This window comes from Aulonocara sp. 'chitande type north' Nkhata Bay, linkage group LG20 (genome assembly GCF_057382095.1).
Source record: "Aulonocara sp. 'chitande type north' Nkhata Bay isolate Kocher_YH1m ecotype deep benthic linkage group LG20, A_spYH_male_GT1.1, whole genome shotgun sequence".
In the NCBI taxonomy this organism is placed as follows: domain Eukaryota; kingdom Metazoa; phylum Chordata; class Actinopteri; order Cichliformes; family Cichlidae; genus Aulonocara; species Aulonocara sp. 'chitande type north' Nkhata Bay.
In genome coordinates this window covers 2,273,918-2,378,296 of record NC_141363.1, presented here as the reverse complement: position 1 = coordinate 2,378,296, position 104,379 = coordinate 2,273,918, and the positions used below count along the sequence as shown (strand labels likewise).

At 41.8% G+C, this 104,379-nt stretch overlaps 3 protein-coding genes across 7 annotated transcripts; 2 read left to right on the top strand and 1 right to left on the bottom strand.

Annotated features, from left to right (window-relative positions):
• Positions 1 to 1,088: 1,088 nt before the first annotated feature.
• On the bottom strand, positions 1,089 to 80,519 carry LOC147304794 (low-density lipoprotein receptor-related protein 1-like). Of its 2 annotated transcripts, XM_086278903.1 has the most exons (90): positions 79,918 to 80,519; positions 69,093 to 69,239; positions 56,397 to 56,534; positions 49,044 to 49,163; positions 48,727 to 48,855; positions 48,320 to 48,580; positions 42,740 to 42,902; positions 42,117 to 42,339; positions 41,110 to 41,299; positions 40,857 to 41,000; positions 40,493 to 40,729; positions 40,163 to 40,343; positions 39,616 to 39,838; positions 39,338 to 39,527; positions 39,121 to 39,243; positions 38,701 to 38,841; positions 38,299 to 38,424; positions 37,775 to 37,891; positions 37,591 to 37,671; positions 37,337 to 37,504; positions 36,101 to 36,283; positions 35,174 to 35,371; positions 34,788 to 35,033; positions 34,310 to 34,507; positions 33,085 to 33,289; positions 32,770 to 32,934; positions 32,295 to 32,539; positions 30,593 to 30,724; positions 29,411 to 29,638; positions 29,026 to 29,200; positions 28,700 to 28,794; positions 28,425 to 28,574; positions 28,185 to 28,325; positions 27,947 to 28,075; positions 27,727 to 27,858; positions 27,514 to 27,648; positions 27,296 to 27,425; positions 27,037 to 27,163; positions 26,246 to 26,397; positions 26,035 to 26,159; positions 25,485 to 25,859; positions 21,439 to 21,628; positions 21,043 to 21,247; positions 20,744 to 20,936; positions 20,229 to 20,354; positions 20,009 to 20,137; positions 19,769 to 19,888; positions 19,441 to 19,554; positions 19,111 to 19,260; positions 18,892 to 19,014; positions 18,594 to 18,710; positions 18,353 to 18,481; positions 18,132 to 18,260; positions 17,880 to 18,020; positions 17,545 to 17,732; positions 16,445 to 16,628; positions 16,266 to 16,351; positions 16,052 to 16,171; positions 15,712 to 15,899; positions 15,360 to 15,565; positions 13,245 to 13,433; positions 12,859 to 13,007; positions 12,526 to 12,619; positions 12,243 to 12,359; positions 11,722 to 11,841; positions 11,495 to 11,617; positions 11,277 to 11,402; positions 11,063 to 11,179; positions 10,366 to 10,472; positions 10,140 to 10,272; positions 9,878 to 10,000; positions 9,647 to 9,769; positions 9,417 to 9,554; positions 9,173 to 9,310; positions 8,940 to 9,059; positions 8,591 to 8,838; positions 8,326 to 8,504; positions 8,134 to 8,240; positions 7,909 to 8,028; positions 7,647 to 7,823; positions 7,355 to 7,495; positions 7,095 to 7,268; positions 6,100 to 6,261; positions 5,822 to 5,993; positions 5,471 to 5,572; positions 5,302 to 5,366; positions 5,118 to 5,211; positions 4,951 to 4,989; positions 4,136 to 4,280; positions 1,089 to 3,037 (listed from the first exon to the last, which is right to left on the bottom strand). In XM_086278903.1, exons 1-90 carry the CDS (start codon positions 79,988 to 79,990, stop codon positions 2,900 to 2,902), a joined length of 13,659 nt encoding a protein of 4,552 aa, XP_086135029.1. In that variant the 5' UTR covers positions 79,991 to 80,519; the 3' UTR covers positions 1,089 to 2,899. The 2 variants fall into 2 exon arrangements, with proteins under 2 accessions (XP_086135029.1, XP_086135030.1); XM_086278904.1 differs by lacking the exon at positions 4,951 to 4,989 and having other exon boundaries at positions 79,918 to 80,517.
• Positions 22,662 to 24,877, top strand: LOC147304795 (galanin receptor type 1). The gene has a single exon (XM_086278912.1). The coding sequence runs from the start codon at positions 23,509 to 23,511 to the stop codon at positions 24,544 to 24,546; it is 1,038 nt and encodes a 345-aa protein (XP_086135038.1). The 5' UTR covers positions 22,662 to 23,508; the 3' UTR covers positions 24,547 to 24,877.
• Positions 80,520 to 85,770: 5,251 nt separating the features above from the next.
• Positions 85,771 to 104,001, top strand: LOC147304793 (RNA-binding motif, single-stranded-interacting protein 2-like). 4 transcript variants are annotated; one of them, XM_086276525.1, is made up of 14 exons: positions 85,771 to 86,175; positions 92,470 to 92,651; positions 95,463 to 95,521; positions 96,556 to 96,647; positions 99,182 to 99,339; positions 99,582 to 99,661; positions 99,812 to 99,921; positions 100,030 to 100,076; positions 100,170 to 100,263; positions 100,423 to 100,473; positions 100,556 to 100,666; positions 100,819 to 100,899; positions 100,997 to 101,078; positions 101,159 to 104,001. In XM_086276525.1, the coding sequence occupies exons 1-13, from the start codon at positions 86,059 to 86,061 to the stop codon at positions 101,072 to 101,074; spliced, it is 1,260 nt and encodes a 419-aa protein (XP_086132651.1). In that variant the 5' UTR covers positions 85,771 to 86,058; the 3' UTR covers positions 101,075 to 101,078; positions 101,159 to 104,001. The 4 variants fall into 4 exon arrangements, with proteins under 4 accessions (XP_086132651.1, XP_086132653.1, XP_086132650.1 ...); XM_086276527.1 differs by having other exon boundaries at positions 85,772 to 86,130; XM_086276524.1 differs by having other exon boundaries at positions 85,772 to 86,175; positions 92,467 to 92,651.
• The last annotated feature ends 378 nt before the right edge of the window (positions 104,002 to 104,379 follow it).

Below are 104,379 nucleotides of genomic sequence, written 5' to 3'. Positions count from 1 at the left end.
AAGACACCTGCAAAAGCCTCCTGCAAATAACAGAGGAGGTGCGATGTTATAACAGACATTCGTGGACTGTTTCGCAGCGTTACGCCAAGTCTTCGAGACGCCTTCAATCAGACTTAATATTGTTTATTTTGATTGTATCTGGGAGCAAAGACCATCACTGTACTGGTTCTTCTTGTCAAGCTAGACAAACCAAATTAATCCAAAGTTTGATGTTCCGCTTAAGAAGTGCCTTTTTGTGTTATTTCTCGTCAGTCAGCCATAATTTGTTTATTTTACATCTTTCACTTGGTAAAGATTGTATTTTTTACCGCCTTGTAATATAACATTAGCCTTATAATCCTGACAACAATATGCAAGTTGAAGGCACAAAAAAAGCTTAAAGGTATGTTAGTTCCTTTTTACCTCTAGTACATCAGAACAGCTGACACGAGAGTCCCCAGAGTTTTGTGCCTTGACCAAGTGGTGGTTAAAAACAGAATATTACGTGCCTTGATAACACTTCCTGTCACACCGTGCGTGACAGTTAGGAGGTGACAGACGCATGAAGGAGACTCCAGGTGGACTACTGTTTCAAAGGCACACTTGCTGTTTGGTTAGCCTGCTCTAAATGTATTATTAACAGATGAAGGATGAAGTGCATTTAAAGCTTCTTTTTCTTATCCGTTTTAATACAGATTATTCCTCCTAACAGCTTTAGAGACTTGCATGACATTGGCACAAAGGGAGCAATACATCTTAACACTACTTAAATTTGGCTCAAGATTGTATAAAACACTATTCTTGTGTGTACTGAAATCAAAAGAAACATACTTTTTTTTTTAAGAAAAAGCTATTCTTGGGATTGTCTGTTGACTGAAAGACAACACTTCCTGTTTAATAAATATGATGATTTATGTAACAAGACCAAAGACTTTCATTACAATTCAGAAGCCTTTCCAGATTAAGCAACATCCAAACAAGTGCTTTCTACATGTTTGTGTTTTATTTCTTCATTCTTTAATGATAAGTGAGGCTATTTCCTAATGTACTGAAGTATGAAGTAGACTGCTTCTCCTCTCCATCTTTCCAAATGACAGACACGGCCATCGTACATTTCTACTATAAAAATCCATTTAATTCCTTATATCAAAAAGAAATCGAATTATAACAAAACAATCAGAACCACAAACGTGGGTTTTTGCCAGTTAAAGAAATTCTCCAAATGAAATATGATTGTTCCAACTTACATGGCGATTTAACAGAGCAGGATGTTAAAAGCAAATAAGCAAGAAAAAAAAACAGAATTTAAAGAAAAAATGTGATGAATACTGTTAACATTTGAGGACTAAAGCCAGAGTTTCCTCTTGGTTAAGTGTGTCTGTGTGTGTGTGAGCACCATGCAGTGATATGGTAGGTATGGCTGACAAGCTGAGGTGATTAAAAGCAATACGGTGAGCAGTGAGACATAGAGCCACACTTCCCAGACTAAAAATCCGGATGGTTAGCAGCAAAGCAAAGGAATGGAGAAAGGAATGCTTATCAGGAAGCCGATCAGTCTCCTTCCTGAGAATGCACTTAACAATGAGCATTAACCTAAATTACATGTCCATGTAATTACATACAGTGAAGGAAAGAAAAAAAAAAATCCAACCTCCCACAGAAGTACGTACCATCAGACGGTCTCCCTGGCCTTTCCTGAAAGTATGTTTACAATCAAAAGACGAGGAACAAAAGTTGAAAGCAACCGTTCTCGGCTAATTACTGGTCGCAGGTTCTTTTTTTTTTTTAGAGGATGACCGGAAATTCACAGAAGCTTGTCTCTACTCCAGAAGAGTTTCAGAACAAAGCCCCAGCTCCTGTCCAGGGTGTCCTGCAGTAGGCTAATCCAAGGCCACGGATATCATCCCAGGCTTTTTCATCCTGGAATGTGGACTTAATTACAATCATCTTCATCCAGCGCACACTAACACACTGCCATGATTCATTCATCGGTGACACAAAGTATGTCAATTATACAATGACTTAAAAAAAACAAAAGAAAAACATTAAAAAGTACAGACTGCTATTTGTTACTGATGTTTGTATTCCTGGGTATATTTTCAAGACACTTTGTTAATAGGTTCATATATATGGAAATATATATATTTATAATATATATATATATGTAACTTTAGTCTGTGCAAGGAGGTAAAAGACAATCACTTGAATGTAGCTCTTTGCAACAACAGATCAGATGCCGAGTCTCTTGTGCATACACGTGCAGTTAAACATCACCTCGCCTTTCCCTCTAAGACCTCCAGTAGCAAACATACATATACACAAAATGTGAACCAGCATCCAGGAAGCATTCGTGGTGAGCACTGACGCATCTCCTCTCTTTCATGAACAACGAAGACTTGGCAACATTTTCTAGGATGGAACAAAAATGGTTTTTTTCTCTTTTCCCCTACACAATTTATACAAAAATAAAAAAATTAAAATTGTTCCACTGCCATTTGTATCTTTTACATTTGCACAGAGGTAGTGGCTGAATGCGTGAGAAAGCTGTGTGTGTGTGTGTGTGTGTGTGTGTGTGTGTGTGTGTGTGTGTGTGTGTGTGTGTGTGTGTGTGTGTGTGTGAGAGAGAGAGAAGTTGTGAGGAAGTGAGCAAAATGAAAAAGAACTGGATAAAATGTCTATAAAATGGTTTCTTTTCCGTCACCAGAGGATTTGTTTTCCTTTTTGTCAAAGAACAAAATATAATACTGCAATCACTTAAAAAAAGTAGTTCTTCATTTTATACATTTTATACAGTGTTCTCGTTTTTATGTTTTTTTGTTGCTTTTCTTTTCAGTTGGTAAAGGCATAAATTGAGAGAGCTCGCTGGCTCTAGGTTGGGCGAGGCAGGGCAATGTTGGCAGAGTTCAGTCCATGCCGAGGTCTATGCCAGGGGGTCGCTCATGTCCTCGTCAACCTGGGAGAGGAGCTCCTTCTTTTCATCAGTGCTCGCCAGAGAATTGCGGCTGTTGTGGGCACCCATGTACAGGGTGGCATACACTGGGTTCGTGAAGTTGGTGGGCTGCGGAGTGAAGAAAATTTCTCAGTGACTCAGGCAAAAGAAATGAAAAGATTTGGTATATTGTGAAAGAAGCAGTATTTTTCTTATTCAAATAGGCTCAGCTCGCATAAATAACAAGATGTTTCCCAGCTCAGTGCTGAAACCCTGGCAGACATTTGTGGTTTGTTATGTTTTCTGTGTTTGGTTATTTGTTTCTGAAAGTCTGGGCACTAATCATCTGCCCCCAACAAACCAGTAGGTGTATTTCCAGTGAAGAACTTGCAACTTCTTTTTAAGCACTCAGGACTTTATGGACAATTCCTCATTTGATGTTTTATGATTGTGGTGAAAAGTGTTTGAATATAGTGACCATGAGGGCTCCAGCATAAAAGCTTTATTCAGCTGCTCCCCTTATTCACAGTGGATTTCCGTTCCTGACACCCCCAAGGGATTTTTGTCTCCAGCTGGGATTAAACTGGAGATTTTTTCACTTCTTAGGTGAATGTAAAAGAAATGGTATTTATATAGTGCCTTGTGCTTTTATCTGCTGAATGCATTCACACACACAGAGGTAACTCAGGGTTCAGTATCTTGCCCAAGCATTGATCTGTATACAAACCACTCGAGCCACAACGTGTAAACCATGAGACTATGGAGCCACTCATCAGAACTAAAGTATATGATTCACATAATTCTAACAATATTCATTCCAAAATTCATTACAGATGCCAGAAGTAAATACCATAACGACACCCACTGGTTTCCTAAGTCTTGCTTTAAAGCTTTTGCATTTGGACTGTGGTGATCTCGATGGCAAAAAACTGGATATAAATGTAGAAAAGTGATTACAGATCAGTCAAGACAGAAAACTGTTTTTCACTAGACGTCCAAAGGACAGGAATATATTGAGAAACCCAGCTACTTTCATCCAGTGTTCTTTAGATCACAAAGAAGGGTCTATTTACTGTCTATAATGACTCCACAACCAAAACCAATTCATTAAAAAAAAAAAAAAAAACTCACAAAAGGACTCATAAATGTGGAAATATCTGCATGGTTAGCCACTACCAGGCATTTTCAGATATTTTGTAATGAAACTGCTTTTTTAAGCTTTGTTACCTTGTCTGGGTCTAAAGCAAAGTCGGAGTCCAGAAGTTCCCCAGCATCATCATCAGGATCTCCTTCATAGATCTTATAGGCAGGGTTTCCAATCTCAACATTCATGGCCCCGTTGGTCATTCGGTGGTGCTGGAAGCCCTTGGCACTGCAGAGAAACAGATCAACAATTATCTTAGAAGCAGATTCAGACCCTTGTTTAAAAGAATTGATGTGCTAACCTCAGAAGAAAGCTAGAGTGACTAAAAGGTGTCTTATCATAAACCCATATCATAAATTCACTCAGCACTGGCTATGTACAATTGACAAGAACAAGACAACATATATCAAAGGTTTTCAAATGAGCTTTTGTGTCAAAAGGCCATTTGATCAAACCTATCGAATATACTGCAGCATGTCCATTGCGGAGAATGCTGGATTAGATTGCAAATATTCGGCTGTTTGCAAGCATATAAACATTTTTCAGAGATGCACAGTTATACATTTTACTCTGCAAGCACATTGCCTGAGCCTAATATTTACAAATGTAAACAGGGAAAGGCATGGAGGACAATGGGAGGACGTCAAAAGTTCAACTACTCGTGCATCACCAGAGCTATTCCAGAGTGAGTAGGCCCCCTGTGTTGTTGGGTGGGAAACCCCATGGAAGCCAAACAGAAGATGGCAAGCGAGGACAATGGAAAGATTTCGGCACTGAACGACAGAATGGACAAAAGGATAGACAAAAGCATAGCAAAGGCAGTCTGACTGTATTTTAGGGAAAGGAGAGGAGAGGAATTGGGGGTCAACAGGTGAATTATGTAACCCTATCAAGTTACCGCGAGCACTGAGAACGAGATTTGCCCGGGCATAGAGACCTGGGAGACAGGGAAATAGATGGTTATCAAAAGGTAAGAGAGAAAGAAAGACCAGAACGGTGAGGACCAGATGACAAATGGAGTTTGAATTTTTTAAAGATGAAAAAGCGTCCCGAACTAGTACTCACCCACGCATTCTCTGCTTGTACCACAAGATGGCACCAACCACCAGCAATGCCAGCAACAGCAGCAGCAGCACTGGGACGATGATTGACGCAGTACCTATGAGTGAACAAATAATGATAAGCAAATAGGACCAAAGTGCATGTTCTATGAACAAACTTTGATTTGGTCAGGGAGTGGCTGACTTACTACCACTAGAAGACTCTATAGGAGCTGTGATATCACATCTGTATCCCCTCCATCCAACAGCACACCTGGTTATAGAGGTACACAGTGGATATGTGGGTAAGTGTGCTAAGCGGACATTAAAACAATAAAATATTATATATATGCCTGTTAATGTCTACTGGGATCTTACGTGCACTGTGGCAGCAGTGTGCGATTGTCTACTGAACACTGTCCATGTGCGCAGTAGTTTGAACAGGTATAGCAGCTGGGTTGGATCTGACCATTTGGACAGCTTCAAACATACAGGAAAAAAATATTAAAGAAGATCCTAATGCAGCAGAATAACAATAATAATAATGATTCCCACGATTTCAGAATGATATATTCCATGCTGTGCACTGTTAGGAAGCACAAAATCCACAGATTGCTGGGTGACCTTGGGTGAAGAATATTCTGGCAGTTCAAAATAAAAGCCAGCAAATATTTACAAATCCAAGTCTAATCGATGTAGCACAGTAACCACGTCCCACACGATACTCACCTGCAGGAAACCTCCCCTGAGGCTGACGTCAAACATTTGCCCGTTCCGCAGAACTGACATTTGTCCAGCTCACACTGGTGCCCGACGTACTTGGTGGGGCACAGACAAAGTTTGGTGCCGTTGGAGGTCTGTAAGCAGGTTCCACCATTCTCGCAGAAGCCTTCACATTTACCTTAAGACAGCAAAGAAAGAGAAGAGGGTCACATACTGTTGATGCAAAATACCCTGCTTAGCAATCTATTAAAGAAACAGAAACATCCTCAGGTGCTTTTACTTACTGTACTGACACTGGTCTCCCAGGTACTCTGGCAGGCAACTGCAGGTTGGCTGGTTGCCTCTACTGACCAAGCACGTGCCTCCATTCAGGCAGTTGTCCTGACAAGTGTGGCGATTGCAGTTTGGCCCTGTGAAGCCTTTAGGACATCTGCAAGTTGGCAACCCTAGAATACACAATTAAAATATATAAAGATATAAATGTTGAATAAAACTGAAATTTTAAGTATTACATTTCATTTAACATTTGACAAAAACACAACCAAAACTGCTGACTCAGTTCCTTCTCAGGTTTCTTAAACTAGAAATTCCACTGGTTTGCACACATGACAGAACCAGTGAAGTGCCAGTGAGACAAAGGTTTGGAAATATGTGGAATTCATGCCTTCTGCTGCAGCCTGTAATTGCTATCACTAATGAGTACTGAAGACAGACATCAAAAGAGTGGATTTTTTTTAATGATTTAAACAATTCTTGGAATAGGGGCGGGAAAAAAGCTTCTTTCCTGTGATCAAAAGCCTTGGCACGTCAAATTCAACCTGATTAGCACAGTAACGTTTGCTAATCAGCAGTAAACTCAGGGTACAGCTCAGGCTGATGATCGTCAGCCAAAGCACTGGATCAACTGAAATTTTTTTTTTTTTAGCCTGAAGAAGGATAATGTCAAAGGATTGTGTTATTAAGGTCTAGAAGAAACTTTATGGCAAGCAATTCAATAGTTTGGCCAAATTCACTGTGGCACAAGAAGAAGAAAAAACAGCTCTTCCAAAGGAGAGTTTCTCCTCTGGGTATGAGAAATGTAAATGTTGATGTTATTTCATGCAAAACCTGTTGAGATACTTTGTCCTGAATAACACAAATCAGACAGACCAACATTACCATCTCCGGAGTCATCATTGGCTTAGACTGTGGCGTCTTTACCACACAGTATAAAAATGCCTTGAGGCGACCATTGTTGTGCTTTGGTGCCGTATGATAAACCTTGAATTGAATCTCTCACCGGCATGAGAAGCAGTGCAGGTGCCTCCGTTCTTACAGTAGTCCCTGCATTGGTTGATTTCACATCTCTCGCCTATGTAGCTGGGCTGGCAGCGACACTTTGCCACCTGACGGTCGTTGAAGAAGCAGCTCCCACCGTTCTGACACTGGATATCGCACGGAACTGAGGGCGGGGCTGTCAAAGGACACGGCACTTTGAATTTAGTGTGTACATGTTAACCTTGCTAGAAGGGAAGCCACTTGTTTATGTAGTGTACATACAGAACGGTGACTGGGTGGGGTTTGGTCTCTCCGCACATGTGCCGTTGTCTGCAACGTAGTTGTTAGGGCAGGTGCACACCGGCCCACTGGGGCTGAGGAGACACAGCCACTCACACTTCTTTCTGTCACACGGGTTAGTCACTGGTGCAGAGAGAAACATGACCAGTGAGAAAATCCATAAAGCGTGCATCAAAACAAGGTGTGTGGTGTCCATTTTAAATTAAGACTGAAGCAGACTATGTGTGAAGAAAAATCCTTGGACAAATCAACCAGCAATATGTTTGATACTCACTCTCTGGCTGCTTGTAACGGTGATACAGGACTATGTCTGTAGCATGGTTGATGCCTGTGGTGAGATTCTCCATAGGGCCTTTACCAAACTTGTTGACCCGGAAGACAAAGTTGTTAATATATGTGACCCCATAAATGTAGTCCTCAAAGATATCTATGCTGAATGGATGGAGCAAATCTAGAGGGGAAAAAAGTGCAAAATAGTGTTAATGTCACATTAGCAAACTTGCATGTAGTCTGGAAAGTTGCAGAATAAACTCAACTGTTTTTGATGCCAGAGACAGCAACGATAGGGTCAGAGCCATCCAGACGAACACTGCCGATGACTGATAGTTTAGCATCTGCCCAGTAAAGACGCTCATTGAAGTAGTCCACAGCTAAGCCTGCAGAGGCACAATTAGAGAGCCTTAATGAGAATGTTACACTGTGTGGATGAATAATTATGCGTATCTGGATTCAAATAAATTCAGACTCGGAGCAGTACTTACCTGTCGGCCACTGGATGTTCTCCTGGACGAGTGTTTGTCTTAGAGTGCCGTCCATGGCGGCCGTCTCAATTTTAGGGTGGTTGCCCCAGTCTGCCCAGTACATGGTACTAATAAAAAATCCAGAGTCAGAACACATATGTGCAAAATATAAGACAACAGAAAAAGAAATCCTTAAAAGAATGATCCATTTACCCTCTCTGTGGATTCACTACAATGGCATAAGGCTCGTCTATCATGCCGTAGATGAGGGTCTTGGAATGCTGGCCTGACAACTGAGCCACTTCAATTACATCTCGGCCTGAGTCAGTCCAGTACAGGTTACCAGCCACCCAGTCCACAGCAATACCACGGGGCATCTTCAGGTCTTTGATCTGGATAAAAGCACAAAGTTGAGGTGTTTGAATGATGGCGTGTATATTGGTGCTCTAGAGATTTTGCATTATTTGACCAGCATTACCTGCAGGTTGTTGATGCTAGAAGATGACAATGAGGATGATCCTGGAAGCTCGTAGGAGGAGATGCGCCCCGTGTGCCAGTTGGTCCAGAAGATGCGGTTGGTCTTGACGTGCAGGTCCATCGCATCAATGCGCACACTGGCATCACCCTGGAAGGTCTGCTCATAGCGCCAGTTGGGCATGCCGGGGTCAAGGCTTCGGATTTCATTGTCGTCAGCGATGTATAGAATCTGCCGACTGCTGTTCATGTCTGGAAGGAAAGAGAGAAACCGTTGCAGTGACGCTCACCTTGAAGTGAACAATTATTACAAGACTTGATAAAATACTTAATAAAATAAGCAGCGCATTTACTGTCAGCCTTGCAGGTGTCATTTATCCTGGTGAAGTACTTGTGGCAGCTGCATTTGTAGGAGCCTTTGGTGTTATTGCAGATGTGGGAACAGACTCCAAACTGCAGACACTCGTTCTTATCTTAAAAATATGAGAAAAGAAAAAGAAAGTCACATGAAATGTAAAAATATTGCCCAGCCCTTACCCTCTACATTGAGGGTTAAGAGCTGTCATGATGCACTTTCTGCGTGTACCTCCACAGGTGTGGTGTCCTATCTTTTGGAAGCCTGGTTTGCAGGAGCAGAAGGAGTCTGTGCCATTGGTGACACAGTGGGCCTCATCTCCATCACCACACTGAGTTGTGTTACTCCGACAGTCGTTTAGCTTTGTGTCTATAGGACAAAAAACACAAGTGAAAGATAAGCCTGTGGATTTAAAGGGTAAAACTTTCAGACCTTAGGTCCATGGTCAGTTATGCAGAAGTGAGTGAAGATCTACCCGTTTTGCAGTTGATCTCATCAGAGCCATAGTCTTCGCAATCATTAAAGAAGTTACAGCGCAGACTGGAGCTGATGCATCTGCCATTGGAGCACAAGAACTCGTCTTTCTCACACATGGGAACAGATGGAGGAGCCTCTGTTGACAAAAACGCAGACATAAGTCAGCATCTCCTCAGTCAAAGATGAGGAAGTAGGAGATTTTATAACCAGAACAACTTCCTAACTTACGGCAGTTCAGTTCATCGCTGTTGTCTCCACAATTATTAACGCCGTCACACCTCCTTGACACTTGCAGACACACACGGTCATTTTGGCAGCGGAACGCTCTTGTCGGCGGACACTGGAACTTCCCTAAGAGTTGGACGGAAAGAGAAGGGAAGAGGAAAGAAAAATAGGTGAGAAGAAAAAAATGCAATAGGAATTCAACATGATTTTGATCAGCAAGACGGCAAAACTCACTGCATTCTTCGGGTTTCTCATCAGAGTTGTCCCCACAGTCATCCTCTCCATCACACTTCCAGGCGAGGGGCTTGCACAGAGTGTTGTTACACTGGAACTCATCCAGAGGGCAGTGACGGCCAGCTGCAGGAAGAAACTGATTTTTACTACCAGTATGTGCTCGTGTAAAACCTGATACAAGCTCATTTGTTGCGAGTCAGCTTTAAGGCATCTGGGATCTACTTTTCTCTTAAAAATGACACACCCACAGAAATATGCTTACCAGCACTGCCACAGTTTTCCTCATCGCTGCCGTCCATGCAGTCAGGATCAGCATCACACCGCCAGCGGATCGGAATACAGTGTCCATTCTTACACGAGAACTGGTCCTGGTCACACTTCAGATCACAGCCATGCTAAAGAAACATCATAGTCCATCATAAACACAGACATAACAGGAAGTGCAAAAAGGATTTTTTTCTTTTCCAAACAATTTCAACAGATCCAACCTCATCAGATCCGTCCGCACAGTCATGGTCTCCATCGCACTTCCACCTCCCAGCAATGCAACGGCCGTTGGTGCAGGCAAACTCGCTTTCTGAACACTGTCGAGGCACTACAGAAGAACACAAGGCTTGTGTCACTGACAACATGAGCACAGTTGCGGTGAGCTATGGCCGTTTTACCCTTCAGCACAAGACAAAGAGTGTAACAATTACATGAGGATGACTATAGACACTAATGTGAGAGAGTGAAAGGAGCTGTTTTATTACAATTTATTGTCAATATAACTGGTTTTATAACTGTTGGCTTTCTGTGGTTATATTTGCTGCGATAGCCAATTAGCACTGACGATGAAATCTGTACAGAGCTCAGCTTGCAGACTCTCACAGGTCAGAGGGACAGTGAATGAAGACACTATTTAATAACAGATACAGAGAGGTGCTCAAAATGGGAGTGGTTCTCTTATGGAGATGAAGTAACTTACCTCTGGCTCATGCCAACAGGACAGTATGAAATGAAACAAATAATCAGATGAGAAATGGGCAATGAATTAGCACCAAACAAACGCTGTAGCAGTTAAGAGTTAAAAAGGTGCAAAGTGACTGTTACCAGTGAAAAAGACACGGGCATGAGTGTAAATGACAGTGGACAAGGTAAAATGACATATGGAGGGACTGTTTCCAAGCTCAAAGTGATACTTACTGCAGTTGTCTTCATCAGAGTTGTCCCCGCAGTCATTGTCATAGTCACACTGCCAGCGGCCCGGCACACAGCGGTTGTTCTTACATCTGAACTGGTATGGCTCACACGTCCTCTCAGCTGTCCAAGACACAAAATTATTATTGCCAATGAAATCAAAAAAAGAGAAAAAAATAGAGAGAGAATTTTTACTTAAAAAAGAAAACACAATATTTACCACACTCCTCTTTCGGTTCATCTGATGCATCGCCGCAGTCATCCTCGCCGTCACACTTCCAGCGAGCGGGAATGCAGCGGCCAGAGTCTTTGCATCGGAACTCGTCCACACCACAGGTCATCTGGGCTGCAAAGGGAAACATATGGGGGGCAGTTACACTTAAAGCTAATTAGGATGACTCAGAATAAACAACATGCAGAGTAAAGTGCGAGTCCTACTGCAATTGGCGGGCTCATCTGATCCGTCCACACAATCGTTGTCACGGTCGCACACCCAGACACGAGGTATGCAGCGTTTGGTGATGGCACACTGGAACTGAGTGGGCGCACATGTGACTTCAGCTGTGGGGTGGAGATGGGGGGGAATAACAGGTTTGCAGTAAGTGTGGAGTAAAAGAGAGAGAAGAAGGGGGGAAAAAAAACCCTGAAAACGTAGGTATACTCACGGCAGTCCTTCTCATCCTCGCCTTCTCCACAGTTGACCTGGCCGTTACAGCGGAAGATGCCTGGAATGCAGCGGCTGGGGTGGGAACATTTGAACTGGCTGGGCAGGCAAACATGAATGTCTGCGGTGAGATAAGAAAGAGATTAAAAATTAATGAGCAAATAACATTAAGGTAATTTTTTCCAGTTTATTTGCTGTTAAATTCTGAAGGTTGGTTCCTCATGTAGCTTTCTTTATTTTTCACTGACTTCACATGTGCCTCGTGTGTATAAAGTGTGAGTCTTTGTCAAATCATCACATGATCTCAACTCCCTCATGTTCCAGACTTTCTCTTGTTCTCTCCTTTTGTCAATGTTGATTTTAGACTCCTGCTGCTCCACGTTATCTATTTATCAAAATTTCTTGTTTTTCCTGTCAGTCCCTGTTCTGTCTTATACTGGGTCCTCTTGTGAAAATTTCAAATAAAACAGTGACAATTTTTGTACATAAATGAACATATATTACAAAAAAACAGGCACATACCACAGTTGGCCTCGTCTGAATTATCCTGGCAGTCGTTGTCTCCATCACAGATGTATGCAGGGTTGGTGCAGATGCCTGTGCCACACTGAAACTGCCCTGGTCTGCAATTGAATTCGGCTGTCGTGGAAGAAGTAGAAGTCACGCGGTGTTTCAAGATCATACCGACAAACATTTCACTGTTAAATTGTGGGCTAAGGTGAGATCAAAAGGTATAGCATGCATAAAGCATGCTAGATGACTGCCATACTCCATCACGTCCTAATTATCTTCTTCAAAGACTTACGGCAGTTTTCTGGCTCATCTGAACGATCTCCACAGTCATCTTCTGTGTCACATTTCCACCAGAAAGGAATGCATTTGTCATTCTTGCACACAAACTGCAACAGGAAGAGAAGTGAATCAAAGTGATGATAGGGCATTACATCAGGGCTTCACTGGCTCATTTGTCGTTGACAAAAGCGTAAGCTAGGTATTGTATCACCGGGCAGCCAGCCAACTGTCAATAAGCAATGACCAGGCATGAGTAGTTTATCAAATAGGCCACAGCGGGGAACTGAGATATGAAAAGCCAGTTATCAATGGGCCATTTTTCCATTAATGATGTTTACATCATTACCTGGCTGGCTGTGCAGTTGGACATGCAAGTGCGCTGATCGTTTGCCAGATAGAAGTTGGTGGGACAGGCACACTTATAACCCCCACCAGGAGAAAGGAGGCAGAGATTACTGCAGCCACCGTTGTTTATCTGGCACGGGTGGTTGAGCACTGGAAAAGATAAAAAGAGGGAAAATGTTTTCACCACATGGTTCACTTATTTTTCCACCCCCAACCCTTAGGTTTTAGATCTGAATTAATGTAGGGAATATATTTGAATATACTGAAAATAAGTTATTACAACACAGACAGAAACTAAATCAATACTGAAATGTTACTTAACAGCAGTAAACAGTTTGCGCACTAAGACTGTAAACTTGTTCAAAAGACCACATTTACTCCTCCTACCCGGAGGTTGGCGGTAAGGATGGTAAATGTGGATGTCCATGGGTCGGTGCAGGGTGCTGATCAGGGTCGTCTTGTTGGTACCCAGAGTCTTATGAGCTCTGTTGATGGACTTTGTTTCCCAGTCGGTCCAGTAGATGTATTCTTCAAACAGTGTCATGGCAAATATGTGAGGGATGTCTTGGCTGAGAACTGTGAGGATACACAAGAATAAACAAATCGCACTCTATATTTGAAGACAAATCACTCTGGATGTTTCCTACTGCAGCCTTCAGTAGGCTGATTGGAGGAAATGCCTTAAAACAACATATAATACAGTCACCAAAAAAATACGTGAATGTTTTTTGTATCTCAAATATACATGTGAATATGTCAACATATTCAGAATGTGAAGCTCTTGCTGCTCCTGTGTTGCTGTTTTGCAAAGAGAAACCTTTGATAAAATCCTGCACTGTTAATGGCAAACTGAGGCAGGGTGGGGCGCGGACATGCACCATATCTCTGTGTTATATAATAGGTTCTACACCTCATTAGGTGTTACACTATTAACCACTTTTCCTGCTCTTGTATAATACGTTTTATTCTCACTCTCAGTGTTTGTGTGTTATGGAAGCACACCATAGCAATGCATCACATGCTGACAAATTTGCAAATGCTGTGTGTGTGGCACAAGTTCAAAATACCTCGACGGCGAGAGACCGTAGCTTCAGCGCTGACTTTAAAGAATAATGCACCTTAAACGACTGACGTTGTGATGTAATAGCGGTTTTTATAGCATCAAGTTGAGCTGAGGTATTGGTGAGATTAACATTAATTGCCCTTTGATCCATTCTTATCTCAATTCAAACAGGCCAAGTCTTGTTGCACAAAGACACACAGAGGCACACTGGTGTTTTATGGCATATGTGTATCCAGGGATGGGTGAATAATAATTTATAGGATGCATTAAATCTAGAGCGCTGAGCTGAAAGAAGTCAGTGACATTTTATGATGACTTCTTAATGCCAAATAGCTTCAATTCATCTTGATAGATCAAAAATGTTCATGAAGCACAACACTCTGCTGGAAGTCTATTCTGTAAGTTGTAAACTATCCCATAATTTAATGCATATGCCTAAACAAAGAAAAAAGGATTCTATCCCTATGCTATCTATAAGTTTTAAGCACAACTTATAAAATGTGGGAAGTATTAATGCAGATGACCAATGCACTCCAGAATTCCTGCATGCTAAGCCGTTTAACAATTCCAGCTATTGTAGTACATGTACTAAACAACTGAGCCCTATGCAGATATCGCACACGCTCAGAGGCCTCTCCTACCAGAACAATCTGTCCTATTCACAGTTTGTGTCTTCTGGACTTGAGTTGCAGGACTCCAGAATAGCAGACAGCCATGTAACCTGCCTGCTCATGCCTGGTGTCTCTCAAGTGTGTGTGTGTGTGTGTGTGTGTGTGTGTGTGTGTGTGTGTGTGTGTGTGTGTGTGTGTGTGTGTGTGTGTACGGAAGAAAGTCACTCAGATTTCAACTCCATGTGAACCTGCAAAATTTCCTCACAGGAAAACCTAACCCCTCTTTAATCACCACTATGGTCTTGTCATAAACGGTTTATCCTGTTAAATGAGTTATGATCTATAAACCACTTAAAGCTCCTCAGCTCCCTGACACATTTATTTAAAAGATTAAATCAGTTCATGGACAGAAACTGTGACACTTAATAGCACACTGCTGCCTGTTACTGAGAGGTTTTACATAATTAGTCTTTGACAAAAAAAAGGCACTAAAGATGAGAGTATTTTGACTCTCACATGCTGTACTTTCCAAAAGTCTTGAAACAACCCGTATTTCTTTGAGGGAAAACTGGAAATAAATGCTGTGATTTATTGAAACATGCAAACACGTCTGGAAACAAAAATTGAGTTTGTATATTTACTTTCAAGACAACTCTGAAAAATTACAAGAAGCAGAATACAAAGAAATGACGAGTGGGTTCAGAGCCGGTGTTTCTTCAGACAGATACAACAATCAAAAACAAACAATTGAAATCTCAGAACTTTAGAAGATATGGCACCACCAGTCAAACAGTTTAAAAAAGTGAATGTGTTTACTGGTCTGTTTACCTGTGTGTCTGTTCTTGCCATCCAGGCTGGCAAACTCAATGTAGTCCTCCCTGGCATCAGCCCAGTATATACGGTCATTGATGAAGTCCAGGGTTAATCCATTGGGCCAGGTGATCTTATCCTCTATGATGACACTTCTGTTAGTGCCATCCATCCCAATTCTCCCAATGTGAGGGCTGTCACCCCAGTCAGACCAGTAAAGATAACTAAGATTGGAGAAAGACAATCTTGAAATTACAGTTGTACATTCAAATCTAAATCAGCTTAAGATGAGAAATAATTAGGAAATTATACATTTAAATTATATAAACAGTGAGTGTAGCTGGTGCTGATCTGCAGTGTAACTTCTCACCCATAGCGTACATCCAAAGCCACTGCACGAGGTTCCCTCAGGCCACTGTTGACCAGCACCGTTCGGTAAGCCCCATTAAGTTTTGACACCTCAATGGTGTCTCGGCCTTTGTCGCACCAGTACAGGTTTCCACCGACCCAGTCTACCGCCAAGCCATCGGGATTACTCAGAGAGGTTCGGTGCAAAACCTGCCAGGTTTATCAATCAATACGTAAGATGATGATGATGTAGTTCCCAATCAGGGACTCACGGGTTCGCTGCATCAATAATCCAGCATTCCACAATAAATATTGCTCGACTATTAAATCAAAACGAAAGGATTTCAGATGTTCTCACTCACCTCCATGTTGCTGCCGTTCATATGCATGCGTCGAATCATGCTGCCCTGAGTGGTCACATCCGTCCAGTAGATCATCTGCTCTGCATAGTGGAAGTCCAGTGCTACTGCATTATTAAGACCCTGAGGGGGGGAAAAGGAAGGAGCAATATTAAAAATGAAAAACACAGAAGAAAAACACTGAATGTTTCTTTAAACTGTCATCTGTGTGTCTTACCTGCTTTATAAGAGTGTAGTTGGTACCATCCAGGTTCAGTTTTCTCAGGTAGTACCGATTGGCAAAGATCAAGTAGGGCTCTTCATCTACACGCATACATCACATAGAAAACGTACTTTACTGCTTTAGGCGTGCATTTGCTGTGAAGACGCACTGAAACTCACGTATGTGTGCCTTACCCGATGTGGACTTGCAAACAGTGGGGTCATTGGGGCTGAGCTCAAAGCCGTCGACGCAGAGACAGTGGAAGCTGCCGTGTGTGTTGATACAACGTTGGGAACAGGGGTAGGTGGTTGTGCACTCATCTATATCCACACATGTCTTCCCATCACGCTTCAGCTGGAAACCAGGATGACACCTGCACTGAAGGTGCCAAAAGCACAGGAGATGTGTCAAAATCTCACAGCCTACGGATCTGGCCGCTTCTCACATTTAGCCTGGACCGGTTACAAAGGCGTGCCAGCGTGTCTCAATCAGCTCTCAATCGGCCACAGACATGTGCGCTTTACCTTCACCAAAAGCTTTATTTCTGCTCACTTTCTGAAAAAGAAATCCAGCTGCTGCTGTCAAAAGTGCTGCGTAAATAGCTGCAAATCTCATTTGCAAAGTCGTCTTCCAACAGAGTACGGGGGTAAAGGATAAGCTGACATTAATATGTGTTTAAAATAAATATGGCATGAACATCATCGCAGCATAAGGAACGGTTAGAACACGTATTCATTACTAGTCGGAATCGTTGTAACTGTCACTTCCAATAAACACATCTATGTTTCGAAAGAACACACACACAAATTCTGCTCTGCCATCCAGAATACACAGAGGAAGCCACATTTGTGAAAAGTCTCTGATGGCAAAGTTTCAATATATACAATTAAGTTTTGTGCAATCATAATTAGTCAGTTTGCAATACTTCTGAAATCCCAGACCAGGATTCTTGAGGTGAACAAAATCTTATCATTTTCAAATTAAGCCCTGACCACAACCTCGCCACCACAGACACAGGAGTTCACGCAGAGTTCAACCTGTTCCAGGACTGGCCTCCTACTTTCAAGGACGAGGCAAAACATGTTTTTTCGTCTTGCATAACTGCGTGCCTGAAGTGAGTGGATCCCAACCTTTTAAAATCAGCTCCTCGTTGACTCATCGTTACTGGCATACACATTGTTTTTCCTGTGTTGACTCCATGAATTTTAGTAAAACTTTTTGGCCCAATGAAGCCTGTGCAATAATTTCATTAGTCATGATATTTGTTTTTGACAACAAACAATGAATTAGTTACCTTGAAGCCGATCTTGAGGTCATCACAGAGCTGTGTGCAGCCGCTCAGCTTGCTGTTGAGACACTCGTTGATGAAGCAGTTGAGTTCATCGGAGCCATCACCACAGTCGTCGTTGCGGTCGCACAGCAGTGTCTCATTCAAGCATTTTTTATTATGGCACATGAAAGCTGAGTCATTGCACGTCCTCTCTGAAATCATAGACAAATAGCAGGTTATATCAGAGTGTGAAGCGGGATGTGGCTACGTCTTTATGAGCAAGAAATTTAACATATGATTCACACCTTATTATGCTGGCAGAGAAATAAAAGATGTAGCGAAAGAGAGGAAATGAATACCAGAGTCTGTGCAGCGAGGGTTCTTGGGAGCTTCGTCGGAACGATCCTGACAGTCAAACTCTCCGTCGCACTCCCACTTCTTCTGGTTAAGGCAGCGGCCATTGGCGCAGCGGAACTCATCGGGACCGCACGGCGGATATTCTACATCAAAACGCATTTGTTATTAATCTCAATTTTAGTTGGTGGTTTAGCAAAAAACAACATTCATTTTCAAGCAAAAGGCTAAATAAGCTTCCAGGATTGAAAGCTCACCACATTCGAGGGATTCGTCCGACTTATCGACACAATCAAAGTCATGATCGCACACAAAGTGCTTGGGGATGCACTGCCTGTTCTGGCACATGAACTCGTTTTCAGGATCACACGTGTTGTTGGTGTACACTGGAAGCAGATGGAAACATTTGTTTTTAATGCATGGGGAACTGTATCGCTTCTCTGCACTTTTTCTTCAATCTGCTAACTGTGTCACTCACTGCAGCCAGCCTTCACACTCTCATCAGCTCCATCAGGACAGTCGTTGTCTCCATCACACTTCCAGCGCTGCGGCACACACATATGGGAGCCTGGACACTGGAAAGCCTCAGGACTGCAGGTTTTGGATTCTGTAACGACATCATGTAGAAGTCATACATGGATAGGACGTCAGGAATTGTCATGGAGTTTAAGGTCTCCTTTGAATGTGAGAAGAGAAGTAGCGAGAAAAATGTCACATACTGCAGTTCTGGTCCTCATCAGAACCATCGCCGCAGTCGTCGGAGCCGTCACACACCCAGTGGCTGGAAATGCAGCGATGGTTCCCGCATTCAAACTGGGTGGATGTACAAAACTTGTCTGCAAGAGAGGGTGGGGAGCATTTTACAGTCATTATTACATTTAAGCTGTGTTTTTCCATCTGCAGTGGGAAGCCCAAAGAAAAACAGTCTGGCTTTCTTTTCGTTTTCTTTTTGCTATGATTTGTGTGTTTTCAAGATAAAGATAGGGGTATTAGAGGACAACTTCGCAGAAGACTGACCACAGTGTGTCTCATCAGCCCCGTTCTCACAGTCATTCTCTTTATCGCAGGTCCAACTCATAGGAATGCACCGACCGCTGGGGCAAGCAAAGAAGTTGACTGGACATTTAAGCTTCCTCTTATCTGCAACACAACAGAGAAAAAAAGAAAACATAATCAAGAACCTCTGGTAGGTTCAGAAAAGCTGAATGTCTTTTGGTAGTGAAAGATAACACTTACCTGGACAGTTTCTTTCATCAGAAAAGTCACCACAGTCATTGTTGCCGTCACACACCCACGAGGGCAGATAACACAGAGTGGTTTTCTCACAGCTTTGGAAAGAGGCTCCTTTAACTCCAAGCCGGAAAAAACGGGAGCAATCAGTGGGTTCTGAGAAAAAACAGGAACAAGTTTCAGGAGCTGCCCTTTAAATTCTGCAAAATAAATCTTAGACCGTTTCACACGAATTGCACTGAAGTATATAGTCAAGTCTATATTAATATACTGATTAAGAAGTGCACTTGTGAAAAAGAAGAAGAAATATTGTTGAAAATCGTGGCAGTTACATACGGCAGTTCATTTCATCGCTTGCATCCTCGCAGTTGACCACCTGGTCACAGCGGCTGTAGTTGGAGATGCAGCTTCCATCTTTGCACTGGAACTCTCCTGCTTTGCAAAGTGTCACTGCAAGCACATACAGCAGTTTCACAAATGACAAGTGGAGAGAAAATACATCCTCAAAACCACACACAAACTCTCCGTTAAGCACATTTTATGATTTCCTTAAACATGCAGGCAGAACAGAGGTGTCATGAAAAATGTCGACACTATTCAAACTATGAGAATGTTTAGACTGTTATCCTTTGTGCAGCTGCTACTTTGGAAACAAACCACTTACTGTTGCAGGGCAGTTCATCTGAATGATCACCACAGTCATCTGTGCCATCACACCAGAAGTGGTGACCAATGCAGCGGCCGTTCATGCAGCGCCTGTAGCCTTTCTTACATAGTCGATTGGCTGTGAAGGAGGACCAGCTGACTTAGCTCAGGCACAGAGGGTTTTTTTTTTTTAAACATCTCTTGCAGCTACTTATTCATTAACTGAAATTCACCACCTAACTGCTCTGTAAAAACTCACCACAATAGGACTGCTTCTCATCAGACTTGTCCTTGCAGTGGGCCATGCCGTCACAGGTCAGACTGTAGTTGATGCAATCACCATTCCCGCACTCAAAGCCATCGACACTTCCGCATGATACGTTCAGGGCTGGTGAGGGAGAAACGTTTGAATTCAGAAACATTTATCCATTCTGATGAAGACGGCAACGTTATGAAGTTTAATTCTTCCTCTTTCTTACGAGAACAGGTGTTGTCTTCGAGGAGTTGCCGGTCTCCACGGCAGCTGCAGTTGACCCGGCCGTCGGACGTAGGCAGGCACAGGTCCTGGCAACCTCCGTTGTTTGTTCGGCAAGGAGAAAATTCACCTGAGGAATTTTTTTAGAAGCTCTTTAAACTGCACGTCGAATGACTGACAAGCATGCTGATATTAGATTTCTTGCAGTTATGAACATTTGCATGAACTCTCTAGCTTGGCAATATTTAAAAGCCTGTGGAAGTTGGGTTTTTATTATATACATGGCAGCAGCTCTGTATACCTCCACTTACAGCTAAGTGTTAGCAGCCTGGCAACGTGTGCACATGCAGGTATAATGCAGACAGTAAACATGATACCTGCCACAGTGTCATACACTAAACAAACTACAGCCGAATTTCATTCATTTTGCAGTTATATAAACATAAATCAAATTACTGGGCAAATTAAAATGTTGACCTGATGGCAATGGGGCCAAATTGCAGCAGTGGTGATACTCACAGCTGTTGGTGTCATTAGCTACAGCAACGATGCCCATTGGTTGCTGAGGGATGTCAGCACGCAGCACTTTCATGTCTCCTCCAGTGTACTTGTCAGCTCTGAGGACAGCCCTCCTCACCCAGTCAGTCCAGAAGATGTAATCTCCGTACACAGCGAGACCGAACGGATGGACGGGCTCGTTTTTCAGCAGCACCTGAGGCATAAAAAACAGCAGGTGTAATTCCATAAACACGAGGCGCAAGTCCATGTTTTAGGGAAAGTTCAAAAAACAACAAACAAAAAGGAAAGCGCTGCCTTACGTAACGGTTGCTTCCATCATATTCACAGCGCTCGATCTTGTCCAGCGTGGCGTCAGAGAAGTAGAGTTTCTCGGCGCGGTGATCTATGGCCAGGCCGTTGGGAGTTTTAATGTCGCTGCCGATGATCACGATCACGTTGGCTCCGTTCAAAGAGGCCCTCATAATGCTCGGAGCCTGCTCATTCCAGTTTGTCCAGAACATGAGACTACGGTGGGAACAAACAGAAAACAAGAATTAAGAGCAGTGGGAGCTCCCAAAACGTCTTGGTAAAAGAAAAAGAAAGTTACACTTGACTGAGCCAAAAATAAATCCAGTGCTTAAGAGAAAAAGAATAATTGTATTGGAACTGGGCCCTGATTTAGTGCAGAGCAGCAAATTTCAATATTAATGACTCACTCTTGACACTCGTCCAACACAAAGGCTCGAGGGTGGTCTTCTCCAGACATGGTGACTACGGTGTTGCGGTTGTAGGCCACAGAACGGCTCTGGTCCACAGTGTGGCGAGTGATGGTGGACGTTGTATAACTGGTCCAGTAGAGTGTATCCCAGCCGCGATGGTATGCCAGGCCCTCAACTGACCCAACATCTGTGATAGGAAATATAATATATGATTTTTCAGATTTGAGTTCTTTCCTGGTGTCGGGCCAACACTTTGAGAAGTAAAAGGCTTAACAAATGCTTTAGATTACACTAAAAAAATATCACCTCTTAGAGGCATTAGTGGGAGTTTTACAGAGAATTCAACACATCATAAATCACTGTCAGGGTGTTACCACGGAGCACCTATGAGACTAAAGAGGAAGTGGAGCTTTTAAGGTTTCCCCATCCACATGCATCATCTAATAAACTGTGAAACATGGACGAAGATTGAGATAGAGGGGAAGCAGCGGCCACTGAAACAGGGAACAGTAAAATGGAAGTGATGCCATAACCGAGAACCGAGTGTGCGTCACAGCTGTTGTTCTTGGACAGAGTTTAAAGAGTCTGTCTCATCGTGTCATTTTATGGCGACCCGCCTGCACATACAAACACAGCTTCATGTGGATACTCTCATTCAAGCTCTGAACTCTTGTTCTGGGAAGAAAATTGCAACTGGGACAGGTTGAGTCACTTTAGGGATAAAGGCCAGGGTAAAGACAAAGCAGCTTCCCCCTGCATCGATTTTTCCTTTTTCCCCCCCCCTCTCGGTACCCACGCGACACACATCATCATGGAAAAGAATACCGTGCTGCAGCCTTGCAGGCTCCACGGTGTGCATTCATCTCTGCTTAGTTACATTAGCAACCACATTTATGACCACTTACAGCCGACAATAAAAAAAAAGGATACTCTACATAACTGTTTGCTCTCAGCTGAAAGCCTTTAATTGCCTTTTAATAGACAAATGTCGAAGTGCCATAATCAGCAGTAATGCAGGACAATTTTGAGGCTGAACACATTGTTAACAGACTTAAATAAATCCAAAAGAGCAGCTTGGGGCCAAATACAGTCACACAAACAAGTAAGAGTGATGAGTAAAGCTGATTCAAGCCAGGATTACGTAATAAGGATCACCAGGGCCCACCCTCCCACTGGGTAATTCAGCTCAACCCCCTGACTGTGCAAACAACAGAGAAAACCTGACAGGAAGATGATTACCTCTCAGAACAGAGTCTTTCAAACACTCACGAGGGAGAACAAGAGCAGGGCGAGTGGCGCCTGAGAATTACTAAGCGTTAGTTACCCTCATTTTCATCACGCCTCATCTTTTTTTTTTCCTTAACGGATTTAGCACCGCATTAGATGCAGAGCAACTCTTCTTCCGGCGGAGTCTACAGGTTGAAGAGCTTTCACATGGACAATGAGTCTCCGGTTGATGGGAATACTTAAGTCAAGTGCATTGACTGCCTTTAGAGAGGAATGCCAACTAGCAGCTACTGGGATGGATTCGTCCACTGTTGCTTGGTTTCAAGAATCAATACAGCCACAGAGTAACTACATTATAAAGGACGAGCTGATGCAGCTAAGGAAATGCAACTCTGCAAAGACCGCCCTTTAAGGTCATCCTTTAATGTTTTCTGGAAAAGAAAAGCTTGATAACAACAGTGCATTTTTCTGATCCATTTTCCCAGAAATGGGGAATACCATATCCAACCATTGTTAAGTGATTTACATTTCTTCAAGTGGCTCGGAAACCATAAGAGTCACAGTGTGAAAAAGACTCTGCAAGTGCCAGATATAGTCAAGTCTGTTTCTTCTCCCCTTTTCCTGTGAGTCGGTGAGAAAGCCAGCTGACCAGTGTGATCTTATCTGCTTAACTAATACTATCATCATGAAACCACTAACTGCCTCGGCGGAGTCTTTTTTTCCTCTGGAAACTGGATCCAACAGCTGTAACACCCAGAGACTACATGAACAAGCTGTTCTGCTGCTTAACATTAACAAGATATTAAATTAATTGCTTAGCAGACTTACGGCGGGGATTGCATGGAGAGTTTGGGGCAGCAGATGAACAGAAGCAATCTGGGCAAAATGACTGGAACAGATGAGGTTTTGATTAAATGTTTAGTCCCCATCTTGGATGGGCTGATTCTGTTGACTGGGCTCATAGGGCAAACTCTGGTCATCATCATTCTTACTAGGAGGAGGAGGAAACAGAACCAGCCCCCACACAGCACAGACATCCTACTTCTGGTTCTGAGCGCTGCTGACCTGCTGCTGTTACTCTGCCTGCCCTTCCACACCTCCGCTATCACCCTGGGCTTCTGGCCTTTCGGCGGCTTCCTGTGCAAAGCTATCAGTTTCCTGGGCGTGACCTGCTCGGTTGCCTCCGTATTTACCATGGCAGCTTTGGCTGTGACTCGCTACCTTACAGTGGTACACCCCACCTGGGCCTTCCGCTTGCGAATGCACAGGCGCATTAAACTGACAGTAGCTCTGCTCTGGGTGCCTGCCTCAGCTCTGGCAGCACCGCAGTTTGCATTTCGCACAGTCACCGTGTCCAGTGTTGTGCAGTGCTTCGCCTTCCTGTCTGACTTCAGCCAGCTGGTCTACAGCATCGCCCTTTTCCTGTTTGGCTTCGCTCTGCCACTAGGGATCATTATAATGATGTATGCAAAGATTTATTGTTTTCTTCGATATGCACGCCAGGTGGGGAATGCCTCTCAGCTAGAACGCTACCAGAGACAAGTCACTCACACTTCAGCCCTATTGGTTGCCGTCTTCACCATCCTGTGGCTGCCCTCCTATGTCCTCATGTTTTCCTTAATTGGAGGACATTTAAAAGACTCATCTGGCAACAAAGTATTTGCCATCGTGGCCAGGCTGCTGGCAACCTCAGTGGGTGTGGTAAACCCTGTACTCTACAGCTTTGTGTCTCAGAAGTTTAGGCGAGACTTACTAGAGCTTGGAAGAAGACAATGGGCACGGTGCAGAAACTGTGTGAGTGGCTGCCCTTATGCAATGAGCAGAGACATGGTACGGCCTTTTGAGGAGGACAGTACCTCAGGGAGAGGCCAAAACTGACTTTACAGAAGGAGATCTGGAATTAAGACTAGTTAATACCTCCAAACAGGCTGAAATATTACATAAGAAACTCTCAGTGACATTAAATATAATAAAATTAATTCCAGATGTAAGAGATTTACTGCAGATTGCCAAAGTGATCACTTTCTTGATGTTTTTCCACATTCGTTTTTCATCCAGCAATGACTGACTTTATTCCATTAGCACATGTGGAAACAGGACTAGTCTTGGTTTCATTAACAGTGCATTTTAGTTAATAACTTGGACAACAGACGTCTCTAAAACATGACAGAATGGGATTATGTAATCATGTCAAAAGTTAATAAAATACACTCCTCTAACCTGAGCTGGAGCTTATTTGGAGCTCAATAAGTTCTACATTCAGTACACGATGTAAGACGTCTTTCTTAAAACTGCTTCAAACCCTTGTTCTCAATGCAAAATGAGTAAAAACACAAACCCTGTGCACCTTCCTTGTTCTCCTGCTGTACTTAACAAAATAATTCATTTTTTGAATCTTGTTAGATGTGAACAGCTCTGGTCCAGGGCTTTTAAATATGATACTTCACTCTTGAATTATTTAAAGAGAGCGGGATTTAAAAGGCTCTTCAGTGGTGAAACAAGCAAAAACCAGGGCGTGGGTGTTGGTGTGCGCAAGCAGTAGCAGCTCTGAAGTGATGTCAGTCTCTACTGGTTGAGTTACAGCTGCGTGTTCATTACACCGGATCCTCCCGGATGCTTGTATTGTGTCTGCTGACACCGTAGAGGGGACAACATTCAATTATTAATGGAGAGGATTTAAAAAAATATGGCAGCAAAGAGCAACGCAGCAGAAATATTTGTCAACAGAGGTGGGGAAGTCTTAAAAGCAGCAAAACGTAAGGTTTTCCCGACGCTTTGACAGAAACGCGAAATGCATCTGATGACCCTGCACTTACTTTCCACCACGATCTTGCGGTCTGTGCCGTCGTCATTGATCTGCTGGATGTTGCCAAAGTGAATGTCGCTGAAGAAGACGCGGTTGGCTCCCCTCCCTCCCCCGCCATGGTAGTCAAAGCTGAGAGCGATGACATTCTTCATGTGATCGGGATCCTCGAACGGCTTAATGGGCGCGTTGAGGTTTGTCTCGTCGGACAGGTGGATGCTTTTCAGGATGGTGCGCTCGGAGTACAGCAGGTAGCCGTCGTAGTCACGGCAACTTTGGTTGTCCTCTGCCAGCATGCCATGAGCACAGGCGCAGGTGCGCTCCCCATTCCCACGGAAAAGACACAGCTGTTCACAGCCGCCGTTGTTGTTTTTGCAGACGTTCGAGCCTGTGGAGAGAGTCACACAGTTTATTAGCATTGCTGTTACACGAACACTGAACACGGTTAAATGCTAAAGGTGGCGATTCATTTTGTCATTATTAGGCAGCTGCCATCTTATTAGGACATTTGCAACAGTAAAAGCAACTTTTTTAAGCTTATGATAATATGTGTTTGTTTTTACCTGTCTGTCTGGCTCTATTGAAGACTTTAATATCTTTGAGCTGTACACCGATGCCTGTCCTGAGCTGCACAGCATCTGTGGCGTTGTCTTTGCTGCCTCTCTTAATGGAGCCATTAGCATGGGTCCTAAAAAAACAGAACAAGAATAAAACAGTCAGTAAATGAACACTCTTACAATATGAAGTATTGTTCAAAACAACATAAAGACTGACCTGTCACTCCAGTAGATGTACTCCTCAAATACAGATACAGCAAACATGTCCATGTTGTTGTTGCCCAGAACCAGCTCCCTGTTTTTTCCAGTCTCCAGGTTGATGCGCTCGATCTTGTCTGTCCTGGCATCGCACCAATAAAGCAGACCCTCCTGAGCACAGGAAGTAAAAAAACAACAACTGTGATTATTCAGGACAGACCAAAATCCTAAGATTTCAGTTCAATTGAACCTGTATTTGGGAAACCAGTTAGCTGATAACCAGTTTGTAATGTAAGCTTTTAGTGAATATCAAGTGAATTTAGGTGAGTCCGATTTAAAAATAAATTCTCATTATTCTTAAAATATTATTACCATTTACATTAAGAAATGTTTAAATTATAATTTTAAATATCTAACAGCTTTTAGGCTTTTAATAAAACTCCCAGACTGGATAAGACGCTCCAAAGAATAAAAAAGGTTTAAAGATCCTTTTTTAACTTTATTTAAAAAATGAATCCAAGAGAAAGTCCTTTCAAAATCTAAAGAATGTTTTGGATAGATATGGATTAGAAATGATCAAATGAGAATGTTGTCTCACTGTATTTTAATTTTTACCACTTTAATATTCAAAATAAACAAAGACCTTTTTGGCATAAGAAAGAGCATCCATTTAAAGATCAGCTGATCAACAGTCCAGTCTCTGGAAGTATCTATAACAGTATAAATTAGCACACTAGATGTTGGAAACACCCTCTATTAATAAAGCCAAGTGTGTGAAAGATTTTAAGTGCGGTCAGTTGTTGTTCACACCTCATAATCAATGGAGATTCCATTTGGCCAGCTTATGCTCGCATTGACCATGACCAGCCTCTGGGAGCCATCCAGTCGTGAGCGTTCAATACGAGGATACTGACCCCACTCAGTCCAGAACAAATACCTGCAGCCAAAGAAGCAGGGGAGTATTTGAAACTTTAGTCAGAGGAAGAAGTATGCTTGGGAATACACGCCAAGTAACTTAAAGCAGCATTATTACAGAAAGCAAAATGAATCTTCTGGCGAGGAGCCTTACCCTTTCACTGGGTGGACAGCTATGGCTCTGGGTTTGTCCAAGCCCTGGGAAATGACAACATAGCGGAAGGAGCCGTTCAGCCTGGCCACCTCGATCACATCAAAGCCCTGGTCAGTCCAGTAGATATTTCCTGTAAAAGAACACGTCCATCAATCAGTCTGCATCTTTTATCTCTACTCAAGCAGTTTAATTTTGATTGTCATTTTGCATGACCACACCTGCTATCCAGTCAACAGTGATGCCCTCCACCCTGCCAATACCGTTGGTTACCACATCTTCCCTCCACGTCTGATCCCTCTTGGCTCTGCTGATGGTACTCAGACCCATGTCCACCCAGTAGATTGTGTCATTCTCTGAAGACCACACAAAAACGGGTTTAAAAATATCACTCAAGCTGGGTTATCTATTCGACGTCCCTTAGAGTCACTCACCAGCGTGGAAGTCGATGCCAACAGCCAGAGAGGTTCCAGAAACCGGCACCAAGGCATCCGATTTGTCTGCTGGGTCGAGAGGAATTCCTCTGATTCCCTCGTGAACAGAGTAAAGCAGGAAAGAGCCCATGCCTGCTCAGAGAGATTAGGTTATTGATTTCTCGCCTCACGATGCACTTCTCCCAGTTTTCCTACTCTAGTTACTGTAGCTGTGTCTTACCTTCACAGGACTGTTGGCCCGTCTTGAGGCTGTATCCGGCAGTGCACATGCAGGCCCTGGTTGTCGGAGAGGTGGGCAAACACAGCTGGGAGCAGTCACCATTGTTGTTACTGCACAGGTTGACACCGGCTAAAGAAAAGATCAGAGGAACAAAGACAAACATTTTCTTTACTAGTATTTGCATTAAATGCAGGAGACTTTACATCCACTTCAGAACATGTAACTCTTTTTCTGTTACCTTTCTGCACATCCTCATCATAGATCCTCATGTGCATCATTGGGGAGGTGTTGTTTCGCAAAACTTTCCAGTTTCCTCCATCCTTCTTGTCACATGTTCCTATCTGGTCAGTTCCCTGATCGGCCCACCACAGCTTGTCTCCTACATAATTGATGTAACCAGAATATAAGCCAACAGAAAAATGATAAATATACAGAGGACAAGGATGATAAACTTAAAGTATTACACTTTTCTTCTTACCCATAATAGCCAGCGCAGTCGCTTTGGTCAATTTGCCTTTAACACCTTCAAGGATCTCGAGTTTAGAGCCATCCAGCTGACAGCGGTTAATGGTGCTGTTTCCTGAGCTGATCCAGTACAGCTGCTCCTTTTCATAGTCAATAGAGAGGCCTGAAAGCAAATAAAAATCATGCTGTTATTTATGTATAGTACATGTGCTACACTAACATGTTTGTTCTGGGCTTTTCCTCTGTAGAGAATCTGTATTATTTACTGATAGGGGTACATCTGCTCACCTACTGGTCCTTTCTGGTTGGTGAAAAGTGTGGTGCGGTTGCTGCCATCCATGTTAGCCATGCTTATACTGTCACCGTCAGTCCAGTAAAGCTTCCTGTGATGGGAGTGTGAATATTATGAAATATGGAGAGAGGCAAGAAGAGTACAGTACTAAACAAGGATAAAGTAGATCAAAGATTAAGACTAAACTTGAAGGGAATAAAAAAAAATAACCTAGAAGTAAACAACAAAAGAAAAACCTTTCAATCTTTAAGTGAGTAATATTAGGAGAAATAACTGACATATTAAACTGAATGCAGACATATTAAGTGCCGGGAACACTCACCCAAGCAGAGGGTGGACCACTAGACAGTGGGGCTTGTCCAGTCCCTGGATGACGGCATTCTTGAAAGATCCATCCAGTCTGGCCACATTGATCTGCTTCTTATTGGCATCGTAGCTGGTCCAGAAGAGGTTCCTGGACACCCAGTCTACTGCCAGGCCATGGGCATTAGGAAGGTCTGCCAAATTTCAGAAGCAAAATGAAGCTTTGCAGATTTTTAGAACATGCAGCGTGCTAACAAAAACTGTTTTTATTTATCTTCCCAAACCCTCTTATTATACTTTACAGCGAATATTAAATTATGAGCCTTATTTTTTAAAAAAAAACAAAGAAAAGCAAAGAAGTAAATAAATCACGGACTGACGGATATTCCTGAGACTGTTCTTACCAGCAGAGACCACAGTCTCCACCCCTGTGCCATTGATGAAAGCTCTCTTGATGGTCTGTGTTCGCACATCTGACCAGTAGATCCGATGCTCCACAGCATCATAATCCACCACTGTCGCGTTGTCTACATCCGGCACGGTGAAGGAGATTATGTAGTTATAGTAGGGGTTGTCAATGTCAACACCTCGGATCTCGATCTGACGAGCGTAAAGAAGGAACTTGCGAGACTCTGGAAAAGAGAAACAAACACTGGATGAGATGAGATCTACTAAAGCACGTTATTCTAGCAGGAATGCAAAACTAGAAAGAGAGGAATAAAATGCATATTTCAGGCTGGTTTTTTTTAACATGTAAAATTAGACATGTCAGTTTTTCCAACTCCAATGTTGGAAATGAAGACGTCAGGAAAGATTTAGAATGACTTGAAGTTGAAATTTCATATTAGGCATAAACACCCCTTTTTCAGCTACATACATTCTAAATAAGGAATTAGGCAGGGTTAGGTTTTTACTTCTTATACTTAAGAGAGATAAAATATCACCTGCTAAACTGAAAATCTGCATAATCAGCATAAACAACAAATGATTTTAAGCACTGAATTAGAAAGTTTGGTCCAAACTTATTTTATTTGGTTCAGAGTGGAATATAAGTGCTTAATTAAAGTTCTCGTTTTAATGTGCATCCAATTATTTTTACATCTAAATGGCTCATGTTTGGATCATTTTTGGAGAAATGCAAAAATATGAGGTGATGAAAAAGAGAGCGTCTGCACACATGTACAAAAATTCCCCACAGCTACCCTTCGAAACCATCATGAAACCCACTCGTGCAATCAAACTGCAACGAATGAAGACTTCCCTTCATCTTCAGTGACAGGATTTTATATGAAATTACATGAAACTGAAAGCTAAGAAGGGAATATGGAGCAAGCGGAGGCGACGTAATCAGATCTTCTATCAGAAAAGATATCCTGTTCAGCAACACGGCTCACCGTAGCAGTCAAAACAATTGCATGAAAAGATTCCAGCAAACACAAAGCCCCTCTCTCCCTCCTTGATGAAATGGATTATATGTGACAGCGCTGTCTGTATATCCTCCATCACAGCGGATTTGAAAAGGTAAGGGGAAAAAGAATGTGGGTGATGTGCGCTTTTCTGCTGTGAAACAACGGGTCTGTCCTTACCTTTGCAGGTGTACTTGTCGGGCTGCAGCTTCATGAGGTGAGGACAGGCGCAGGAGAAGGTCTGGTTAAAGTTGATGAGACACAAGTGGGAGCAAAGGGGTTTACCGTCAGCGGGGGCACATGGGTTGGGGGCTGAAAGGAAGGAAAGGAAAAACATTAATTTGGATGTTTCAAGAAAGCAAGAGAGACAAAAATGCAGATGAGATGTGTTTTGTGAGAAACACAGGAAGAGGAGGCTCACAGTGAGCTTTGAAGATTTCAGTGAATATAATACTAATAACTCTGCATTGTGGTGTTACACCGAGACATGCTGGAGCCTGCTTGTGTCAGAGGAATTAAATTAACCTTTTACTCTTTATTTATTGGCCTTTAAGGTAATTAAGTGGGGGGGGGGGAAGATTTGTGCCTTAAGGAGTCCACAGACTGCGTGACTATAACAAACGTATAAATTCATTACAATGTGCATCATTCAACTTGTGCAGGACATGAAGTTAGATGCATGGAGACTGTACAGTGTAAGAGTGAGATCGTGGGTTGCACAGCTGCAGCTCCTCCACTATTTGCTTCTGAGCTACTTCCTCTTGACAGGATTGTGATAACAGCTGGAGAACTCATTGTACAAACAAGGCTTCTTCTGCTACAACTCAGCTACACATTCTTCTGCATTGGAATTCCAAATATTTTGTTTTCCATTTTTATTTTAGTTTAGCTTTTAGTTTAGCTTTTTTCCCCCACAATAGCACCATAGATATGGTCAGATTGCCATTTCATGCTGCAGTCATTTCATTCACATAGGCAGCAGCAACAGTCATGGTGTGAGACGGTCATCCTAAATTCTGGGCTCAGGCTATCATTCAACATAAAACAATTGCAAATTTCAAACTGTGACCAGTGTATGAAGCAATATCATCACAGTTATTTTACACTGGCTATTATTTATCAAGGACAGCCGAAACAGACATAGTTTAAGACAATAGAAATACCCCCAACCCTCCAAGGGCCAAGAGCAGAGTATAAATGTGTGTGTGAAAGGGTAAAGGTGGCCTGCAGTGTAAAGTACTTTCCCATTTCCTTTGTCTTCCAGGTCTGTCAACCCAGCTTGCTGCTTCGTCACTGTCATAGTTATTGGTTGCAACTGTCAATCAACAGTTTTGTCAGATCCCTCTTTCCCTGTCACCAATTACAGACCCAGTGCCTCTCTACTGCCCACATACCCTTGGGATCCCCTAACCACTGGCTACTAAACAAGGTGACAGTGCGACATGGCAAAACGCTCAAAAATAAATCCGACGACCCTTTTGCAATCTTGTCAATCATGCGTGTCTGTGAGATCAGATCAACATATGACATTTAAGTTGCAGGGGGAGGATTTTATTTCCTACCCAGCCCGTGGGAAATGCCAAACAGTGAGGTGACTTTTTGATCAACAAGGCAAAAGCGGGAGGTGTCCAAAACGCTCACAGTGTGAGGAGACAAGAAGTCTCGCAGGTCTAAAAGGTCAGCTGTCTTGGGGGAACAGGAGCCATGAATAACATGGTGAGCAATGAACTGTGAGCTCGCCACCCTTCTCCTTAGAGTTACAGCCCAAAAACATTCAGCCATGCTGACAAGCAGGGGTAAATGTGTGACACGGTCGCTCTGCCTATGCAAGCATGTGTTTCTCTGTGAATGTCTATGCCTCTTTTTCTGGTATGCTACATACCCTGGGGTTGCCTGGATGGGTGATAGACCTGCAAGTCAAAGGGCTGCGTGTTGGTGCGCTGCACCACAGTAACGTTGTGTCCTGTCCATTTATTGGCTTTGGCCAGAGTGTTAGTCCTCCAGTCAGTCCAGTAGACCTCGCCTCCGTACATAGTGACAGCAAAGGGGTGGGACAAATACTCATGACCCCGCAACACTTCAATCAGCCCCGAGCCATCGTACATTGCTGAGTAGATAGCATCCGACCTTGAGAAACAACAGAGAGATGTATAGTATGTAAGAGCAGAGACATATCAGGTTAAGTATGTTCATGTTATTTATTTGCTCTTTAAATGTAGTTTGTTGTAAGCAAAGAACAAAACACTGGTGTAGCAGCCAGAGATGAAGAAAACTGAGCGAGTGGGTGATGGAATAAGCAAGTGGGTAGATGCGGTGCAACCTGAGCCGTATATTTAGAATCTAGTGGCAGATGCTACCTGGCATCAATCCAGACAATGCGTCTTTCCATGTAGTCCACAGTGAGTCCGTTGGGCCACCCACCACTGCCGGTCTCCCTGTGGATGGTGCGTCTGCCTTCACCGCTCATGGATGCTGCCTCAATTCTGGGCAGACTTGCATCCCAGTCAGTCCAAAACAGGATACTGGTGACAGAAAATGATCAATGTGAGGAGGGATTTTACAGATGTGTACAGCATCATCGCATGAGAACTGGTTAATGAAAGAAACAGTAGGATGAATATATCCATCAGATATATATCCAAGTTTGGAATCCATCCATATATGGTTCTTACCCATCTCGAGGATCTAGGGCGATGGCCCGGGGATGCTCCACTTCGCCGGCTAGCAGGGTCGTTCTCATGGTCCCATCCAGTTTGGCCACCTCAATCTGGTCCAGATTGCTCTCCACCCAGTAAATGTTTCCTGCTATCCAGTCCACAGCTAGGCCTTCTGGAGTAGCCAGCCCATACTGGATCACCACCTCAAAACTGGTCAGGGCTGACCGGAGCAGAGAAAATCCGTACGGAAAATTTGAAGATTTTTATTTTAAAGCTACGCATCAAACATGACAATTTTATAGCATGTGAAATTTTAATGCTAGCAAAGTTTTAAGAATGGGGGGGGGAGCATGGTTTGTGTTACTTTGACTAAAAGAGAGAGAATCTCAAGATGGCACATTTATCACAAACACCCCTGAAGACAAATCAAACCCCACATCTAAGAAAACACACAAGACCTCAAACATTTGGCTTTAGTGCAAACTAAGTGCAAAACCACAACTTGTGATCAATCTTTGGCTCCGGGTTAAAGCACACATGTCTTAAAATGCCTTCCAGTAGTAATTAGAGCGAGACGGGTATGTCTTTGCAGTGTGCTTGAAAGAACAGTGGAGTGATATCTGCCTTTATGTGTCTTTGTGTGGGCCAGGGTTCCTTTATTAAGGCGCTGGCACTACCCAGTTTATGCCCACTACTTTGGAGCTGCTGAAATGACCTACTTAACAAGCAGCAGGAGGTGATCTATGAGCTGGTCACAATGTTCCTGCTCAGGAGCCTTGTTTTAATGTTAAACTTGGAGGGCTGGGAACTGGAACAGCAGTGTGTTGTGCCTCCTACGCTACATCAGTGTTTTGGCTGCAGTCAGGCACAGCAAGTACTGAGACAAATAGGAAGAGACAAAGCCTTCCGTGTGCCCCCTTAGTGCTGTGCTGAGAACACAATTTGATTGGCGAGCAGACCTGGGTTTTTGGAGCACGAAAGGCTGACCATGACCTGCGGGATTTATTCAGGGTCACAGACCACCACTGCTGACCACAGCCTCTTTGAAAAAACAATTGGCTCTGAGAAATTAGAGCGTATTTGTTCAGCGGAAGTTAATTTCCACGAAATGCTCGGTCAAAATCACGATTTGCTTATGTAATCACCACCTTGCAAGATTTTTGTTTTACTTTAACAAAAAGATTATAAGATACAAAATCAGAGCAAAAAAAAAAAAAAAGAACACAACAAGCTAACTCACCTCCATTTTCAGACAGTTTCCCACGATAGATCTTGTCCTCCACAACATCAGTCCAGTACAGGGTGCTCTGGTTGAGGTGGAAGTCTAAAGCAATGGTGTTTCTAAGGCCTGGTACAAGCACACTGAACTCTCCTTTATGAAGGTCAATCCTTCTGATCTCATGGCGATTGGAGAAGATGATGAAAGGCTTGAAGGGATCTGAAGGAGAAAAGAAATCTCACTCAGCAAAGCGTACGGAAAAACCAAATCCCAAATTCACGAAAACCCCACGTTGGTCATGGATCAAATCCTGTCACATCTCACACATTTGCTCCATATAACATTTCTAGTTATAAATATGTCAAAATGCTGGCTGCTCAGCCTTCTGAAGAAACATTATTAGTGGAGTAAATCCTCTAATAGTTTAAAGCAAAGTGAGACAAAAATCTCTACAAGACAAAAGTCCCTGTTTCTTGGGGGGTGGCGTGGGGGGGCTTACCGGTGCTTTTGCAGCTCTCCATGTCAGACTCCAGCTCCCAGCCCTCATAGCAGGAGCACTTGACACTAGATTTCTCCTGTTCACACTTCTGGCTACACTTGAGATGTTTGGCGCAAAAGCTCTGGATGTGGCAGGTCTTGTTGTCAGCTCCCAGCTCCATGCCCAGCGGACAAGAACACATGAAGCCTTCCCCAGGAATAATGCTGCAGTTGTGACTACAACCCCCATTGCCCAGCGAACACAAGTCTGCAGGCAAGAAATAAAATGAAAGGGTTGGCGTTTATCCAGAAAGGTGTTTTGAATGTTAAATTGTAAGTTAAATCACAACATAACATTGAACAGATGTTGTGCTTTCTGAGTTCAAAGTTTTTCCAGAATATTCTCACCACAAAGTTTCTCATCGGAACCATCCGGACAATCGTCTGTGCCGTCACACAGCTTCTCGGGAGGCAGACAGATGGAGTCGTTGGTAGCGCACACGTGGTGAGACAACTTGCACACCAATGCCTCGCAGTTGTCCTCATCCGAGTTGTCCTCACAGTCACTGTCACCGTCACACACCCAGGCTTTGCTGATGCAGCGAGCTGAAAAACACCACAAAATACTCATTTTTAAGCTTGTGTCATTTAGTTAGCGCACCGTTCAAAAATACATTTTGGCCAATGCTGCTTCGGCACTGAGTGGACAGAATGATGATCTTCTTTTAAACTTGTACATTTTGTTTGAGCACACTAAACGTCACATCTGGAAGCTGTATTTGTGACATCGCAGCTGCTTTGACAGCGAATCGTGGTCTAACTTGCAACTTGTCTACAAAGTAAAGAGTAAGTCTTTTAGATATTTAGGACAAATCTTATATGTAGCAGTTTTGAAATAAATAAAAAAAACAGTTAATAAATTAAGTTTATAATAAATTTTAAGAATCTCTATTTAACTCACATTTCTTGTAGGAAAATCCAAAAATCATTTATGAGTGAAAGCACTGCTATTTTACATCACTGCGTACGTCTGGAGGCAATCTCTATTATATTCCTCTATTAAATACAGTTTACAGTTAAATACAGTCACATCATTATATTGACACAAGCACAAAAAACAGTGATTTCCAAGTTCCAGTTTTTATGTAATCCTGATGACAAAATGGAAACCAGTGGCAACAGTCGAACATTATCCATGACAGTCAGTAAATCTTCCACTTTCTCTTCCTCCTGCGATAAAGCATTTCATTGCTTTCTTGCACAACAAATAATCACATCTTTTATTCATACTGTCCAAAAAGTTCACCCTTAACTAGCATCTGGCAAATTCCTCACCAGAGTCCCTGCAGCTGAACTTGACCGCAGGGTCACAAGTCTGAGTGAAGCCCTCGCAGTTGCTCTCATCGCTCAGGTCCATACAGTCTGTGTCGCCATCGCAACGCCAGCGCTTGGGAATGCACAGGCCGTCCATGCGACACTGGAACTCGTCTCCGTGGCAGCCACCTGGAGGTCGGGTTGCTAGAGAGACAAAATGTCATAGTTAGCCAGCAAAAGTGATGATGTGTGCAGAGAAGCAATCAAACACGAACAAAACAGAAATCACAGCTCACAGCTACAAAGACCACACAAACAGATGCCCAAAAAACAAAAGCAAAAAAACTGGGATGAGAAAGAAAAGGCCGTTACAGTCATTAGTTATTGTGCAGGTATCCTGGGATGCTGGGTGACAACCTGACTCTGAGCCAACCCAAATAACAATAATACACATGGCTCACTGACTGTAGCGGAGAGATTAAATGCATCGCTGCAGAAACGGCACAGTGACATCTCCTTATGACAGCGTTCGGCACAGCTAAATAAAACTGGACTCCTCGCGGCACAGGACCACAATATATAATAGGGGAAAGTGATGAAACCGTTTTATTTTATTTCACTTAATAACTTCCAGATGGCAGCCAAGAGAACTCGCAAACACACGCAGCCGGGCACACACAACAGAGCACAGATTGCTCATTAGACCAGCAGGTCACGCTGGGCCCGGATTTTGCATGCTGGGACTTAACAGCATTTCGGCATGGATCAAACGGTACATACAACATCGGACACTCACAGTTCACAGGAGCTTCTAGGCAGAGCAAGGCTAAAGGTAATTGTGCAACACTGAGATGTGATGTCGTTCATATGAAAAAGCAGCACACCCCGAGGAAACACTCCAAACATGTAAGTTCATATCGCTACAGCACAGTCAAAACATCTGTGCTAGTTGCACGACACCATGAAAGAGTTATGAGATTTGTTGTCTAACCACAAAACATAGCAACAGAAATGGATCAGAGGAAGCTGGAGAGCATGTAGGGGCATGTGGAGTACAGGAAGTGGGATAGGGAGAAGCTAAACATGTTGTGACGTTGTGACAACTCCTTTATGAGTGCAAATAGCAACCTGTAAATATAATGATAGCATCTTTGATAAATGACAACGAGAACCTGACTCAGCTACAAGACACGAGAGCAGACGCTACCATAACAAAAACAAGTTAGAGCAGGACTATTTCAGTTTGAGCTAAATTACCTTGGTTGGTACAGTTGGCATGAGTCTCGTCACTGTAGTCTCCACAGTCATTGTCGCCGTCGCAGGTCCAGTATTCTGGGATGCAGCGGCCGCTGTTACATTTGAACTGGACGCTGGAACAAGAGTGGCTGCAGCCTGCTTCGTCGCTGCTGTCTCCACAGTCATTGTCTGTACATCAGCGCACACACGCAAGATTTTTAGATTGGATTCTACAGTACAGCGTGACAAGTGGGGAAGGGAGGGATGATACTCACCGTTGTCACAGCGCCAATTTATATTGATGCAGCGGCCATTGGCGCAGGTGAACTGGGTGAGAGGGAAACAGGTTGGATACGCTGCGGAAAGGGAGCAAAAGAGGAGTGTATTTAAAAAATATTTATAGAGAAAAATGTGATATTCAAGGAAGAGCAACAAAATGAAAGAGCAATAAAGACTCACCACAGGAATCAGGTTCATCTGAGCGATCTCCACAGTCATCATCAAGGTCGCATGTCCAGGAGATGGGGATGCAGCGCCCACTGGCACAGGGGTATTGGTTGGGTGGACATGTGCGAGCTGAAAGGGGAAATTATACATTTGTTCTCTGCTTATTTTTTAGGGTCTGCGCTGTTACAGAATCAAACCATGCGAAATTGCCTCAAAAAGTACTTCCAGTCGCTTTCAATCTATCTGACACACTCAGAGAGCTTTAACTAATGGTGCTAAAGATTTATACATCTTCCTGAACTCTTTGTAGATTGTTGCTGGCATCTGCTGCATGACTAAATGAAAACTAACAGATCACTTTGGATCGCTTTACTCTTACATGCTTCCTCCAATTAAAACAGTTTTAAAGCGGAGTCATCCTCTGATGACTGCATCATTTCTTTTCCGATATGAGCACAGCTGTATGGTCTGGAATTTACTCTCTTTCTCCCTCTCTGTATGCTCTCCGAACTAGATGCAACTCAGCTTGTATATACCAGAGCAGGTGGTGTTCGATTCATCCTCATCGTTTCCACAGTCATTGTCACCATCACACAGCCATCGCAGGGGGATGCAACGATTGTTTTGGCACTTAAATCGCTCGGCTGAGCAGGTGTGCTGGTCTGGGAAAAGAAAAAGAAAAGAACAAAATCTTAGAAAACGGTTCAAAGTCTGTCAAAGTAGCAAATGAAGAACATTCTAGTCGAATGTGACCCTTTGCTTTTCGGTATCGACTCATGATGTCAGAGTTAGCAGCCACGTAAACGCCGCATGGAAAGAGACAGATGTTGGAAACTTTAGTTTGCCCTCTGTCGGGTTGCGTTAGCTAAGACCCTTAAACACCCTTTTGTTTATCTTTGTGTTGCTGTGTAACCATGACAATGATGCGGTACACTTACAGCAGAGCTCAGGGGCTTCATCGCTGTTGTCCAGACAATCGTTGTCCCCGTCACACTTCCAGCGCTCTTGGATGCAGCGGTTGTTCTTGCAAGCAAACTCCCCAGGCTGGCACTGGGGCGGGGGAACGTAGGCGGGGTTGGCTAGAGAGGAGATCAGGGGTAGGAGCAGAAACAGATGAGCCATTGAGACAAGAAGCGAGCATGTGAACAAAAGCTTTTTAGTGACCAAGTTAGCTTTTGTTAGTCAGCTCTTAAAGTTATAAAAATATTGACGGAGCTTAGTTAGAATTTCTGCACACATTTGGAAACACTAACATTTAAAATATCTTGCAAATTGAAAGCAAAGTGTTGATTTTGTTTTAAACTCATCTCTTGTACTGCCAAGCAATATCATCTTCTACTGGTAAGACAGCTAAGTACCTCTGCAAGTAACATTATTGCCATCAAGGATCTGATCATCAGCACAGGCGCAGGATCTGCCATTAGGAATGGCGAGGCACAGACTGCTGCAGCCGCCATTGTTGACTCGACACGCGTTGGTTCCTACACGAAGTCAAAGTGGGAAGAGACGCAAAACAGTGTCACGTCATCTTATGTTTAATGGGAAAAGGGAAAAAATAAGTAGAAGGATACGTACCTTGCTGCTGGTGTGCATCGTACACTCTGATCTCAAATATGGGCGGCCTCTCATTGCGGAGTAGAGTGACTGTTTTAGTGACTTGGTCCAGTTTGTAGATGCTGCCACCGCGGTACTCGTTCCAAAACAGAAATTGTTTGTAGTGGCATAAGCCAAAGGCATGGTTAAGCTCCTGCCCCTCATACACCACCTGTTAAATCGAGAATGCATCTCAAATTCTAGTAGGATAAAATTGTAATCAGACAACAAATACGACATAGTCCCAGAGTTTCACCAACCTTTCGCTCAGTGGTGTTTAGGTAAACCATCTCAATGCGGTCGTAGTAAGCATCCACCCAGTACAGGATTCCCTGGGGAATGTCCAGACTCAACCCATTGGGCCACAGGACAGTTTTGCTAGTGAGGAACACTTGGTGATGCGAACCATCCATCCAAGCTTTCTTGATCTTGCCTCTGTTGCTCTCTGTGGGATCCTCCTCCCAGTCAGTCCAGTACATCCATCTGGGAGACAAGGTGAGGTATTACCACATTCGAAAGGTGAGACATTTCTGGATCTGAACTGCAGAACCTGTTAAATATAGCTTTACGCTGTGATGCTCTTTGATGCAACATCCCACAACAAAGCAAATGAGGGAGTATCTAAAAGAAAAGAATCTCTTGAAAACCTGCCAGCTCCTACACATAAATGTGACCAGCGAGTCAAACAAAAACCTACCGTGTAAGCAGCCCACACAACTGCAAGGCACTCAAAACATACTTCATCTCAACTGAATGCTGATGGAAAGAAGATTCATTAAGTTAACAGCCCCCCCCCTCAAGTCTCACCCGTGCTGGGGGTCCACAACAATGGCTCTAGGGTGGCTCATCTTGCCCTCAATGAGAATCTTGCGGGTCCGTGAAGCCTTCTCCAGCCTGGCAACACTGATAGTCTTCTTTGGTCCATCGTCTGTCCAGTAAAGATTATTTCCCATCCAGTCTACTGCTATTCCCTCTACCGTGTGGATACCTGAGATAAGCAAAAGTAGTCCGTGTGAAAAAGCTACTGGCTGTCCAATCCAAAAGAATAAATAGAACTGAATCTGAAATAAGCTGACTTCATTATTTTTTTTTTTTATCCACAAATTCTTTTTAGTAGCCTGAATTTTCAGTCTTTACCATCCTTCAGTATGACGTCTCTATCTGTGCCATCTATCTTCTGCCGCCCGATGATGTAGCTTGTGGCATCAGCAAAGTATATGAATTCATTGGTGGCGTGGAAATCCAATGCTCGGGGGTTCATTAGGTTCTCGATCGGAATCATGTACTCATCGGGCACTTTAGCGTTCATGTCCATGCCCCTGATGACTCCAGGACGACCCTTGCCATACACCAAGAACAACTCGTGGTCCGGCTCTGCAGAGAAGCATCATAAATGAACAATTATTCTGTCAGAGATTTTCAAACCACTATTACTTCATTCCCATCTCCCATCATCAAGTCAAAAGGTTTTCATCTTTGTCAAATCAATTTCTTCACTCACTCTTGCAGGATTTGCCATCGCTGCCGAGGCTGAAGCCCGAGCGGCAGCGGCAGGTTCGGGTCTTGTGGCTGTTGCTCAGCAGACATATGTCAGAGCAGCCCCCAGCTTTTCCGAACTGATCCAAAGCACACGCGTGACTACGCACTGAGCGAGGAAACAAGCGCACAACAGTTATGTAACGATTTGCTTTGAAAACACATTTGCCTGGCAGTAACTGTTATTTGTGGACGTTTATAAAAGTCTCACTGCGCACCTTGAGGTTGACGTCTCTGATGGTACACGTGCAGCGCAGCTCCCCGATCTAACCGGGTCACCACCTGGAAGTCGGAGCTGTTGAAGCGGTTTACTCGAATCACGGTCGTTTTGGAGTTGAGGTTGCCTTCGTTCGAGTTTGTTGCATAGAGATAGTTCTCAAATACAGTCAGCCCATACAGATGCTCGATCTGAAATAAGATAAAGGAGAAAAACATTGAGGGGAAAAAAGAGATGTTGCATGTCAGACATAATATCTCTGCATTCTTAGCAAAAGGGTTTGCTCAAGCTGGCTGACTAATAGTTTGGGCAATATTGTTTGTGCACATTTTATCTTCAACACTGTCCTGCAAATCCAGCTTAATTCAACTTGTCTATTGAGCAATTGATCGGTTTAAATTTAAGAATGTGAATAATCTCTGTAAGACAGAGAAAACTAGAGAAACACAGACAGACAGACAGACAGACAGATAAAGAGCGAGTGTCTGAGTAAACTTGGCACGGAGCAGCACAAAGGCTTCACTCCTCATCTGCTGTAAAGGAGAGAGGGGTCTTACTTTTATAAGGGTCTATTCTGTGCAGCTCTCCTCTGCTGTCAGAAAGATGTATGGGCTGAGATCACATTACCTCCCTCCACCTCTCACACAAACACACACCACCACCACAGTCCTGATTTCATTAAGATCATTACTTCCCTATAAGTTTGAGCCAAGCTCCACTAGGGCCAGACTAATATGTTTAGCGAGGCACTAGCCAGGAAAATCACACACTCTTTAAGTAATATCAATCAAGGCAATAAAAAGGACCTATCCCCAGGAGAGGCATGCACTCTTTGCGGGAAACGGGAAAAGAGCTTTTTCTCCAAACATACGATTAAATCAGAGATATGCAAAACAGATGTTTTGTGAGTACCAAGCTGGGTTGATAAGATGCATGCCTTTATTCTTGAGTGCGTTTGCGTGTGATTAGGTGTATTTCTTATGGTTACACTGATCCTCAAATCCTCACCATCAGACCCTGGATGATGGTGTGCCGATTCTTGCCCTCATAGTCCACCACTTCGATGTAATCCAGGTAAGCGTCAGCCCAGTACACCAACCTGTTCACCAGGTCCAAAGTGATACCGTGGGGGAAGACAATCTTACTGTCGACCAGCTTAGTGCGGTTTTGCCCGTCCATGTCACAACGCTCCACCCTCGGTGTAGACCCATAGTCTGTGAAGAACACTTTTCTGTAGCAGGGGGAAGAGGATAGATTTCAATTACAGAAGGTTTCACAGAAAAGGAAATGGACTAGATAAATTTAGTTGACCACAACTAGGACAACTGTATTAGACATCGGAATTAAATAAAATTATTTAAAGACAATCGCAAAAAAGAGAAATGATCCTTTTAAAAGGAACTACCAGATAACAGATTGTCAGTATCAGGAACTTGAAACAACCAACATGGAAGTATTTATGTCGGAAAGAAGGATCCCGTCTAGGTCCGTGTCTTGAGAAAGTGCTCTGATTTTCGCCTGGCTGCTTGGTCAGCATGTCGCCTGATCATAAGACAGCATTTTCCTGTTGAGCAGTGCTAAAACAGGATGAGGGCAATCTTAAGTCAAGGAGCCTGGAGGCAAATACAGACCCCATCACTGGGTCCAGGGCGATGCCTTTAGGGTTGTACAGCTCTTGGTCCAGCAGGGTCACACAAGTTTTGCCGTTCTTGTTGCAGACAAACACCCGGTCGTCCACGTCATCCACAAAGTAGAAGTTGCCAGTCAGCCAGTCTATAGCCATCTGCTCCACATCTGATGGACGCAGAGGAGAGAAAGGGAGAGAAGAGGATGAAACAACAGGATAAAGAAAGAAAGAAAAAACAGGGTTGTGGGAGTACAGTCATATAACTCTTAGTCATAAACCACAATGAATCCAAATACTCTTTTTTAATTTTATGATATCAGGAACCGTTCCAAGAATACTTATACTTACTGCTATCTTGATACAAAAAAAATAGCAGCAATGAATTAATGTTATTTATTGTGTAATCTTGCAGGTTGTCCATTACAAACATTCCACTTGTGTTTGATTAAGGCATGTAGAGTGCGGGGAAGGAAAGGAAAAGAAAAAGGTGTTGTGTTAAGAGTTAGAGGTGAAGTCCAGCACTTTCTAAACTTTGTAAACTCTTATCAGTGAGTAAGACAGAATTCCCTCGCAGACCTCATGTCTGAAGACATGCTCTTGAGTAAGATTATTAAGTATTAAGCTGACACTGACCCATTAATTGCATGTGTGCAGTGCAGAAGGGTCTACATGATTGCTAATATGAGTCAAACTGACCCGAAACTCTTGCGACACCTTCATGAAGGATGTCAACATTTTGTATCCACTTTAAGTCAGTTTAAGGAAGAAACTTTGCAGATGGATGCACTGATGGGAAGAGATGGTTGTTTTAACAGATTCCACTGCATATTCTTTAAAAGCAAACCAGATCACTGCACACACACACACACACACACACGCACACGCACTATCAAAGTGACCACACACACACACACGCTCTTGTTTACATATGCCTCCATTAACCATTTCAAGTGTGTTAACCTGAGGTGCCTTTCCAAACCTCTGCTAAAATTTCCAACTCTTCATTATATGCATTTAGATTATAATATAAACTCTGATAAGATTTTTTTTTTAAAAAGGATGTAAACAGATCAAATCTAATGGCTCTCTTACACTAGACCGAAAGTAGGGTGGCAATATCCTCGCTAGGTAGAGTTAAATAAATAAATAGGTGGCTACCCGCTGATGGCACTGAATTTTTTCCACAATCACCACAGCTACTTGCAATCAGACTGCAGGTACTGTGGTGATCAACTGGTTGTCCATTTGGGGCATTGCTGGTCACCGCGTGCAACGTGCAACACTCTTGAGCAACACATTCAACCACTCACAATCATACAGTGGTCACCTGGTTCCCTCCCTCTCAGACAGATTGGCAGGTTTATAAAGAACTGTTGTCCAATTTGTAAATGCAGACAGTTTGTCAGTATGTTGCAATCAGTTTGACTCAATCAGTAGTTTTTGCCAATCTATCACAGTTAATTGTTTGTAATTGCCAACGTGTCCCCATTTAATCATCTTAGACACCAAAAACTGTTTTTGGATGGAGACCACATCATGACCAAAACAAAGGGACCAAAATCAGAAAGCGCCAACTTTAATTTGGGCTGCATGCGTTAACACATCTGAAAGTGAGCCAGTAACCTCTCCCCAAGCTTTGAGCATTTAGAGAAATAACTGCACTGGAACGCTGCAGCAATGCTTCGATCAAAGCGGCACAGAACTTCAAAATGCAAGGACTACATGAGATTTGAAGTTTGCTTGATGAAATGCCATAAATAACACATTTTTATGCGATTGAGGAGAAGATTGATAACTCTGACCATCTCACATCAAAACTGACTATACATTAACTAAACTAAAAAACAACATGGCCAAAACTATACAGGCAAGTAGCAAATGTTCAGCAGTCCTGGGTGTTTCAAAAACACCAGGATCAGAATTCTGACAAAAGAAAAAGTTTCTCATGAAGTTAAAAGGGATAGTGATATTCCCATTGGTATCTCTCCTAAAACCCAACTCCTCTACAAAAATCCAGCTGGAAGCACGCCTGCACAAGGCATTGATTAGATTCATATACAGAGTACAGAGACAGTTGTGCAACCCAGTGACTGCTGCGTTGTGTAACAACCTACGGAGCCCCTTACTCCAGAGAGCCAGGCAGTCTGTTGACGTCTCCACTGATGCAGCTTCTGGTAAGTGGAAAGTTTGCTGGGAAACTGAATGAACCCACCTCTTTCTTCTCATCTAACCACTCTACCCTCCAACCCCCTTTTTCTCTTCCTGCCTGTTACACCTACAGCTTAAAGCACTTGGAGGAAAGGTTTAAAAAAAAAAAAATAGGAAGCATACAAGGCCACAGCCTTAGCAGTTCTTCAAACTAGACAAATGTCTTCTTATATTTACATGTCAGTACAAAGCAGGAAAGATGTTGATTTTTCAGCTTCCATAATCCTCTTTGTGCCAAGAAGATCCTATTAATCTGCACAAAAACGTCACTGACCCCTAAAGAGCAGAGTTTTGGGAGTACTGCGATTATGCTTGTCTACAGGGATGTGACATTTGACCTCTATTTAAGAGGCAGTTATACTATGGCAAATCTCCCCCTGGAACAAGTAAAAAGGAGATGTAATTACCTAGATAAGAAGATCTGATGAAAGACAAAAACCTTACATGAAACCTTCTGAAAAAGATGCCCAAAAAGGACAACATCAGAAAGACAGACATGGTGAGATGTGCTGGTCCCTGCTGTGGAGCTCCGCTTAGAGGGTGGAGAGGATGGGACGGGTCAGCTCTGCTCTCCTTTTATCTTCACAGTAGGAGAATTAAACATGCAGACAGAGCTGGCCACATCTGGAACCTTTGTACACTTATCTGCGCTTCTCTTTCAGGCTCCCAAAAGCTATAAATCAACCAGTTCATGTGAACCCTGCATCAACCCTACACCTATCCCTAAGTCTGCCCAGCGTGCTATTACTAGAGCACCTGATCCCTGCTTCTATTAAACAGAACAGACATAAGCAGTTTATACACATGAATGTCCAGTGAATCAGGTCCAGACATTGTCTGCAGCTTCCTTTTCACACATGTAGCGGACAGCAGGAGATTATCCATGTCAGAGAGATGCTTACTACCTGAAATACTATGTTTGGTTTAGGCGACGGTTGCTGCCAGGTTTCACAGGATATGACACAAAGCAGCACGTCCTTACTGTCTATTCTCTGGACAATCACCTCCTTTATTAAGCCTAATGTACATTACACAGACGCCGCACTAAGGGACCTGGAATGATAAAATTTGTTTAAAGCCTGGTCCGACACATTCGCCTATTTTAATTGTCACAAAAAATTCCTCTGGGTAGCATCTGGAAAAGTTCAGGGCAGAAGCGAATATGTTAAAACCTCTGTAGCGAACAGGTTTGGACCAGTTTTATGAGCAGATTTTGAGTTGAAGGAGGTTGTACGGGTGCACTCTTATCTCAAAATGCTTTCTTTTTTAAGCGTCGCAGTAAAAAGGATACAGAGGAAAACAATATATAATGAAAAAATCCAACAAAAGAATGGATGAAAGTGTCAAATCTCACTTCATGAAACATAATGTTACTAAGTAATGGCTGAACGACTCAAAGGTATTTGGGTTTGTGTGCGTGCGCATGCTGAAGTGACCTGACTGGACATGACTTGAGACGGCTCGAGGAATGTAAGTGAGTGTTCAGGCTGACATAAACCAACAGAGGAATGTGAATACCATTGATATGACCACTCACATATACATATTGCTTCAAGGTGTATCATATAACTACCTTCGGTTTCGCATTCTCAATTTCATCCTTCCCTTTAAATTTCATTTGGTGTTTCTCCCGATTCCACACCTCACAATAATTTATCCCTTAGACCACTTAAAAGAGCACACTATCAGGGAACGTGGACTCAGGTTTGCATACCAGAAATAGAAAAATCGGTGATTAAATTAAATTAAATTAAACCTATATATTGCCAAATCATAACCGCAGTCACCTCAATGCATTTTATATTGTAAGGTAAAGACCCTAACAGAGAGAAAACCCCAAATCAGATGATCCCACATGAGCAAGCAGTTGGCGAGAGTGGGAAGGAAAAACTCCCTTTTAACAGGAAGAAACCCGGACAACCAGGATCAGGAATAAGGAGCCATCTGCCACGACCAGTTGTGAGTTTTGACTCTTTTATTAAAATGATAATAATATTCCGTGTGACTGTGGACATTTTCTATATCAAATCAGATCACGGATTCCTAATTTAGGCGAGAGCTGCAGTGAGTATGCCACAGGTATCTTCAGTATGACATCTGATATCTGACACTCGCCAAATACATTTATCAGCAGTGCTTCTTCAGGTTGATAGAAATGTTTTTCCCCGAAATATAACTGCGCTGTGCTTTCAAGAAGACGGGGTTCAAAAGAGCACTGGACCAAAAAGCAACAGCAAAAAGCCAACACAATAAGGGAGAGACGGGATATGAGGGACTCATGACTGAATCAATAGACTGGAAAAACCCCAGAGTTTCTAAAGCTTCTAGCCTCTGCCCCGGCTGTCAACAGTGACGACTATTACACAAGCTTCATTTGAAGTGGATATGAGCCAAGGCACTTTCAATCATGACACAGGTTTTGTGTCCCACACTTCAGGGTCTACACACCCCAGATACTCCACTTGTTTTCTTCCTGTCTGCTGTTCTTCGCCTGGGGCCAGGTTCTCAAGGGAAAACTTCTCACATGCATGTATGTGTTTACGAGCATGCAAACCATGCCCTTGCTTTTTGTGTTTTGTCTGCAAATTCTGCCCCCATTCTTAGAGAGTAACGGCTCTGTCAGCCAGGTGAATAAAAACAGACCTTGGCAGGCTTGCAATCACAGATAATTCATTTCAGCATTATATGAGTAAGTCTCTCAATAGGAAGTAATCATATACTGTGCACATCCATTTGTGTGCATCTGGTTGTTACTCGGAGCCTGTGAGTTCAGACAATGCACAATGACAATGCTACCTTCACAAAACAGATGTGCTGCCTATCCACCACATCTCAGAGGACAAAATGTACAGTCCTGGGAAAGACTTAGAAAAAGGCAGAGAGCACTTTTGTCTGGCAAACCCTAGTGCCAAATACCATCACATAAGAGACCAGTGTCTGATCATACTAGCATGGGTCAAACAAAAGCAGCGGAAAAATACTTTTCCAGGCTTCTGAAAAGCTCCGCACAGTCAGTGCATGAATCAAACTTCCCAGCAGGTTGCTTTTACCTGTCAAGAAGTATGCAAATGAATAACTAAAGGCATGCTGGAAGCCTTGTATGTATTATATAACTGTAAGTCTGCTACACACACATTGCTTCTATGGGATAGTTTAGTGGTGTGTCAGGGTGCCCCTGTTCTTTAGAGGAAAAAAAATCTTTTGAAAAATAAAGTTGGCCTCAGCATTTCTTCTTGGCACTTTCAAGTTGGTTTGAGCTGCTTTTGGGAGACAAGCTTACAGTAGAGTTTGAGCTAGCAAACCCACAGCTGACCACTTTTAAAGAAAACAGGAAAATATAAACTATGTCAACAACTGTCTGTAAACTTCTACTCACGGTGCAAGCTGAGAGAGATGTTGATGGTGCGGTTGTTACTGACAGACTTCAGGTCTTGGATGCTGGCACACTTAAGCTGGGTGGCAGCGGGGGTATCACCCACATCTATCCAGCAAACAGTCTCCTCCGCATAGATGAAGTCCATAGCCATGGTCTGTTTGGTGGCGATGGAAGGAACCCGGGTCGCGGAGCCACTCAGGGAGGTGCATCGGATGTTGTTAAGGTTGGCGATCAACAGAACAGGCAGACGATCCACAGGCTCTGGGTGAGGTTAACAAATTTTTAAGTAGAGGAGAGAAAATATTAGGAAGGAATATGATCTCCTGCATAATGTTTTGGCCATCCATTTCCTGGTTCAGCGTGAACTATAATCATTGGGCTCTGTCGATTCCTGTCCACCCCCTCACCATTTTTGGCTTTGCAGGAGCGGTTGTCTGGCTGCAGGAGATAGCCCTCCACACAGCTGCAGGTGTAGCTGCCTTCAGTGTTTGTGCATGTCTGACTGCATGTTCCATACACACCACACTCATTGAAATCTACACAAAGAAACACAAAAGCGCATTAACACACACAGTAAATGATGAAACTTTAAGATAGTGTTCTCTTCTCTTCCAAAGGCTGGTTGAATCACCTCTACATGCTGTCCCCTGCAGTCAGCAACCAGATGGTTACTTTCTGTTTGTCTTAGGCCAAACTAAAATGAATTTGCCAAATCACCACCCACCTTTACATTTCTTTCCATCTGCAGCAACCTCGTAACCATCTCCACAGTAGCAACGAGGCCCATCATGAGTCACTGCACAGCCAATCTCGCACCCATGGGAGGCACAGTCTGGTGCGTTTGCTAAACCAGGGAAAACAGAGCAACATAGAGCGTGTTAAATACTGCTGAAACATGAATACTATTAAGGATAGCAGGGATGATCCCAGGGCAATCTTTACAGAGGCATGCTATCGTGTCCAATCCTATCCTGTCTTACAGGACTGCAAGACTGCGAGTGCATGTGAATGTGTGTATGAGACAAAAGGACTGTGGTTAAGTGTGTGTATTCATCTGTGCATGTGACAGACGCGGTGATTCGAATGTGCACACATTAGAGAGCTTCTTCTTTTCCAGCCTCAGAGGAAACTCACGGTCACATCCTTTTGGCATGAAATGAAAGAGGGGAATCCACACATCCTCATGGCCTCTGTAGGTTGTGCATGAGCATGCAGAGGTGTGTGTCGGGCCAAGAGCATAAATAGGGTTGTGTGGCTGTGATAGATTCTTGTCACATGACACTGCTCATGAGTCTAAATACATTAAAACAGTATGTACTGTTTGTCATGGTGCTTTAAGGTGACTTTTTCCTCATTCAGTGAGGATTTCCAAAGCTCCCTCAGCAGAGACACGCATATAAATCGTTTCATATTCCAAAGTAAAGTACACAGATGAATCAGTGTTCACCATACAACTATTTGCATTAAAACAAACATTTTTGTAAAGGAACTTTCAACCACTTTAAGTCATTACTTATTTTGCTGCTCAATTACCAGATTAACAAGTCAATTCTTTTTTAAAATTGGTTTTAGGACTGATTATTAGCTAGATAAGACTTCATCTTCTAACCTCATATCAATATGAACAGCAGGACCGAGGAGAGAGAGCATAGAAAAAACAAAACTTAAGGTCAAAGCAAATTTCCCCCAAAAATAGAAAAGATAAGTAAAAAAGGAGGCTTCTAGCAGCACAAAGACATTTAGCCCAACCTCCAACAAAAACAATATAATCGTTCATACACTGTGTGTACTGCAGCTAGTCGTGGCACGGCTGTGAAGAGTGGAGACTGGACCTATTGAAGGACCCTTATTATATAAAGCCTGTGGCACTTTAGGCAATAATGACTCTTTTGTTGTGGCTCCGTTGAAAGGAAGAGTCTCCAGCAAACATTGTGGCCCATATCGAATCCACTCAGCAACGCTCACGCTGTGAGAGACCACAGGCAAGCAGAGAGCTAAAATACCCAGCATGTTTATCACAGCCCAGGTTCATGGATTCCATTTAGCAAAGGCTGGGTGAAACAAAGTGACATTATACTTAAATATTATATATTATATTAAGGAATATTCTAATATTAAGGACTATTCTGTTATATACCATAAACGCTAGTCATAAAAATCCAACAAATGAAAAATTATTAAGTGGAATCTGTAACGATCCGTTATAATAACGGTCCTATGAATTAAAAAGGATGATTTGGTTTTCATACATTTGACAGAGTTTGGTCAAAGTAGGTTCTGGATTTAAATGGAGAGCGAATTCATGTTAAAATTAAGGCTAATGTATCGCTGAACAAATGTAATATTTTACCTTAGTCACAGTTAAAAAAAAAAAAAAGATTCTGGGATGTGAACATGAAAAAAGTACTTGATCCAACCTCAGAGGAGAACAGATGAATGGAGAAAGAACTGAAGAAACAATTAAAAAAGAAAAGAAAAACAAGAAAGTGAAGGGAGAGGAGAGGCTGGAGGTGTAAACTGCACATACAGGACTCGAGGATGAGGTTAGAACGTTCCAGCTCTAAGCAAACAAACAACAGCTGTATGTCAGACGTTTGACCAGAGCTAATGAACGAAGCAAACAAATCACACAGTGACACACTGGAGACCTTCAGTCTTAAACCAGCACGCCAGAGTCATTGATCCTGTTACTGCAAGGATGGCAACCCTCAATTTCACTATAGACCTCTATGTGGAAGAAGGGAGACATCTGATGTGAGGACTAGCAGGCTAAAGAGTTTTTAAACAACAAATTTAGTTTGAATGTCTTAAAATTCATGTAAACACTCAAGGCATCAGTGAAAATAGGATTCATGTATAGTAACGACAGAAAAGGTTGCTACTTGAACTCTGAGGTTTCAGTAAAATCCCACCAATATGTGTATTCTGACTATTTGTGCTAAATTAGGGCCTGCCTTCAATTAACACACACACACACACACACACACACACACGAGTAAATGGTGTGATTAGCACGACACAATAGCATGAATATGATGAATAATAATAGGAGAGAGGGCGGAGATGGAAAGAAGGGAAGAACTGTCCTTGGACTCATTTCCTCAGCCCGTGAGGAAATTTATGAAAGTTGGCATTTTCCTCTAAAACCCAATCATGATGCTGACAGGCTGGCTACAGCAGTGACACAGGCTGAATGAGACAAACACATTTTGGTGTTGAGTTCATACAGTTAAAAAACAAATGAGTGACTTAATGAATGTCAGCAAAAGACAATTTATCATAATCTATCCACCAAGTGGCTTGAAAATGAATCAGCTTTATTTTATAAAAAAAAGCCTTTATTTCTATACATGATATCATAACTGTATAAAGAGGCGATTTCAGCGTGTGACATTTTAAAGAAAGGCGTTTCACAGGACATTCTTTGCGCTCTCACTGTCTGCAGACAGGTTTACACATGCTTTTGCCTTCTACATGCCACAGACGGAAGCCTCACATTATCCTACGTTGTGTCATTAAATGATGTCACGTTCACGTTTTTTGGCCCCATGTTTTGTAAAAAAAAAAAGAAAAAGAAAAAAAAGTTCTGGCAATCTGAAGATTTCTTTTTAAAAATGGTCTATATGTGCACCTTACATGTTTTAGCAGTTCACATTAAATATGATGTTATTGTATCTCGAGTTAAGACGCTTCATTCCCTTAAACTACTTTGTGACTGTGAGCATTACAATTGTGGATTCTATCACACACTTTATATTGTAGTAGCTGATGGCAAAAGCTAACATTACTATAAAGCTATATATCAGTGAGCATACAATGTATCTCCTGCCAGTTGTTTGCAGGCTTGATAATCAAATAGGGCAAAGTAACCATTTGCAAACACACATAGTGCAGCTTGAGTAATGAGCAAACAGTAGCTAGCTTATTCCCAAACAGTGGCAGTATGCTGCCCACATGTCTAAATTTAAACTTGCACAAATACTCAAACACAAATGTACAACGACTCACAAAGTACACCTGCTGTAGCACATTCCCGTGCATGGCAGCAGCACAACTTGCTAAATAAATTCAATACATGCAATTTCTTTTATCTTCAGCCAATGATCATTTATGATTAGATTACAGCACTGTAGAGCCTTCACTTTTAACTGCAGCCCATAAACCAATTTAGGTCAAGACCCACTCATGAATGAAGCTTATAATGTAGTATTTCCACAGGCAGCTTCAAGTCCGATTGAAGTCCGATGACCGATTGTCATTGCACAGTTACACAATGGAACGTGAAGGACAATTAAAGCTCTGCATAAACAACAGCGATAGCTCACTACAATAATCAGGGTTCCAGTGGGGTGCCTTGAAAGAGGGGGGAGGGGGGGGGGAGACTCAATAACACTGCCATGACCCCATTTTTTCTTGCCTTGTCAATCATTCACATCTAAGAGGCAGGTCTAAAGTTGCGTCTTGAAAGAGAGGCTTCCTCACCCTCAAAGAAAAGAGAAACGCAGGCCTGCAAATCAACCACCTATACGACAGAAGGACTTCATAACTGCCAACAGTCTATTTGATTAAACAGGTTTCATTTACTTGGTTTGAACTCTCGCAAAGCCACATGGTAACTTTTCAAATGCTCTTGTCCTGAGCAAGGCACAGGGACCCATGGCCATAAAAATATTATACATCGCATTTATCTGCAATATTAACAATAAACTAGAACTACTATCTTGAGGTTGTATGCTTCAGTTCGCTAGTGAAGCTTCAGTTTACATCCATGGCTTTGCAGACTCATTGTATACATTCATGTCACAATGACACAGTGTTCATATTTTTGCTTCTGTAGGCCACCACAGCAGATTCAAAATGAAGCAAACTGTACAATGACTGAAGTGTAGTCTTCAAGAGGTTTGACAAAATAATGTCATAATTAACTTTTGGAAGTTGCAGTTATTTTCTGACCACTCAAAAATATGGATGGCCTCCTTTGCATTAAATACCTGCACATTAAGAGGTCCAATGAACAGCTAGAAACACTTGGAACCAACTCCAGATCTTTTAATAATAATAATAATGGATTGGATTTATATAGCGCTTTTCAAGGCACCCAAAGCGCTTTACAATACCACTATTCATTCACTCTCACATTCACACACTGGTGGAGGCAGCTACAGGTGTAGCCACAGCTGCCCTGGGGCAGACTGACAGAAGCGAGGCTGCCATATCGCGCCATCGGCCCCTCTGGCCAGCCCATAAACTTTTATGTTTTTAATATATGAACTAGCGAGGACACTGGATACAACTGGCCATGAACATACTTATTAGTCAATGCTCCGGTTCCTTTTGAGCTTGGATAAGTAAGTCCAACATTTTCTGAACAATATTCTGTTAAACATCCTGAATTAAAGTTGAGATGTCTTGACTGCTTTACTTCAAAGGGCATTTTTCAAATTGTGTGTCCTTGTCCAAAATCTATAAACCTGTGTGCCCATGTAGTGAAGACTCCGGCCACAGACTTTATCAGACGATATGATCACAATTACTTTATTATCTTATTAGACATTTATGCAGTTTAATAATATCAATTTAACAACTACCCTCCTTTTTGACAACCTACTTTTGTTCCTAGATTTAATATGGGATGACCAGTATATAAAGCTGGATGATATCATCTTTTTCTAATTTGCTCCAACTAGTATAATCACGCAAGATCAAACTTAAAGGTGACCAACATTAGAGTATATTCATGCATTTGTGTAATAATTTCACTGATAATTATAAATGTTTGCATACAGTCAGGTGTCAAATTAACTGTCTGATTCACATCCCATCAAAGCACTAATGTTGATTCCCTTTTATCACTCCAGTACATAAAGCGAGCTACTTAACCCCAAGGCTTTCCGCACACTGTGAAAAAACAGAAAACCTATTTTAGAAAGCTTGAAATACCGTGCAGCATTCCCCTTTCTAACCGCTTGTCAACAACTTTGACAGAATTACTCAGAAACGCTGAATGACAAAGTGTGCTTTCAAATATCAGTGGCCAGGTATACTTGCACAACCTGGCAGTTTGTACGAGCAAACACTACGAAGCTTGTGAAAGCCTTTTCCCTGAAATGAGGCGGTCTCACAAATGCCAAAAGTTCTGGACACACAGCTCATGTGTTTGGTTGCATGAGTAAGAATGTGACTTTGTAAGTGTATATTTGTGTGCACATGTGAGGGCATGCATGTATGCATTACAGGCACACACACATGCCGGTGTGTTTAAGTACTTGTGTGCGTAGAGCGCTGCCTTACTGAAAACAGCTGGACCTGTGTCCTCAGGGCAGTGCACGTTGTAACGGGATGACATCATCACCGCGTTGCATAAAAGGCTTGTGTAGCAGTGATGACCGCTGTGTGGGTTACTAACACTTTCACCCACACTGTGGTTCAACACATCTCGTTTTCTTCTGGTCTCAACTAATCACACAAACTTTTTTTTGTAATGACTCAACTCAGTGTGGAGGATTAATATTGATACAGCGTGGTTCACGATTACTCTTTGAGCACATGGAAGGAAGCAAACCGAAAATAGAGATAGAACCTTGCATCAAATGCCTAAAGCTGTAAACTGATACAAAGATAAAGCCAATAAATGATAAAGAGATCAGATCTCTGTGTTGCTGATAGTGGAACAGACATCAGACGCTTTGGTTAATATGTTTTTTTAAATGGCAAAAGATTAGCCAATGTTTGAGAGCTCAGCAGACTCACCCTTGATCCAGGTCTCTGATACTCTGAAACTTTACTGTTGATGGTAAATATCTGATTTAGATTTAGTAATTTCATATTCCAGGAAAAGAGCAGCACAATGGAAAAGGAGAGGCACAAAATTACGAACGCAGATGTCCCAGCGTTGAGTCAGAGCTCTGTCAAGGCCAATACTCTTCTGCACTTCTGCAAAGAGAGTACTTGAACTAAGAGTTTACATCAAATATCAGCTCATAATAATGCATATTAGAACTCTGCCCCACTCTCTCCAAACAGCTGCTGTGCCTTGCACACCCCCCTGTGGGGCCCCTTTGGGAGCTTTTCTACTGCAATGTCATTGCAAATGGTGTATAGATAGTTTAAAGAGGAGTGGTTAAAGTTTGTCTGCCTGTATTATTGCAGGGTCTTTACCTTACAATATAAAGCACCTTGTGATTTGGCGCTATATCAATAAAACTGAATTGAATTGGCATGTCTGTTGACAGGCTGCCTGTATAACCGAATAGTGAATATAAACTGCTGCGATCCACATCCTTGATCCAGATCCTTTATTATCGCTCTGATTCACTAACAAGTTTCTTAGTCTCCAAATAATTCAGCTGACACACAAACAACCTCCCCCCCACCCCAACCAAAAAAAACCCCAAAACAAAACAAACAAACACTGTTGTTTATAATGGAGCACTGTAACAAAAAAATAATTTCCCCCAGGGATCAATAAAGTATTCTGATTCTATCCTTCTTGGCAGATGTGACAAAGACAAACTTCAGACAGTTACAGGATATCTGAGCACTACCTTGCAGAATACTGAGTCAGCTCTCAAAAGGCAGCCAGTGTTTGCTCTTTTGTTAGCTGCAACAAAGAAATACACTATGGACTCAATATGTTCCATCACTCATTCTTCTGTTGTCTCTAATTAATAGGGGAGGATGTGATGGGATTTTTCTCAGCTGCATCTGGTCTGAATGCTTATTATTCCTGCTAGGATTGGGGGAAACAGCCTCATAGCAGAGCTGATTGATAAATTAATGACTTTTTTTTTCCCTTGAAAGAGAAATTCCATAGTAATTGCACAAGCTAGGACAGGCCAACTCATTAAATGGCCCAACAGAGGGGATGACTCGATAAAAATGATGGTTTGGGATGGAAAGACAAGAACATTTTGTTTATAACAGAAACTGTCTGGTTAATTTTGACCCACAACAAAGGGCAAAAGTGTCAGTATGACAGAGGAGAAGGGGTGTGTGTGTGTGTGTGTGTGTGTGTGTGTGTGTGTGTGTGTGTGTGTGTGTGTGTGTGTGTGTGTGTGTGTGTCACTTTGTTTCCTACCTCTGCAGTGAGGCCCCTCATCCCAGCCGTCAGTGCAATCAACGACTCCATTACAAAATCTGCTTGCATGGAGACAAACTTCCACATCCAGGCATGGATATTTATTGACAGGACACTGGTTCACTTTGTTGTGTGTGCCTGGAAAACATGCAAAAGATTTTTTAAGTAAAAGCAGATGTATAAGGCAATATTTTAAGGCAGTAAAACTCAAAGATGAAGCAGAATAATGCATGCATCTAACCTCCCCCCCCCCCCCAAAAAAAAAAACCCCCCAACAACAACAAAAACAAAAACACATCGCAAATTCACAACTGAGCTTAATGAGGCTTCATAAAACTATTAAACGCATTTTACATACTTAAAAGTGAATTCCTGGCATCAAAAGAATTACATTTCTTTATGACTCATTAAAGAACTCTTCTAATGTTGCTTAATTTTATAACATTTATTGAGGAGGCTGTCATGTGCAAAGAGAAACTGTACAGAGATTTTCCTCGGTTGTCCATTAGTTTTGCATACTACTCTGGTGAGGTCCTGGCTTATTATTTCCTAGTATTATATGGACAAAACCCTTATAGTTAAATCCGCGACCTTTAAGATCATCACAGGTGAAAGATTCCCCAAAGGGAATTGTGTCTAGGGATGGGGATTGATGAGGTTTTATTGATACCAATTCCATTATTGAATTTGCTAATCGATCCAATTCCCTTATTGATTCTTGACCCAGTTTCATATGAGAAAACAAGTATGCCTGCAGATTTCCAGTGCAGTACAACTACTTTATCATTTATTTATTTATTATTTAATCCCAAACAGACTATCGCTTAATGCTAGATGAAGAAATGAAAGAATGTCATTTATTGAAAGCTTTATTTGAAGTCAACTAAAATCATGTTAAGCATCTGTACAGACGAGCTGCTCGGCTGGTAGCACTTGTGGTGCTCATCCATATCGCATCAAATGCATGACACTTGAGCAAGTGAATCCTGTGTTGCAGGAGATGTTTCAGCATGTTTCTGGCGTTCCCACCTCAATAATGATGTTAAAGACATTACAAATAAGTCGTTATCATGTTTCTGCATGAAGCAATGCTTTGGATCGCTTCATCCTCTCTGCTGTGACCCCCTTTTTCTGATAACACTAGACATGCATGTAGCAATACTGTTGATTTGCAATCAGTGTGCATTGCCAGCACCTGCGGACACTGATAAAGGAATTGATAAGCTCCAACACCGGTTTTCAGTTCCAATCCCTATTTGTGTCTCCTGTTGGGACACAACCAGCAATATTTTTGCTTGTCAGGCAAATGTGTAAACCACTGCACAATAGAGCCATCATAAAACAACAACATATATTAAAACTATTCTGGGCTTTATATACTAATAATAGAGTTTTAAAATAGTATCACCAGTGTGCCAGAGAGGCAGAATTCAGAAAAGGGGTGCAGCAGTCGCTGGCTACATAGAAGGGCTAAAATTAAAGAGATAAGGCTAACATTAATAAACATTTGCAGATAAAAATGTTTTATCTTTTACTCTAAATGGCTCACATTACTTACTATGGTTGACTGAGTTCCAGTTGGTTTAGGTCACTTCTATTATCAGAGAATTAAACATTTAGCTTTATAAAAAGGGCCTAAAGTTATTTTGCTGCCTGTATTTACAGGCCATAATGACTTTGTTTTGCTTTTAGATTTGCTGCTGTAGGCAACAAGTTGCACGATTGGTGCACAGTGTGTGTTTTGTTTTTCTAAGGTGCAAATTTGACACTAAAGGCTTCCTGCATGTGTTACAGCACAAGTGATACACAGCACATGCAAACATGCGGTTACCTTTAATGCGCTCACATATTAAAAGAGAGTTTGCAGCATAAGATCACTTGGCAGACACTGAAGGAAATTTTTAAAAGAAAACACTGATAAATACTGAATCTTAAGGAGTGCAGAGGACAGGGGCCATAATGTCCTCTGGCCTAGAAAATGCTGAGTTAAAAAAAAAAGACCAAAACATACAGTAGAGGCAGCGTCTCTTCCCTCGATCTCTCCCACTCTTCTTCTCTCTCTAGCTTTCCTCTCGGCCCACACTGCAGAGTAAACAGTTTGCCTTGGCTGTTTTTCTTCTTCTTCTTCCTCCTCCTCCACCTCTCCCTCTTTCTTTCTTTCTAACATCTGCTGACCCATTTTAGAAAAACACTTGAAGCAGAACAAATAAAGTTCACCTCCTTCACAGGAAACGATCTGCAGAGTTCTGCAGAATACATGTTGTGCTGGGATACGTTTTCAGAGGACGCTATCTGAATATGCACATAGCCCGAGCAGCAAACCTGCTTCAGATGTTCGCATACACAAATTCTCAGTTTTCTGAATATTAACCAGCTGATGCAGCCAAACTGCAGTTTATCTGACACTAGTTGCAGCTTTCCTGATTGTAAACCCAGCAAAGCAAATGCAGGGGAATGAAAACATAGTTTTTAAAAACTTGCTGTGTTATATCTTTGTATAATGCATATCGTTTGAGTCTTAAAAGAAAGTTACACGTCTCTTAATGCCCAAGACAAGCCATAACATACATGTGGGAGAAAGAATATTTGCCTGCATGGTGGCATTCCCTGATGAAAACCACTAGCATTCCTTCTGAGGCTCCCTGATCCATCCAAGAGAGATTAGTAACCACACACTGAACATCACATTTAACTCTGTTAAAACAAGTGCCTTAAAGTGACACGAGCTTCCATAACGATCCCACATCAGCAGCCTGCGTGGAAAATGTGCCACATTCAAACTTAGAATTAGCTTCTCATACATCTGGCTTAGGGAGGAGAGTAGCTCTCCCGTATGGGGGATGCTAGCATATTAGCAGCCCTCCTACAGCCTTGGCCTCTAAGCCAGCCTGATTTACATGCAACACACTGCCAATGTGGGGATTTTTACATAAACGACAGTACCAGGAATAATCTGCCATGTACACTGGAAAAGAAACCCTGCCAAGGATTTAGCATTTGTCGTCAGTTCTCGGGGGAGTATAAAAGACGAGTCGGAGTGCAAGACATCTGAATTATACCAACAGCAGAAACATGCATCTTTGCAACTGTGTGTCGAGGGAGCTTTTTTCTTGAAATGTGATCTGCTGACGACTGAGCAGACAGGTAAACTCACACACTCGCTAATCAAAGTAAACCAGGAATCGGATTTCTGTGCTCTACGGCCACCGAGAGACTAAAAAGATTGATCTCTGCTTTCCATCACACCCACAACAGGCTCTTCTTCTACACACATCTCTACTTCTGCTGACAGGGCAGCAAGCAGCAGAACTTTTTGGAAAACACACTAACAACTGCTAACAATCAAAAAGACTGACTACTTTGTGTTTCACAACACAGTAATACATTGGCAGGAGCTGAATAACGACCAGCAGCAGAAAGCTAAATAGAAAAGACAATATGGAGGATTAAATAACTTGTGGGGGACAATAGACATGAACCCTGTACCGGCTGCTCCAGTTTGGGAAATTGTTGGCAGTGTATTTTACTGGAAGCAGCCTTTTTCTATTACTTTGCAAAGCTGAAGGGGAAATAAGACGTTTTAATACAGCTCTGCAGCTTTTGGTGAGCATTTTTTGCTTAGACCAGGTAAACCAGGTAGCAGGTAAAACATCTCATCAGTGGGCTGCTTTAACATTATCTGGATAGGTTTTCTGCAGCTGCTGAATCCTTGAAGTAAGACAACAGCAGGTGGCGTTTCTTAGCGGTTTGCTTTTGCCAGTTTGTAACAGCTGAATTTCTTTTTCTTGTATCAAATAATCTATTGTACTTAAACTGTACAATGACAAAATATAAATTATATGAACAAAAGGGGTATTTGGATCGATCCCATTCTGGTTTGAAGTACTTCAAAGTATTACACGGCCTACACGGTGCTTTCAGTGACTAATTCTATCTACTGTTCAGTTTGAATGGTTTCTAATCTCAAATCTGGTTTCCCAGGCATGACTAATTGTTAGTGACCTTTCGAAGCCGATTACGCTGACTGGTTCTCACAGATGGTTTTGACTCTGCATTGTCTTTAAAAATAATACAATTTTCAAACAAATCCTATGACAATAATAACGATGAGAATGAAATGCAATTTGTAACAGATTAAAAAATAAGTGCTCCATGACAGGAGAAAACCAAACATAGGAGACGTCTTCACTGCTCGAGCCCAGAACTGAAATGATGTCAAACAAGATGAACTTTCATTTGCACCCAGCTTTTACAGACTTATGTGGTGTCACTGATGCAAAGGTGTAAACAAGTCAGAAGTGCCGTTTCTGTGTTATAAGATCACTAAATCCATGTTGTTAGTATGTAAAGAGTTGGGCTCATTTCTTCTTTATGGTTTATTACTCTTACAATAACCAGTGTTAAAGTCTGTAGTGGTTGGGTATTTCCTTTGCCCGTGCTCAATTTTCACACATGCAATACGTCTCTGAAGTGTTTCCAGCAGCGAGAATGCCGTTGACGCACTGAGTCGGAGTAACGTAACTTGTCGTAACAATGTCCTTGTTAATTTGGGTTGAACCCAGGACTGTATAGGCGTTGGCTGAATAGCAGTGGTGTACACAGCTGACAGCCTTTCCAACAGTCCTCACCTGATTCATCATTTCAAGCGTTCACATATAAGAAGGCGAGGAGTTTCATGAAAAGCTTCCCGGCAGCGATTGTGAAAACAAAACAGGAACACAGAGAAACTTCTACGTTGAGCCCCAGGTCTTAGTTAATTTATTCATTGACTGCCAGGAGGTCGCACATAACAAAACAACTTTACCGTATCTCCGGCCTTACCTTGCATTTGATCCTGCAGTTTATATTCCACTTTATTCACATTCTCACAGCATCATTTATTTACTGCTCTCCACAGCAGCTATTTTCACGGTTATGCACATCACTGTGTCTTATGGTTGCCAACTTTCCATCAGTTTCAATCACAACACAGCTCAGAGCAAGGGACTGTTGATTGTTCTGTTTGCTTGTTGGTGAGGTCAAGCCCGACTTTTTTCTTTAAAAAAAAAAAAAAAAAAGAATATTAACCGACAATTTATTTGTCTGGATTAAGTCCCTCATGCTTTTGTTATCCCACATAACCACTCCCCCGCCAAAAAAACCCCATCTTTGCTGTCAACGTACAGAAAGAAATACCTCACTTAATTCTATGAGACCAGTTCTGCAGCTGTCATTTACATTTTATTAATTTTACTGACATTTTTACTCTTTAGCATTATTAAGCCACCTCACTCTGAGATTGCAGAGATTCTTTACTGAGGCAGAAAAAGGGAAAATTACAACTCCCACACCTATTAGCGAGCAGAATGAGGATCATTACATCGCTGCACTAAACATCAGGATCATTTAACAGTGATATAAGCATAACCTCACAGCGGCCTCCGGGATCTTTATTGTTAACTGTTCTCTGTGACTTACTTCTTTCATTCTCGACGTATCACATGTGAAAAAAATTATCTGAGATTCATCGTAAAACAAACTGAGTTGCAATGCCAAACTCGTTTAACTGTCACGGCATTTCTATTGCAGTGTGCAGTCTTTGCCAAGAGCACAGTGCACACTTTAGATAATGCATCACCTTCAAAAATAAGCACAGCTATCCCTTGTATGTCGTGGGTTCCACTAAGGTTTTACTGATGGACACCAGTGAAAGACGGTCTTTCCTAATGTGCGCTTCCCTCCTACACCTCAGGCTTCAGATCCAACCATCCCCCATCCTCAGTAGTTATGCAATTACCTTAAATTTAGATCCCCTGTCGATCTTTTGTTCTGCTCATAAAAGCCCGCGTTTCTTCCTGCTCTCTGGGTTCCATAGCAGCCCCTGACTGACTCCCATACAGTCTGCTGTCAGCTCGAATTAAAATGTCACGCAGGGTGACAGGCAGGCCTGCCCACTGATGGACTCTCCCCACTCTGGAGTCACACACTTTGCAGCGGCATACAAAATGAGCACATGACTATGGCAAACCCTACTGAGGAGAAATCCACTGGGAGCAGACGTGTGTGCTAGTTTTTACCCAATTGTAATGAAACAGTACAATAAATACAATGCCACAACTGAACTGTATTGTAGGTTTTGTGTATCTAATACCTCTGTCTTTCTCTGCATGGTACAATCAAGATACTGACAAGGATCGTGTGCAAATGACCCAAAATTCATGTTTGAGTATCATGCACACAGACATGACTACAAAAGGGTTCAGCAACGGTAAACTCATTAAATAGCAAAACATATTTGGAAAAAAACAGCACTTCTCTTCCAAAAGTTCCAATGAGCGTTAAAATGGATACACACTTTGCTTCAGTTTCACTATTTTGTTGGGAAAAGTACATTTATCCATTTCAAGCTAAACACAGACCAAGCACAGGATTTGCCTGCAGACAGAAGAAAATCATGTCAAACTAGTAGTTTGGAAAATGGTTGAAGTTTAGATTTTGTTATTCCTGCTATGGACACTTTAGCCCTATGAATATCCTAAATAAAATAATAATAATCAAACAACTAATCCACAGATTTAAAAACTATTTTAGCAGCCCTCCAAGCTTGTGTGGATTATTTCTCCAGGCTGAATTCTTCGAGTGAAGCAGCACATCGCATCTATTCACCTCCTTGTTTACCCAAATGTGCTGGCATAATTGATAGGTTGTTTCACTCAAACCATTACTGTATAAAAGCTGTTGCAAAAAAATATTTACAAAAAAGTCATCTCCGCAAGCAAAAGAGACTGCATAGGAACCATAACGAGTAAGGAACAGAGATGAATCTACTTAAGCCACCGGACAGGGAGGAAGACGGACAGACACGGGACAAAGAGAAAGATGTTGGGAAGGAGACAGGGTGTGTCGGAGACAGCAGAGAAAGGGAAGTGGTGTCTGCGTGGTGTGTGAAAGCCCTGCGATCGTGGTCTTTTGATAGGCTGGTGAAGCTGAGGAGGGCTCAGGGCTATAGACCAGAGGGATTTACAGGGCTTTTCTCCTTCCTCTGTGGAAGCAGTGTGTCAGCCACTGCCACTACAGACCCTCTTGCCCCTGCCTAGTGCCCCCTGTGACTACAGCTACATGACTGATTATAGGCCATGAAAGGATCCCCCCCAACCCCCCAAACATTACTGTAAAAGGCTGTTTCAACAGAAAGAGGATCAGAGCCTTAAAAAGACATTTCCATTTTCCTCCTCAGCCTAAACGCTAATCTGCTCATTTTCTCCTATACAAAGGCTTTTTCTGTAGGAATAGCTCCTTCTTCCCATGACTCCATGCCTGCATCCCATCCCACCATGACAGCGGCCGCCAAGACATGGTTGTCCTGGAGAGGCTGCTGATGCATGACAGGCAAGGGACCAGGCTGGCCAGCGTCCAGAGGGGGCGCAAGGGCAAGAGATGGACAGATAACCTTGTTGTGTGGCCTGCAGCCGCCTCAGGCAGCTGCGTGGAGATGATAGCTCAATCTCCCCATCAGACCTCCTCATTAGCTCGGCCCCAGGCCACAGCATGCACTGACATGGAGCACAGTGTTTGGGCTAGGAGGCAAGCTATATGCTGTGAGGTACTATGCGCTGTACAGCACTGTGCCACTACACCATTGCATCAAAGTCTCTGAAGGAGTTTCCAATATGTTCATTACAGCAAACTGTAATGGTGCAAACACCCAAGATGAAATAATATGATAATAAGCTGAAATAAACATTTCATAGAAAGCAGTGTGTGTTTTGTGGTCCAGATTTGGTCATAGTTTCATTAAATATCTTTAGCCTCTTTGGACAAGAGCCCCTCCGTTTCATTATGAAAGTGCATTCCAATGCATATCCCCTCAAAATTACTTTCCGCCATCAACAAGGAAAACAAATCAACGTGTGTGTCTGACTGCATCTACACAACATACTCGCCACATCAATAAGCCAATGGGGACAGTTATCATGCCAAACTGATAGTGTGAGTACAGGGAGTATCTTAATATTTACAAGAGCTAACTACTTTCAATTAAAAGGTCATTTTCTCCCCCCTGAATGGGACTTGATGATACCCTATGAGGAAAGAAAAGCTGTGTATTTGCATGACTGAGATGCAATTCAACCGCCTCTTTATAGTCATCCTGTGAACATTTTCATGTTAAATCAGAAGACTTAAAAAAACCAAACTACCAAATTAGAGGCAGACAATCGTTGAATCTGATGTTAAAAGGGATTCCTGCATGCAAAGTGCTTCTCGTGATTGAGAAAGTGCTCACATGCTAGACTTCTTTAAACATCTGTTCCCACTCTCTGGCTCAACCACACTGAATGTGGGTCATGCAAGAATCATAATTGCATACAGACTTGACATACAGAGAGGAGGAGTCTTTTTCCCTTCTTTTTAGAGCAAGTGCTTGTGACAAGGAAGCAAAGTAACTACACAGCACTTTTGATTTTACCAGCAGCATCCTCTATAAGCCCTAACCAGGACTGCTTGAAATGAAAGCTATAATTGTCATGTATAAAAAAAGATTAGTCAGTCAGTTATTGCTGTAAAATCTCAAGACCTCGGTGAAATGCTTTCCCCATCCCTCTAAAACTAAAAAAGAAAAGTGCCAAAAAAAGGCTGCTGTTGCTGTTGAACGGAACCAGCAGGAATACTAATGAATGTCAGTGACAGTGCGAGTAACGATGTCTCAAAGGATTTACTTTTGTTTGTGGTACTAACTAGTTATATAAACCTTTGTATTCTAAGAAATACCGCTTGTGTGGAAGTGTTTGCACAAGCATAAAGGTAAATTGGATGATTAATAAGCACAGCGTGATAGCAAGCTTTTATCCACATCTCTTTATCCCACACTGCATCAGTTCTATGCACTTAAAGGCCTGCATTGATATAACAGCCCAAACACCCGTCCCTGACCACTTTATATCTGCCAGATAGGGCCAATTCTGCAACGTTTTACAACTACCTATAGTAACATTTAAAAAGCAGCAGTCCTAAACAGAACACCATCGCCGAGACACACAGAGTACAAACTCCTGCCCCGAGGCCACATGTCAGGGACTTCCTGAGACCTAAGCCTGTATGTAATTGAGGTGAAATGGCCTGTCTGGACTGAACTGAAGCCACGCAGTGAGGAGGAACCAGTGCAGTCCTTGGGAGTGGCTAACAGGGTCACACTGACAGCCAGGAGTCTGTACAGGCAACCTCATGATGGATGTTTGAGAGGGAGGTGTACACTGGCCCATACACCGAAAGCCTGCGTAATTCCATGTGCAACCCCCTCCCACCCCGCCTCCAAAAACCACATGTTCATACATGGACCGCCTCACCACTCAGCTTCAATGCCCCTGCGATAAATAAGCCTTCAGACTAATAACGCTAACACACAATACTGACACCCCCACCTGGATCAAGCTAGCACCCCAGTCACAGCTAGCGCCTCATGCAGTGTTACTACCCTGCTACTGTGGGTGAAGCTCGTCTTTAGCTTCTCAACATAATTACAGCCTAGATGAGTGGCTTGGAAATGACAGGCAATTAGGCCTCCAGACAGTATGATACTGAGGCGCACCCTTACTTCCAGAAAGGATACTTGAGGTGTAGATGAAAGATCCAGACAAATACACACATTTACGACTTCCCCTCTCACACACTCTGATAACAAGTGAATTCATGATCACTGTAAGCAAAGCAGGTGTAATTTTCAGCAGAAACGACACATGCATCAGTCCAATTAGCTGGACCGGTGTCAAGAAACAAGCAAAAGGATGAGTAGAATAAACCAAGCAGATTCTTACTTGAACTTTTGAAAAGCTTCATATGTGGCTGCGTGCACTGCCTGCAGTGTCACTGTTTGATTTACAGGATGGACAGACTGTGGGGCAATCCCTTAGCGGGATAGAAGCACAGCCAAGGAGCAGATGATTAGAAAGCAAAGAAAAAGGGGAAGATTGGGAGGAAATGATTTTTTTTCTAAGCCGATATCCCTGTAAGTGTTCTCTGTAGACCAAGTGTGCAGATGGTAATTAACTTAAACGGTAGATAATGTCGTAATTATAGTAGCGTGCACCACTCTATTTCGCGTCAACATTAACACACAAAATTAGACTGTGGTTTGGAGGCATGTCGAAACGCAAGTCTAGAGAGAGGGGAACTTCTCGTAATTCTCTGCCATCAACATAAGTTTGAAAGTAAAAGTTAGACTGCTTTTGTAAACGTTGAAGCTGATAAAATAAAGCAGTGGATAAACACAGGATACAGTGAACTTTTCGACATAAAAACAGTGCACCTAAACAAAGCCTCTGCAGTTAATCCAGATTTTAGCCCTTTCACATGGATCATTGCCTTCCTTTTTATCTACCATTTCCATAACAGCTCAGTTGTGAGCAGCCTTGTTTACAGCCAGCTGCACAGATCATCCTATGATGCTTTCCAGTAGGGGAGTAACCAGACCGATGACCTGCAAACTGTTTCGCCCTGTGAATGGAAAAGCCAGGATAAAGGGAAAAAGACTTTTCCATTCCTCTGAGTCAGAGGAGGATTTTAAATAACCTTTAGAGCCATACTCTTTCAGAGTCTCTGACTCCATCTCTGCTGGCTCAGGCCCATTCGCTCTGTAGCTTTATCTGCAGCCCTCCATTCTAAACACTACTCAAATTTAATGGATGGCTCAACTAAAAGACTTTGGATAAAATCACAGTCTGGCCGCCTTTCTTTGTGATACTTAAAAAGGCGCCCGGCCTTTAATTTACTTATTAGACTGCAAACACAGAGCGGCACAGCGAGAACGTGCATTTACTGCAGTAACATGTTTATTAAGGATGCTTTAAAAAAAACAAATACGAGTAAAGAAGCGCCTTAACTAAAAGATAAAACGAGAGGCAGCGTAGAGCCCATGGGAAGCGGGTAATTGAGCAGAACATATCTTGATGTTCTGGTGAAACCCTGCTCTCCATCTCTCCCTGCAGAAGATGAATCACACCATTGTTTGTGTCACCAAAATTACATAAGAGCTTTGCAGACCTCACTCAGTTCAATTGCATGGTAGAAAAGGGCAGAAATTGAATAACTGCATCTTGCTAGAATGAATTAGGTGGACCACACACGTTTTGTTTTTCCAAAACGCCTTTAAAAAGAAAAAAGTAAAGTCCTTAGCTAAACTAATAAAGAAAGAGTTTGGCTGTTAGCAGTAAATTATCACGGTAAAATGTGCATGACTCTTTAAATATGGGGTCGTGACAGATGAAGTAGATAAGAGAATCCTTTCTTTTTAGTTTGAATGAGACACAGATCATCTCTTCTTTCTTTCTACTTTATAGGAAAGGAAAATGAGACTTTCTCCATTTCAGCACTTTTACATATAGGAGATCACAGCATCCTATGAGTAGTGGTGCGTTACTGCTGGGCTATATTACATCCACAGTAACTAGGACCGTTAACGCTGTGAGTCACTGCCTTGCCTTTGCATGCCAGTATACGGTGAGAATCCTATGAGAGATGTAAGGTGTGGCACAATAATATTATCATTAGCGTCTCCATATAAACAGCAGGAAGGCTTTTACCAGAGAGAGTTTATGGATGGAGAAGCTGTTAGATGTGAGTGGTTGGGACAAGAGTCTTTGGGACAGATCCCGCAAGAGTCCAGACAAGAGCAGACACATCCCTGAAGATTCAGACTAAACAAGGCCACATTAGAAGAGCCATAATTCAGCCGAGCAGCATTCTTTGCAGAAAGAGACAAACCTGCCTCCTTATTCAGTCCTAAATTTAACTGTCTGAACATTGCACTGCTTTGTCTTCAAAGCCATTTAAGGCTAGTCATTTTGATGTCTTACATCATATGCAGAAAATACACCGTGATGCATGGGCTATAAAAAAGGTCACTTTTTTCTCCAAAAGGCTCCTCATTTTGATTACAGTGCACCGGCCAAAGCAGGAAAGTACCAGTAATATGGCTGCAGGGTAAGGTTGGGTGATACGTAAGAATTTTCCAATCAACAATTGTCAGTCCAATAAACTGATGATAGGCGATATATTTACGCATGCACAGGCTTTTTGATGGGCGTAGCAATGTAATCATGCACGGACTGATTTGCGTGCTTAGAACACAAAAGAAGTCCAAACACGGACAACCTAATTGGCTTGGTGGAAAATGCATGAAAAACGTTTCCCATTGATGTCACACATGGCACGGAAATGTTGGCTGGAAGAGACATTTTGATTTTTAACTTATTTGTTGTTTGGTTGAGTGTGTAAGACAGACAAATACTGGAACAGCCTGTAAACACGGTTATACTGGAAAAAATAAGCAAGTTTCTATTTGTTTCCTTCCCCACCGTTGTGTTTTTTTTTATATTTAAATAAAATGTTTTTGGTTTTTTTCTGAAAACAGGCGACTGTCGTCCTTTCTTTCTGTTATGAGTTTGAGTAAATGAATCGCTGCTGCACTCTCAGGAGGGTGCATTTGCTCGCAGCTGTGGAGAGCGCCGTTAAAACAGCGCTATTATTTATTTCTGTTGACTGCTTCTGTTAGCTTCAACCAACATTATAAGCAAACTTACTCATGGGCAAATAAATAAATCGCCCTTGTAAAAACGATCGATAGCCTCAGCCCATCGTCGATAGTCAATATATTTGTCCAATCGCCCAACCTTACTGCAGGTGACACACAGGTTTTGGTAGCCGTTCGTGTAGAATATTTACAGATATCTGGAGATTCATCTGAGCCATCTGGACAGTCCTTCTCCCCATCACAGCGCCAGCCTTTGGAGATACAGGTCACCTGGTCCTTACATACAAACTGTTTAGAGCTGCAAGTCTTGGGCTGCTCGTCTGCTTTGGAGCTGGGAGCTGAAAAAGAAAAGCAGGAAAGAAAGGTGATGGTCATAGAATCATAAAATTTAGAGAAAAAAATCACATTAAAAATGAATGAAATTCTAATACTGGTAGAATAGAATAGAATAGAATAGAATAGAATAGAATAGACCTTTAATTGTCCCACAAGGGGACATTTGGTTGTAACAGCAGCCAAAAAGACAAATATACAAACAAACACTACACAGGACACAGAACAGAAACATACACAATTTTTCTTACATATTTGCATTAAGGACAATGGTTACTATATACAGAGAGTACTGTACAGTTAGTAAATTAAATAAAAATAACTACAGGTAAGAGGCAAACCAGGTTGTAGTCCGAATCGGTTGATTAAATTATTGCAGTTACAGCGCAGATGTAAACATCTATGTTTGTTGGGAGCAGTTCTGATTGTACAGTCTGACAGCTGCAGGGAGGAAGGACCTGCGGAAACGCTCCTTCATGCATCTAGGATGCAGCAGCCTGTCACTGAAGGAGCTCAGACTAACTTTATTTTTATAATGGATAAAAGCAGAAAAAAAACACACTCTCCTCCATACAGACTCTAATTTCCAAATTCAAACCGCATAGATCCTAACAACATGAAAAAGTTACAACTGTGCTTTTTGTGTTCAAAGTTTAAAAAGAAAAGAAAAGAAAAGGCATTCAGAAAAAAAGCTCCACAACCAACAACGTTTCTGTGTTTGTTTGCTGTTTCTCCCTTTTCTTCCGCAATAGAGGAAACAGCATGCTACTATTTTTAAATTACTATTGAAGCTGTGTTTTGTTTTGTTTTAAATTCTCACTATACAGGCTCTTTCATGTGTCGTGGCTCAAGCACAACTGGGCCACGACACATGGGTCCCCTGGGTCGCTGCCTGACCCATGGGAAACTGCAGAACACGGTAGTCCTGGGCAGCAAGTCAGCAGAGATTGCTGAGGCGTACCACACAGGCTAGCCACACCACAGCAATGCTCCTGACACATCAGCAGTCTGACAGTGCTGACATGTTTGAATTTACAAAAACCCATGTCACACAGAGCTCTACCTACAGCAAGAGGCTTGAAAACATATTTTAGTGGCATCAAGCCTCAGGAACAATTTTGATATTATATTTGGTCCTCGCTCTTCCCCAACTTAAAAGAGAAAAATAATAACTTTGCTCGGAGTGCGGGAAAGGGTTTTTTTTTTATTTTGTACTAAACAAAAACATTTAGGTTAAATATATCACACACTATCAGTGGGATTCTCTTCACCTGGCAGTGAACAGTACAGCATAGGTAACCTAACCAAAGACAGACAGAAGGGGGTGGGGGCACCTAAGGCTTCCTAATTTCAGACACCCCTGCTACTAGTAACAGCACAAGTCCCCACCAGGGTTTAGTTTTTGTAATTTAGCTCATTTAAGCTTATAGTACTAAACTCAGTTTTCATCATTATTCTTAAATATATTAGTTAACCTTGAGAAAGCTGAAATTGTGCAAACATTTCCTCTCAGCATACAGAAGAGTGAAAATGGGCAGCTAGAAAAGCACAAAGCAATTGCTTTCTTTTATGCGAGTGGTCAAAAAAAAAGAGAGAGACTACAATGGTTGTTGTTACTGTACTGTTGTGCAGCAATGCTCTGGGAAGGACAGCACCAACAGTCTCATTGTGATTCTCTGCAGTGACTGAGCCCTCGCTCACCCTGGATGACTTGCCTCCCTATGTACTTGGCAGGCAGGGAGGTGTTTGGGGTGAGTGGTGGAGGGGTGTACCGCAAGCGGGCCAGGATGTGACTGAAATCACAAGAGAGCGCGGAGCTAGTGTATCATTGCAATCACGTCTCTTTTGACTGTCAGACTAAAGGCTTTGGAACTGGACTTTTCTTTCTCTCCATCGGACAATGTATAAGTAAAGCAATAAGACTTCTGAGTGTCATGTTTTTGTACTACAATAAGAATCTAAAGGGCTGCAGGGATCAAACTGCAGCACTCCCATTATACAGCAACACCTTGATACTCAAGGAGATAAAGAGAGATAAAGAGAGAGTGCTAGATTTTAAAATGCAGAGCTACAGCCTTGAGTTTTTTTCTCTTCTCTCTTCTTAAACAAAGGCTGGAGGAAAGCTTAAAAACAGTTTCAAGTGGTGCAGAAGAAGAAGACTTAAATGTAGCTTTAAGACATCATACTCCAGAATCTGTTAAATGTCACAAGGCTCCGATAGGAGGCTAAATCTGAGATACTGTAAGAGTGAGAAAGGGAAGCAGTATAAGAATGGACAGAGACCATGAGAGATGGAAGCTAGCCATGGCCTGAGGCCAGCCTGTTACTTTTGCTTTCTTTCAGCCTACTGATGCCCCGATGCATTCTGGATGGCGAAAAACACACATTAGCCTGTGCTCATATGTCTTGATTTACTCTATCTAGAGAGCCAACACCCCAAAAATAGCGTCACTGGTTGAGCTGAGCTGAAATGAATTGAAGTATTGAAACCTCCTCTAAGTTTAGATGCTGTGTGAAGCAGCTAAGCTGATCCAGTTATTGCCTGTGAGTTGACATGAAACTGGAAATAAAATTCTGTGGGATCTAATTTTATCATCCCTTTACACACCAGCATGAAATGACCGCAGAGGGGAGAACCTCCGAGTCTAATTGGAGGTTGTGGCTGAGGAGGGGTTGGAGAAGGAGAGGAAGACTGGCAACCCTCCCCTTCAGCAGTGCTTTTTCAAAGCCCACTGAAATATCTCAAACAGAGATGTGAATTGTTAATTCAGGCTTCAAAGTCATTGTTTTTTTCCACAGCTAATGCCAGTTTTGGGGATGGGTGGGTAGGTGAGGGTCCAAATTAAACTGGGCTGTTAAAGTACTAGTACTCACATGAAAAAAAGTCATGTGTACACCTTTTATTTAGGCTCCTGAATCAATGAATATACTCTACTTTCATGAGCTTGTACAAGGCTGGTGTTCAACAGAGTTCCCTCCCGATAATGCCATTCCAACTAAAGCTTTTCCTGGCAGAGCTTAACAGCAACTTCATAAAACCTCTGTGACTAAATACTAGAAAATTCAACAGCATCGAATATATTGCAACCACAAAACAAGAGGAATATCACATTTTAGAAAGAAACAACAACAACAACTCCTTCTGGTTTTCACAACTTTAAAAAAGATCAGGTATGACAACCACATCCTTCCACGCTAAAGATAATTTGAGAAAAAAAAACATCCTGTGGGTATCTGCTGAAGCAAAAACTCGTCTAATTAGAGAGAAACATGAGAAAAATAACCTTCAGAGCCTAACGTGAAATCCTCAAGAGTTTAGAACTTCATACCATTGCTCAGTTTTTGCAACTTTGGAAACTCTACAGGAAAACAAGCTTCTGCAGACAAATTACATTGTGTGCAAAAATATTTATCGGCTGTTATTTAAAGCATTTTTAAAAAAAAGAAGAAAAAAAAACCTTCCACATAAACAAAGTCTATTATTTAATTATAGTTCAGTTCTGTTGCACTGACGATGTATTTTACTGAAGAAATCTTTGTAGAAAGAAAGATATTAAAAGCTTTCCATGTGAACATAAGGCTAGAAGTGAAGGCCAATATGCTACCAAAGTGTCTTTAATATGCATCCAATAGAAACAGGATTAGTTTTTTTTTTCTTTAAAAAAACAAACAAACAACAATTTAAACCTCTTAGGCGGTGAAGGAGAACTGTACGGACACTAAATGAAGATCTTGGTTGAAATATTAGAAATTAGAGACCAATTCTACCTTGATATTTGTGATGTTGTGTGCTATGCAATTTTACTTACCAATAAAAAACAAACAAACAACAACATTCAAGAGTTTTCTTCTGGTTAATAGTCAATGAAAACTAACTGTGCAACTGAGCAAATACCACAAATTTCATTTTTCTTCATTGATATAATTTAACTGCACCTTCCTTCCTTGGTGCTGTGAGGAAAGACCAAAGGACTAAGCATGACTGTCTGACACAAAATCCTCCACACTGTTGTCACTAAAGGTTTTTGAACAAATGCTGTGTTGACACCCACAAAATGCTCTAAATCACTGAGCTACTTCCTCCTATGTGGATGCTCAGGCTCCATTTGGCTGACTGGGTTTGACTTCTAGCACACCATCACTTGTATGAGGCCACACTGTACTTCCTTATGCTGAGCAGCTAAAGCTCTGCACTGTCTAAACAGGACACACTGACTTGCCCCCAAGCACTGTACATAGGAAAAAGCATTAGATACGAGCGAATGAGCAAATACCTGAATGTATACAGAGCCTGGCTCTTCTAGAAACATCCCTCCCGAGTGCCTTACAAGAATATAGTATTTTCACTCCTTTTTTGTTTTGCTTTTTATAAAGATGAAATATACGTGTTGCTTTGTTTTTATCCAATCCAAAAACTTTAAGGTTGAGAGAAAGTTCGCTGGGTGGAACAGGATGTAGTGGTGAGTAAATGGTGCTGTGGCACCAATTCAGCTGCCAAGTGATGGAGGCCTCCAGACACTATCACCAGCTGGGGCACCACACTGACCCAATTTCGTCCCTCCCAATCTGTCTGACTCAATATGGCCATCCGTGCTGTACAGATCAACTCCAGATCCATGTAGCACATTCCAGCACCTTCTAATTGGTTTCATATGTATAGCTTTGCCTCAAAAAGACAATCAGTTACAGATGAACAGCTAGACTTTAAAGGAGCCTTACAGTTTTCATTTTGAATTCCAGAGAAAAACTGGTTGTTTCTCTTTGCTAGCCTGTTAGCAAAGGGTTAAAAAAGTTCAGTTTGACTGCTGTGTACCAGAAGCTCGGCATAGTTAAAACAGTATATCACCGCTATACGGACTGTCCTATATAGGCACAAAAAACAAACAGCTTGATATATTAAAAGGCACTTTTGTTTCACAAGCATGCATCTAAAACTGAGCACATCCCAGAGTTCAACCCGATCAATGCCCTTGTGGAATATTTTGAGGCTGAGCAATAGAGCATGGATTTTATTGTGAAAAAATAAATGGGCCTCTGGGTCTCAGTTGGGCTACTAGGTGTGATGACAGTGACATGAGAAAGTGGGAATGAAACCAGGGCTGTTCCTCATCACCCATCACTTCGGCCCTTCCCGCTCCTTCTATGTGGCGCACAAACCTTTCAGAGCAGCTTAGAGAGAAAAAAAACACACAACAACAAAAACCTCCAAAACACACACAACCCAACTACAGGCTGTAATTAGAGCCTTGAAGTCACATTTAAAGCGAGTTTTCTGTGCTTCGTTTAGCAGAAAGTCAAAGCAAGAATCCCTGCATTATGTGTAAAAAATGAAAATCAAGTAGCCAATGTTTTTTGTATTCCATTAATTATTCAGATGGAAGAGAGCATTTTCTTCTAACCAAAATCAGTGCACTTTCAGTGAGAAGAGGGTGGAAAATAAAGTACAGCCTCATATGTATAGAACAGAACAACACAACGGTGATAAACACAATCTGACCTAAGGCCCTTCACAGGCCACTGAAGCAGCAACAACTTGGCTTTGTGCTGAAGCACTTAAACTAGCTCACAGTGAATTTGTATCCACTGGCTATTCAAAATCTAAACCACACCAGGCATTTCACTGAGGCTAAACATGCACGAACAGCAGAAGCCTGAGTCAGAGTTAGCCTCTCTCTAGCGCCTAAGAGGCTTGTTGTTGTGCCACTGCACAACAAAAGTCTACAGCTTTGACCTCACATGTAACCCGATGAGGCTCTGCAGGTTTTCAAAAGCCTGCGCAGTAAAATGCAATGCAGTAGAAGACATGCATTGACTTAATTTGATTGATGGATATAAAAGAAAATGTAAGTAGGCTCAGAGTCTGCCGAACGAAAGCTCTTCTAAACCCTGTAGTCTCTGCAGAACACGGCTCCGTGAAGCCACAGAGGAAAAGTCAACCCAGATTCAGCAGTTATGAAAACAGAATCTGCGAGCTAGAAATTAATGCTGGACCACATAAATCGAGGCATTCGCTGCAAGTCAGATGCTTGCAAATCCTGAAAGGTAGGAATAAGGAACCAATTCACTATGGCCACAAACAAGAGGGCTGACATGAGTTGGAAGATGATTGTTTCTTTGATTTAATGTGACTGGATTGCTATGAATCCCTCATTAGACTAAAGGAGGCAGGAGGGGGGATGTTACTGGCTCAATAAATGCCTGGAATGAGTCACAAACAATACACAAATGAGTTGTCATCCACTTCACATCTCAACAGATGACCTCTTTGTTAGTGGTGAAATCATCAATCCGGGCTGTGAAATCCCAACTTTTTTTGTGTGTTTTCACAAAATGTTCTCAAGATGTTAAAACACAGCTGGTACCTCAGCACCAGCATCGATTAGTTAAAGCTAATGAACAGTTGTCTCTTGTAAATAAAAGTTTCAATTATAAATTTCCTTCAGAATAACAGGAGGACACAGCTTTTTAATTTTTTTAACTTGTCATAAAAAGCTATGGATCGCTGCAAAAACAGTTAAAGTCAAATACTACACTTAGCGTTCAGTCGTCGAAGTATTCTCTGAATAAACTGCAACAGGTTAAAAGAGTTACACAAGAGTTCAGCAAGACCACCGCTAATTATTTTTTCCTACAACATCATGAGAAGTGCTTGTACTTTTGCCCTTCCTGATGCAATCCTAAAGGGATTTGTGACACTTTTTGGCATTGAACCGGGAACTCTTGTAAGATCAATGTGTAATGGCAGGGATAGCTCAGTAGGTAAAGTGGTCGCCCCATGATCGGAAGGTCGGCGGTTCGAATCCACTTAACGGCTACCCTGAGGTACCCCTGAGCAAGGTACCGTCCCTACACACTGCTCCCCGGGCGCCTGCTTAGTGGGCTGCCCACTGCTTCACTGAGTGAATGGGTCAAATGCAGAGAAAAACAAGTAATTTCCCCATGGGGATCAATAAAGTATCCATTATTATTATTATTATTAAAACACCATACTATGGAACTAGCAGTAGATGTGCCTTTGCCATCTCAACACCTTCCAGTGGAAAAAACCACTGAGACTAAAGTAAACAAGTTTAATAAATTGCAGCAAGCCATGAAATTGGGACGCTATCTTCATGTATAAAGATCCGCTCCTCTTCCCAGGTGTGAAAGCAGCCGAGTGTCTCTGCGATCGATCGGATCTCTAGTCAAGCGCAAAGACAGTAACGCTGCCAACGTCTTAGCGTGCATGCCAACAATACTGACACACAAATCGGAAGTCTCTAAAAAAAACAAAAAAACAAAAGCTGACAAGCTAGGTGTTCAGCTTGTAGGATCAGTAGTCTCACAGCTGTGCCAGATGTAAACCAAAGTTTTAATCTTTTGCAGTTTTGTTCATGTTCTGCAGCTTTAAAAAATATGACATTTCTAAGAGTTATCATAGTAACACTGGACGGGAACCGAAAGCAAATTAAAACACGTTGTCTGAGTCAATTGTCGCAAAAAACCCCAAAACAAAACAAAGCAAAAAAACCAGTATATCTTACAGATCTTAATTACCACAAACCCACACTTCCTATTTGGCTAAAAAAGCCAATCCGGTTCTTTTTGTGGTTTTAGAAGCCGAACAGAATAAACAGTGATGTAACTTGTAGAAAACACCAATTACAGCACATCCCTGCTATTCAAAGTCAACAAACACTGTGGTCTGACTCCTTCGATATGTGGCCAATAACAGTGAAGACAGTTGTGTTAATCTCATTTTACCTTCCAGTCACAGTTGACTGTGATGCAGCGCAGGAAGTGGGAGGATAAAAGTGGATCTTCACACCGACAACAATCAGGAACACCGCTTTCAGCTATCATCATTTCGCAAATATTTGTTGCTCAAACCAGAAGAACAAGAATGCAAAACCTCCTGCACATAAGCTTTACATTAAATTTCACATAGAAATCAAAGAATGTATACAGTCTGGACATCTGGCTTTATTTTACTCCTACTTTTTACTTTTCTTTTTTTTTTTTTTTATTCTCTTTGACAAGACTCTGAATGGCAGGAAATCTTTCTGGGGGATATCTACAGCAGATGGGTTTGCAGTCAACAGTCATTCTCAGGTGTACAAAGTTACAAAACCCACTCCCCAGTGACCTCCACTCAAAGGAGCTGAAGAGAGCAATCCAAGTTCTATTATCTGTTGAATTTGTACGAAGGACGCCAAATTTTTCCAGCAGATGTTTCCAGTGACAGCTCAGAGGAAAAGGTCTCGTTACGAGGGTCAGGCAAACTCACTCTAGACTCCTCAGGAATTCAACCCCTTCTGCCTCTGACCCACATTTAAACATTTCTCAATATCTTTGGCCTCACAGGAGTGTTGCTGTAAGGATACTCTATAATTGGTTCAAAATATCTAAGGTTTTATTTAACGTTGTATCATTTAGCATGATGAAATCTGTTATTTTGAAACATAAAAACCCTTAAAAAAAGGAATCAGATAATGAAGTAATATCCTGTTTAATTCTAAACTACATTTACTGTAATGTCAATTACAGCTGACATGATTAGCCAATTCTCTCCCAATTAATCAGTTAGGTTTGCCACATATATTCCTGATTCATCACTTAGACTATTAAAAGGTCAGAAGATTGTTAAAAATTCTTAACACGATTTGGCAACTTTAGCTGGCTTATTTTAGATTTTTTAAAAACCACACTGATAAACAGCCCAAGAAAACCATCGATTAAAAACCTGGAGCTTCAATTTTCTTCTTCTTCTCACATCTCAACTTTCTTTTACACAAAACACAAAGCGTATGACGTTCCATCTTCTCAAATGTTAGAATTTGCTGCTTTTTTTTTGCTTGTTTGCTCTGACTGAAACAGCAATGGGGTTTAGGCCTGAGACATGGACTAAACAAGCCATTTGAATGGGACATTCTGGGCTCTATAAATTGTGTAAGAGACTTCTTCTTCTTCTTCTTTTTTTAAATGCCAGATCACTAATGAAAATATCCATTTGTTACAGCCATAGCGATCACACAGTTGGAGCACGCATCAATTCAAATTCAGCCTGTATCTCCTCACACTCTCCAACAAACTCGTGGATTCATTAGAAGATCAGTAACAAAGGGATCTGTCCAGATGATTAATTGTTCATGTTTCCCCACTCACTATAAGAAAAAGGATTGAAAACTTTGCCTTAGGGCTCCCCCCCTCCCCTTGGCCCAACACAGTTCCTCAGCTAAATCAACTGCTAATAATGACATAAGACACATATAGCTCCATGGTTTCCATCCCTGATTCCCTGTGATGTAACTTTTGTGCTAACTTCAGACTATCACATTTTTCATTGTTATGTGACTCTTGGTGAAGTTTTTTTCTTTTTCCCTTTTTTTTTTTTTTTGCTACACCCTCCCAGCTCTTCAGCAACAACACCCCTCCTCCTTAGTCACATTTAAGTTGGATTAATGGTCTCCTCCCTGTGTCCAGATGTTACATAGTGATGGAGGAGGGGGAAGAGGAGCTTGCCCCCTCCTGTAACCTCAGCTATGCCTTTCCCTCTGGACAGCCTCCCTCAAAAAAATCTGATGAAACTTATATAAGAACTCCAAACAATGAGCGGACCTCTGTAGCATTAACAGATGTTAATGCCTTACTTCACTCTCGGGCACTCAAGTAAGCTTACGCTAGAGAAATAAACAGGCCAGAGGCGGATGATGGCACCACCTGTGAATGAGTTTTATATTATATGAGTGTAGTTTCAATATATAATATGAAAAGAAAGAAGAAATCTGAAAATACTTAAGAAAAAAGGGAAAGCTGTCAGCTCAACAGGTCTGCAATGCATTCTCACAAGAGCATTGGCGCATTTGATAGCTCATTATTGCCATCAGGGAAAAATGTGGGGAGTAGTAGGGGAGCTGAGACTTAACAGGATAAATGCACGTTTTGTTCGTTTCACTATCACTCAGGACCTGGCTGTCACAAACACTGTGATTTCCAGGCATCTCCAAACGCTACACGTCGGGGCAAGCCGCGCCATTAAGCAAGCAGACACAACTGTTGTTTGCGTTTGTGGCAAGTACCTGAAAACAAACATGTAAACTGACCTAAACGATGCCTCCGCACAGGTTTGATACTGAAGTCGTGCTGTACCGATTTCGTGAATTGAAGAAAAAACCCAGCCGACTTGGTTTGAATGGAAAACCGTAAGATGTAATATATATCTTTTATTTCTCTTTTTTTATTAAATGCAAGGTGGATTTGGGCATTCTGACACAGCCAGTGAGAAATCCCGTCTTCAGTGAGAAAATAGGTCGCTCGTGCCAGTGTTGTGATAGCCTTTTACCTGCTTCATATTCTAGCATGACTAACCTGACTGTCTCCTATCCTTACAGGGAGGCCCATTCTGTCTGCTCAGACAGGGGCTCTGCTTTAAAAAACGCAGCCAGATTTTAGGCCAAAAACAACCACAGCACCGCTTTATCCGTGCGCTACTTTCTCTCGTTTAAAGGCTTCCCAAAAACGATCGATCTCCCCCTCCTCCGAGGAGCCACACTGTGTTATTATCACGGCAACCTATTCATGGTGTTCGCTCCAACTCTGGTGAACGCAGGCCTGTGCGCAGATGCTTTGCAGACGGGAGGAAAAAAAGTGCTCATGCTTTTCTCGAGTATCACAATGCAAGATTAACACAACAGGCTTTCTTACCTACGGTCGCACCGTTAGGAGATGCGATCTCCAAGCAGAGTATAAATCCCAAGTAAAACAACCTCATCGCCATCTCCTGATGAACTGCCCGATGGCACTGCTGGTTAGAAAGGAATAGATGAAAAAGTTGGCCGGATTTCTAAAACCAAGCAGCCACCTCATCCGAACCCTCTCAGTGGTCCGGGTGAGATTGTCCGGCACGCTGGCCGCTTCGAGACGGGCTTCTGCAATAAAGGGAGACTTGCTACAGCCCGATGAGGCTATAGGCAATGCTGCAGCACAGTCATGTATATTTCTAATTGATTATCGGCATTCAAACATGATGCACAGTGTACCCTCTGTCTCCCTGTGCTTGCTGGGGTCTCTGTTTCACCACACCATGCCACCAGAATCGTCCGCTGGTATAGAATAAGCTCGGCAGCCGCCGACTCCGTTCAGCTCATTCCGTGCTAAACTTAAAAAAAAGAAAAGAAAAAAAAAAGAAAAATTAAATGGTAAAAATCTTTTTTCCCGACTAAGCGCCAACGTCTCCCTGTGCTTGTGGCAGCATGAGTGGATGGTCAGCCTCTCAAGCCCCAGCACTGTGGATGAGTCCGTGACGTAACGACTGACTCCTCTAAAAAAAAAAGGATAACTAAGAGGGAAACGACCCATCTGCGCATGCCCCAACACGACTCTTTTTTTTTTTTCCCCCCTCCTGTTTCATGGGCTTTTTCATCAACCGTGGAGGTGGGATAGAGAGGTGGAGCTGCAGCTGTCCTACTGATAAAGCCATGTTGGCTCAATTTTCTTTCTCCAAAAAGTTAGAGTAACGCAGTAAGTTCTGTTTTGGTTTTTTAGAAAAACAGCAAGCTGTTTTAAAACGTGCTGAACGCAACGTCTGGGTTAAAGTATACCCCCCTCCCCAAATAACTTAAAGGTAATTAACTTTAAACAGGTAGAAGAAATAATTAAGAGTGAAATAAAACCTTGCCTTTAAATGTAAACGCGGTTTTCTCGTCATTATCCCAGTATCACATTTTTATTTAGGTTACACGTCAAAGGCGTGAAGTCTGAGTGCAATAAATCGTGTAGCCTGAGGGGGTGGGGGAGACGTCAACCTCTGGTTTCGTTACTAAATCATGCCCCCTGGTGGCACGTAAAAATGACAACTCGATGCGATTGTTATGAAATACGTGTGTGGGGGGGGTTCAGTATTTATATGTGTATGTGATATGTTTTACCAAAGTTAACAATTAAATTGCATTTAAAAACTTATATGTAGATATATATATCACCATTTTACTCAAAGAGCAATGAGACTAAACGCATTTCCAAAAACATACAGACTGTTTTTTTTTTTTTTTTTGTTCTTTGGGTTGTTTGTCTGTTTTTAAACAGAGCTTTTTTTTTCTTTTTAATTATTTCAATTTGTGAAAAGACCGGATAGGTTCATTAACCATCCAAACCTACAGGGGGCACTAGAAACTTAGATTTCGAGAGAGGCATGCAGACTAACTCAGTTCACTAACAAAGCAAAATAGAGTCTAGCAGTTTATTGCAATGGTTGGTAAATTTTACCTGATAGAACATCTGAGAAATGTCCGATTAAAGAACCGCTTGTTTAAAAAGAGAATAAAATGCCTCTGAATGCGAAAAATGCTCATAAATGACTCTTTCTCTAAGTGTATGGTGGGTAATGCAGTGGATGTCTCCCACTCAGTCAGTCATGGGTACTAAAAACAACAGCTGTGCATTTCGCTGCCCAAACTGACGGTCATTTTGCTGCCACCAGTGTTAAGAATAGGAATTTCTTTTCAGGGGTGTTCAGCTTACAGATGTTTACCCAAAGCCCGAATCACACGAGAGAATGTCAAGTATGCAGAGAATCTGTGAAAAACATGCTTGAAAATTCTGGATGTCTGTTTAAAGCAAGCATATTTAATTTGAGTTCAAGCATGAAACTTGAATATAAATAAAAAGAAGGTTTGCAAGGAAATGCTGTGGTGGTAACTTAACTGTTTTGCAGCCACGCATTGCATGCATTTCAGTAATGCTCCCTTGAAGCTTTTCTGGAAAACATATTTACTGCCAGCAAATTTGTCTGCTTTTTTTTTTTTAAAAACTTGCTGTACATCCTGTCTGTCAGTGCACTCAATTACCGCAAACCCTTGTGTCACCTCCACCTTTTGTGAAAGGTTTGTGCATTGTCATTTAAAAAAAGACAGACGCCAGCATGTTGTGTGGGAGACAGGTTGAAAGAGTGCCAGCATAAACACTCCCAGACCACATGTTCTCCCAGGGCAGAAGGGCTGGCTTCTCTCCAGGCACATCTGCACACAATCCCTCAGCTCTCAGCGAGTGAGCCAAGGAGACAGAGCGGGGCAAAGGAGGGAAAGGAGAAGGGAGAGAGAAAAGCATTCCCAGACAGGGAGAACCTATCTGTTATGTGAAAAGTACCATGGTGTCAGTGATGAAAGTGATGACATCTGACTTAAAGAAACAAACAAAACAAAAAAGACAAAGAGAGCGAGAGAAATGATGAAATTTAAAATACAGACAGACAAAAATTTACTCAGTTTGAAAAAGAAGTAAAGTTTTGTGACTGAGGACTCACCACCATCATTGCAAATCTGTACATCTGTATCACACCGTTAGTTTACATGCCAAGGTCTGCTTGGCTGCAGTCATTACTTGTATCCTTGAGAGAAGATGGATTGCTGCATAGACAAAGCTGCTGACTCTCACTTAGCCACAGTCTACGTTTTTTTAATGTATGCATGCCTTATGGCTGCAGATGCATGTGATTTTCCACACATTTTTACCCCGATGTACATATTTTTTTTAAACACACACGCATCCCACTTCCTATTAAGCTTTCCTCAAGGTTTTTCTTGTTTTCTGCCCTTTGGTTTACTGGCAGAATGTGGCGCTGTGCTTTTCTTCTTCTTCGTCTTCTTTTTTTGTTGTTGCTAAAAGGTAATTACTGAGCAAGCAATGCTGACAACACCTGAGGAATGCAAAGCATGCAGCACTGGGCTGTGTTCTAACCACCCACCAACCTCTCCCCACTCACCACACCTCGCTTCTCCCCATCTGTGACCCTCCCCCATTGCAGCCAACTAGCAACTACTTTCACAGGGATCGTAGATGCAGATGTTATACGCAGCACTGACGTGATTCTACCAGGAAATATGAATCAACAATAGGTTACTGCAGATTAAACTTCTTCATTAAAAAAATCAATGAAATTATGATTTTTTTTCTCTTAGTGTGGAGGAAAATCCTATCCAAAAAAACCCTTCCTCTTTCCCAACAGGCCCTTTTATTCCCGTTACTGGTGAATTTGCAGTGTGTGTTGGCTAGCTCGGGCACACTGCTGACTGAGTCACTCCCCAAACTGTCCTTGAGCTCTGTGGAACTCACAGCCCATCTGGCTGAGTACTTGCACAGATACACACACATCAAAACATTGCATAGATTTAAGCAGGGGAAGTAAATGACTATGGGTGACCCAGTTGTGGTCTGAAACTGGTCCAGTCGAAAAAGAATCAATATCTGGCTGGAGAGAATGATGCCATACATAGAATAATGTTATTTTGTCAACCAATGCATCAAGTTTTGACATTGCACGCGTGCACATACTTGGGAGACAGCGATAGAGGGTGGAGAGAGACACAGAGATTATGAATTCAGCTGAGCCTCTCCCGTCTGTCTGACTAGACCATCATGATGAAATCTGGATGAAATCCCTTGTGCATGTAGATCAACCTAAGTTTACGGGCTCGGTCTGAATTTTACAGTCAGAGATGTAATATTCACATACGACAGTTAGGTAAGAAACAATGTAGCTGATGTTGCGTATGTTTTCTGCAAACATGAGGATTAATCAGAGTACACAAGAAAAGGCTCGGGGGTAAAAAGATTTATATGGCAAGCAGCTCGTGTTAATAAAAACAGTTATCGTGCATTGTGAAAATATATTAATAGAAGGGTGGGAGCTCATTTTCATTTTACTTAGAAAATCTTGACATCATTTTCTATTTATTTTTAATACATAAGTATGGAAACAATTAGTAGTTCCAGTTGTCCAACAAGTTTTTAATGACAATAACCTATCATTAGATCATTCCCGTTAAACACACACACACACACACACACACACACACACACACACACACACACACACACACACACACACACACTATTTAATGACTACATTTCCCCTTTTGACACAAAAGTTGGCATAGCAACATTTTCTAATCTCAATAATCAATATTAGCCCTCCTCTCCTCTGTTGAGGGATCCCTCTGTGACTACAGTTGCATATAAATTTTGCAAATAATTTAGACATCATCTTGCCTATTTCATCTATTTTTAAATTTTTTTTAAATAAGATTTGATTTAATGAAAAAATGATTTAAGAATTGTAACCAATTGCAACCAATAGTAACCAGTTTGAACATGGTTAAAAGACTGTAAAAATCTACATATAGACAGAATGATGCAATGATGTGAAAATCATTTAACCACCATATTTAATAATAATTAAAAAAAAGTATTAAGACAAAATATTACAATACTGCTGATATTTATTATTTCAAGAACAACATCAACACTTTAGATGTCAGCCTCATGTTTAAAAAAAATTAAGATTGGCAACTATTATATGCCAGGATCCTATACTGGCATATAATAGTGAGTATGGATTATAATGTACATAGTATGAGTATCTTACACATCAGTGAAGGTACCATGAATACCAAACATTAAACTGAGGTTTTGGAGCAAGTTGTTTTTCTCAGGGAAAGCCTTGCTTATTTCAGCAAGACAATGCTTAACCGTGCTTCTGTTCCAACAGCATGTCTCCACTGTGCAATAACCTGGTGTTTTATAGTAACCTGCTTACAGTTCAGACCTGTCACCCACTGAAAAGATCTGACACAGTAAGAAGTGACATTTCTGATGGACTCCCCTGAACTGTTTAGCAATTTATTTCAAGCAGAAAAGGAAAACGATTACACAGAAGTAAACATCATCTGCTGTACCATCTTGTTTTTCTACTATTGTCAGTTAAACAAAGTGTGTAAAGGTTTTGCAAATTCCTGCATCCTGTTCGGATTTATATTTTACACAGGATCCCAACTTTCTTGAATATGCAGCAGTGGTTCATAGAGCTGGTAGGTAATAGTTAGCCTTAAAGAGCTGCTGGCTGTTTGTTTACTGCACCTGTACATCTTGGTGTGGTGTTGAAGTTAGGGGGTAAAATTTCAAAAGAAAAACAGAAAAAGGGCCAGATAATAAGGCAAGGATGGGACAAGTGATTGTGTAAGACAACATATTTGATGTGTGGGCTTCATTTTCCTCAGATGACAAGGGTCAGCGTCTGTTAGTGAATTTGGCCTGGTGCTCTGAAAGGTTTGGAAATGCACTTGGCAAAAGTATAGAGAAAAGAAGGGATGGCTGAAAACGTTATTAGAGAGTCAATCTAGCTTTAATTATATAATTAAGGAGAATACTAATTAATGCTTCTCTTTCCATCTACATTGGCCTTAGGCAAAAACATTATCTCAACACGTCCCAGTTTTTTTCCCTTTTCTTTTTAAATCTCAGTAAGCTGCTGTATTTCAATGTCTACTTCCAACTCAGGAAATAGTAGCAGTGATCTGGTCCTCCTCATTTCATATGCACTAGAGGTACTTGACCCAGGGCTTGTGTATGGCTTGAGCAAAGAAAAAGCCAATAAAAAGTGTCTACTGTTAGGGAGATCACCTTATCTAAATCACCATTCCCATTCTTCAAAGTGCACTTTAAGCGCAGGCAGCTCTGCATTTCTTCTTCCTAATCATACTGGGTTGGGGGGATGACTTAAATGAGCACAACACTGGAAGTTAAAGCAAAAAAAAAAAAAAAAAGTCTGCTAGGTAGGTTATTTATCTCCCTGCCTAAAAGGTGTTATTATTTGGCGAGAAGGCACAACTGGAAGATGAAGTCAGTATAAATAAGCAAATAGCCCAGTGCTTTGAGCGGAGTACATGAGAGTGCTGGGAAACGCGGCTCCAATCACTACCGCTGTTCCTGGCTCAATTTCCCTGGCTGACGTCAGCTGACTGCCTTGGCTCTCTCCACTCTCCGCTCCTCCGGACACAGCGCCGAGTAAAAATGCTGCTCTCTGTGTCACCAAGGACAGGAATCAACCCTTACAACAGCTACAACGGCAAAAACACCAAGAAGGTAAATAACGACACCACCGGCCACTTCTATCGCGTCTTTCTCAAAGTAAGTCATTTTCCCCTCTCGATGCGGTGTTGTTCGAGCTCTGGCTCTCCAGTTAAAAGCTGCTCGGCTGTTTAAGCTGCAGTGTCCTTGAAAGTGGATCACAGGCGACGTTTAAACTCGCATACTTGCCATTGCGGTGTTCGTTTCCGGCTTTTTGCTTGTTCTTCTTTAAACTGTTACACATTAAAACGGGGCCCGTTACGTTGTTGTTCGTGAAATAGTAGCAGGCTACAGTTTGCTTTCGTTTGTTCTGATACGGCGTCTGCTCGCTTCCTATACCGAGCCTGCACACAGTACAGCTTATAAATGTGTTGTGGAGGCACGCTAGGCTCAGGATAAGCTAATAAAGACGAAGCATATTTGACTTTAATATGGATTCGCCGGGTTTTAATGTCATATATTCGGCTAAGTTCTCTTCTCATTGAATTAACCACAAGTTAGCAAAGTTTTTTTTCCCTCTTTCACGCGCACCAGCATGCCCCACCCCTTCTGTCTTACAAATGATTACTGATGGCACTATAAGGAAAGTTACTGAGCCCACGAAAGAAGTCTAGTGTAATCGATTTTTCTCTTTTTTTTCCAGTAAAATGACAAATAGTTTTTAAGATAAATGTTGATTATTTTGCATACTGAGATGAGTAATTGATGAGGTGACGTGCAACCACTTTTCTGTGCAGGCTGTATGGATTTTTCTTAATTAAAATTCTGGAACTCGCACATGTGTAAAGATTATATATAACGTTTGCAGTCACGGGGAAATGTTACTTAAGTCAACGATTTGAAGTTTTCGTTGTTTGTTTTTGCTCGTGATAGTGGCAGCATTTTTTAAAAACTAATATTTAACCCCAATTTTTGGATTTATAATGTTTGTTTTATAGGTATTTTGCATCACTATATATGTATATTATCTACATGGGCATATATAAAAATATGCCAACACGCTATAAAACGGCATTACGTGTGAAACAGCTGAAACGCTTCCCGTCTTTCCCTTCTTTTTCCTCGTCATTCTCTCTCCTGCCTCAAGAAGACTGGAAAGAATTCAGATTGCTCAGATTAATGATCTGGAATTCCTGGAATCCTGGATTCAGACATTGTGCTCACTTCTAGAGGTGCTTTGCAAACTGAAACCCTTTTTTTGCTGAAAGAAGACATGCACACACAGTTTTTTTTCACCCCTACACACACACCTTCACAAAGAAAGGGACTTGTAAATCCAGTGTCAAGTGGCAGCCCCTGGTCTGTGTCATTTACTACAAGAAACAGGGCGGAGAAAAGAGAGGGATTAAGAGACACCCCACCCACCCCCTCTTCCTCTGCTTTTGATTAACTCCCTGATCTTTTTTTTTTTTTACTTTCTCTCTTTTAGCCTTACAGGCTGTCTAAGTGTTAAGATGAACCCAGGTTTTAGTCAGGAAGAGAAGAGCAAATAGGTCTCACCTTCGAGCCGCAGGACATCAGGGGTTTCCTTATGTGGTTCTTTCCACCTTGCTGTTTTTCTCAGTCTTTTTTTTTTTTCGCTTGAAGCAACAGAAATTTAATATAAAAAGATTGCATCTGTAATACTAAAATCGTTTCCACTGCCCCTAAGGTTTCTTTAACCTAGGAGGTAGGATGGATCTATCTTTCTGTGATACAATATATCATCAATTTATAAAAGATGCTGTTGTTGCGTAGTGCAAACATGATCGACTTTGTGATGCTAGTAGTTTGTGCATAGATCGAAGGCTACTGTATGGTAATAGAAATAAGCAAATATGCATTTAATGTTAAGCAAAATGAATTTTTGCTTGTACAGTTTAATTCATCTGGGATTTTTATAGGCTACTGTGTTCTTATCTTGTGATTAATATGAACTTAAATCAAACAAAAGAACTAAATGTGGTGTCTGACCGATGTTGCATTTTGTTTTAACATGCTCTGTATCAACAGATTTAGCATTAAAGCGTCTTACAGTGAGACTCATACAGTTAAAAGCATGCGTTCTGCCTCATTTAGCACTCATTGTTCTTGCTTGGGTGAAAAAGTCCTTGAGTCACCTGCTCTCCCTACAGGAATCACCTGTGCTCCCTCCAACTGTAATCACCTCATCGGTCTTTAGCTGCTCTCTGCAACATGGTGTAGTCCCCCCCCCCCCCCCCCCCCCCGCCTTTTTTTTTTTTTTGTAGTTATGCTGCTTGCACAGCTGTGGTGACAACACACAGCGCTGATTTATCTTTCTTAGGCTGTAAAGAGATAATCGTATAGTAACCGGGAAGTGGGGACTGCATAGGGAAGCAACGGAGCATCAGTTGTTCATAGGCAGATAGCATTGATTAGTTAATATATAGTGAAAATAATTAAATAACATCCTCATGCATTTTTCATTCAATGTGCGTGTGTATGAATGAATGAATATATATATATATATATATATATATATATATATATATATATATATATATATATATATAAATAAACATTACCTCATGATCAACATTTCAAGGACGTGAATTGCACCGAACGGTGGCGTCTCTGGGAATGTAGTTCAGTTTAAAGAACTTTAATCTTGAACCCATGGTCCTCGTTACTCCTTGTATTGATGTGCTGCAGAGGAATGTAAAGAATGCTGACACTGTTATGGATATAAGGAGCAGTGTAAACAGATACTGTATGTCAGCGGTTGTGGATTGACAAATAACATGCTTGCAGCTGGGAAATCAGTGGTATGCAAGGAAGTCAGGTTTTGTGCAATGATTAACTGAGAAGAAATGTAGCCTGTAAAATGAGATTTTTAATTCCTAATCATTTAAATTAAAGGTATTTGTCACAGGCTACCCTTTGCATGCATATTTTCATGTGTTTGCACCATTACATTGGAAATTACCTTACATGGGTGGCAAAACACCTGGAGCGGGACTGGGGCAGATGGGGAGTAGGTGTGGAGCTGACTCACTGCCATCCTCTTTTCAGATGGAGCCTAGCAGAGCGCTCTTAATGAGACACTACCTTCTGACTGGAGAGCACATGAGAGGGATTAGCACTTTCCGCTAACAAGCTCAGATCCCAATTAGTAAGGCTTCGCTTGCCAGAATCGGGCCCGGGCTCGGTCTCCCGTCGGATCCTGTCTCCCCAAGCCTTTGCAGGTGCATCCCTCCTGACAGCCTGTGCAGGCCGCTTATCATGAAGGCGAGGGAAAGCACCAGAAAAGACTGTGATTGTGGAAAAACAAACAGTGTACTGATGCTAAAGAAGAGAGGGAGATTAGAGAAGCAGGATAAGATGAATGGGGTCTGTGGTTTTCTCAGCTCGAATAAAAAGATAGCTTTCAAGTTCGGAAGGATGACTCCATATCGGTTTGGAAATCATAAGGCAGCTGAGTAGTGGGGAAGCATAAAAGTTTGCACATAAATCACTATATAAAGCAAGGTTTGTACTAGGAGAAACTCCATATCCTTTCATTTATTTTATATGCCTGTAGCCTGTTGTTAGCTTGACTAAAGATTTGGTTTTGATATTCATCTAGTTTGTTCAGAGGTTTCTATAAATATAGTTTAAATAAAGGCTCCACGGACAGGAAACATCTTTAAGTCTCTAATGCTGTAAAAATTCAAACTCTATATAATCAAGTTCATGTACAATGCTGTACCATTAGCCACTTACATAATGTGTCTCTGATCCTTAATAGTGTGTCATTACAGTGTAAACAAAACACAACAGAGGCCCTCCAGCCTTTCTTTCACAGCTTGGAAACCCTTTGGTTTGAATTCATGTTACATTAAAAAAATTGCTGAAATACAGAAATGGCACCAAACTAAATTTTGATATCTCCATCTTGCTTCCTGTTCCTTGTTTCCTGCTTTAAACAGCAATATTTCTGTGTTGGCTGGCATGTGACCAGTCCTAAATGTAGTGCACCCCTATTAGTCCTGTCACTGTGGTTTGTTGAAGCAGCCATTGATTGTCTGTTTTTCTGCTCTTCTTGCCCATGTGTGTAAGACTGTCTCAGTATTTCTGGGCTGGTACAGTTTACTCAAAGCTGAATTTTGAACTCCTACAAATGTAGGGATCTAACAGTTATGAAACTGAGATCTGCATACCGCAGTGTTGTCTTCCTGTATGGTAATGTTGAGCGTGGTGGTTAGCTAAGCATGTTTGTCTGGTGAAAGCTGTACGGATTCAAGATCGTTCAGGTAATGGCTAAATTCGAAGTGCATCGGAATGACAGAGTTTATGTTTGTCATCATGGGTGTGCATTAAAAATATTTTTCACTTACATCTTCAATAGATGTGCATTCATTCATTTTTTTTTTTTTTTAAACCACTGTTAAAGGTTTGGAGAGATATTAGTTGGTTGTTGAACGTTACCCTTGGTATTTAAGAAGGAAGGGAAGAAGACATGGGTCATAATTAGGCTGATTCCAGCTGTCTTTCTTCCTTTCTGTTAATAAGCCGATGGCCTGAGGGTGACCTTGTGAGGTCCAACAAGCCATTGGTGCAGGAAGATCAATCCCTTTATTGTAAAGATGCCGCATATAGCTAAAGTCTTACTTTGAGTTGGATACAAGGCCTAATCGATCCAATACATCCATCACATTCCTTCTTATTGCAGGATTGGGATCTCTGCTGCTGTCGGATGACAGAACTTTCTGATATTTAAACATGCCTGCTGTTAGGCAAGGGTTAATACACATGGCTTGTGTGTTGTTGCTTGGTAATGGATTAAAACTATATTTTGTGACTCACCCACCGCTACAAGCCACCCCATTGTTCTCTGTGGTTTGACCTTCTGACCTCAGTTAATCAAACTGTTCCTCCTCCTCCAGCAGTAAGGGGGGACGCAACACCAAGGCCAAGCGTAGCTGGCGTTTGGATACATTTTACTTCACTTCCCTACTAATTTAATTTGGTTGGCACAAGATGGGATCAGCTGGAGTAGCACTGTATACAGCTGTCATTCTTTGTTTGCTATCTGGCCACCGACAACACTCTGGGCATTCAAAAAAGTCATGTGTCAGTTAAATGAGTCCGCTGTGGTCTTAGAAGTTGCTTGTATAATGTTTGTTTGTTTGAAACCACTTTGCTGCTGATGGGAAGCTTAAGTATGTTTTCAGAAATGTATGCAATCACCCATTTCTGCTTAATAGAAAGCTTTAGTTTTAGCAGGTTTTTGTCAATATCCACCTAAAAGGAATGCTTTATAAAACTTCCTGAAAGAGTCTGTAATAGTATCATTCTGAGTGAACAAAGTTTGCTTCATCAAAACAGCAAAAAAAAAAAAAAAAAAAATAGGGTGTCTTTTTAAGCTTTTCAGCTTTGCTTCTGTATATAGTTTCATTTTTAAACCAAGTTCTGTAGTTTTGGAGAGGTCTCTGTAGGTCCTCAAGGATTTTGATGATGGATGTTGTGCATGTAAACTCCCTTTTTTAGCTGTCATTGTTCTCCAATGCACCTGTCTAGCAGCAGTCTTCTGCTAAATGAAAGGTGCTTCTGTAAAAAGTACGCAGGAAAGCAATTAAAGAATTAATGTACACAAAGTTAAGCCATTCAGTCTGATTGGCTAACTGTGGACTTTTCCACTGTTCGCTGGAGAAAGTCCTCTTTTCCATCTGTTTTTAGCAATCTTCCCAACACGAGTTGTGTGCCATCTGTGAATCCTGTGCTCTTGCGTTGATGGTTTGTAGAGATGCCTGTAGAGTTGGATCTGCACAAAGACATACTCATGCCAACCTGTCCATTCTGTTGTTCTATGGCAGCCACAGCACAGTGTGCTGAGAGGAGGCACTGGCTAGCTTTTAGAACTCGTGAACTAGCTTTAGATGCTTGTTTTGATGGAGGTTAAAAAGTCAGTTCACCAAAACGTACATGAAAATATGCAATGTACAAATAAAAACAGGCATTTTAAGATGTCTCCATATTAATTTTGCATATCCTAGTAAATGTGGCTGATTGACTGAATCTTTGTATATGAATGCAATCTGACTTTTATTATTTAGTATTTCTGTTTTTTGCAAATACTACAATGGTACATACTATTTCTTCTCATATTTTGCTTCATATAAATAGTATAAATTGTGTAATCGTAATACTTGTTATATCTTATATTTCTGTTTTTCCCTCACAGTGACCTGTTATAATATTTATCTGACTGGCCTGACCTGTCCAGCCAGATTAAGCATTAAATTGATGCTGATATCTTGTCTGTGTCTCTCTAGCCTCAACTGGTTGTTTTTTTTATTTCCAGTTAATGACTGCATCCATGCGTACATCCAATTTCATGTACCTAAAAAGAGCCCTCTGTTTCCTCCACAGCAGACATATGTGTCCCCGTCCAATCATCAGATGGCTCCCCCAAGCCCCAACAGCAACACCACCACAATTAGCAATGGCAGCAGTAACAGCAGCAGCGGGGGAGAGCAGCTGAGCAAAACCAACCTTTATATCCGTGGCCTCCACCCAGGAACCACAGACCAGGATCTGGTCAAACTCTGTCAGCCGTAAGTCACCTAAAACACATTTACTTCAGCGTGCACTTACACCCAATAAATTTCTCTGGCTGTCTGAGGAAGCATGAACCCGGCTAGAGCAGACTAGATTATAATGGGTGATGGCTGGTCGGCTGCAAGGATGAAAGGCTTGCATCTCTACTTTTGGCAAATAAAGAAGATGTATAGTTTCTATACAACTTAAGTGCACAGGAACACTAAACCATACCATATTTGGTATTTATGTAATGTACAAGAGGGCCACATTTATCCATGCATTTTTTTTTAACACATCATGTAGTGGCTTTTTGGAAAAACTAACAATCACTGGGGCTGCAAACTGAGACCTTTCAGCCTGACATAGCTGAGCACAGACTTTCCAACAACTAGGTACAGAATGTTTAGTCTCACTCTCTCATGCTAATTCATTCTGTCTCTTCGTGCTCATTCATACACTTTTAATCTATGATTATTTTTTCTCTTATGTTTTAGTCATGATACAGTATGACAGTGAGCCCTGTCATCCAGATACAGCGTCACTTCTGCACTATAAATATCATGCCATGTTGCTCATCAGTGTGGCTGTGAGTCTTCGAGAACTTTGTTGTGGACAGCATGTAGTCAGACATCAAACAGCAGCAGCATCCAATCCATCTGATATGTTTGTTAGGCCTTCAGTGGAAGACATCAAAACATGCAGGGCTGAGATGAATGATCTGCTCTTAGTTAATTGAATTATGGAGCCTGGTGATGAGAACCAGAAGAGCAGAGGAGCGTAGTGGGAGAAAAGGAGGGAAAAGAGGGCTAGAGAGATTGAACGAGGGAGGGTGAGGCCTGCTATTTTACAGCTGTCTGGAAGCTATGGCTCACATGAGGCAGCCCAACCCTACAGGAAACGGCAAGCCCAGGGGAAAGGGAAAGACAAACAAGGGCAATGGTAGTGGGGGGGTCAGAGGGGGAGGAGTGAGTGGAGTTCAGGGTTTGTGTGTCAGGTGGTGTTCTGTGGGGGTAGTTCTCATATTTCTGCTTTTACGGAGCAGATAAAAATCACTGCATGAAATGTGCCTTTTAGCAGAGCACATTAAGGCTGATGTAATTTTCAGTTAAACTAGAATGAAAGAGGATATTGTGTCCAATAATAGTTAAAGGGGTAACGGCTTGTAGATGAGGATGTAAAGCAGCAGGAAGACTACTCATGTAGGGACTCTGACTTACTTTGCTCTAGTTGGAACCGTAAATCTGCGTATACTTTGAGGACGCAGCACTTCCAGAGCTCCCCTCCCCCACACTGAGAGTTGTTGCATGCAAGCTCTGTGATGTACTGTGTACCAAGTGAGGGATGAGAGACGGGGATGGGATTGGGGGTTGGCTCTCCATTGGCCACCGGGCCCAGCATTTGTCTCCGGGTGCCTTGCTGCCGCTCTGGTTATGCAGCAAGTGTGCAGCATGAAGAGCTCATAACTTAAATGCTAGTTGTTGTGAGAATAAGCAGGCTGATGGCACTGCCATAGTGTATATGCAAATGTAGGAACACAATGCTGGCATATCCATCCAGTCAAGTGAGTGGCATTTTGTCACTTGGAGTCAGAAATGCATTGTGAAATTGCGGTTTTGCATATGAGGGCAAATGGCCCTCCAGCTTATACACACTGGATGGGATTGCAGAAAATAGACCAAATGAATGACTGTAACATGAAATATCTCTGTTATAGTAGATAAAATATCAAAAATGTGTGATTGTCAACACAGCCCAACATGCTCTCGTGCATGTTATAAGGACAAGGAAAACCCAAAGAACAAGCCCACATCAGCATTCAGGTTGGGATTTGCTTGCAAGGTAGAAAAGTGTTTGGGTTTTTTCCCCCTTACAGTCCTCAGAGTTTGGCACAATCAAACAGAATAATCAGATGAAGTTCTGTAATGTGAATTTATGACTGTTTGATCTTCTTGTCCTACATCCTACACAGATGACCTTAAGCCATTTAAAAAAAGTGGGGGAAATGCTTCCAGGCTTGTGTTTTTATTTTTATTTTTTTGTTTGTTTTAAATGTGTTTTATAAAAAAAAAGAATATGTTAGACTGTCACATTACAGCTAACAGGTCATCAGCTAATCCTTACTTACAAAAGTCAAATTATTTATGAAATTGATTTCTCAGAGTGAGGCAGTGGTGCTGTGCCACTAGATGCAAGTTGAATTATATTTCAGGGGGCACTAAGACCCAGTGGAGGGTTAAAGGCTGTCTAGAGAGAAGCTGGTTAGTAGAATGAGAGTGTGGCTGGGAGCCAGTATTGGACAGGACAGCCAAGGAGAGGCATATCAGATTACACTGCATGCACATGCCTGGAGAGATGGGGATTGATAGACCCTGCTGCACAGAACCATTCGCCCAAGTCGAACACTATCCTATGTATTTGCAGTGTCTACGGCTAGGTGGGGCGTGGGGTGTGGGTAGTTAATGTAGAATTTTCATATTTACGGTGAATTATGATGCAATCTCTGAAAAAATTGATGGGGGGATTCATATCTACCAGTTTGCCACTGCATGTTGGATTTCCCTGGAGATATGATCCCTATTGACATTTGTGTGTGAGCTAGAATGAATAAGATATGGTAAATCTATAGTCCTCCTAGAATGCAGAAGCCCACGGGACAGTATCATTTTTTTCTAACTGAATTTGCCCTGCCTTGGATTTGTTATCAGATGAGGTGATTGTGTAACTTTATTGAAATCTTTAGATGATTTACAATTTAGTCATCAAGAGTATTACATCTATACACAGTGGAAGGACTACCTCTGAGTGCAAACCTCACTGTTTTTCAGGTATGGGAAAATTGTGTCCACGAAGGCCATCTTGGACAAGACTACCAACAAATGCAAAGGTGAGGGTTTGTTGTTGTTGTTGTTGTTGTTGTTGTTGTTGTTGTTGTTGTTTTAATTAAATGAAAAAACACAGCTGTTCCATGCTCATCCATAATATTTGTTGAAATGTGGCCTTTTAGTTCACTAACGCCTCTTCTAGTCAGCTGATCATTGTGTAGCATATCAAGTGGTAAAATTACACCACAAATATGAAACTAGTTTCTCATCATGGTTTTTGCTGAAATACCTCATTTTATTTAGGTGGGATACTTTCTTGATAGAATGTGGGGGAGGCAGCACAACTGGTCCCTATTTGGTCTCCATAGGTTCACTGTCAGATCTGACTGTATCACACATTTGCATCCTGCCTTGCGTCACAGTTTTGCTTCTGTTGTTTTTTTTTAAAACATGGTCCAGGCTTGCTTGCATGTGTGAAAATGCTCATAGTTACACATCGCTGCACAGAAAATGAATAAAAAACATAACCAATACGAACATGTTAGAGGGAATGGAGTTTCTGTAAAAATCCAGCAGAGAAGGAGAGGACTACTCTGAGCCCACAGCACCGTCAACCTTGGACTGGGCGAATGGGCTTGCGTGTAAATAAGAGACCGTGATCAGATGATCCGAGATGCCAAAGTTCAGAAATCTATAAAAGAGCAAGATCATGTGGGGTCTGGTGTCTGATAGTTTATAGAAATCACTCCTTTACTTCATGGGAAGCCAAAAAAAAAAATGTTGGTGCGATGTGAAATCTATGGCTGGTATCGGTAATGTGCAAGGTTACAGCATACTGCTGATAAAGTCAATAAAGCTGTTTGACAAGTGCATGAAGCCGTCAGCTTCACACTGTACCTACTGAGTAGGTGTGTGTTTATTTTTTTTTTAATATGGGCAGCGTCCTCCATCTGTCCCCCAGAGGGACGCACATTCCAGTCCTAGCCAGCTGTCTCTTCAGATTCATACACTGTTACCACGAGTACCTCATGAGTTCAAACTGTGCACCTCTCCTGCAGTATGCACATCTCACTGTCATATATTTTGTTCCCTGCAGGCTATGGCTTTGTCGACTTTGATAGCCCAGCCTCTGCTCAGAAGGCAGTGACGGCACTGAAGGCTGGCGGAGTGCAGGCTCAGATGGCCAAGGTGAGAACTCAGCTTGAGGTATCAAAATTCGGTGGGTTAATTTATAACTGCTTGGTGTAAGTTTAATTTAGCCTGAAAGAGCACTTTATCAGTGTCTCAGCAAAAATGTTGAATAATGATTTGATTCATTAATTTCACATTAAATGTTGACTCATTAATCATAGAGGGAAAAGGTTGCTCCTTGGATTTTTCTACCTCTTAAGAAATAACAGATCTCTCTTGCTGTTTCTAGCGCCCCATTCTTTAAAAAAATAGATTTTTGATTTTATTTATCACGAGATATTCCTTTATGCTTAAATCCGCTTTTTTCATACATAAAATCGCTGGCTTCATCAGTCTGCATTATGTTGTTCAGAAACGGTCATTCTTATGTTAATTTTCCCTGCAGCTTCATCCAGACGGGGCCTCTGGTAATGCTGGAGCATATGTCATGTGCTTGACATTTGACTGTATATCAAGTGACTTAGTTAGTGTCAGATTTTTGTTACTAGTTTATGTAACAGAGAGAATGAAAGGGTTGCAGGGATTTTTAAACCAGAGAATCATCCAAACACCAATTACTAAACGGGGAGAGAGAAAAAATCATCTGCCCTGTTTTGGTGAGGATGTTCTTACCTCAGGCTTTTTGAGTTCAGCATGTTGCACAGCTTCAATGCAACATTGCTCATATGATTAAAAGGCGGCATTTGGAAACTTAAACATAAATCACCTACATGTTTAAATAACATCAGCAATGTTACAACTTCTGCAGAAAAGTAACCAGGGTGCTGTTCAGAGGTGAAGCCAGCACCCTGCAGCGCTGTCACAATAATAGTGCACTATAAGACTATTTCTGTGCACAAAGAGTCCACGGATGCTTACATGTATGTATGTGTTTATAGTGGTGATGGTGTTTGGAGAGCACGTCCCAGAGCCTGCTCTTTGAGCTCCCTGCACAAAGGACCTGTCTGTTCTCCCTAGTGGCATCTGACTCAGTGTCTGAGCAGTTCCCCAGTCAGCAGGGCACAGTGCCCAGCCACCCGCCCTGTCACACGCACGCCCACAGACACACAGAGCCCACTTGACAATCGCACACGCACTTCAGCAGCCTTGCCTCAACCGGATTATGACACGCTCTCACGGACTCGCACACCACCGGCGCCCTGGGAAAGCTGATCTCTCGTTAAGCTGGATCACTGACATTCATATGGCTTCTTGCTCGCAAAATAACTTGATTTCAGTCACCCTTTCAGCCCGGCTTTACAACAAGACTTGTGTGTTTGCGTCAGAATTCTCTCTGACTCACTGTGACTCATTCACAGATGAAATCCACAACTGGGGCTTCTCTGCTGCTCGCTCTCATGGGTTCAAGCCTCATTGCTAGTGTACACTGCGGGGAGGGAGGGAGGTGAAGGAGAAATCACCTTCATCGCAGGTCGCAGCGATTACACATGCATTATTCATGGAATGGAAATTAACTCGCGCTGCATTTACAGGTTTTTAATCACATCTGCACTCTGAGATAATGAATATGCATAATGGTTAGAGGGCGATACAGATACCGTCGGTCACATTAAATTTGTTTTAAGCAGGGCACAAAGGAAATTGGAAGGGGAGGAGCCTACAAAACAGTTCAAGTTGCTTAGAGTGAAACTTTCTTTCAGCATGTTTTCTAATCATTTTAAATTCAGATTTGGAAGCGCTGCATATTTTCTCTGGTTTATAAAAGCCGACAGAGCCAGCATCTGTGCCTGCATTCAAGGTCAGGATTACCACATGAATATAGCTGCCTGAATGCAAGCAGTGCATTAGTAACATGATCGAGGAAACGGAACGACCACGTTTTTGGTAGCACAATTCGTGAGATGTTCTCCAGATTGTTCCCGAAGGTCTTTGTCCAAAATGTCACTGCTCTCTCTCTCTCCACCAAGCGAGAGAAAGGGAGAGCACGTAATCGCTTTAGATCATCCAGGGATGGCAAGCCATATGAAATGTAATTATGCTTTGATATCGCAGTGGCTGAATCGCCTGCTTTCATCCTCTTAAGGTCCTGGCTCTGAACAATGACCCCCTTTTTTAACCCTTTGGAAATAAAATATAAGTGATGGAAAATAAGAGAAGAGTGTAATGAAGATCTGTGCAGATTACATTTGTAATAGTGAGCTATAGAAATAGAACTGAAAATTTCACTTGACTTAAAATGAGTTGAGCTGAAATCCAGCCAGAACTTTGTTCACCGTCTCTTTTCTCTCCAGACCTCACGGTCCACGTCTCACGGGTCCAAAATGAAATCTGACTTCAGCTTCAGACCTTCTACCTTTTCTTGCTGCTTCTTTTTTTTTTTTTTTTTTTTTTCTCATGTCCTCTGCCTCACATCCTCCAAATATCAGTCATCTCACACACTTCCTGTTCAAAGGTTATGTAAATTTCCCAAATGTTTGCTGGCGGCTGTATTTTCTTGGAACGCTTCTATGGTCATGCCTCAGCTGTTGTTCTGTCACAAGGAAACCAAGAGCCCCAAATCATTCACCTCCCTCTGGCCTCTCTGTGGTTAGCAACAGGAACAAGACCCCACCAACCTGTACATCTCTAACTTGCCGCCGTCAATGGACGAGCAGGAGCTGGAGAACATGCTGAAGCCCTTCAGTCAGGCCATTTCCACACGCATCCTCCGTGACGCCAATGGAACCAGTCGAGGAGTGGGCTTTGCCAGGTACACGCTGTTGTAGGACAGCTGGCTGAAGTTGACTAGTTGTGCTGTAACCTTGTGTGTATTTAAGAAAATCTCAAGTCCAATGGGAGTACTAAAGTTCAAAGCAACTTTTTTAGTATAATGTTGGGTGAGTGGGCCCTCTGGTGGTCATTGTAGGTAGAAACCTTTCAAGCAGAAACTGTCATTCAAAGAAGTGATGGATTGGTTCTCTAGTTTTATTAAGCACAAAATATGTCCCTTAGGATGGAGTCGACAGAAAAATGTGAGGCCATCATCCAGCATTTCAATGGGAAATATATCAAGACTCCACCTGGAGTTCAAGGTGAGTTTTCTGGAGGTTTTTTTTTTGTTTTGTTTTTAAATTTGAGGCTGAGTAGACTGTCTTTATTTATTCAGCATCAAGACAACAGTCTTATTAAAACGGTTTTAGAAAACTGAGTGTTATCTCCTGTTTGGAAAACCTCTGGTTCAGCACCGTCAGAACCCTTGCTGTGTAAATTTGCTGATGGAGGCCAGAAGAAGCGCCAGAGCCAGGGGAAATATCTGCAGAACGGTCGGCCCTGGACAAGAGATGGAGAGACTGTGAGCTTTGTTTTTTTTAGTTTATTTTTTTATGCCTGTAAGGGGGGGATCCAAACACCTCATGTTTCTCCCTCATAATGACATTGCTCTTTTGTTTTCTTCCTCCAGGGAGGAATGACCCTCACCTATGACCCAACCACAGCCTTACAGAATGGGTCAGTATGCTGGCTCATACTAATCTCTTGTATAGCCCCAAGGAGTGGTGGTCTAAGCTGTGGTCACTAAGAAATCTGTGCCTCTTTCTGCAGGTTTTACTCCTCTCCCTATAGCATTACCCCCAATCGGATGATTGGACCAACCTCCCTTTCCCCATATATGCATCCACCTGTGTCCACCTATCAGGTACTGGGGTTGTTGTGTTTTCAATTTTATAGCTTTTTGGTTTGAAATTTTTTTTTTAATATTTCAGCCATATTTTCTTCTTTATTTTCTGCAACTATTTTGTAATGTTTCTGCACGTGTGTTTTTATATTAACTGACACGTCTTCGATTTTCTTGCAGGTACACAACCCGTCCTGGCTACATCACCAGTCATACATAATGCCACCCACAGTGAGTATCCGGCAGTTTATTTGTTTTTATTTCTCTCAAGACCCTTTTAATTTAGCTTTGATTCTTGATGTTCCCCCCATAGGGAGCTGTCCTGACACCTGGGATGGACCACACCATGTCCATCCAGCCAGCATCAATGATGGGGCCTCTAACACAGCAGCTCAGTCACCTCTCTATGGGCAGCAGTGGTACAGTAAGTACAGTGCACAGTATCTGGCTATGAGAAAGGCCAGGGTAAGAATTGTGTGGTTTGTGCCTTTTGAGTTTCAGCTTCTTTTTTGTATTTGAATTCTTCTCCGGGTGCAGATTCACACAGCTAATGAACTTATTTCCATTCTCTTCCAGTATATGCCTGCAAACACATCTATGCAGGGGACCTACATACCCCAGTACACCCAAGTGCCTGCCACCAACATCTCAGTTGAGGTACTGCCCTCCACCTCTCGCCTCCCTTTGGAAACATTTACCCCTCAAACTTTTACATAACTGCAGATTAATTAAATATTTGGTGCTTCTTTCTCAGGAAAGTGCCGTCCAACAACCTGTTGCCATAGAGACACCAACAGAGCATGCAACCTACTCTTACCAGCATAACAAGTAAAGAGGTGGGTTTTGACTGATTCCCCCAAGTGACTGTGTGTGCGTGCGTGCGTTCTAATTGGCTGATCTTGTCACCCTGCGTTAGATCTTCATCTGGGGCCCGACTGACTCTTGAGGGGTCCCAAGAGCTGAGATTCCCTGTGTGAAGAACTAGACACTCCAGGAACACAAACTGTTCCACACAAAGGACAAAAACAAAGATATTTTCTATGAACTCAGATTTTAAAACAAACTCTTTTACTTCAGACAAGCAAAGCTGGAGGACAGCAGACGGTGGGGAAATGGAAGAATGGAACAATGAGCATCTATTTTGATAACGGTCAAGAAAAGTTCAAAAAGCTGTTAAATGTGTCGTGTATGACCATTGATCATATTCTTTTTTTCTCTCTTCAAAACACTACTCCGGGGAGCAAGGATGAAACCAGGAAAAGAACATTTCAACACCATGTTTTAGGTCATGTTCTGCTTTTGTAAGATATGCAGTTTTTGTTTTTTTACATTTTTCTCCTTTTTGACTGATGCTTTCAGACTTGAACCTGCCTTTTTGTAAATAGTTCTTTGGTTATTTTTTTGTGTGTTTCTAGCCTCGTCCAATTGATTGATTGGTGCAAATATTCGGAAGCAGAAAAACTGAAGTCCTTTTTAGAAAAAGCTGATGTTGTAAGACTGATATGGTGCTGACATTGATTAGCTTCTTTCTCTCACAAAGGCAGCAAGTTTGTCAGGTATGAAACCTTACCTGAAGCAGTCTCACTTAAGTTTTTTGGCACTTAAATTTATTTAAAAGAAAAAAAAAGTTTAGTTCCAACAATCTCAACAAAGCTGCAGACAATCAGAAGATTACACAGAAGAGAACATTTTAAGCTGATGTTCGTTGCCGAAATATTTCAGAGCGGACTACTTTAAAAGAGATGAATAGATTTAAAGCATTCCAGTTGTTGTTGTTACCCGAGAGTTTTAAATATTGATTCACTTTGAGCTGCTTCACGTGATGAAATCCAAAGTTGTTTAACAGGGATCACATCTCACTCAGAGCTGCCTGTAAATAGATTGAAATGTATTCACACTTTCGCTCGACTTCCTTGATACATGTGATGTAATGTGTCAGTGCCCCTCCCTTTTTTCTTTTTTTTTTTGTTTAAGTAAACAAGGATGCAGATTCTTCCCTGAATCCCCCAAAAAATCAGATTTTCTGAAGCGGGAATGAAATGTTGTTATTAAAGTATAAAGATGTAATTACACAGACATGGAGATTAACTGGTGACGCATGAATCTGTCCTGTTATATCTGCAGAAAACACTACTTAGGTGATTCATAACGGCCAGGCTATGGCTTTGAAACTGGCCATTGCTGTGTGTTTGCAATCTTCTTCTGCATTTCTGGTTTTTACCGTCATGTTTTTTGTTCTTAAACATTATTTAAAGGTTTCATTTTTTTTAATTCAGTTTCAAAACTTTTAAGATTGATCTTATTTTTCAAAGAAGCTTTGATTTTTATTTTTGATAGTGTGTTGTGTGCTTCATAGTGAGAAATAGAGGTTTTCACTTTTTTCTTTGTGTTTTGCGTACTTGCTTTGTTGTGGTTTCAGTGTTGATGTCAAAGAGGCTTTAATATTTCAGTTCTGTCAGTGTCACCAGTGTTGGCACTTTTAGACATAACTTCTCATGATGGATGAAGCATGTATGCTAGGTTCAGATGCATTGTTACAGAGTTGCACTGCATGCAGTCGGTGTAAGAGCAATTTATGTTGAAAACCTTGACTTACCTCATCCTGCCAGAGCAATGTAGATTCAGTTTGTGTTCAATGTTCACAGGCAATAGCCAACTACAGTAGGTCTCATGGCTGATCACAGCTGGTACTGTGTCCACATCCTTTAACTCTTCCGTCCAATGTTTGGAAAACATGCCCCAAGGTCTGTTGATCTATGCAATTAATTTATTGTCCTTATAAATGCAATACTACGAATATCCAAGAGACACCTCGTGTTGCGACAGTGGATCACCTCACAGTGACTTTATATTCTGGCTGACGTGGCTTTTCTCTTTTCATTTTAAATAATTTGTTTTGGTTTTTGTGACACATTTGTCTATGGTTCATTAATTGCAAGCAGAATTGCAACATCAAAAGGGAACTTTTTCATACCAAAACGCGGTTGTTTTAATATGACTGTAGGAAAAGTAAGAACTCCTAAAATAAATAAATATGGCAGATTTTTTTTTTCTCTCTCCATGTGTTTTGAAGGCACATTGCCACTTTTTGGTTAGTTTAGTTTAAACACAGGCACCATAGCATTGTTTTCATCATTCCGCTCATTTTCCACTTTTACGGTTTGGATAAATATCGTCCCATCTCGTTCTTTCTTAGCTGTTACTTGTTTTCCTCTTTAACTACAAAACCTTTTATTTCCAGGTGACAAATAAACCTCACAGAAATGCCTTAGATTTCACTGGAAGGGAGTGTGAAGTGCTAGCTGTGTTGGGCTTTATCTCTGACTGGAATTGTTTTCATGCACTGCAAACTGTTGAAGTTTTTCTTTTTTTAAACTCCTTGAGATACTAGATCTATGAAGCAAAGAAATGTTTAAATGCTGATTCACTGTTGTGTGTTTACCATTCCACGATTTTAATCCAAATATATTGAAGACAAAGAAATGAATTGTGGCTTATTGCTGCTAATTTTTAAATTATTTCATCTGAAGGTCATTTAATATATCAAGTCAAAAATGGGGTCAGTTTTGTAACCATGTCCATGAATTTGTCTGTTTATTGTGCGCATCAACCTCTCCGTAAGTGTTTGTGCCATGATGCAGGGCTTTTTGTTTTTTTCCTTCATAGAGAAGAAATCCCTTCAGTTTTTAAACTTTCATCCTGGTTTGATTTTTGAACTTGCCATTTTTTTTTTTTTTTTTAAATAAAATTTTTTTTTTTCACTGTGACAGTGCTTTTGTTTGTTTGTTACCTAAAGTCCCTTTAGCAGGTTGAAGACAACATGGGATGTGCTGACCATGACAAAACTTTACGGCATGCTGAGGAAAAACCTACACATAATCCAGGCATCTTAAATGCCATGTGGCTGAAACCCAACCAACAACCACTGATCTTCGATCAGTTGTCAATGGCCTGTTATTAGCGTTTGTTGATCAGTGGTCATGGAAATTTGCATATTAATGATCAAGGAACTGACCTCACAGCCCATTGTTCATTCAGTAGGCTAGTTTGTCATTGTGCAAAAGTACTGTTTATGGCTGGGGAAGCCTGCAGTCAGCTTAGACTGAAGAAGTCACCTGGATGAGTGATGAAATGTTT

What these genes read in the sequence shown, in the direction of transcription:
- LOC147304795 (XM_086278912.1), top strand. Translation starts at nt 23,509, where the DNA reads ATGGAGAGTTTGGGGCAGCAGATGAACAGAAGCAATCTGGGCAAAATG.
- LOC147304794 (XM_086278903.1), bottom strand. Translation starts at nt 79,990, where the DNA reads ATGGCGATGAGGTTGTTTTACTTGGGATTTATACTCTGCTTGGAGATC. An exon ending in CTCCTGCAAAGCCAAAAATG is followed by an intron (nt 48,581 to 48,726) that starts GTGAGGGGGTGG and finishes AACCTCACCCAG; the next exon opens with AGCCTGTGGATCGTCTGCCT. An exon ending in GAATCTCCATTGATTATGAG is followed by an intron (nt 26,398 to 27,036) that starts GTGTGAACAACA and finishes TCCTGTGCTCAG; the next exon opens with GAGGGTCTGCTTTATTGGTG.
- LOC147304793 (XM_086276524.1), top strand. Translation starts at nt 86,059, where the DNA reads ATGCTGCTCTCTGTGTCACCAAGGACAGGAATCAACCCTTACAACAGC. An exon ending in GACTCCACCTGGAGTTCAAG is followed by an intron (nt 99,662 to 99,811) that starts GTGAGTTTTCTG and finishes CCTCTGGTTCAG; the next exon opens with CACCGTCAGAACCCTTGCTG. An exon ending in ACCACAGCCTTACAGAATGG is followed by an intron (nt 100,077 to 100,169) that starts GTCAGTATGCTG and finishes CTCTTTCTGCAG; the next exon opens with GTTTTACTCCTCTCCCTATA.